The sequence below is a fragment of the Podarcis pityusensis genome (assembly GCF_964106645.2).
Source record: "Podarcis pityusensis genome assembly, chromosome: 6".
NCBI lineage: Eukaryota > Metazoa > Chordata > Lepidosauria > Squamata > Lacertidae > Podarcis > Podarcis pityusensis.
The window spans coordinates 96,338,345-96,460,240 of NC_138030.1; the positions used below are offsets into that span (position 1 = coordinate 96,338,345).

At 44.1% G+C, this 121,896-nt stretch overlaps 3 protein-coding genes across 13 annotated transcripts; 1 reads left to right on the forward strand and 2 right to left on the reverse strand.

Annotated features, from left to right (window-relative positions):
- Window positions 1-32,373: 32,373 nt before the first annotated feature.
- GLUL (glutamate-ammonia ligase) lies at window positions 32,374-47,703 on the reverse strand. Of its 2 annotated transcripts, none has more exons than XM_081012249.1 (7): window positions 47,549-47,703; window positions 41,687-41,877; window positions 38,963-39,124; window positions 36,478-36,624; window positions 35,385-35,512; window positions 35,021-35,220; window positions 32,374-34,259 (listed from the first exon to the last, which is right to left on the reverse strand). In XM_081012249.1, the coding sequence occupies exons 1-7, from the start codon at window positions 47,683-47,685 to the stop codon at window positions 33,941-33,943; spliced, it is 1,284 nt and encodes a 427-aa protein (XP_080868375.1). In that variant the 5' UTR covers window positions 47,686-47,703; the 3' UTR covers window positions 32,374-33,940. The 2 variants fall into 2 exon arrangements, with proteins under 2 accessions (XP_080868375.1, XP_080868376.1); XM_081012250.1 differs by lacking the exon at window positions 47,549-47,703 and adding an exon at window positions 46,942-47,068.
- An 18-nt stretch (window positions 47,704-47,721) lies between these two features.
- Window positions 47,722-110,832, forward strand: RGSL1 (regulator of G protein signaling like 1). 8 transcript variants are annotated; one of them, XM_081012082.1, is made up of 24 exons: window positions 47,722-47,845; window positions 48,027-48,168; window positions 57,561-57,643; window positions 58,072-58,146; window positions 60,338-60,467; window positions 61,222-61,326; window positions 62,839-63,000; window positions 64,163-65,154; window positions 66,882-66,944; window positions 68,276-68,498; window positions 69,787-69,894; window positions 70,834-70,942; window positions 71,691-71,884; window positions 72,923-73,040; window positions 74,786-74,879; window positions 75,992-76,121; window positions 76,674-76,842; window positions 78,754-78,892; window positions 87,635-87,759; window positions 88,277-88,392; window positions 90,053-90,145; window positions 99,794-99,857; window positions 101,271-101,392; window positions 110,255-110,832. In XM_081012082.1, exons 3-23 carry the CDS (start codon window positions 57,593-57,595, stop codon window positions 101,305-101,307), a joined length of 3,297 nt encoding a protein of 1,098 aa, XP_080868208.1. In that variant the 5' UTR covers window positions 47,722-47,845; window positions 48,027-48,168; window positions 57,561-57,592; the 3' UTR covers window positions 101,308-101,392; window positions 110,255-110,832. The 8 variants fall into 8 exon arrangements, with proteins under 8 accessions (XP_080868208.1, XP_080868211.1, XP_080868205.1 ...); XM_081012085.1 differs by lacking the exon at window positions 47,722-47,845 and adding an exon at window positions 52,723-52,877 and having other exon boundaries at window positions 48,078-48,168; XM_081012079.1 differs by lacking the exons at window positions 47,722-47,845; window positions 48,027-48,168 and adding an exon at window positions 56,680-56,761 and having other exon boundaries at window positions 110,255-110,302; window positions 110,466-110,832.
- On the reverse strand, window positions 110,218-121,197 carry RNASEL (ribonuclease L). 3 transcript variants are annotated; one of them, XM_081012171.1, is made up of 7 exons: window positions 120,403-121,197; window positions 117,404-118,886; window positions 115,238-115,323; window positions 113,793-113,995; window positions 112,231-112,366; window positions 111,342-111,490; window positions 110,218-110,863 (listed from the first exon to the last, which is right to left on the reverse strand). In XM_081012171.1, exons 2-7 carry the CDS (start codon window positions 118,815-118,817, stop codon window positions 110,725-110,727), a joined length of 2,127 nt encoding a protein of 708 aa, XP_080868297.1. In that variant the 5' UTR covers window positions 118,818-118,886; window positions 120,403-121,197; the 3' UTR covers window positions 110,218-110,724. The 3 variants fall into 3 exon arrangements, with proteins under 3 accessions (XP_080868297.1, XP_080868296.1, XP_080868295.1); XM_081012170.1 differs by having other exon boundaries at window positions 117,404-118,889; XM_081012169.1 differs by having other exon boundaries at window positions 117,404-119,132.
- Between the last annotated feature and the right edge of the window lie 699 nt (window positions 121,198-121,896).

Sequence of the window (121,896 nt, forward strand, 5' to 3'; positions counted from 1 at the left end):
CAAGATGGAGACAGATTGAAATTGCAGAGTTTTGAAAAACTAAAAAACAAAGTGCAAGACTGGCTTCATTATTATCAGAAAATGGAGGCATACAATTTGGATAAGAAAATTGGCTTCCAGGTGGAAAAAACAAAATTAGAAACAGAACTGTTAGAACCCAAAACTAAGAATTTGTCAAGAATGTATAACTTGCTGCTGAAATGGAATACTCAGGATGAAACGGTGAAATCTGCTATGATTAAATGGGCACAAGATGTTGGACATAACATCATGTTTGCTGACTGGGAACAGTTATGGACCACAGGTATGAAGTTTACGGCATGTAATGCTCTAAGAGAGAATATTATGAAAATGATATACAGGTGGTACATAACCCCAGTCAAGCTTGCAAAAATCTACCATTTGCCTGATAATAAATGTTGGAAATGTAAAGAAACTGAAGGTACATTTTTTCACCTTTGGTGGACGTGCCCAAAGATTAAGGCTTTCTGGGAGATGATATATAATGAATTAAAAAAGGTATTTAAATATACCTTCCTGAAGAAACCAGAGGCCTTTCTCCTGGGCATAGTCGGCCAATCGGTGTTAAAAAAGGATAGAACTTTCTTTATGTATGCTACAACAGCAGCAAGAATACTCATCGCAAAGTATTGGAAGACACAAGAGCTACCCACACTGGAGGAATGGCAGATGAAAATGATGGACTACATGGAATTGGCGGAAATGACTGGCAGAATCCGTGACTAGGGAGAAGAGTCGGTGGAAGAAGATTGGAAGAAATTTAAAGATTATTTACAGAAACATTGCAAAATTAATGAATGTTAGAGTGATATTGGATTGAAGTTAAGTGGCTTCTAGCTGTACAGGTTTTAAAGTTATAAATATATTAAGATTAAGGATTAGGATTAAAAAGGCTAAAAGAATGGAAAAATTGGTTTTAAATAGGTAAAAATCTAATGTCATAATATATTAAGATTAAGGATTGGGATTAAAAAGGAGAGAAGGAAATTGCTGGTCGAACAAACTGAATTGGAATACAAAAGAGGGAGGTATGAGGAAGTCCGGGAAACAAGTAAATGTAAAAGAAGTTATGAAAAGACGGAATTGTTTTTAACTGTTTTTTTTTCTCTTTTTCTCTTTTTGTATTTTGTATTCTGTATTTTGTATTGTGTATTTTTCTTTTTTCTTTTTAAATTTTTCTTGTTCATTAATGTGATTTTATTTTTCTTCTGAAACTTTAATAAATATTAATTAAAAAAAAAAGAGAAAAAGAAACTATCAGAGCGCAGGGAAATTGAGATTGGGGCATGATCTGATAAGGTAATCGTGCCTATAGTTGCATTACATACATTAGATATAATATCTTTGGTTACCATTATTAGGTCAATCTTGGACCAGCTTTTAAATCTCTGTGGGTAAAATGAAAATTCTTGTGCAGTACGGTACTTTAGTGCTATTTCGCTAGATGAACTGCAGTCAATGGAGTCATCAGGACAGCAGTTGAAGTCTGACCTAATCGTTGCCAAGACAACAACCTCTCCCCACAAAGTTTTTGGATAGAAGAAGAAGAAGAAGAGTTTGGATTTGATATCCCGCTTTATCACTACCCGAAGGAGTCTCAAAGCGGCTAACATTCTCCTTTCCCTTCCTGCCCCACAACAAACACTCTGTGAGGTGAGTGGGGCTGAGAGACTTCAGAGAAGTGTGACTGGCCCAAGGTCACCCAGCAGCTGCAGGTGGAGGAGCGGAGACACGAACCCGGTTCCCCAGATTACGAGTCCACCGCTCTTAACCACTGCACCACACTGACTCTCAAGGCCCAAGAAGCTGGAAGTGACATGCAGAAATGTGCACATATGACCACAATTCTGCTGCTGTGGGCTCCTTGTCACATGCATGGAAAAATGCTTGCATTTTTTAAAAAACAACAACCCATAATCTTATTAATCTAGATTTTCAAGATAGCCTACAAAAGAGAACCATAAAAATATATAAAGCAGATTTAAAACATCAGAAGCAAAAGCAATTATTGTAGCAACAGTAAAAATACAAAAAAAAAGTAGATATAAAATCAGTTAAAATCCTGGGCAAAAATGTCTAAAATGTGGCTCTTTGGGCAACCCAGTCAGTCAGGTGGTGGCTTATAAATAATAGTAATTTTTATTTTAAAAGCCTACAGAGTGGCAGGGATATTTAGAGAAGAACCTGTTAAGTGCCACACTTAACAAACAGGAAGGTTCCTTTTTTAAAAAAGAAAAGAAAGCTAACATTTTCAATGACTATATCCCCACCACAGACACCTCTGTGATGATGATGGCGTTAAAATATCCTGTTCTTCTTCATTAAAAGAGAAAAAGGGAGACCAGATTGTAACAAAGGTATCTTTTTAGGAGATGCCCTCAGGTGAGGCATTCTGATAGAGCAATACTCCCTCTGTTTCCTTTCATCGTTGGGCAATAACTAGTCTAGCTGCTGTGAACAGGTAGGAAGTTAATTCTTTAGATTTAAGGGTGGAATTTGGGGGTCAAATCTAGTGACAATAAAGCAAGTGCCAAATTAGGAGGGATATATTGTTTGTAATTTTGAAGGTCAGATGAAAAGCGTTTTGCAAAAGGTGTGGACCACAGTACACTCCCACCAAACATGAAAGGAGGAACCTCCTTCTCCACAACCTTTCCAACATAATGGTGAGCTTGAAGGATTCATCTTTGCAAGGTGTGTGGGAGTCCAACGCCACCAAAATATAATTTTAAGGGAGATTTCCTGGAGGCGAGCTGAAATTGTTTTTAGAGATGGATTAGGCCATATAGATTCCCATGCTTTTTCACTTATTGAGGTTCCTATGTCAGTTTCCCATCTCATTTGAGTATCTTCTGTGTTGCCCACAAAGCTGTCTAATATCATTGAAACTGCCCCTTTTGTGTCATGGCTCGGTCTGTTACATAGCGATTCACAAGGTGTCCGGGATCTCAAGCCTTCAGCCCTGCATTTCAGAGACTTTGCAAAAGTGCATAGTTGATCCAGTTGTAACCAGGACCATTTTATGCCTTTCGTCTTTGCCATCAGGTCCGCTTTTGAGATTGCCTTACCTCTTACAAATATTAGATATTTTTACTGAGGGGCAAAAAAATCATTCTTTGAGAGAACCAAAAGTGTAGAGTTAAACTAACCCAAAGAAAATCCTGGCTGCTGCTGAAATAATATTCACAGACTACTGGAAGCCTAAAGAGGCAAGCTGCTGTCATCTTTCGCCACTGGAGTAGCTTGTTATATAAATTAGCATCTGAACCTCTAAAATTTCTATTTTAGAGCAGTAAAAAATTACAATGTGGCAGGCTGAGCACATCTGAGCCCATGAAAGGTGCCTCCCTACTTGAAGTTGCTGTAAGACCAAGGGCTCCTTGGCATATGGGGGGTTTGTGTTGGTTTCTGTTGAAAATGCATCAGAGGAAACAAGGAAGTCAGACTCCGAATACACAACTTCCCCTGCCCTTTGGCTTACAAACTTCTGTGCTGGCAAAAGCAGCAATATTTTTTCTTTAAGCATTTGTTGAAGAAATTTATGGCCCATCGTTCCCTGGTCCTTCCTCCTTTTCACAGGGCCGCCCAAGCTGTTTTTCCACCTGAGACAAAACAGCAGATGCACTCCATTCCAAGAGAGAGAAAGCCAGTGGTCAGTTCAGCCATGGGTGCTGCCCGTGACAGGGGCTTCCTCTTGCGGCCAGTTCAGACTGAAGCCAACCGAGAAAGGGCAGCCTGGTAACCACAGCGCAGCTGGCAGGCTGTTTTCTTTGTTCCACAGGGAGTGGGTGGCAGGTGGTGGGCATGAAACATGGAACCGGCTGGCAGCAATAAGGGAAGTTAGAGGCCAGCAAGCAGGCAGGCAGGTCTGCTGCCTGGATGGCTGCAGTGTGAGGGTAAAACACACAGACCAGCAGAACAAGCCTGTGGCAGACAGACCTCTGGTCTGAGGTTGGCATCTTTGGCTGCCATGACATTATTTTATTAGAGGGACTACCAGATCGACTTCTGTGCCCATATCCTGCTATGAAGTTTGGGCACCACCCCCAATCACTCCAGGCACTTGCCCAGGGTTGTGTTTTTCCCTTGGGAAATCTAGGCACAGTGGAGACTGGTGCATACCCTCCAACATTCCTCAGATGAAAATAGGAACATTCCTCACTCCTCTCCCAAACTGACTCTCCTCAACCCCTCCCCTATTTTGTGTCCCCCTCCCCTCCCTATCAGGAGGAGGGCAAGGGCCACCACTTCTACACCAATGGGACACAGCACACACAACTTCCACCGTCCTGAGAAAATTCCTCAGTTCCGATTTTATTTTATTCTTTGATTCTCCCCACCCAGGGTTCCTCTGCCCTTTGCCTGCCCCTCAGAGCCGGTGCATCATGTGGGGCTGGGCTTTGGTGGCCCCATATCAGGGCAGCGCTGGAGTCCAAGGCATCCTGCATGCCAGCTGCCAAGATGGTTCTGCCCCACCTGGAGTTCTGGCTCCACCCTTCTCCTTCCCAAAGACTCTTGCCAGAAAAACTCAAGTCTCTCCCTTAAACGATACTCCCCCCCCCCCCCAGCCTCCCACCTCCCCTGTTTTCCAAGTCATGGAAGCTGAAATCCTAAAGCCTTCTCTGCCCACGGTAACCATGGCAACTCCCACCTCTGCCCTGATGATGGTTTTCATTGATATGGTAATGACTTGCTTCCAGCACTTCTCCCTATTTTATTTTATTTTTTTATTTTTATTTTATTGAGTGCCCTTGCACCCCCAAACTCTGCACCCCTGATCTGTAACAATACACATGTATGTGTGAACTCAGAAGTAATGATTTGGAGATCTTTGTTGTAGACATTGGTGCATCGTCAGAGTGTGTTTTGCTGGGGGTGGGGGAGGCTTAGCAATGATTATAGTATTTATTTACACAAAATGGCCAATGGAAAAAATAAAATGGTTACCGTATTTTTTGCACCATAACACTCACTTTTTTCCTCCTAAAAAGTAAGGGGAAATGTCTGTGCGTGTTATGGAGGGAATGCCTACGGGTGGCATGCCTACGGATTTTCCTCCTCTAAAAACTATGTTATGGTCGGGTGCGTGTTATAGAGCGAAAAATACGGTAGTTGTTAGTTCTGCAGCCCACCCCTTCTGTATTGCACAGGCCATCTACTTGAGCAATTCTAACAGAAATCCAGATACACTTAGATACGTGCATTTTATGGAGCTTTGAGGTGGGTAGTTAAATCCAGCAGAATTGAAAGGGAATAAATAAATATTTATCGGAGATCTGAATGGGGTAACATCAACTGAAATGGACAGGACCACCAGAGATATTATTTCAAATGAAGGTAAATTACCATTCACCTTTTTTCAAATGGTGGAAAATTTTAATTTGCATGATCAAACACCCAAATGAAAAGGATATTACTCATTTCTCTGAAGCGAAAAAATCAGGAGGTAGAATTGATGGAATATTAACACTAATATTAATACTAATATTAATTAATAAATAAATACTAAAATTAAAAAAGCAGAAATTCTAAGCAGATTAATATCAGATCACGATCCAGTGACAATACATATTACAGTTAAAAAACAAACAAGGGGGAGGTTGAGACTGAATGATGAGATATGGAATGATGAACATATAGTCAAAAAAAGCCAAAGAGATGCTAATAGAATTCTTTAATATAAATTCAAAACAAGGAACCGACATAAATACAATATGGGATGCAAGCAAAGCTTACATGAGGGGCTTTAGGATTCAACAGATTGCAAGAAAAAACAAAAGAAGGGAAAATAACATTCAACAAATAACAAACCAGATAAGAGAGAATGAAAAAGAATTGATTAAAAAAAAACCCAAAATGAAAAAGCCAGACAGAACATTTAGATTTTACAAACACATATTTCAACTCTATTAAATAAAGAAGTAGAAAATAATATCCAATGGATGAGACAAAGAAGTTTCGAATCAGCCAATAAGCCTGGCAGGATGTTAGCTTGGTTAATAAAGAAAAGACAAATGGACACAATTATAGGTAAAACAATAAACCATGGGGAAGAAACAGTAGATCCAGAAAAAATTAAACTGAGTTTTGTAAACTATTATAAAAAAATGTACAAAGCAGAATACAAAGATGAGAACAAAATAAATGATTATATACAACAAAATAGATTACCAGAAATATCAGAAGAAGAATACGAATATTTAAATTCAAATATTGAAAAAGAAGAAATAGTACAAGTAATTAAAAAAATGAAAGCAGGGAAATCACCGGGCCCAGATGGAATATCAACTAGTTACTACAAAACATTAGAAGATTATGAACAACATACTAGAGAATGGGAAAACTCCAGAGTCATAGAAAGAAGCTTTAATAACTTTATTAAAAAACAGGGAGCAGATGTGACAAATACTAAAAATTATAGACCAATTTCATTATTAAATTCGGATTACAAAATCTTTACAGGCATATTAGCAAATAGATTAACAAAATATTGAATAGAATAATTAATGATGACTAGGCTGCCTTCCTGGCGGGAAGACAACTATACAGTGGTACCTCGGGTTACATACACTTCAGGTTACATACGCTTCATGTTACAGACTCCACTAACCCGGAAATAGTGCTTCAGGTTAAGAACTTTGCTTCAGGATGAGAACAGAAATCGTGCTCCGTCAGCGCAGCAGCAGCAGGAGGCCCCATTAGCTAAAGTGGTGCTTCAGGTTAAGAACAGTTTCAGGTTAAGAACGGACCTCCGGAACAAATTAAGTTCTTAACCCGAGGTACCACTGTATAATAATACAAGAACAGTAATTGACTTATTAGAATATTTGGAGATGAAACGAAATAAAAGACCTGGCCAAATTTATCTGGCAAAGTAAAAAACCGAGAATAAAATTTGAACTATTAAGGGAGATTAGAGACAGAGAAGGATTTGCAGTCCCAGATCTCAAATTATACTACAAAGCAACAAGCTTTGTATGGCTCAAAGAATGGATAACTATAAAAAACACCAAAATACTGGACATAGAGGGGTGGGATAACCTCTTTGGATGGCATGGTTAACTTGGGACATAACAAAGTGAAGAACCACAGAGAGTTCCTTAACCATATAGTAAGGAAAGCCTTATAAACAGTATGGGAATGATATAAAACACTATTGGATCCCAAAACTCCATGGTGGCTTTCACCAGTCGAGGCATTTGCCGCCCACAAGGAAAACATGGGGAACAATTGTTTGACATTGCCTCTCTCCACCTGGCCCAGGGAGGGGGCCTGACAGGCTTCATAAGGGCTGTTGCTGCCCAGCGGAAAGTACTGCTGTTATGTACTGAAGTTCTCACCCTGGGCCAGCAGGGGGATACTGTAGATAGTTTTCACTCAGGTCCACATATACAAATAAGGGATTGAAAGTGATGTTCAGTGATTGGATAGTTACAGAAAATGGTTACTGTTGCTTTGTAGTTGAGCTCTATATAAGCAGGCTGGCTGAACCCTTCAGCCCTGTTCTGTTCTGGCCTGTGAATAAACAAAAGCTGTTTGAAGAATCGCTGTGTGGTCTGATATGTTCACCCACAACTTAACAACCACTTCTTCTGTTAAATTGCTTAATTAATAAAATATATATAAATTAATTTTTTTAAGTGTTCTACGTCCTTTGCCCTTTTAAAATGTGTTGGGGAAGTTATTTATGTATGCTATTACAGCAGCTTGGATTTTGTTAGCCCAAAAGTGGAAGGTGAGAGAGGTTCCCAAGAAAGAGGAATGGCAGCTTAAAATGATAGAATATACAGAGTTAGCAGGCCTAACCAGCAGGATAAGAGTCAAGAAGACCAAGTATATAAAAAGGAGTGAATTTTTGTGTGGAATATATAGAAAACAACTGCAAGCAAGTAGAAACACTAGTAGAATTAAGATAAATTCAACAATACAGTATAATGCACAGTAGAGAGATACAATGGGGGGAGGGAGACAGGAGAAATGTTGGAGGGGAGGAAATCTACAAGTAGAGCAATTTGGAAGCCCCAGACTCTTACAAGAGGCACTGGAAAAATACAGATTTGGCGCCAATTATTCCCAAGGAGAGCAATTGTTTGGACCCCCACAGTGTCACCTCTTCCCCCAAAAAGCTTCACATCCAGTCAAACCCACAGCCATTTCAAATTCAAGCTACAGACTTTTCCCCTCTACTTCTCCCCACCCCTGTATGCAAATTGCTCATTCAGGAGAAATATCTCCAACCTTTAACTTCCGCTAAGGAAAGCAGATCTCTGAGCAAGCAATCCCTTTCACAAAAATTGTCACGCAGCAGTCCTAACACCACCATCGTTTGGATTAAACAAATCAAGGGATTGCCATAGTAGCCACGTCCTTTCCAGATTTTGTACAGGATGTTCACTGTGAGCTAAAGCAAGAAATCATTAACTTGCCCCTCTTGCACACCAGATTCTCCTGCTTGCTTCACCACATGGTATCTGGTCTCTTTTCGTTTTCCCTTTTCTTGCAACACCAGCACAGCTTGAGCTAATATTTAATTGGTTGCCAGGTCAGCGGTGGGTTACTGCAAGCTCTCGTTGCCAAGTAAAAGACTCAAAGGACCTCGCCCAGGAGTCAGCCTTGGCAAATAAGGCTGATGTGTGGCATTCTTTAGAGAGTACAGGAGTGCCAACTTGGCCCCGTGACTATAGGTTCCTGAGGCCGTGGGTGCCATGCAGTGTACATGGCCCTGGCCCCAAAATTTGTGGGTGTCTGGCGCCTTCATGGGGAATTCTGTGGGTGCTCGGGCACCCAGGGCCACAGGGAGTTGGCACCTATGAGAGAGTACAAGGATAAGGAGAGTAGAATTTAGATACTGTTAGGCTCCCAATCGTTACACCATAGACCTCTGGAATCACAACTGATTCCTAAGCCAACTTTTTTAAAGTGTTCAAATGAATTTAAGGTAAAATTCATTCATCACAGAAATCACAGAAATCAAGCTCGAATTAGCTTGTGAACCAGGAAGAACCTTTTTTTTTTAGCACCCGAGGGCCACATCCCTTCCGGAGAATTCTGAGGGCCGGACAGAGAGAGGCCTGGAGGTCATAATTCAGCCTCTTGGCCTGAGGTTTCCTACGCCTGCTGTAAAGATTAAATACTATATTCAAATTTTAATTTCTCTTCCCCAATACTTCATTAGGGTTGCTATCATTAGGAATTGGGGTCATCTTCTCAAACAGTAAGATAAATATCTTTTTTTTTTTATAAAGGAGGTGGAATTATTATGGCTTTGAGAGCCTACAGGTCTTACTAAAATTATTTCTTAGGGGTGCAGAGCGCAGGTCTTAAGTCCGGCCATTTTCCACATATGTATAATTCACCTGTTTTGTAATGTGCCATATCTTTTGCATTAACAACAATAAATACTGTAAGAAGAAGGTGTGAGGGACATCACAGGGTCTTTGCTGCCAGTGGAAAGGAGGGCAAAGAAACTGTGAAAGTCTTCTCCTGTTTATGGGTAAAATAAGAGCTTACTTTGCTGGGAAGACTTTGTTGGAGAGAAGCGCCACTATTTGGAGAGATCAGCCAGCTGGGACCTGGCAGTTATGGGAGGTGCCTGGAAGGGCTTCACGCTGCACAAGGCCCAGTTCACAGTTCTTTTAAAGGGAGCCAAACTAAACACATCAGTTGCTGAAAACGGCAGGAAAGGAGGAGAGGCTGCTCTTGGGCTTGGTTCTGCTTGCAGGTTTCCACAGGCATCTGGCTGGCCTCTGTGAGAAGAGGACGAGAGGAGCCGTTGGCCTGATCCAGGCGGCTCACTCTTCTCTTCTTTTCCTTCCAAGCCTAATCTCTGTGGAGACCTGAGGCAGAAAAGAAGAACTCCCCCCACCCAAAAAAACCCCAATGCAAGCTACTGGTTTAAAATAAGGGTGGTTTGATTGATGAATGAGGATGAGCAAGCAAAAATAATCTGAGTGGTGTTGGTAGGATTTGGGTTTGTCTCAGCTCCTGTATTTTAAAGGGCTGGGAAGCAGCAGATGAAGGGAGCCCTCCATGGTTATGGAAGTGTACAAATTTGAACTTGAGAGCACACAAAAGCTTATTTTTATCCAATCCATTGAGGCAGTGACTGTTTTGAGCCAGAGTTTGGGCATGGTATCAGGCTAGATGACAACCAATACCTGAGGATTCAGCCCAGACAAGACTGTGAAGTGGTGTTCAATCTGTTTGAGTTGAGGCTGCCTTTCCCCCTCAAGTTCAGGTGGTGAATCTTTCTGGTCTCACAGGCCAGATGTTTATCTCACCATGCCTGCTGGTCAACTTTGGCAGGTGAGTGGCACAACCCGCTGGTCAGCCATGTGTTTGATGTTGGGTGGCTGACACCTGTCCACAGCGATTGTTGAATGTATTGCACTGTACTTTTTGATGTTTGTAAACCACCTGGGAGCTTTGGGTGATGGGTGCCTGTACAAATGGTACAAATAAGCAAGATCCAATGTTCTATTTTCATTTCATATATTTTTCATAATACTTATGGCTTATATTATTTGTTTTGAGGCAACATGAGGCATTCGTTAACCAAATTCCGAAAGTGGTATTTGCGTTAGCCTCTTGCACTAAAAACAACAGTCTTGTGGCCCCCTCAAGATTGTTAAATGCATGATGGAATGAACTTTTGTGGACTACAGTCTACTTTATCAAGACTGTTGTTTTCATTAAATAAAATGAAAGATTGTCTTCAGGGACGGACTGTTCTATGTTCTTTTTAAAATGAAGAAGTGGATGAGAAAGAGTTCATCGGTGCCTTTTCAGAGAGTGCCATTTGGGTATCTTCTCCTTGCAGAGATTTAGCTATGGTATTCCACTTTATGGTGGCAATGAGAGTGTTTCCATAGCAACTCACTCATTCAGCTGCAGCTCTCCATAACCTCTGAAGCTCCTGAGGTAGGAAGAGTTAATTCTGGTTCTCAGCCGCTTCCATGGAGGACTGTCAGCAGAAAAAAGGATCGCTAAAGATCTCTGGTCTTAATTAATATTAATATTAAGGCCCCAAGGCCATAGTGATGAGCTCACTTAACTAATACTGTAACTCCAAACTGCTCTCTGCCAATGACAGCAGGATATATAACTCTCTCTCTCTCTCTCTCTCTCTCTCTCTCACACACACACACACACACACACACACACCCCTAATATAAACATGCACAGGGAAGAGCCCTGGTGTGTTTTGACACAATGAGGTTTATACTTTTAGTAGAAGAGAATAGCATATTATTGGCAAGGAATTAGAGACTCCTTCTTTGAGTGGTTCAGTCTTTCTTTCCCCTCCCCTCTCACTACTCTAAAATTGTTCTGTTTCCTCATTTCCCACTCAGTTTATGGGAATGAAAAAGCATGTGGAGAATATCTGCTTCGTTTTGTGTAGGTAGGTGCAGGAAGTTGAGCTGGGCAGAGAGAGAGAGAGAGCGCTAAAAAATAATCCACCCATCTATTGCCAATCAGCTGCTCAGACAAAGCCTTCGGGGAAGGAGGGCAGGTAGCTTCAAAGAGTATTTTCCAGAAGAAAATTCCTCTGTCTGTCCCTGACATGTTTCTGGCTAAGTGGCGGCTGCTTCCTGGCTTCCTCTGGGGCTGCTGGGTTCTTTATTAGAGACAGCCGCCCTCTTGCTCAGCAAATTACTGATGTCACGCTCCCCGTGGCTTCACATCTGGAAGGGAAGTGTTTGGGAACAAGCATACTGGACATTTCCCCTGAAGTTGTTTCTTTATTGGAAAGGGAGTTTTATATGGTATCCATGCTCTCCCCCCACCTCCCTCCTTCATACGCACACCCTGAAGCTGCCTCTGAATCTTTGGAAGACACGCACAAAACGACAACAGCAAACAAACAAAAAACCATTATCCCTGGCAAAGAGAGGACTGGCTGGAGCCAGAGGACTTTTTAAAATGTGAACATATCTTTCGTCTTATCAGATCTGCATTGATGTTTATGACTGTACCCCTAGATTTACACAGGAGTTTGCACCAATGTTCCATTTTAAGGCATGACATAAAGCTTTTTCAATTAGTCACACACTGCAGGGTCTACCAATGTTACAGAGCAGGGATAGCAGACACAACAGCCTCCAGATAATGTTTTGGCTTACAGTTCCCACCAGGCCCACCTAGCAAGGCCAATAACCAGGGGATGATGGGAGCTGTAGTCCAAAATATCTGACAGGCACCAGCTTGGCTATCCCTGGTAGAGAGAATAGGGTTCAGTCCAGAGACACACAGCCATGCCGAGCTGTGGCAAGATCCCTGGGGGTTCCAGGCGCTCTGTGTTCCTTTGAGAATCAAGATGTGGCGAAGGCTGCTGTAGCTTTAAGAAATATGATTTATTCACATATTTGCACCTGAATTTAGATGGAGTGAGTCCAGATCTTCCAGCATGGTCATCTCAAGAGGGGCTTGTACCCACAGGAGCCCAAGGCATCTCTCCCAGCCAGCCTGCCCAAGATGGAGCTCTCTGCCTTTGTTCTCCCTTCTTCTTCCCAGCACACCTTGCTAAAGACACTCTTTTCCTGCCACCTCACATGCACATCCTGTCACCTTGGCAACCTTTGTCTGCCCAGGTGCACAATTTCTCTTAAACAACAACAACAACAACAACAACAACAACAACAGCAACAATAAGGTCATCAACATCTTTTGTCATGTTGATGGCTTGGCTGATCTCTGGCACTTGTTCTTTCCTAGTTAGTTGCACGTGTTGGGTTCAGTTGGAGAGATAACAGTGCATGTCCCACTGGCTTCCCTAGGATCAAGTGCTGATCTGTACTGTTTATTCTAGGGATCTCCTTACTTTCAAGCCTCCCCTCCCCACAGCAGCTTTTGATCTTAAAAGAAATGTGTTGCCTTATTTTAACACGTTCCACTGAATGCATGGACATTTACAGGGCTTTAAACATGTTTAAAAGGTGGGCAAGCACACTTGAAGCCAGGGAGTTGGTGCAAGACAGACAATAAAATCAGTGGTCAATAAGTCTGTCCAATGCTTTGCAAACTGCAGAGAGCAAGCCAAGCTGGCTTTGCTTGAAGGAGGGGAAACAGCCCTGGGGTTTGTGTCGTGCCTTATTTCCTCTATAATACACTCCCTCTTGCTTTCATATAATTTAGATTGTTCCAGAAAAGCAGATAAACCCATTATGCCATATTAAAATAATCTTGTTGAAAAGGAATTTGGATTCCAGGCTCTTAATGGAGGATTTTCAAAGGGACTACAGTGTTCTTAGCTGTTTTTAAACCTCACCCACACCACTGTATTTGCACTTTGTATCAAGCCTCACATGATCTGCGTAATTAGATAGCCATGTATCCCGGGTTTACTTCTGACTGGCCAGGTTTGTCAGAGTCAATATTTATGCAGCATACATCCCTAATGCATCCTACTCACACAGGAAGGAATAACAATGATCTAGCATACGGCATGTGTTATCATATGGTCCCTTTAAAGGAGACTCCACTATGTATATGTCAACATTTGTAAACTCAAGAGAGCAGGATTTAACTGGAGAAAGAGCTCAACCCTGGAATCTGTTTTCACTGCTGGGGGGCTCAGGCTGCATACACCTCCTACATTTAAAGCACATTATTTCCCCCAAAGAGTCCTGGGAACTGTAGTGTGCTGTGGGTGCTGGGAATTGTAGCCCTGTAAAGGGTAAACTACAGTTCTTGGGGTTCCCTGGGGGATATCACATGCTTTGAATCTCTGAACGCAGAAGCAGGAAGGGCGCATATTTGGGTTGATATATTTTGTCAAGGATATCCTAAATGTGTCTGCTTCCATTCAGCTGCAGTATTTAGCCTGCAGCAGGAATAGTCAATGCACTGTCCGCCCACCAAGCCCCAGTCAGCAAGGCCAATGGTCAAAAATGATGAAGAGGGAGTTCAACGGTATCTGGAGGGTTCTCTACCTGTGATGCCCAGAGAGGTTCCCAACTCCAGGAAATGTACAAGCCTTCCAGTTACAGGCCTGTGTGGCCATTCAGCAAAGGATTTTGGTTGGTGCGGGCAGGTCTCCCGCACAGGGCGCTAAGCCAAAGGGTCACAAAATAAGATACATTTAAAAAGCAACTGCACCTGATATAAGAAAAAACTGCTCCTTTTCCCTTATGGGGTACTCAAGAGCCCATATAGAGTCCTTTTGTAGGTTCTCTATCGGTAGGAGAAAATAACAGAGACCAACCAGAGAATATTGAGAAGCAAAGCAGCTAGTAAGCCTGATCTTTATTAACTGTTGCAACAGGGTGCTCACAGCCACACGCAGGAGAGAGAAGGAGGACCCCGAGCCATGCGTGCAAGCCCTTATATAGACATTTTAAATTGCCCACCCTGGAGTCCAAGACCACCCCCAGAAACATCATACAGGCATCACAGAAAAGGCAGTCTACAACAGAAATCTGAGTGCGTTGTTTATGTCATGTGTGGCAAGTTACCTGATTGCATTATCTGGGTTCTGGCCACTCTTTTGCTATTATAACTACTTAATTCCTGAATCTAGGACACAGGTCACAGGCTTACACCCTGTTCATATCTTAAATGTGCCCTTAAGACAGGATTTGTGAGGAAAGAGACAATGGGGAGGTTTCCCACTTTGACCTTGCAGAGAAATATTTGAGGTCAATTTGTTCAGGACCTTTTCTATGGGGTTTCAGACATGTGGTTTATATTTACATTTATGAACATTTATTTTATATATATATGACTTTAAAATTCTTATAACACGCCAAAAATAATGATTGTGAATATAAGAAATTTGGGGGTGGGGTGCCAAATATGTTGTTCAGGGCAACATATGACCAAAGGCTAGTCCTTCCACATTCACAGGTAAACAGCCTGGAAGGAAGGTTTCTGAAGGACCATCTTCTCCCTCATGATCCGGCTTGTCTTTTGAGGTCCTTCTCCAGTTGGCAGCCGAGGAGAAAGGTCTTCTCTTTGATGGTGGGGTCAGCATCCGAGAGACAAACAAAGGGAGAGGAGCCAGCAGCACATCCCTCACATGACCCCATGGGAGAATTGACTGTCTGAATAGGACTACAAGAAGAACAAGTTTCAAGTTTGATTAAAGCCTGATCCAAATCTCTTTCCAAAACCAGCATCACATACCCTGCAACATTTATCCGATGAAAATAGTGATGTCCTATTCCATAACAGTAGTAATTTTATTATTTATACCACTCTGGGTGGTTTCCAACATATTTAAAAAACATAATAAAACATTAAACATTAAGAAACTTATATAGATACTTATCTCCTTGAGTCGGGGGCTGCATAGCTCCATATCCTCCAACATTTCTCTGATGAAAATAGGGACGTCCTAAGAAAAAGCGGGACATTCTGGGATCAAATCAGAAACCGAGACGGCTTCTGTAAATCCGGGACTGGAGGGTCTGGCTTGAGGCTATTGAATCTGAATCTCTCGGGGTCGATTCCTGCATTCCAAAGACCAACCTCAGGTTCTACACAGAATGTAGATTTGTCAGGGAATTGTAGTCAGTCCTGGTTCTCTGACTAATGGGCCAGTACGATGTGTGTCTACTGCAGTCATAAGCCACTAAAAATGTTTGGGTGTGCACTTAAAAATGCAATGTGTGAAGCATCCTCTTACCATTTAAGAGATGGGTTGGTTTGTTCTTTGGCCGAGAGAACTTCACGTCTCCAAGGATGTATGGCGAGTTCACTCTCTGCTCCCAAGCTCCCATATAGAATATTTCACCAGGAGGTAAGATTTGAAACCCCCCTTCTTCTATAAACTGTTTATAAACTTTTCTCTTCATCACTCTGGGAATATGATCGTGTTGAATATGTAGGACAGAAATGCCTTGAAGAAATAGTATCATTTACTATCATTGTTGTTGTTGTTGTTGTTACAGTGCACAACCCGCTACTACGCTTTTTAACCAAACTCTACATCAATAACATTCCACATACATAACACAAATACAGTTAATAATTACACTAAGCAGCAGAAAATCACAATTGATAAATACAGTGTGACAGAAGTAGCCCCAAGGCCCAGCGTTTAATCTCAGGAAACTGAAACTCTGCACCCCAATTATTCAAGCATTGCTTCAACATACATTTTGCCCCATGCTTTAGGCAGATGTTAATTTTAGTTGTTGTTAACGTTCACAAGAATAGGGCAGGTCCTTAAAACACATGTCTCGTAAAGAGCATCCCTCAAAGTTGTGTAGTGAAGATGCCAGGCACAACTCTGTGTATGCTTAACTGCTCCACGTGGACATTCACGTATGTATGCATCCATCCATTGCTTTGTTCTTCTTGTTGTTGTTTTAATTAAGCTTTTATTTTTAAGTGCAAAGCTGTTTCGGGACTGGGCTGGGTGGTGGTCTTAATGACATCACAGGAGGGCAGCCAGTCACCAGTGTCGCTCCGGACTTGCAGTACAGTATATCCCCCCAGCCACTCCCCAAGAACTCAACCCTGGAGATGACAGGTACATTTGTCTGGACTTGACACAGCAAGACTCCTTCCAGGAAGACCCTTCTATAAGTCACACTGGGTCAGTGCACTTGGCTGTGAACCAGAAGGTTGGTGGTTCAAGCCCACCCAGGAACAGCTGTGCGCAGGATTCCTGCATTGTGTGTGGGGGGGGGGGGTAGACTAGATAGTCCCTTCCAACTATATGATTCTAAGGCTTTTAAAAAGTTGCTCCTGTCCTTCTTTTCTGTTATTAATATTTTGAATGTTTCCCCTCCCTCCTTTTCATTGGAGGAAAATGTTTGCCCAAGAGTATTTTATGAAGATGATTCAGGCTAACAAGCAATGATTTGATGTAAGAAAACAAAAAGGACCAGGCAAAGTGCAAGAAGTGCAAGAAATCCCACTATTACTAAACATGAAGTGAGTCAGGGAAGGATATATAAGTTTGAGCTGACCAGCCAAGTGTCTGTGGATGCCTCACAGTCAGGAATCAGGGAGCTTTTTGCGCTGAAAGAGGATTCATTCCACCAAGCCCCACCACAAACATTAATCATTCACTGCTTCCTAAGAAGATGGGGAAACACATTCTGCCCTTTAGTTGCCAAGTTACTAAGCGCTTCCTTTTTCTTCTTCGCCTTCCCTTGAGGTCACTTCAGGCCATCTTCATGTGAGTGTGGGGTGTGGAGAAGGAGTCCCACTTTCAGGAGGCAGAGGCAGCTGCTTCAAAATAAGCCTTGTGGTGATGCGCAAAAGGAATGATGCACGGAGATGAACATCAATGGGCCCACAGGGAAGCTCCTGTTTTAATTAAGACAATGGTGGCCAAGCTCTTTGGCAAGCATGCCGTAAGCTAGTGGTTCTCAGTGGGTGTAGAGCACCAAAACTGGTGTGCCTGGAGAGGATGGCAAGTGTGATGGGAAGATTCAGGAAGTATCAAAGAAACATTTCAACATTTCAGTGTAGTATATTACAGGCCTAGGGTTGCCACCTGTCCTGTATAATACAGGCTTGACCTGTATTTCAGTGTAAAATGTTTCATCCTATATTGATACAGTTTTGTCCTGTATTTCAGGTCTCCCCCCCCCACCTCTCTCTCTCTGCCAAGTTAGGGATCCTCTCCAAATGCATGTGTTTCATAGCTGTCAACTTTTCCCTTTTCTTGCGAGGAATCCTATTCGGAATAAGGGAATTTCCCTTAAAAAAGGGAAACGTTGACAGCTATTATGTGTTTGAAAGGGTGTGTGAAAGGACATGTGTTTAAGCTCTGGGTGGCCATGCACAGGTACATTTACGAATTCATGCGTATGTTTGTGTGAGAGTGCATGAGTGCACACATGTGAGAAATTCCGGAGGGGACATCCTGTTAGGCTGCAACAGATTGTAACGGGTTGCTTTGAAGTCACTTCAACACCAGATGGGGAAAAAATTGCCCCCAACTGCCCTGTCCTGTATTTTGCCAGAACAAAGATGGCAACCCTTCAGGCAACAGCCATTTTGCGCATGTCCGATTGACATGCAACCACCAAGGCACACACTGTTTTCAGCCCTGGAAGGGGAGGGGGAATGGGGCAGGGCAGGCTTACGCACAACCACTGATGAGCGCAATGACCTGGAATGCAGGCCCCGTGCAAACAGGGAGTTGCCAGTATAGTGTACTATAGTTGTATTACTATTATATGCAGAATATGGATAGAAAGGCTTCTCTGTGTTGATAAAGAGGTGAGAGGGATTTTTTGGTCTCCAGTTAGAACGAACATAAATGAGATTACCCCGCAATAGCAAACACATATCTCTCATTGAGTTTGTATACATACTTAAGGTACATATTGTAAGAGGCTCGTTTATAATTATATTTTGGGAATGATTTGTGTTCTGTATTATTTTATACTTCCTAGATGGCCCATGATCACATTATAAAGTAGTTGTGTTATAAATCAAGAACGCCAAGGAATTGTTTCTTTTTGTTTTCCAATGTATTTCTTATCAATAAAAAATTCGGTGTGGCATAAGAAAATTTTTATTCTGAAAATGTGGCCCAGAGAAAAAGTTTTGAGAACCCCTGGAATAAGCCAAGAACCAAAGGTAGGACTGTGCCACTTTGCTGTGCACTGCAGTACAAATACCCGAGGGTCTTTAGTGGTTTTGCAATTTCTGTACCGTAACTCATGGGCCCTTGTTAAATAGTGGGTAGACATAGCAGACGACACAGCGATTTCTCCAAAGCAGCTCTTTATTTGTAATCTGGAACAGAACTGAACAGCAAACAGCTCAGCCGGCCTGCTTTTATAGGCAGCCGGCTGTCAACATTGTAGCAACAACACCCCAGGGTTTCCTGCCTAAAATAACTGACGTGGACCTGAGTGAAAACTATACACATGATACTCCTGGCGGGCAGGGTGAGAACTTCAATACCTAACAGCCCTCTTGCACCTGTTCAAACATGCCAGAAATCCCTGCTGGCTGTGCCACTTTCCAATACACCATCAGTGTGTCTCATAAAAGCATCTGGTGGTAACAGCACAGGTGCCCTTTATAGCATGGTAGCTGCTTGGGAGCTCCTGTGTGGCTGGGGTAAAATCCAAGTGATTCAGCCATGTGGATGCATGCCAGCCATGAAACAAGCACCCTTTCAGGAGGAAGGAGTACGGATTCCACAGGAAAGACCTATTCAGTTTGCATCTATTCATGTTGCTGGGTCATTCAACCATTATCCTAGCCAAGAACTTTATTGACAAAAGGACTCCCATGCAGTGGACCCCCCTCAAGCATGAAGAAGGGAGCCACCACCAATGTGACGCTGGAAATGGTGGAGGGCGTGGTATGCAAGAGAAGCTCCCTCCACATGCGCCATCACTATAGTCTACTGATGGATTTCTTGTGATCATAAAGCCCTGAAAGAACCAACCATAAGCACAATGGAGAGGCCTTGGGGAACACGAATACTTGCACAAGTGTGGAATACTACCCTGGTGGTCCATGCACATTTTGAACTGCAGGGCTAACTAGCACTGAAGCCAACTCTGTGCAAACTGGTTCCTCCGGTTTTCTGCCCGCCTTCATGTCACATTTGCAGACATCTTTGTAACGCAGAGTTGGTCTGCCAACAGGCCTGGTACCTGAACCCAACTCTCCTCCTTAGAGCCCACCCTTGGGGATTCTGCCATATTTCTTTTCTTTTTTAAATAATTTTTATTGGTTTTTCACAATTTTATACATTTTAACTTTAACAATTTCAAACATTAAAATAAAAGGTTCTTTTGAACCTTCAGACCTCCCTCCCTCCATGGGTTCTATATTTAAAATTAAATTTTCTGCATCTTTTACCATTATCCATCTATTGTATACCCATAGTTACCATAATGATCCTGCCATATTTCATTCTGCAGGCGGCACGTGACCAAGCCAGTGTAGACATCACTGAGACAGGAGGGCAAACATGCTGGAAATGTGGGCTACAACATTTTCTTGCAGAACCTACTCGTGATTTCTTTTTAAGTAGAGCCTGTATAATTCTGGATCTAATCCAGATACTTTAGCAGCTTCCCAGTTGTATAAATCTGGTGTGCTGAAACCTTTCCCAAGCTTGGAAACAGGAAAACCTACTGATATTTGCGCTTTCTGACTCATGCTTATGAAGATTTGTTCAAATAGCCTGTATCTTATCATTATTTGCAAAGCTTCATATCTGAAACAGGGTTGAGAGATCCTGGTCACCTTTTGTTTGTTCTGCAGCCTCCTCATTGCTGAACAACCATTTTGGTGTCTAGCAGCAAGAGAGGAAAATGCAGTTGAACTTAACTGGTTTATTGTGGCTTGAAATATCATCAGTAAAGGTCTGTTTCATTAAGTACTGTATTTTTTGCTCTATAAGACTCACTTTTTCCCTCCTAAAAAGTAAGGGGAAATGTGTGTGCGTCTTATGGAGTGAATGCAGGCTGCGCAGCTATCCCAGAAGCCAGAACAGCAAGAGGGATTGCTGCTTTCACTGCGCAGCGATCCCTCTTGCTGTTCTGGCTTCTGGGATTCAGAATATTTTTTTCCCTTGTTTTCCTTCTCCAAAAACTAAGTGCGTCTTATGGTCTGGTGCATCTTATAGAGCAAAAAATATGGTACATAAACTGTGCTAATGCTTAGTTCACACAAACAGCATGGATCAGGTGGCAAAACTGTTTCTGGACTATACCAAGACTGCAGGCAGAGGTGCTTCTCTGGATAACAAAACAAAGACACAAAAATTTCAAATGTGGATAGACCTTGGCTCAGGCATTGGGAGTTCTCCCTCCCCAGTCCCCAGCCGGGGACCTAGGGAACACCAGGGTTATCCAGTGGGGGGGGGATGGGCCGGCTCTGGAGAACATATGTTCAAGCAGAGATAGCCGCCCCCGTTACGCCGCCGCCGCTGCAGGGGAGAGCAATGACGACCTTTTGGCGTACAGTCAAAGCCTCCCTTCAGAAACCCCTTTAACGGGGAACCCTGGTATCGCCGCTGCAAAGAGGAAGATGGACTAAAGGATTCCGCCCAAGGCCTGATACCGCCAAAGTTGTGATGTTTTGCTACGGGAAAGGCGAAACCTGCCAATGCAGGGAAATTCCTTTCCGGCCCTTTAACAGCGACCTTAATGTAGCAGCGCCCGCATACCTGTGAAGAAAAGTTAACCTGCAAAATAAGACATTAACGGAGGGTGGGTAGGGTGGGAGAAGCTCTGGAGCCAAGTGAGGATTCCCAGGTAAGATCCTCCCTCTATTGTGTGGGCAGGTAATCCCTCCCCTACCTGGCCTGATCTCCTTGGCAACGCTTCCCCCAGGTGGGATTGGGAAACTGACTGGGGTAGGCGGAGACCTGCAGGTATCCCACCTGAGGGAAGGCAAAGCCAAGCCTATGCTGATGGAGCCGCTCCAGATCCAGGGGCTGCGCACGTCCACACAAAGGGCACCCCCCGTTTTATGCGGGGAGCGGTCATTGCTGGAGTGTTGATGTAGAAAGCGAACAAAGGTTGCTTGCATTCCCGAGTTCACTAACAGTTTTAAAAAGGCACAGCCCCACCCGAAATCCCTGTAGACACCAACAGGAGCATGGTGACTTCCCAGTGACAGAAATCAGAGACTCCCCCTGGTTAGGGGCAGTTAAAGAGCATATGAGATCGGTGGTCATTTGGCAACCTGAGCAGAGTGGCCAAATGAAAAAGAGCCGGGAGACCTGCTGAGATTCCCTCTTTCCTACAACTGCTAAAGGAAACCTTGTCTTCTTTCCCTGCCCTAAGCCATGGTCTAATGAAGAGGTTGCCATTGTTCTTGTTTGCTTGCTGTCCAAATGCAGAGGTGAAAAAGAACTAATATGCTTAGATAATCAGTATTACCTTTTCACCTGACTGTGAAGCCTGCTGCTAGGCAAGCCTTATAGGAAGACAAACAAAGTGCCTTGAACTATTTACTTATGAGAGAAAGAAAAGGGGGGGACCCCACAGCAATAGCCAGTTCTTTGTTTAGTTCAGCTTGCAGGTATCAAAGTGGATAGATCAGTTTAGTTTGCTGTTTGAGGGAGCTTGGCATCGTCAGTTCAGATGCAATATTTAATTGCTTTCACAGGCTACCAGCATGTCAGAGAGTTAAAGTCTTCCCTGATTCAAAGCACTGAGAGGCTGCCATCTCCCTAAGGCTTGTTTCCAACAACCAGGTTTTTGTAGGAGCCATCCGTTGCTGGAACTCCTGCTTGTGTGCAGAAAAGCAATTTCTCCTCCCTCTCCATCTTGGCACAGGAGAAAGGCAAGCAATAATCACAGTGGTGGGGTGGGGGCATGACTGGGCAGTTTTCTTTTTTAGGTTTCTGTGAGCATAGATCTGGTGCAAAATATAGAATCCTGTGCATTTTTAAAAACATAAAAATAAGATTATAGTCATGTAGAAGGTGTCATCACTCAGGAAGCAATATTTTGAAGACTACTTTCTCCCCGGGTAACCTCAGCTTGTGTCATCGTCTGTCCCAAAATACACTAGGTGAAACCTTCCACAAAGTCCCTCAAATAATGCACAATGCAATTTGCATTCAACACAAGCAAGTTAAAGCCAAAGAAGCAAATATGCACACATCTTACCAGTCTATTTAAATCACTGTTTTGAGCTTTGATTATTTTGCTAAATACAGTGGTACCTTGGGTTAAGAACTTAATTCATTCTGGAGGTCTGTTCTTAAGCTCTGGAGCCAAGTGAGGATTCCCAGGTAAGATCCTCCCTCTATTGTGTGGGCAGGTAATCCCTCCCCTACCTGGCCTGGTCTCCTTGGCAACGCTTCCCCCAGGTGGGATTGGACAACTGACTGAGGTAGGCGGAGACCTCCAGGTATCCCACCTGAGGGAAGGCAAACCAAGCCTATGCTGTTGGAGCCGCTCCAGATCTAGGGGCTGCGCGAGTCCATGCAAAGGGCACCCCCCGTTTTATGCGGGGAGCGGTCATTCTGGAGGTCTGTTCTTAACCTGAAACTGTTCTTAACCTGAAGCACCACTTTAGCTAATGGGGCCTCCCGCTGCTGCCGCGCCGCCGGAGCACAATTTCTGTTCTCATCCTGAAGCAAAGTTCTTAACCCAAGGTAATATTTCTGGGTTAGTGGAGTCTGTAACCTGAAGTGTCTGTAACCTGAGGAACCACTGTATGATGAACAGGTGCAGAGTACAACTGGCCATTAGATTAAACCAAGAAATGCTTCCAGGCAAGTGTTTTAATGTGCAGTGCTTCCTTCATGCAATTTTTTGTGGAGGTCCTGATGTAATTGCAGATCAATAGTAATCCTCTCCCAATTTCTCATTGCTCCGTCCATCTTTTTCTTACTGCAGAAAGTCCATTAAGGAGAAAAAGAAAGAGTAGCTGCAGAATTGTGTTGCAGGCATGAGTAGAAAAATAAATGATTCAGGCACAGTGAAAGGAACTGTCCCTCTGGAGAAGGCGGTGGCCATATTTACGTATTGCTTGCCACACCCTTCTGGGTTCAGAGACATTTTGTGTCTTGCATCACAAGCCCTTTCTCCTTATCTATCAGCTCTCAGCCTTCATTAATGGATTTGCTGCAATGAGATTTCCTTAAGCTACAGATTTCAATTAGCTATATTATTAGTAGATTACACTGAAATCAGCAGTTATTATTTCCAGATACATACGTTTAAATTCTGGGTATAACCCTGTCAGGTTGCACTCCTCTACCCCTGGGCTCCTTACTTCTGAAAACATTCCTGTACAGTAGTTCAGAGCTGTAATCCCTGCAAGTCTTCTAAACCCTGTGCTTCAGCCAACCACTATTTTTCTTCTTCTTCAAATGCAGTGTTCTACAGTAGTGTAGTGCAATCAACAAGTAGCAAAACCAAACAGGCAGTTTTCCAGCTGGATTGTGCAATTGACTAGATTGGGTAGCTTGATTGGATTACCAGTTGTGAAACTGACTGGCATAGATATCTAGCAATCCCTGATTTAAGCCACTTGACTTGTAACCATCTTTACTGAGAAGTTAGCTTGGGCTGGAGGTTATCAGGAGAGCCTTATTTCTTTCACAGAGCTACAATTCTCAAGTGGTTTCACAGTGAATTTATTTATTTCCAGGGAAATCTGAAAACTGCACCCTGCATACATCACTTCCCAGAATTCTTTGGGAGAAGTGGTGACTGTTCAAAGTTGTATGATGCTACAGAAGGAGCCTTAGCTGCAAGGCTCTTGCCCTGTGCTGCTGGCTTTCTTGTTAAAAAATTAATTGCACTGCTTCAAAAATGAGAAAAACACACAGGCACCCCCTCACATACTCCAAACAGGGTGCTAGAATGGCACCAAAAAGCACCCACTTCAGAAAATCAGGAGAAGAATGTGTGCATTGGAGACTAAATGAGGGTTGGGGGAAGAGCCATGTGGGTAAATGTTGTCATCTCCCATGTCACGCTCATCCTGCAGGTGGTACTTAGCAAAAAGAAAAGTGTTAGACCCTCAGGAGTGTGAGTGGTCAATTGCAATTCCACTTCCTGGTTACAGCCAGAGAGCAGTGATGGGTAGCACTAGGAATTTTCAATCTGAAATTATCAGAAGTCCAGTTTAAAGATAACAAAAGATTATAAAGGGGAGCTGGGAACTTGACACATACTGGATCTGTGACAGAACTCCCTTTGTAAAGTAGGACACATGGCCACCCTACTATGGACCTGGCAACAAGAAGATTGAAGCCTCTTCATGTGCTTGCTGTGAATTGCTGGGGAACCACTTGTCTCCTAGCATGGTCAAGGACTGCATGTGAACAACGCACCACAGCTGCAGGCACACACTGGACCTTTAAAGCACATTTCCCCCCTCCAGGAATTCTGGGCACTGTAGTTTGTTCAGGATTGCTGAGAATTGTAACTCTGGGAGGGGCAAACTAGAGTGCCCAAAGTTCTTTGAGGGAAAGAGTTTGAATGTGCTTTTTAAATTATATTGTGCACGCAGCTTGTGGAGGGCCTTTCCAGCCAATTGGTGACCTTCACAACAGGGTGTGGGTTTATTTTTTACTTTTTGGTAAGGCCTGCACAATTGGCTCCACCTATCAGGTTGTGTCATTCACACCTGTTCCTTACCACATTGTGGGCTGGGTGCAGGTGTCCCCCACCACCTGGACGTTGCTCCTGGCTGCATGAGAAGCTGAGAGAGAACAGGCTATACCTGTGACAAAACACGAGAGAAAAAGATCTTGGCGTACAGACACCTAATTGTTCCAGTTGCTTGCATGAGCAGATTTTGACAAGAGGCAAAGATTAAGCCCAACCAAGAAAAGAATGTTGTTCATTTTCCTGCTCTCCACCCCCCCCCCCGCCCATTCTGAACTGCAAGTTGGCACCATCCGTGCTCAAGATGGAGGTTATATAATGGGGCTTATGAAAGCAGAATTACCCGCCTGTGCCAGGCTGGTTAGGCCAATGCTGGTTGAGAGAACATGCTAATACTTCATCTTTTTGAACTCTATCCTAATTGGAGTTGATTGTTCAGAAGCACTGAGATTTTTGGAGGGTGGGTGGGTCACAGAACAACGGAGCAGCACGTGGCCTTTGCATGGTGCGCACGGGGGGATCCCATTGTTCCCAGAACCCGGGACTCATATTAGTAGCGCAGAGAGCAGAGTGCCGCAAGCGATGAAGGAAAGGGGGCAGTTGGCGAAGGGTAATATTCAGGAATTGGATTTGTAGCATCCCCTGATCTGAGGATTCTCTCCATAGCAATGGGAAGCTGCTCTTTTCATGTTACAGGGGGAGACACCTTAATTCAGCAAGTCCTGGCAAAGGAGCTGCTGACCATCGTGCTGAGAACAGACCTCAACTTGGGTTGAGTGGTCACGCTCACCTGCATCCTGACGACTGGAAAATTGCTTGTGGCATCAGCTTTTGTAGGATGAAGCAGGCTGACTTCATGCATCTGACAAATTGGGTCCAGTATCCCATAGAACAGAGTTTCCCAAACTTGGGTCGCCAGCTGGTTTTTTTGGACTACAATTCCCACCATCCCTGGCCACTGGTTCTGTTAGCTAGGGATCATGGGAGATGTAGTCCAAAAACCGCTGGAGACCCAAGTTTGAGAAACATTGCCTTAGAAGTTTATAGCACAACATATTCAAAAGGGTGTCCTTTCAGGTGCCCCAGGGCTAATTTTAAACTATTAATTCAAAGAGGGAAACTCTTTTTCCCCTGTCAGGGGTCATCTGTAAGGGCTGCATGCTGGCAGTGGGTGGAGCTACAACCAGCAGTGGGTGGGGCTAGAACCAAAGCTGGGTGGCTCCACTCTCCTGCCCTCGCCCAGTGGACTGCCGGCAAAGAGACTATTAGAACCAATTGCATGGAGAGAGCTTTCACCCTCCTGCTTCCATTTTGGCTTTCCCCTCCCTCTTTCCTCTCTCTCACCTTCTTTCTGTCCCTCTGGATTCCTCCCCCTTCTTTAAATGAATAACACTATGCCAACTACTGCAAGTCTCCCCTCCCATTATTATTGCAACAGCATTCTAGATGGGTTTTGTACCAAAGATAAGGGATATCATACACCGCACTTTATGCAAAGGGCCATTTAAAGTTTCGTAACACAATGAACCACGTTGACCAAATGTTTAAACTTCCCCTAAAGGCCAGGACATTCTTTTCTTGCAAAAGCAGATGTCAGTGCAATCAAACTGGCAGCATTTTCCAGCCTACTTGGCACAAACATAGAAGATTAGAAAATGCAGAGAGAAAGACCATAACCTGAAATCCTGGAAGGTGTGTGTGAAAGAGAGAGAGAGAGGAGAGAGAGAGAGGAGAGAGAACGCGGCATTGTCTGTTGCAAGCAGGAACGTGGACGTCAACACAATCTTTGGGCAAAAGGGAGAATAAAAGCTCGTATTTCTAGGTTCTAGAAAGTAGCTGTATTACCATGGCCTCTGTTTTAACTTCAGAGAAGAAATATGGATGCCTGTAATTGGATCGTGGAATATATGGCAGAGAGCGAGAGAGCATGCAATTGGTAACCTCTCTCACAAAATTGCCAGTTCATAGCACTGTGAAGCCACCTGTGGAGTAGACCAAGCAGAGCCAAGTTTGTTCAGGGTTCCTGTAAATCTGAAGAGGTAAACTACAGTGTCCAAAATCATTTGAGGGAAAGAATTCCTTGAATATGCTTTAAAGTCGTGGTTCCCAACTGGTGGTCCCTGGATTCCAGGGAGTCTGTGTCACCCATCTGGGATGTCCATGGCACCATTCACAGAACAATACCAACATTTTCAAAAGTAGGGGGTCCATGGCTTGGCTTGTGAAAAACAGAGGGCCTGCTAATTGGGAATGTCTGATTTAAAGGTCCAGTGTGCACACAGCCTCAGATTAGTTCAACAATACCCTCACTCAGTCCCTTTCTTCTGGAAAAAAAGGGGTTGGTGAGCACCCCAGAGAAAACAACAACACTTCCCTCACTCTGTGTGTGTGTGGGGGGGGGTATAAACAAGAATAATATCATACAAACAAGTATACCAAGTTTTCTCATGTCATTTGTATATCACAAAAATAGCATAATGTGGAAAAATATCTGCAGCATATGTTTCATTATTAGTGGTCAATGTATAAGTTCTTGGTTTATAAATTAGTTTAAACAATTAAGAAGAAGATGAAGGAGAAGAAAATAAAAAGAAAAAAGGGGGGAGATGAGGAGGAGGGGGTTCCCTCACTGTATATGATGTTTTACTGTAAAATATAAAAAGACAGGTCTCTGCCCCAAGCAAGCTATTTATGATCTAAATTTCCCTACTGAGGGAGGGGATGAAGAGGTGAGGATAACAAGGGACAAAAGTAAGAAAAATAAGTTAACACAGACTTCAGATTTATTTCAATTGGGGATGAAAACTTAGGAATTAAAGAATGGGCGTCATGTAAAAAGTTGCTTTGTGGAAGCAATATTTATTTATTTAGTGCATGGGTAGGCAAACTAAGGCCCGGGGGCCGGATCTGGCCCAATCGCTTTCTAAATCCGGCCCCTGGACGGTCTGGGAATCAGCATGTTTTTACATGAGTAGAATGTGTCCTTTTATTTAAAATGCATCTCTGGGTTATTTGTGGGGCATAGGAATTTATTCATAAGTTTTTCAAAATATAGTCTGCCCCCCACCCCAGGTCTGAGGGACAGTGGACCAGCCCCTGCTGAAAAAGTTTGCTGACCCCTGATTTAATGTATACCTTTGCCTCATTGAAAACCTTTTCAGGATGCTGTGTAATGGCATAAAAATAGGAACCAAAGTGCTTCGTTTATAGCTGCAAAGAATGTAGGTATTTGTAAGAGACACAGAGCAGTGGCCATTTATTGTTAGGTAAGAGCTACACAGTGTGTTAAGTGCTTTGCTTCTTGATTTCAATCTCTTGTGTGGGCATAATTTACATAATTTGCTGCACCTAAGTGGGTTACATAAAGAGCAGCAAAACTGCATTGTTTGGCGGGAACCTAATCCTTCAGTGGTTGTATATGTATTACTTGTGTGGTGCTTATAGTGCAAAATCCTTGTGTTACCCAAACTGTTTGAAAAATGTCAGTTTTGGTAGGATTAAGAAGATCAAGATCACATCAAGGACTAATGTAGGCCTTTGTTTTGTCACAACAAAGGACAAGTGTTTAATGCTCAAATGTTGAGAATATTTAAATGTCTTGCCTCTGGTTATATAGAAGTGCCTAGGTAAAAAAGGTAAAGGACCCCTGGATGGTTAAGTCCAGTCAAAGGCGACTATGTGGTGCGGTGCTCATCTCACTTCAGGCCAAGGGAGCCAGCATTTGCCCGCAGACAGCTTTCCGGGCCATGTGACTAAATCGCTACTGGCACACAGAGGACCGTGACAAGTGCCAGAGCGCATGGAAACTCTGTTTACCTTCCCGCTGCTGCAGTACCTATTTATCTACTTGCACTGGTAGGCTTTTTAACTGCTAGGTTGGCAGAAGCTGGGACAAAGCAACGGGAATTCACCCCATCACGCAGATTCGAACTGCCGACCTTCCAATCGGCAAGTCCCTTAAGAGACTCAGTGGTTTAGATCACAGCACCACCTGTGCACTGGGATGTGTAAGTGCCGAGCCATAATCTTCATGGCTGGTTCACACACATGTTCATCACTTGAGAATTACAGTGCCAGACGATTATTTGCAGATGTGAATGTGCCATCACAGGTCAACCACCACATACAGAGTTTTCCTATTGCCTAAAACACAAAGATGATTGATCTTCAGATGATAATGCTTCTCAGCTTAACAAAACACACATGCAGCCCCTTCATTTGCCCTTTCATGAGTTGAGTAAACAAACCTGAAAACCTCTAATCAACCAATGTTTCCTTCTTCATCAGAACCAAAAAAACTGTGGTTAGCTGCTTTGGAAAAAGCCAGGGTATTAAGCCATCTTTTGATGCTGGCTAGATATCCTGGCTTGTTCCAAAACTGGTGACCATAGTTTCCCAGTTCAGATTAAACAGGAAACTATGGATTATTAGAGCAGGAATGGGGAATGTTTGGCCCTCCAGATGTTGCTAAACTTCCATTCCCACAAGCCCCATCAAGAAAAAAAGAAGGAAAAATATGGAAAAAGCAACACCTTAGATGCAAGAGAAGAAAATTCGGAAGATTATACTAAGGTGAAGATGATCAGGAGCTGTTAAGTAGAATCTGCAACAAAATGTTGTAGTGTAGAATGCTCTTGTTTGCTGTTCCAATCTTGCAGAATGTTTCTGGTTTTGTGGCTTTAATCTTGCAGTATCCAAATTTGTTTTTAAATAACCTAGCTTCTGGAAATACATTTTTTTTAAAAAAAGTTGCAATTTTGGACCAATAGATTAATCCATTAACGTTTCAGCTGGTTAGTTTATTGACTGATGGCGCTGTTGTGTGATGTTTTGGTCCTACTGTTTTGCTGAAAGATAGCCTTTTGCTTATTAGTTGCCTTTCAGTTCTTTCAGTATCTCAGAAAGGCATCCATAGAGATTTAGGTGATAGATTAAATTAGAAGCCACATACTATCCGTTAACCAGTTGGTCTAAAGACAACTTATCAGCTAAGAACTGGTTCACAACGCTCCTGAGATAAGAATGTCTGCAAGTGAAATATCTGGTTATATTGTGCATGGTGCAAACCCCCAAACGCACTTGTGGAACTCTGCGAGAAACATTGTGTCAGAGTCCATCCAACTTATGAATTGTCCATCTCCAACTGTAAGAGCTTCCAAAACACTTCTAAGCATACAATTTCATTTTCAGTCAGATAGATATATTTTACTTCCACTGCTCACTCCCTATCCTTTCTGACTTTATGTAAGTTATTTTATTGTTGTTACTGGAATGGAATGTAGCAGTGGTTTTCAAACTGTTTTCAAGGTAACTCTGGGGTTCCTTGGAAGTTACTCACTGTAGTGGTTCTCAAACTATGTGTGAGGAAGGCTAGTTCCAGGAGAGCAGATGGTTCATATGGTGCCACCCCAAAAAGTTGCAGTCAGGGAATATGTGGGAGTTTTTGACTGCAGCAATTCCTGCCCTCTACTGCTCCCTCCCCCGCCTGGCTGGTTTTAGGAGGGAAGATAAAGTGCCCTATTCTAGCCTTGCAATGCCCCCACTTTAACCTTTGGGGATGCCTTTTTATGAATTTCATCCCAGGGTACTTAAGTGCTTTTTAGATTTTTATTCTGGAGTTGCTGCCTGTAATCTTTGGGAATTCTTGGAGAAAGTGCAAAGTGCTTCCACACTAGACAGTCTTGCTCTCTTGAAACCAGAAACCAACCTGCCTGATGTCAACACTGGGTAAAATTCTAGAACAGATGATTAAACTGTAAGTCTGTGAACATTGATCACTAGGAAACATCATTGGTTTATCTAGCATAAAGTATGCCAGACCAACCTTCGTCTCCCTTAAAAAAAAAAAGTTACCAGTCATGGAAATGCTGTGGCCGTCTTGATTTCAACAAAACGTTTGACAGTCTCCCAAGGGATAATTGTTGAAAAGATGGTAAAATGTAGGTTGTATGAGACTATTGATAAGTGGATTCACACAACCATGCCCAGCAAGTGCTCATTAATGGCTCTGTGTCAACATGGGGGAGATGCATTGAGTCAGGCATCCCCAACCTTTGGCCCTCCAGATGTTTTGGACTACAATTCCCATCATCCCTGAACACTGGTCCTGTTAGCTAGGGATCATGGGAGTTGTAGGCCAAACATCTGGAGGGCCGCAGGCTGGGGACGCCTGCATTGAGTGGAGTGCTACAGGTTGCTATCCCAGGCTCTGTGATTTTCAACATTTTTATAAACGACAAGAGGGCAATGCTAATTCAAAGAGGCAGGTGACACAAGGGCATAGCTAACACCATGGAAGAGAGAACCAAAATTAAAAATGATTTTGGCAAGTGGGAACACTAGGCTGAAACCAAGATGATGAAATTCAACAGCGATAAATGTAAAGACCTGAAGTTAGGTACCATTGGTTTAAAAAAAAAAAATCAAGGGGAGAAGTATAGGATGGTGGAGACCTGGTTTAGCAGCAGCACATATGAAGAGGATCTTGGCATCTTAGTTGATCACAAACTGTGCATCAATGAACCAGCAATGAAATGTGCATGCTTTTAACAGCTATCACTGCCTTGGGCTGTATTAACAGAAGCATAGAGCCCAGATCACAAGAAGTAATAGATCCACTCCATTATGTACTTGTCAGGCCACAAGTGAAGTACTGTGTCCAGTTCTGAGCACCACATTTTAAGGAGAACATTAGCCTGATCTGGGCATTCTTAGGCCATCAAATCATATGAGAAAGTGAGGACAAGCACACTTTGGCCTATATTAATCTGTATTATTAAACTATTATTATCACCATTATATTATTATTATTATTGTTATTGTTGTTGTTGTTATTATTTATTATTATTATTATTATTATCACCCACCCTTCACTCTAAGGTCCCAGGTTGGATCAATAATCTAGAATGCAACATTAAAAACAGTTTAAAATAAATTTAAATCATAAAAGCCTAAAGAGGTGCATCTTCGGCACTGGTAAACATTGCATGGGGCCAGACACATCTCTGTGGGGAGTCTCTTTGCTCTTCAAAGTCATGCTGACTAATCATAACCTGATGGATGAGTTTATGTTACTCAGTAGGGAGGAATTTTTTTCTGCATATTGCTCAGTGGATTCTCCTCGATGACAAAAATGTTGATTTTGTTTGGTTAAAGGAAAACTGTAGGCACACACAAAAAAAGGATAATCCTTGGATGCCTAGATCCAGGTTTGGGGCAAGTACTCTGTCTGGTGAGAACTGCAACTGCCCCTGGCAGCTGAGGTTTCCCACCCCCAGTATGAATTAAGCCAAGTACACACAGGCAGACATGGAAAAGAGGGAGGCAGAAAATTGCAACTAGGTTTGATTTTTAAATTTTTATTACAAAAAACCCCACCCTATTTTCAAGTCCAAATGCAGCGGAAGATGACTGGCACCATCCAAGATACCAACGTACAAAATCCCGGAACGTTTGAACCCACTAGCATTATTACCTCTGAGCGCAACTATTGTTTTATTAGTGGAGTCCTGGCAGAAGCATTTCTGGATGTACCAGGATGTACCTAACAGGAGCAGCGGTGGCCTCTGCCAAACTGTACAACTTTAGAAACCCCTAAAAACATGTTATTTAAAAATCTCTAAAAACCTTGCTTCCCACCTGTTCTTCCTTCATTGGTGCAGTCATCAAAAGCCAACATGCAAATCCTACTGGAGATTTTAACACACTCCTTGACCCTGCTCCCGCACCCCCACCCCCCCCGCCAAATACTTGTCAAATAACATGGTTCAAGTTGACCAGCCAACTCCTTTTGTCTGAAGCACGGTTGTATCTTGTTGCCACAACTAGCTGCACGCGGCCTTGCTGAGACAACCCCGGTGGCTCCAGTTTAAATTAAAAAATTAATACCTATTTTCACTTATAAACTTGTAAACGGATACCCCTTGCTTATAACAAGCCATCAAAGCTGCTCTTGAAGGTGAAACATGCAGCTCTTTTTTCTTTTTCTCTCTCTCCCCTCCCCATCTTTTCTCCTTACCCCCTTCCTCGATCCTGTACGCAAGTCTTAACCAACAGACACCTGTAGCAAACTCAGCCTTTTTGCAAATGGCTGATTGAGTGGACCTTTTTGAAAGAAAAGAAACACAAACTTTTTTTTCCTTTTCAGGCATTAAAATATAAAAATACTACTTCACTCTGTGTTAGAAACAGAAAAGTCAAGACAGCTTCCAAAACAGATCAAACATGTTGCAACAGCTTTTGAATAAGACTTGGTCTTGTGGGGACGACAACTGACCACAGGTTGCAAGAATGCCCAACACTGCCCCACGGTTGGCATGCCATAATGCCCCTCTATCTCATAATAAGGGGCTATTAAAACACCCTTCTGCCCATGAGAGAGATTGGGTGTGGACCCAGGCTATGTATGGGTTAAGCCACCTTCCTATTTTCCATGGTGAGCTGCGGAACGCCTCAATTTTCAAGCGCCACTGAAGTGAACAAATGATGCGCCAAAGGCTCCCCTCACTCTGCCTCTCTGTTCCTTTCAGCAGGGCTCACCAAGGGCACATTTGGGTGAGGAGCACAACAAATGGGCCTCGCACATATTTTTCTTAAGCATCCCCCCCTCACTGTGCTGTCTGTCCCTGGAAGTGCCCGAAATCCTGTCAAGACATACAGATGGATTAGACAAAAATAGTGGTTAACTGGGGACTGTTTCCTCTAATGCCTACTCTTCCTTTTCCTGGCCTCTCAAACGACAGAATAAACACTGAAAGAGACTAAGACTTCCCTCTTCCACCCAGAAGAAACAAGAGGGTAAATTTGGGGGAGGCACAGACATGGTATTATCTCATGCCCTCAGAATTAACATCTAGAAAATGCAGAAGGGGGAAGGGAATGGGGGGGTTCCTGTGTGGGACAGAATTCCCTTAGTTCTTGTACTCAAAGGGCTCGTCCCCAGTTTCGTTGAGGAGACAAGTGCGGACGAGAGCTTCGGTCACGGCGTATGGGTCGCAGTTGGCGGAGGGTCGGCGGTCTTCAAAATAGCCCATCTTATCTTGGCCCACTTTCCTCGGGATGCGGATACTGGCCCCACGGTTGGCTACCCCAGCAGAGAACTCATTGATGTTGGATGTCTCATGGAAGCCGGTCAGGCGCCTGGCGTTATCCAGCCCCCCTTTGGGGTCGTAGGCACGGATGTGGTACTGGTGGCGCTTGCCCAGCTTCTCAATGGCTTCTTCAATGTGCCTGTGGAAAGGAGAAGAGGCAGGATGCTGAGATCGCCAGAGGGGCCTCCAAATCTCTTTAGTTGCAGGACAGCATTAGCACATCATCGGGAGAGTCAACTTTTGCTCAAGGCCACAGGTCACTATTATTGGAGTTAGGATCTGTGTGTCTCTGTGTGTGCGCGTGTGCGTGCTGCAATTCCTTAGAAGCACAGAAAGCAAATCTAGTATTTGGTGGCTGAAGTCCACCTATTCTAAAAAATCATAAAAAATATATTAAAATAGCATGTGTGCATTTAAAAGGGAAACTGGATGTTGTGCTCACTGCTGCATTTGGCACCTCTCCAGACCCATAGAACTGCAACATGCACACAGCCCCATTCTTGATACGTGCTCAGACACCAGTTAATTCTTTAGTAGATTTTTTTTGAGCCTCCGAACCACAAAGATATTTCTCAACAACAGCAGCTCAAGAAAGCCGATAATATCAAAGCAGTAGGCTATTGCAAAACGATGCATTTCCCTCTATTGCCTAGTCATACTCTGTACCAGAAGAAGAAAAATACAGGCACATTAAAATGTACCGATCTCCTTTCTGTTTTGTATATTGTCGTGATATACCTGCATGCTTGGGTATTTTAAATTCCTGCAGAATTTGGAAGGCTTTTTTTTGGAACAAGTGGCTGCACTATGTTGTTTAAGGTGTACTGCCCTAAGCTGTCACGATCTGTCTTCCTAATCCTCTCCTAAGAAAAAACTCCCCAGGTCTGAAGACACACTCACTTGAGGCCTCCCTCCTCTCGCATGAGCTTCGTGCTGAAGTTGGTGTGGCATCCAGCTCCGTTCCAGTTCCCAGGGATGGGCTTGGGGTCAAAAGACACAATGACTCCAAAGTCTTCACATATTCTATGAAGGATGAATCGAGCAACCCAGAGGTGGTCTCCCATGTCAATTGCTTCACAGGGGCCCACCTGGAACTCCCACTACAGAAGAGAGAAGACGGTTTCAAATCAGGATTGGCACAGAGAAAGGGAGGCGCAGACTGGTCTGCACGATGCTGTTCACAGCCTGTACACTACTACGCCTGCAAAGAACCCCAAGGCAGAGAGACCAACATTCGTTTCGGGATTTTGGCTCCAATATCTACCTGTGCTGGCATCACTTCTGCATTTGTGCCTCCAATATTCACACCAGCATATAGGCAGGCTCGATAATGGGCTTCCACAATGTCTCGGCCATAGGCCTTGTCTGCTCCAACACCACAGTAGTATGGCCCTGCAGAATGCCAGAAGAAAGAGGAGTCCACGGGTGAGTCAGCATCTCTAACCACCATGTTCAGTACATGACTATACATCTTTGCAAAGGGTCTCCTGTAATATCATTACAGGAATCATGACAGGCATTCATCCGGCTCATATATTTGGTGGAGCCAAAGTTGGTCACTGTTCTTTTCTTTTGCAAATGTTTCTAAATGCCATCTTTGAATCCTACATCAAATGCAGCCTCAGACTCTTATTTGCATATTACCTGGAGGGATGTGGTGGATGCAACCTTAAGAATTGTGTCTCTACCACTCACATCCAGCCATGCAGTAAGGCAAACTGTGCAGTTACTATTTTATGCAAACTGATGGCCTTGCCTTGAAAGGTGGCACATAAACCATGGAATTAATACAGTGGTACCTTGGTTTAAGAACAGTTTAGTTTATGAACAACTTCGATTAAGAACGCTGCAAACCCGGAAGTAGGTGTTTTGGTTTGTGAACTTTGACTTGGAATAAGAACATGTTCTGCTTCCTGTTGAGTGTAAATCGAGTCCCCTGCTGCTATGGGAAAGCACGCCTTGGTTTAAGAATGGACTTCTGGAAGGGATTAAGTTCATAAACCAAGGTACCACTGTAATTCTGCACTGCACTGAAAGTGCTCAGCCTAGAGGTGATGTGTCCCTAGCAATGCTGTACACATGCAAGTCTAAGAGGAAAATGCAACGTGGAGCAACTTCAAAGTCCCACCATTAGCATGTGAACAAAGGCCTTACAATTTTATCATCCACACTTTACAACAGTGAATATCCTTCTGCCAAGATAGGCCAATGTTCCACCCAGCTCAGCACCAACTGCCACTTAAAACCCCCATCATTTGTGCAGACAAAGCACAAGTTCTGTTGCTAAGCTGCGGCAGGTTGCAATTTGCTCTTAGGAACTCAAGACCATCCGTGGTCTTCCTTTGCAGCGTCTTTACCTTGTGGTCCGGGAAAGCCATTGGAAGGCCAGCCAAAGGGATGTCCATCTGTTCCCAGAAGAGTATATTCTTGCTCCATCCCAAACCAGGGGTTCTGGTTAGACACCATGTCCATAATCCTTTTACAAGTGGACCTTAAATTTGTTTCTGGGAGAAAAACGTGTGTAAGGCAAATTAGTATTACTTGTACCACACCACAAGCTCTGCCTGAAGGAACTTGCAGGTAGTTTTCTCATGCCTCTCCGCTGCATGGGGGAAATGCTAGCGGGTGACGGTTAATCAAGAGTCTTTACAAAAGAGTTTAAGAATATATACCACCATGTCATAGGTAAAAGGTAGGTAAAGGACCTGTGGACGGTTAAGTCCAGTCAAAGGCGACTATAGGGTTGTGGCTCTCATCTCGCTTTCAGGCAGAGGGAGCCAGCGTTGTCCACAGCTTTCCAGGTCATGTGGCCAGAATGACTAAACCGCTTCTGGTGCAATGGGACACCGTAATGGAAACCAGAGTGCACGGAAATGCTGTTCACCTTCCCACCACAGTGGTACCTATTTACCTCCTCGCACTGGCGTGCTTTTAAACTGCTAGGTTGGCAGAAGCTGGGACCAAGAAATGGGAGCTCACCCCATCATGGGGATTTGAACCACCGACCTACTGATTGGCAAACCCAAGAGGCTCAGTGGGTTAGACCACAGCGCTACCCGCATCCCTCACCATATTGTAAGACATCAGGGCAACATAGATCAGCAAAACATAATAACACCATTCAGAACTGTAGAAAGTGTTGCAATCTATCAGTAAAGGCCAGAGCGTCTTGTGGTTCTTTCCAATTAAACCACAGAGTCATCCTGGAAAGTGGATCACTAGGCTCATTTCCCATATCAAGAATGGAAGCTGGGAGAGATTGCCCAATTCCATTCCAAAAGCTTCTAGCTAAACTGGGATCTAGACTTTGCAGCTAAACTATCTTGAACACTGGGATCAAACCCAAACAGTTATGTTTAACGGAGTGCTTGAAATGTCACCTTGGCAACGGTGTTATCACCATGGTAACTACAGTGTCATGGCTCCAAGCTGCAAATGGATTCTGCAGGAAGGCGAGGCAGTGGTTAAAAGAGAAGAATGACTGTGTTCAATATGTTGCGAGAAAGAAGCATGGGGGGAGCTATGCATGCATCCAACAGATCAGCCGACGCAGCTGGAAGAATGAATGTCTTGTGGATTGAAAGTGGCATCTGATGTTTACTGGCTTTTCTGCCAACATTACGCCAGCACTGTGAGCTTCCGGAGGCAAATGGCTGTGGTTACTGGACACAGAAGGTTGGTCTAGATCAGCCTTCCCCAACTTGGTGCCCTCTGGATGATGTTTTGGACTGCAACTCTCATCAGACCCACCCAGCACCATCCATAGTCCAAATCCTCATCTGGAGGGACCAGCTTGGTGACTAGACAGACCCTGAAGGAAATGTTAAATTTCTCTCTTTAAAAAAGGTGTAAGACTACCTGTTGCATTTATATAGGGATGCTAGGGTTAAATATTATCATTATTATTTTATTTATACCCCACCCATCTGACTGGGTTGCCCCAGCCACTCTGGGGCAACCAGAGTGCTTACAGCATAAAACACTTGCAATCAAATCAAATCAAGTTCTCCTCTGACAGTGTATGTACTCTTGTACATAGAAAAGCAGGAAAATAAAAGAGGATCAAAATGCTTGCTTCAAGAAGAGGGGGACACTTACACACCACAACCAAATTGCTTATTTTGGACTTTCCGTGAGAAAAGGAAATGAATGACTATGGGACACTTGTAACTTAGAGTAAATATTGTTTATCAGAAAGTGGAGTAGACAGTTGCTTGAATTGACTGATTGTTTTAAATAATTCTATTTTCTTCTAGTATGCGACCAGCAGATGGAAAATCAAAGTCCCTCTTTTGTAATTTTTGCTAATGTTTCTCTGTTTCTGCTTTCTTTATTTTTTTCTTTCTCTCTTCTATTTCTCTATTTTCCCTTTCTCTTTTCCATTTGCTTCTTTTTCTCATTTTATCTCTCAGGTATCTTATTGTATTATGGGCAAATCTTAATAAAAATCTTATTGAAAACAAACAAATTGCTTATCCTTAATTTGTACGGTAAATCTTTTGTCACAACCTGAAAGTGCTGCTTAATGTCTCATGGGAAGTAAGTTCCTATGTTCCAGGAATCCTGTCCTCTGTTCTGCTGCCCTCTAAGCACAGAGGTTTCCCTTATTCATCTTAGCTAGCAGCTGTTGACACCAGATACCAACCACTGTGAATTTGTTTTGTCCTTTAAAAAAAGAACAAGCGCCGTATCTCCTCGCTCCCATTCTCAGGTTGACGGGGCCTGAACTTCCTAAGTATTACTACGACTCGTTCCTCATTTCTCCCAAGCGCGGCCTTTGCTGCACTCTCTTTTTCCTATCAAGAGCAGAGCGGAAGGGGAAAGGAGCAGAGCTGGACATACCTGCCGGCTTGCGGTTGTACTTCAGGACCTCGCAGAGCACCAGCTTGTTGGGGTCTTTGCGGAAGGGGTCCCGGAACATGGCAGAAGGCACCAGGTACATGTCGCTGTTGGAGCCCTCAGACTGGTAGGTACTAGAGCCATCAAAATTCCACTCTGGCAGATCTGGAAGCAGAAGCACAGGCTGCCTTAGCGATAAACTCCGGCTACTTCCCAGAAAAAGAATCTATGCTAACTGGCTGTGCCGCTGCCGCTATAGCTGAAATGAGGCCTGCTTGTGAGGAATAGGAAAGTTGCATCCAGAATAAATGTGCATTTGGGATTTATCATGTTCTGGAGCAGCTGTTTAGGAAGATGCCTGCAATGTGTACAAAACTTGGCACACAAGGGGATTTTCTGTATCAATGCGGGAAACAGTTTCAGTTGGTTTTCCACCTAACGGGGGAAATACTGAAGATCTGTTACAGGCCCAAGGTGGCGGCAGCTTGACCCCCCCCCCCCGCAAAACAGAGAAACTAGACGTCCACCATGCCATACCTTGCCACTGGTGTCTGTGACCATGTTCCTATGCTACCATTTCATGCCAACAGCTTGTTACAACAATTATCAGAGAATCCAAGCAGAGCACCTGCCATTCAGCACAGAGCTAGGATGCTCCAGAACCCATTATATTAAAAGCGGAAGCCCCACATCCTCAGGTTTAGAGAGAAACTTGATTCAAAACATTGGGCAGCTGTGCTTGCAAATAATCCAGGGCTTCAGATCCTGCCCCAGGCGCCTCTGCTCCCCCCACTCTCCCAGATCTTGACCCCACAGCGTTCCTCATGCCAGGAGTCTGGTTTTGCTCTGTTTCAAAGCGTTCCCTCCAGGGCAGGATGTGTGCGTGAGAGTGGGCCCAGGTACAAGCACTCAGAGTTGGCGGGAGAGAGAATGAGCAAACAGTATAATCATATTTGAATTGGCATTAAAGTGGTTAATCCAGCCGGCCAGCCAGCTTGATCCCTTTCATATGCTTGAGGTGGCGAAATGATTTAAACCAAGCAGTGCCAGCCGCTCGCTCCTCAGAATGAAAACAAAGCACTCGACTAAATACTTCTAATTGGCCATACATGCTCTGCGGGTTTCATAACCATCTCTGGCCAGCTCCATGGCAACATGTGAAGAAATCCTAATGCTGTTTATTGTGTTGGGGAGGCCGCTTTGTTCGGAGGGGCAAACAAAAGGCCAACTCATTGTGCGCAGTGGAAATTTTTATGGCTCCCCCCCCCCCCTGCTTCCTGCCACCTTCACAAGATCAGGGATGAATACTGGCACACCAAGGCACTGAGCGAACAAGCAAGCGGCATGATCAGGAAGCCCCCACAACCCCGGAATGGTAGTTTACAGAGTTACATTTCCCAGCAACCGAAACAAACTACCCTCCCAGGATCCTCTAAAGGTGTAACGCGTTGGGGCTTATTTCAGAATCACAGCACAGCCTGCAAGAGAGCAGACCTCATTGAGGATGGGAATCCCCCTGCAGATGCTGTGGAGAGTCACATCAGCGCCAACCAACTCGGTCCAGTCAGGATTGGGAGGCGCTGCCATCCAACAACATCTGGAGGGTCACAGGCTCCCTGTCCTGGGGGCAGAAGGGGGACAGACAGCTCAGCTGTTTTGAGTCTGGGGGAAAAGCTTAGCACAAAAGTTGTAAGTCTGAGGGGAATCATGTCCTATGATGTCCTATTAGATTCAGTGGTGTGTTCTTCTGAGCAGAAATACATAGGATTACACTGCACACTGGTGACTAACCCACCCAAGCTTTGAGTAAACAGTGAATCACTGGATAATGCTTCTGATCAATGGGGCGTAAGGCCTAGGCTGAAGTTCAAGTTTATCAATTTTTTGAAGTCACTTTGGCTCTACTTGTCTTAGAGGGAATTAAAAGGAAAAAGATATGACTTTGCCTTCTTTGTGAAATGTAGACAAACCTCTTCCCCACCTTTTCTCCTCCACCAACGTTCGGTTCATCTGGCACAAAAAGGAACTGAACTTTGGCAGACAATCCATTTATCCCACTAGACAACTTTGACGTTTTCCTGGTGTGCACGTTTACTCAAATGCAAGTCCCACTGTGTTCAGGCCTTACTCCCAGGTAAATGTGCAAAGAACTGTAGTAAACATTGTTGGCTGGGGAGCTGGAATGCACTATAAACTCATAAAAACTCATAAAAACACCACCACCACGCTCATTTTCAGTCTTTTACCCAATGGAAAAATGTTTCAGACCAGGGAAAGAGCCAGGTTCTTCTTCAATGCAGAAAATAAAATAAAATAAATAATTTATACCCTGCCCATCTGGCTGGGTTTCCCCAGTCATTCTGGGTGGCTCAAGAGAATTATTTAAAACACGATAAAACATCACACATTAAAAACTTCCCTGAACAGGGCTGCCTAGTCACCAGGCAGTCACTAGCTAGGCTGGCAGCTCTTGCCCAGAAACAGGGTGGCATCGCAGAGCCAGAGCAAGAAGCTGGCATCACAAATAGACCGGGGGGGGGGGGGAGAGTTGTTGTTTTTATTTTGATTATATATATATATATTGTGGTTTTTATGTTGACCTTCTCTGTGAACTGCCTTAAGACCTCCGGGTATAGGGCGGTATATAAATTCAATAAACAACAACAACATGGCTTGCAGTCCTTTTTCACAGGTAGGATAGAAGCACATGCCAACCGGCCTGCTTACCTTCAACGTTCTTGGGCTCTTGCTCCAGGGTCCGGGTTTTACAGCGCAGGAACTCGCCAGTCCCATCAATCCAGATGTACATTGCTTGCACCTTGTCACCCTGTGGCAGCTTCATGTACATCTGCTTTATGGCTTTGCTCAGGTGGGAACTCGCAGAGGTAGCCATGGCTACAGAAGCTGTTTCTGAAGGCCTGTAAAGCAAAGTGGGGTGGGGAGGAGTCCATGAAAGGGAGTCCTGCCAACAAGCAAGGAGGGACACTTTCCTAGTTGCAATCAGTGCTCTCTGGTAACCCAGGCAGAGTATGCCAGTCAAGTTAAGAGTCCAGCTGTGGAGCGCTGCCAGCTATTTACACTGGCTGAAAATCAGGCCATGGATGGGCAAATGGAATCTAAAGACAGCCATGCTTTGAAGTGGCAACTTGCATCACCTTCATGTGACATGAAAGCCACACTTTTGCTGGTATATACACATATGACCACACTGCACAGTCAACACAGTTGGGTCAATCAAAATAAGTTACTGTATGTCAGGATGTGATACGCAGTTGAGGGTTGAGCAACGATGCTGTTAAAAAACGAGGAGCTGGCAGTATTGCCTGAATTCCAAAATCTAACTTGGGACACTGTTATACAAAAGAAGCACTCAGTCCCAAATAATTCAGCCCTGATTAGCACTTCCAGTATTGCAATGCTAGGTGTTTAGGACTTTCATCATATAAAAAACTGGGAGAGAGTGATGCCCACTTTGGAATTCAGAGAGCACAGGGTGTCATATCCAGTGATGCTTTTCAATTTAATACTGGAATCTGTGTGTCACTGCCATCTTTAATTTGTCTGCTTCTTGCACTTTCCATTTTTAAAATAAGGAATCTAAATTGTTCTAGAGTCATATCAGTATCTTGCTGTTCTATCAGTTGTTTGCTAACAATTGAAAACAGCTGTTACTACAAACTCATGCCAAGAAGTTGCACAAGCTACAACCCTCCCCCAAAAAACCCTTTAGACCAGGTGAGAAAAGGTATGTTTTAAGAAATGTGTCACTGTCCTTCCAAATTAACTGCCCAAGGTAATGCACAATAAAGATCCTCCATAAAAACCAGACCATGAAAACATTGTACAAGGCAAAATCTTCAGCAGCAAAATATTAAATCTCACATCCGCAAAGCATGCCTGAACAGGAAGGTTTTCATCTGTCTCCTAAAGAGAGAAACTAATTTAGCTTCCTAAGCTATGATGAGTTAGAGGGTAGGAGTTATGAAGGCCTTGGAGGGTGTTCTCATGAACATAACAGCATCTGATGGTACTTTGAGCCCAGGCTCTGGCTAACGGAAGCCTATTCTCTCTCAGCATTCCACCCCATGACCAAGAAGCAAAAGCCCGGCTGGGGCCAGCTTCATTCTGAGTAGATCAGGGGCAGATCAGCCTGGATAGGTCTGTGAAGATTTAACATGCACCTGTCCCAATGAGGTATCATTTCTCCCATATAAGCAAAATGCTACTAATTAATTGGAGGGATAGTTAAGTGCTGTACTTGGGTACAATACAACAATAAGGGTAAAATGTGCTCTCCAGTACTGACAGGGGATGGCCTTGATAGGGATTCTGCAAAGTATTCCATGCACACACATCCATTTAAAGGCCCTTGCAAGCTACAGGCCCTTCCTTTGCATACACCTCCCCAGCCATAATTATAAGCGTTTTACGAGTATGCAATAACCAGCACTTTGAATCATGCCTGGAAAACTACAACAAACCAGTGTAAGTAATATATTTTACTGATGAAACTATATTAAAAGGCAGTCTCAACGATCTACTTAAGACTTTCCAAATCCATTAGAACCTGTACACAATCTCTCCTACCTTGAGTGAATGGAAACATGCTTGTAAGACATACGTATTGTGCATGATAGGAAAGCCAGTGGTGAACATGGCATTGCCCATGTGCCAAACACTTTTGTAATGGCATAATTCCGCATGTGGAGGTCCTTCCACGGGGGCAGCTTCAACAACAAAACTCCCAGATTCCAGGTGAGCTCATGATTCCCAGATATACATTTCGAACAACTCAATTCCGCAGAAAGCTAAAAAAAATGAACTCAACTGCACCATCCTGCTGTAAACTGGGTACTGCTATTTATACTATTTTTAGCATCTGAGAGACCCATCCAGCAATGTGTTGTTCCCATACTTGTAACATGATATACATGAAACCGATGCCTATTGTATAAAGGAGATTTCAGGAAGGCCTGGACCAACTCTGAAACTTTCTCAAGTTGGGAAGTGTGATTTAAATATGCATGGCATATTTTCCACTGTACTGAATTTACACTGGACAGCACAGATGGCTTCCTAGCACTCTGCAGCACTTGACCACTCTGGCGCAAGATCAGAAGTTCTTCCCAATGGGAGCTTGTATGCTGCTCTTTAATCAAACAGATCATGAACTTGCAATACTTATCCAGTAACTTGCTGTTTTCTTAAGAGAAACTAGGGCTGCAATCTTCTTGTACAATGTACAGTACACACACTTCCCCTGTGAGTCTCACTGAAATAAATGAGGCTTACTTCTGAGTAGACACAGAGAAGAAGAAGAAGAAGAAGAAGAAGAAGAAGAAGGAGGAGGAGGAGGAGGAGGAGGAGTTTGGATTTGATATCCTGCCTTTCACTCCCCTTCAGGAGTCTCAAAGCAGCTAACATTCTCCTTTCCCTTCCTCCCCCACAACAAACACTCTGTGAGGTGAGTGGGGCTGAGAGACTTCAAAGAAGTGTGACTAGCCCAAGGTCACCCAGCAGCTGCATGTGGAGGAGCGGAGACTCGAACCCGGTTCCCCAGATTACAGGACTACCGCTCTTAACCACTACACCACACTGGCTCATACTGTAATGGGAACAGACACTTCCAACTACTTTTGCAGTGGATAAAGGTCCCCTTTTGTGAAGGCTGTAGGGTCCTAGCTGATGTTAAACAGGAACTCCACTAATAATCTCTCTAGTTTGGGATGCACAAAAAGTACTTTTCTGGTAGCTACAAAAAATTGACATTGAAACACTGGAAACCTAATGTTCCTCCAAACACAGGAATTTGTATTGTCAATTGATGTGCATTAGCAGCCTAGTAAGGCTACTAGTATGTGATAAAAAGCATGGCAAAATAACACAATTAAACAACATTCCAATGCTTCATTAGACAATTTCATTGAATTGTTATGCATTTCCCCTTTTATCTTCTGCATTCATCCAACTTTCCCTTAATGAGGGAGCAAAGAGTCCTGTAGCGCCTTGAAGATTAATACATCATGGTATAATCTTTTGGGGACTAGAGTTATTTTATGTTGAAAAGTGTTAGCTATATCTATAATGAATTTCCATTGAAAAATAACTCCCCACTTTATTTTTAGTGTTAAAGCTTTTATGCTTACTCCTTAAAAATGTAGAAGATGAAATATAACAAGAATATATTGCACAGATATAGTCATCAAGAGGCTGGCTGACTGTATAGCTCCACTACCCAGGATGCTATGCAAGCTTTTCAGGTTAACACAGAACTCTTTGTTGTGTGGGAAATTCTATGTAGTGGTAGACATGTCTGTATGCTCTTCTACTGGTTTCCCCCCAAAAAACTTATTATGAAGTAGCTCCACATGAAAAAACTGCTACAAAGGAATGCTTCCATTGAGGTCTGGATCATCTACCCGCCCTGAGCCATATGCAGTACAAATATATGTCGTGCGATATTGTACATACAAATGGCAAACTTGTCCAGAGACACCCAAAGTGCTTGTTGGGCTACGATTCCCATCAGCCCCAGCCAGGGATGATGGGAGTTACAGTTCAGCAACATCTGCATGGCACCACATTGGTTCCCACCTTTGCAAAGCCTCCCCATTTCCACTCTCGACTGTTTCCAAGCTGTTTATCTTGAGGTGTCTAACTTCTCCCAGGAGGATTTATTTCCTGTGCTCTCCAACCGAAGGGCCATTTCCCATGTGCCAGGGAGGCAAAGCCAAGTTTGCCACACTCCAAATACTGATAAGGAGGTGGGAGTCCAAGCCCAGCTCCCCACTGAGTGTACAGTACTGGTGGTTGTCACAGCCACACTTCAAAAACCTCTTGATAGGGAATGAACAAGCTTTTGTAGTTATGTGGCATTTTAGTTAGACCTTACAGACATGCAAGGTCCTATGACCTATGATGGCACCTACGTTTACTTTAGGATTTATTTTCCAAATGGATCTGTAAGGTGAAGTGGTGTGGGCACATGCCTTTGACCCCCACCCTCGGTCCTTCCACTGTGTCCTCCTCTGCTCCAGGCATCCTCTTCAAAGACAAGCCTTCCAGAGACCCTCCAGAGAGTTACAACCCTTGGAGAGTTTCCAGGGCAGAGGCTTCTTTCCCTGCTAGCTGTGTCTCCCTCTGACCCAGAGGGAAGGGGGGGCTCGCTTCTTCTGTATGCCTGTAAGTGATGAAATGCGATGCCTGCGCTCGCCCCTCCTGGAGACCCCACCCCAAACACACTGGGCTGAGGAGCATTTCCACAGGCTCCCAGGAGCAACTTACACTCTTGTTTTTACAGATCCTGGAAATTCAAAAAGCAACCAGATTGGAGATTACCATGCCTTTGAAATGTGGAATGTAAAAAGGGATTGCGGAAGAAATGCAGAATAAAATAAGCTTCTTTCGAGCTCGCCCTTCTTTAGCAATCCCTCTCCCTGCCCCCACGTTACTCAAACACAGGCACGAAAACTTCCTTTTGCTTCCCGATTACAAGGAAGCCCCACAGATCAGGGTTGGAGAAACCTGCTTTTCGTGTCTCAGAGGAAAAGAAGAAGAAAGAGAGCCTCCTGCCTCGCCTCCTGCCGGGCACACAGCGCCCATTGTCTCTCCCGAAACAGAGGCACAGGCAGAAGCGGATGTCATCGGCTGAGGAGAAATGCAAACGAAACAAGACCTGCTTAGCTGGAGAAAAGGGAAGGGGCGGAAGGAAGGGGCTGGAGAGGCAGATGCGAAAAGCCAAGGGGGCAAATGCTTCCAGACATCCTCCCCCCCCCCGAGTCCCCCCCTTCTCCATGCGCGGGCAGGCGAAGGACACGCTTAACCCCCCCCTCCGCCAGCTCCGCCCTCGCCCCGTGTGAACAGCATCGTGGCAGACCCGAAAGAAGCGCGGCTCCCCGATCCCTCCCAAGCCGGCTCCCTCTTCCCCCGCCCGGCAGCCGGAGAGGAGGAGAGCCTCGGCGTCCCTCGCAGCCGGGCTTTACCTGGGCGACTGCGGCGGAGGATGCGCGGCGGGCGGGCGGAGGCGGAGGCGGAGGCGGCGGGCTGGTCAGTGGGGCCGGGGCGCTGCCATGCTCCGCTCTAGAGGCGCTGCGCCGCCGGCCGCCCCTTTAAGCGCTGCCCGGCGCCAGCCCCGCCTCCCGGATTGGCCCGGCGCGGGATCAGCTGACGCGGGAGGGGGGAGGGGAGGAGGCCCCAAGCAGCAGCCCCCCCCCGCCTGCCCAAAAGCAAGCCCGCCGAAGGAAGCCATTGCCCGACTGGGACGGGGGGGGTCTCCACTCCCCCCTCCCCGCACGCGGCTGCCTTTACTTTGGGGCAGCCCTGCGGGCAGGCCGACTCGCGAGGAAGCGGGGGGGGGGCGCTCATTTTGGAGCCGAAATGCCCGGGGTCGCCAAGGCGGGGGCGGGGGGGCGAGGCTGGGCTCCCCGCTGAGGAGCCCCCGCTGGAGTCGTCCGAGGCAAAGCAAGGAGCGTGCAAAAAAGGGGGGAGGGGGCGGTCTGCAAAAGAAAATTGGACGACAAGAGTGAAAGCGGGAGCCGCTTCTTGGCCCCAGTTGCTCCGGCTTCCCCCCTGCCCCTTTCCGGGTCTCACCACTTAGCCGCGCCTGCTTGGAAGTCAAGCCCAGTGAGTTCCGGGGGGCTTAATTTTTTGTAGCAAAGGTTTGAGAATTGCAGCCCAGTCTCCCCGTAGCACTTCATGCATCTGTGTAGTCTCGCTGCAAGGGCCATGCAAACGAAAAATGCCAGGATTTCCTTCCAAGAAGCAGGTCCTGGACAGCGAGGACGGGCAGCTGGCGGAGGAGCTTTCTCCGAAATGTTGACACCTCGGGAACTGCCTTTGCGCAACTTTCTCCGCGCTCGCTGAAACAACATACGAACTTGCACGCCGGTACATGTAATCTTAGCGTCGCAAACAGCTCCAAGAGGCAGGGGAAGGGAGTCGGGTTGCTTTGGGGTTTTTTTCGTGTTTGCATTTTGCTGGGGTGACTGGGGGCTGCGTTGTTTTGTTTGGGTGGGTTGGTCTTTAATGAATTTAAAACAAGGCGTTTGTTTCAACCCACTTTTTGCAGCTTTTAAGAAAATGCAACTCATCAGGTAATAAAACTTGTGATCAGAAAGAAAGAAAAAACCCCTTACAGATTCACAGTGGCAACAATCACAACTCCTAAAGCAAAAGCCAAATAAGGTGTCGGACAAAAAGCTGAGTGCTGGGTAGGTGCAGTTTCTTCTTTCTTTCTAAAAAACCCCTTCTTTAAAAGTGCCAATGAGGGGGCCTAATACGCCTTCCTGGGGAGGGAATTCCAAAGATTTGGGGCCACCACTGAGACAGTCCTGTCCTCCACCCCAGCTACTTTTTGCATTATTACTGCCGAGTCCTAGCCAAGAGATTGTCATGCCTTTAATCCCAACATTTTATATATTATTTAATTGCATTTATTAATCGCATTCCATAAAACATCTCAAAGCGATTTCACGTCTTACATCCCCCCTTTGAAAGGCCTAATATTTTAAGTGTACACTCACTTTATACTTTGTGGAGATGGAGGGGCAGAGAGAGAGAGAGAGAGAGCACTTCTCTCATGAACCTCATATGATGGCTCTGGGCAAGTGGGAATGAGGAATTAAAGACTTTGCTTGACAGCAGAAGGAGCTGTGTAGGAACTAAGAGGCAAGTAGCCCAGAAAACAGTGTGAATGCGCAGAATTGAAGCTGAGCAGGTTCGATTCAGCAGTAAAACAGCATGAAAGGAAGTCTGCATGAGCTCTCAGTTAAGTGCCTTAATTCCACTAGCATGCTTTGAGTAAAACTTGATTGTATACCACCCTGTGCTGCTTTTGCACATGATAATGCTAGTGTGTGTGGGATCAACTGGTAGTGGGTTTGGGTCAGACAAAAGACAAGCACTTCTCTGTTCAGTCTCTCATTAGCTTACACAATTCACTACAAAATGTAGTGTTGGCCCCTGCCTTAGACGGCTTTGTAGAAAGATTTGCACCAATTCATGGAGACTGTTAGCCATCAAGGCTAGCTCAGGGCGCCCTCCATGTGCCCTGGGACTCCCAACTGCCACCAACCCCATCCAGCACAGCCAGTGGTCAGGGATGATGAGAATTGGAGCCTCACAGCATCTGGGAGGCCCTGGGCTGGCCCTCAAATTGCAGCTGTGGCTTGCTGCTACCATTACTGTCTGTTCTTTGAGGAGCTGGATCGAGTTGATGGAGGAAGGCAAGTCCTAATGCAGACCCATCTTCCATTCACCTTGAGTCACCTGGGCTCCCCCTGCCTCTTCTTCAACTCTCCAAGCCCTTCCATCAGACAGTGCTTTGTCTGATGCCATGGTTTGGGATCCCATCAAGTGGTCGGTTATTTCGCAGTGGAGACAAACCTCCAATTATTCAGACAAGTTCGTATCTGGTCACTTGAACCTAATTGCTCAGCTAGGGGAGAAACTGGGCTAGGGACAGAGAGAGGGGGGCACACAGATTAATTATTACGATTATCATCTTTAAAATGGCATTGCAAATTAATGAGTCTGTGGTAGAGCATGTACTTTGCCCACAAAAGTTCTCAGATTCATCTCTGAAAAAGAGGGTGCAGATCCTGCACCTTTAGTAAAGGGGATTTCTGCAAGCATAGCTAGCCAACTGAAATTCCCTCTTCTAGACAACTGGCAAGGAGGAGCCCTGCTCACCCCACCCCTGTTTTTATTAGGTCTCCTTTCCCCAGGTACGTATGGGAAGGTTTCTTGCCTAAAGCCCAGGAGAGCTGCCTCCACTCTGGTTGACCCGTGCTCTGGTAGAAAGCAGCTCCCTGCGTTCGTCAACTGCCTGTTGCAGAACACACTCCAGATAACTCGGTGTGGAGACGGTAGACCAGTTTGATGGTGTCCCTAGTCCAGCATCTGTTTCTTTGATATTCAGAGTTTCTTAGGTATGTCAGGTGTCTCCAGACAGGTGCTCCTCAGACTTGACTCAGTTGCAATATTAAGGCCCCGTTTAGGAGCACCCATGGAAGAGAGAATTTGGGCTGCCACGGTTTTCCTGACTCCTAGATGACAAGCTGCGCCTGCTAAAAATCCATTTTCTCCATTGCTAATCCGGGATATCAAGTGTTCTCCCAGTATTAGCCAGTTTTCCTTGGTACCAATCTTTCTTTCTCTGTGTTGCAAAGAAAGGAAATTGCAGAAGGGGTCAACTTTTGTCCCTTCCTCGCTCTCTTGCCTCACCCCCTGCTCATTGCATGTCAGAACAAAGGTTCTTCGAAGGTGCTTAGGTGTCTTGGAGGCTGCCCTTGTTCAGAATTCATACCCCCCCCCCCCCGCAAGCTATTTTCAAAGGCTGTTTACCAACTAAAGCTACAGCAGGAGGCTGGGTGACTTGAAGCCAGGGTGAGATGAGCCCCCTCTAGCGAGGGATCTTGGAGAACTCCACTTCCCTTAGCTCCAAACATGTTTACTTGCTAGCAGAGGTTTCAAGACTGTCTCAAGGCAAATCTAAAAAAATGTAGTATAAACACGGACAACTGGGAAACACTGGCCTGCGAGCACTCCAGTTGGAGAACAGCCCTTACCAAAGGTGTCATGGGCTTTGAAGATACTCAAACTCAGTACGCAAGGGAGAAACATGCTAGGAGGAAGGCACGCCTGGCAAATCCACACCGTGATCAACTCCCGCCCGGAAACCAAGGTCCCCACTGTGGAAGGACGTGTGGATCCAGAATTGGCCTCCACAGTCACTTACGGACTCATTGTTAAAACTGTGTTTATGGAAGACAATCTTACTCACTTACGAGTGATCGCCAAAGAGAAGAGAGACTTACTAGCATACTGTACTCTGTTCTTTGGCTTTGGCCACAGGTTGGCCAATCACACCTGAAGGGACCAGAGGCGTCTCCTACCCTGGAGAGAGCATTCCACAAACAGGGAGCCACTGCAGAAAAGCCCCGTTCTTGTGTTGCCACCCTCCAGACCTCTTGTGGGGGAGGCACATCAAGAAGGGTGACATCTTTGCCCTCCCTCTGATGTTTCCAGTAAGGTGACTTGAAACACACCTTGCTGCCTTTTAAGTTGCTGGTGTTTGCACAGCCTCAGGGTTACAGAAGCCGCAAAGCTACCCCCTTTCCCTGCCGATGTTCAGAGCAAGAGTTGGAGACTGTGAGGTCTTCTGGATGGCCATCATCCCTCTCCCTTGCCATGCTGCAAGTGGGTTGGTGGAACGGTGTGGCTAACAGTGTCTGGAGGTCCACAGGTTCTCCCACCGCTGCTCCAGAGATTGACAATGCATGGGATGCTCAGGCTGGGGGGGGGGGGGGGCTACTTACAAAAGCAAAAAAAGAGAGGAAAGGCACCCCTAAAAAAAAGGCAAAAGAGGACCCAGATCTGCATATAATTTGCACGTGCTGATTTGTATGTAGAGATGCAAACTTAGAAACTGCAAGTATGATTTAAACGGGAGTACAGCAGACCTCAAAAAGGGATGTGAGTGGCTCTGTGGTCTAAACCACTGAGCCTAGGGCTTGCTGATCAGAAGGTCAGTGTTTCAAATCCCCGCGACAGGGTGAGCTCCCATTGCTCGGTCCCTGCTCCTGCCAACCTAGCAGTTCGAAAGCACGTCAAAGTGCAAGTAGATAAATAGGTACCGCTCTGGTGGGAAGGTAAACGGCATTTCCGTGCGCTGCTCTGGTTTCGCCACATGAAGTCAGTTTATGTAGTCTGTGGGGTGGAAAGCTTTTTCTGGCTACATGACCCGGACAAACTGCGGACAAACATTGGCTCCCTCAGGCAGTAAAGCGAGATGAGCGCCACAATCCCAGAGTCGTTCGCGACTGGACCTAACTGTCAGGAGTCCCTTTATGTTTACAGCAGACCTCACCCTATGGGGAAGTTGGTGACCAGGTGACCTCTGGAGTATGCCTGCTTAGTGGGCTCTCTGGGTGCCAAGCCCCCGCTGCTCGTCCTTTATCTTTGGTTCCTTCAAAGAGAGAAGCATCATCTGTGAAGAAGGGCACATGACTGCCTGCAACCTTCGCCTGCAGCAGCAGCCACGGAGTGGATCAGAGCCAGAAACTCTGAGCATGAGGCTGTCAGGTTCTACGTCACTGCCAGGAGGACCTTGGTCAAGTATCCTGGGGTAGGCAGCAGCTGTGGGTGGGTGCCATCCCCCTGCCAATCTAATTCAGCCCTGGAAGTCAGTTTATGCAGTCTGCGGGGTGGAAAGCTTTTTCTGAGCCCTGCTAAAAAGCATCTCTCTGGATACAGCAAAAAAGCATGTTTGAGAAAAGCGATGCCTTTCCCACAGCACGCTGCTCTTCCACATGGAGGGATATTTCACTCGGACGGATCATTCATTTGTGCAGCTGCTGCTTGCAGAATATGACCCAGGAAGAGCTTTTGCATTGGATTCTGCAGATAATATCCTGGTCTTCCCCTCCCTGTGTCTCAGGCTCATGTTCGTGATTTGAACTGGTGGAGAATGCATCAGCTGTGCTCATCTACTGGCAGATTTACAGCCTCTGGCTTCCAGGTAGCAGGACTGATGAAATTCTCACGCATAGAAGCCTACGTGCTCAATTTGCTTTTATAACGAATCAATATTGAAAGATTCACAAAAGGTCCCTGCTGCCTTTGATGAAGCTGCCAGGTCAGGGGTAGATGGTCGCTGGTTTCAAAATGTGTGTGTGTGTGTGTGTAGCGAAGGTCAGGGGGTTATCTAGGTAGCACTGGAAAGCTTTCTTCTTTTTTCTTCTGTTTCCCCCCCCCCCCCCCAGAAAAGGAGCTCCATCTGGCACTGATAGGCTTGACTGTGACGTGTGTCTGCAATGCATCTGGGGCAATGCAGAGGCCGTGGCCTCAGAAGGCAGATGGGGAGGAAAGAGGACTGAGGCAGCAAGCGTCAGTCCTGCGCTCACTTACCAAGGAGCAGGTAATTTTCACACTTACCTGAGTAGGATGTTCTCCAGGGTTTCCCAGCCCCCCCTCGGGACTGAACCTGGGACCTTCTGCATGCAAAGCAAGATCCTGGGCCACCAAGCTACAGCTCTCACATTTATTGAAACTGATTTATTGACATTTCATTGAAACTTACTTCCATGCAAGCATGCATACCTTTTGCAAGCTTCTGTTTGGGGTGCAATTTCTCAGTGTGTGGGGACACACACACACACACACACAGAGAGAGAGAGGGGGGGGGAAACGAACTCTCAGCTCCAGCTCTACATGATTTGCTATCAAGGCCATGCCTTCTTCCAATCAACACCCCCCTCCCTGGGTGTGTGAGGGATTGTGCCCTGTGACGTATCTGGATCAGGTATGACTATTCCATCACTCCAATGCAGAGGGAATGCAGAATGACTTAACCTTCAGAGGAGGTGGCCTGTTATATCTCTGTGTGCACCATTGCATAGGACTTGCCTACTTCTAATCAGAGGCCATGTTCTGATCAAGGACTCCTGCAGAATCAGGAGCCGTAGGGCAGTTAAGTCTCACTTTTATATGCTCTAATAAACAGGTGTTCTGGCTGTGAGAATGATGAACGCCCCATTTTAATTCAGTAGACAGACGAGTGTGTGCCTCAGCTATCCTGAAGCTGGGGAGAACGTCAGTCTAAAGTGATCCAGGATGAAACACATTGATGTCTCATTGAAGGACAAAAAACCCCCAGGATGCCATAGAGTTTTGGAGTTTTCTCCACCCCTTCGAGTCCAGGTGCATTTGAGTCCAGGTGTGGTGTGACTACCATACTGGTGGAAACAGCCTGCATAGTATGATAGTGGGATATTGGCCAAGCATTACAAGGTTAATCTGCCTGCTGTGCTTCCCCACCCTCTGATTGGCCCAGAGGCCTGTGGGCAGAGGACAAGACCAGGCAAATCATAGGCAAGCAGAAGGCAGGGTCCTTACCGTGTTCTTTCTAGTATCAGGGCAGATTTAATTTTCTCCCCCATGTTCTCCCTAGGCCAGGGCTGCCTAATCTTTAGCCCTCCAGATGCTGTTTTACTCTGAGTCCCATCAGCCCCAGCCAGCATGGCCAATTGTGGGGGGGGGGGGGGACGCCAGGAGGGGTGTGTGTGTGTGTGTGTTACTGCTACTCCAGGGTTTGTAAGCCGATTTGTGACTCATGGGAGTGAAAAGTGGCATAGAAATATAAGGAAGGGAAGGGAAGGGATCCTAGTCCTGCATCCCACAGGCTGGGGTTGCATGGTACACGCTTGCAAGGAGCAAGTGGTTATACTCTGTGAAAAATAATAGACTTGAAACGGATTCTTCAACTCACAGGCCATTGCAATTGCCAGCAGACTTGCGCTACACTGAACAGCAAGCTGAGATTTGGTACATGTGTTGCCCAAGACATCCTGGGTCACATGAAAGTCTAGAAAGGGGGACATTTTCTCTTGGTCACTTGAACTTCATGACATGAGGCTTCACCTGGCGCCATTCGCACAGTAGCTGAAATGACTGCATATAGCAGAGAACACAATTCCGGAGCCCGCCTGGTCTTAAGCGTGTTGAATTAGGACTTGGGAGACCAGCGCTCAAATCCCCTCTCAGCCGTGAAGCTCTCTGGGCGATCTTGTGCCAGCCACTGGCCCTCGTCAGGGTGGTTGTGGAGACTGAGGAAGCAAGTCATTGTTTGGCAGCAGCAGCAGCAGCCAAGTGGCATCTTAGGGGGACCCTGCATAAAACGGCTCTTCCTTGCTTACAATATCAGGCCTTGACCGGGCCTGCAGATGACCTGGTCATCTAATGCTTAAAAGTCTCTGTGCAAAGCTGTGCAGGGCGGGGAGACTTGTGTCTCTGGAATCAGGATTGTCGGTTCTTGGAGTGCTAGCCCTGCACTTAATCCACATACGTCAGTAACTGTGTGGCAGTAATTGGGAGTTATTGCAACATCTAAGTCAGAGATGATAAGCAGCAGTAATCCAGATTTGGGAAGAAAATCCATTGTATTAACAATTCTTAGCATGCCACTGGGATTTCCTGCTGCACTTTCCACAAACCCTGGGATTAGAATGCATGGTTTTTGATCTCATTCTGCCACCTGCTGTTAGAATGCATGCGCTACATAGGAACATGGAAACCTGGCATACGCCGTTGCTCTCCATCTGCTTCCGTATCATTGACAATGAGGGCTCTCCACTGGTTTTAGTCAGACTTTATTATTATTTTTTTTAAATAATTTTTTGTTAAAGTTTTGAACAACAACAACAAAAAGAAAAACAACACACACAAAAAACAATACAAAACTTAACAATATAAACACAAAACAGTTAAAAACAAACTCTCTTTTCCATTTCCAATTTTAAGTTACTTATTTTCTGGACTTCCTCATACCTCCCTCTTTTGTATTCCAATCCACATTATTTGTCCAGCAGTTTCTTTTCCACTTTTTTAATCCCAATCTTTAATTTAATAAAATGTTAAAATATATAACTTCAACTTTTTTAAACCTATGCTTTTAGTCAGACTTTAAGGTGCCACAAGATTCTGTTACACTAGCAATGTGAATGATGCATTTATCATCTCAAGCTGCAAAGTCAGTTTTACTCTATTGGCTGCCATTATGTTTGTGTACATAACTAATAATTTTATCCTATCAAGTGCATAACTAACAATTTTATCCTTTCATGGACTGGGAATTAGTGGTTGTTCCTGATTATTTTCCCCAGGCCATTAAGGAAGAGAATAATAGAAAATTAGAATCTTAGAGTTGGAAGGGACCCAAGGGTCATCTAGTCCAACCCCTCACTGTGCAATGCAGGAATCTCAGTTAAAGCATCAATGATAGAAGGCCACCCAACCTCTGCTTAAAAACCTCCAAGGTAGGAGAGTCCGCCACCTTTACTGGGATTCTGTTCCACTGTCAAGCAACTCTTACTGTCAAAAAGTTCTTCCTCATGTTTAGTTGTATTGGACTGAGTCCTACCCTCTGGAGTAGGAGAAGACAAGCTTGCTCCATCTTCCACGCGACAGCTCTTTAGATATTTGAAGATGACTATCACTTCTCCTCTCAGTCTCCTCTTTTCAAGGCTAGACATACCCAGATCCCTCAACCGTTCCTCATAAGGCTTGGTTCCCAAACCCCTGATCATCTTGGTTGCTCCCCTATGCAGGGGAAGTGTAGTGCTATATACCCCTAGAGGTATGTGGTGGGCTTGCGGTGGGGCTGGTGTGAAACAATTTCCAATTAATGCCCAAATATCATAACTCCACGATCACATGTACAACATGCATGCTAGGGAAATGTGTGTTTTGGGATATGCAAAGGCCTGTTAATAATGAACTAAATGGCAGAACATTTCCTGGACTGTTCCACTTTAGGGTACAAGTGGGAATGAATGTTTGTATGTTTGAATTTCCCTACACACAGTCACGCATACACCCACCCACAAAGAACAGGAGTTCTTCCTAGCCGACTTGCTGCTTTTTTTCTATGTGCAGAGAGGTTATTTTGGGAAGGGAGGACAGAGCAAGTTCAAACATGCAGCAGCCCTACCAGGAACCTGAGGTGCTGCCATTCAGGGGGAAACTTCACCCCTGGACTCTGCTGAGTCTATGAACAGCGCCAGGACATTCTAAGGAGATCTTTGATAGTTAGGAGGAAATCTGTAAAGCAATATAATTTTTCATGTTATGTGCAACAATGGAGAAAAATAATGATCAGCTAAGAGCTGCCTTGGTGGAATGTGGAACCTGCTGGAGCAGCAACTGTTCTAACGCATCATAACAGAACAGAGCTCAGCAAAAACTGCCCTGAAACGCTGCGACAGTGAAAGCATCCTCAACCCAGACTCAACATGAATAGAATGAGTAAGAGTTGGTGTGTGTGTGCACACGTATCATTTGTTCACTGTATTTTTTATCAAACCTTTCCATCAAGAAGCTCAGGGTGGTGGCATAACTGACGTTAGCCCAGCCATCCTCACAACCACCCTGGGATAGGCTGGGCAGATAGATCGCCATGGTGCGCCCAAAGGCTCTCAGAGAAGCCCTCGTGGATGTGAAATGGGGATTTTCACAGCCAAGCCCAAGACTCAAAACACTATGCTGTCAGTACTGGCTCTTCTACACCAATATCTCTTCATAATTTTTTCAGTGGATGAGACTCGCTTCCTACCAATTCCAACAGAATAATCAAGGACCATCTCTCTCCATATGAACCAATCCATACCCTGAGACTGTCATCTGAGGCCCTTCTTCAGTTGCCTCCTCCACAAGAGCTCTGGAAGGTGGCAACAGGAAAACAGGCCTTTTCTGTGGTGACTCCCTGCTTATGGAATGCTCTCCCCAGGGAGGCTCGTCTGGCACCTTCACTAAATAGAGTATCTTTAGGTGCCGGCAATAATGTTCCTCTATAACCAGGCCTTTGGCCTTTAAAATGTATTTGTGGGAGGGAGTTGTTGTTGTTGTTATGATATACCATATATGATATTCAGTCACATACCGCAAAATTCATGTGTTGCAACTGGGAGGTGTTACCCAACAAACCTGCTTCCTCAAAAGACAACTTTTTTGCAGTAAGGATGAGTGCAAATAATTCGGTGGATAACTTTACTGTTTCAAACCCAAACTTCCGTTTTCACCACAATCACGCTCTTCTTCTTTGCAGAACTGATTGCCAAGAAGCACTTGACACTTCTGATGCAAAATGAAATCTTTGCTGACTTCTTCAACACATTCCTGAATCTTCCTGTAAGTTCCCTCTAATACTCAGTATATTTGGCTATGTACGTATTACATATTAGTGACTTCAAATTCAGTGAGGTTGTCACCTGCCCCGCTACATTTCAAGATGTGTTTACACGTTGCTGCACAAACCAGAGAGCGGGCAGGAATGCCTTCACTTGTTGTGCATTACCTGCTTTGTTTTCCAGTGCTTGCAACACCCCTCCCCAAGCTCCTATTCAAGGAAGAAACAAATCCTGGGTCAGCGCCTGGAACCCCTGGAGTCTCGCCTTGTTCAGAGATTGGGGTGGTGTGTAAACAGTGCTATCATTTTAAAAAGCAATGACTATATCTCAGTAGAAACTAGAGCTGGAGATGAAAGTAAAGACTTCATTAACCATCTTTTTCTGTATCTTTCTCTCCATCTCCCTCTCTTTCTCTCTCTCTCTCCACAGGTGTTTGGTCAGACCCCTATTTTCATGCACAGCACTCGTCAATGGTATCTTTGGCCAGAATTACCATGCAACCTGGTAAATGTCGATATTTTCCAAAGCTGGCAGCCTTTTGCACATGGGGATGAGTGGCATTGATGGTATTGCTGATATTAGCTTGAAGTCCCAGGAATCTGACACAGAATCAAATAGACTTCTTCAATGTGTGGTGTCCAAAATGCAACTATTGGTGTTTGGTCTGTGGTAGGGGTGATGATTGGAGTTTCTCATGTTATTCCATTTTCCATCATCCTGCAATTTGCTGTTTGTGTGTCTGGACAACCTAATTTCCACCAAGGCATAATATGAGCGGAATTCAGACTCTCATGCATGCGAAAGCAGACGCACAACTGCCTTGCTGTGTCCATGCGGAATGACAAAGACGACTTGCTGAAGTGCTTGCCTCTCTCTGAAGAGCGTGAGCGCAACCAATTCATGAATAAGAGAGCTCTGTCTGGTACTGAGACATCAAAGAGGACCAGAAGGGACAAGACTGACAAGGGACTGGGAGGGGTGGCTAACACCCCAGAGGACAGGATCACACTTCAAAACGACCTTGACAGATTAGAGAACTGGGCCAAAACAAACAAGATGAATTTTAACAGGGAGAAATGTAAAGTATTGCACTTGGGCAAAAAAAATGAGAGGCACAAATACAAGATGGGTGACACCTGGCTTGAGAGCAGTACATGTGAAAAGGATCTAGGAGTCTTGGCTGACCACAAACTTGACATGAGCCAACAGTGTGACGCGGCAGCTAAAAAAGCCAATGCAATTCTGGGATGCATCAATAGGAGTATAGCATCTAGATCAAGCATCTAGATGCCACTGTATTCTGCTCTGGTCAGACCTCACCTGGAGTACTGTGTCCAGTTCTGGGCACCACAGTTCAAGAAGGACACTGACAAACTGGAACGTGTCCAGAGGAGGGCAATCAAAATGGTCAAAGGCCTGGAAACGATGCCTTATGAGGAACGGCTAAGGGAGCTGGGCATGTTTAGCCTGGAGAAGAGGAGGTTAAGGGGTGATATGATAGCCATGTTCAAATATATAAAAGGATGTCACCTAGAGGAGGGAGAAAGGTTGTTTTCTGCTGCTCCAGAGAAGTGGACACAGAGCAATGGATCCAAACTACAAGAAAGAAGATTCCACCTAAACATTAGGAAGAACTTCCTGGCAGTAAGAGCTGTTTGACAGTGGAATTTGCTGCCAAGGAGTGTGGTGGAGTCTCCTTCTTTGGAGGTCTTTAAGCAGAGGCTTGACAACCATATGTCAGGAGTGCTCTGATGGTGTTTCCTGCTTGGCAGGGGGTTGGACTCGATGGCCCTTGTGGTCTCTTCCAACTCTATGATTCTATGACTTCTAGTGGATGGGCTATAAAGCTGATCACAATCCTGTCCTTTTCACATAGCTATTATTCTCTGTCCCTCATCTCCCTTTTTAATCTATCTCACCCTCTAAACCAAGGATAGTCAACGAGGCGCCCACCAGATGTTAGTGGACCACAACTCCCATCATTCTTGACCATTGGCCAAACTGGTTGGGGCAGATGGGACTTGTAGTACAACCTTGTCTTGAGGGCAACTGTGTTGGTTACTTCTGCTTGAAACCGTTCATCTGTCTTTGCTGTTGAGTTTCCTTGACACTGAATTTGTGGTGCCTGTGGGGTGTTGTGATACAGCCAGTAATCCTTTCTGCAAGGTAGTGCCATTCAAGTAAGCTGTCTTTTACCTCCTTGTAAAGAAAATGATAAACCACAAATTTCTTGGATGCCAGGATTTTGCAGATGTGACCCCCTCCACACACTCTTTTATTGCTCATTAATACAATTTTTTCTTTAGGGATGGGTGAATCTGTCATTTTCTGTCTCTCCCTCTTTTTCTTTTTCCAATCTTCAGTTCTCCACATTTCCACATCCATTCCCTTAAAAAAACCACAAAACCCTCATAAAATGCCTAAACGTAATATAATGCATTTTTGTATGTTACTTTCACTAATATATGCATTTTTATATACATTTAGCCCAGTATATGCATTCTTGTGCATGTTACTAGGCCAGAAAGCTGCACCGCAAAATTTGGAGCCCTGAGAATTCTGAAGGGTGGTTGTGTTTTGGTTCCTGCATTGTTTCAGAAAGTGCAAGTTAGGGAGGTTCACCTTTAAATGTGAACTGGTGACTTTCTCCCACACATCTGGTCTCAATTAAGCACATCGTTTTGGGCCAATACAGGTATCAAAGCACAAAGGCTTGATGAACTGGATGGAAAAACACCGACTGCCTTACTTCTGCAAAACCAACTTGTGCCTGCACTACCTTCTCTGTGAAGAGCTCCTGAGTTTCATCCGGTCTCCAGAGGCAGGTAAGAGTTGACATGAAATGCTAAAAGAAACATCCCAGACACTATCTGCCAGAAAAAACAACAACCAGGGAAACTGATTGATTGTCCAAACTAATGTAGAACCCACAAAAAATCCCAAGTATCCAACAATGAGCAGATTCCTCGTCCACCTGGGAAGGGAGCCCATCTAGGAGAAGGAAAACTCTGAGACTAAGCCTCTGCTGCCTTGCAGGATATCTTTGGGAGAATAAAAGGCTGCACAAATTGGATGGTGTCTTGTGCGCCGCCTCCTGGCAACTCTTGCAGCCAAGCTGGTGCCACCAATACACTTTTTGGTGCCCTGCCAATACACCTTTTCAATGTTACAGATAGGTAGCCGTGTTGGTCTGCCATAGTCAAAATAAAAAAATCCTTCCAGTAGCACCTTTAAGACCAACTAAGTTAGTTCTTGGTATGAGCTTTCGTGTGCAAGCACACTTCTTCAGATACACTGAAACAGAAGTTGCCAGATCCTTCTATATAGTGAGAAGGTGGGGAGGGGTATTATCTCAGCTATCTGCCAATCTCCCATTCCCACCACCCTTCTGAGTAATACCCCTCCCCACCTTCTCACTATATAGAAGGATCTGGCAACTTCTGTTTCAGTGTATCTGAAGAAGTGTGCTTGCACACGAAAGCTCATACCAAGAACTAACTTAGTTGGTCTTAAAGGTGCTACTGGAAGGATTTTTTTATTTTGACCTTTTCAATGTGTCGCTTTGCTTTTGCTCTACAGCGGAGATGCTGCGGTGGATCAAGGCTGACCAGTGGCTTCTTGAGAAGTGCATTGGGGGCAGCCGGGGGATGTGGCGCTTCCGTGCCTTCATGCAAGGAATGGCAGGTAAGAAAAGGGGAAGCGCAGCACACAGAAATTACACAGCGGGAAACAAATGGCAACCCAAGACTCTCCACCTCCTCTCTTTGATCCGTGGGGCTGAACATCTGTCCAGCTCCTTCTATCTGATAAAAACCTGCCTCTGCACACTCTGTCATTCTCTAAGGGTAAATATATCACAATTTAAAAAGGCTTGACAGCAAACTCTTTAGCTGTGGTGGGAGCCTCGATTCCATTCACTTCTGCAACTTGCATGATACAAATATATGTTTGCAATAGCAAATCAGCTTCTGGCTCAGTTGTTTGTCTTGCTGTCTTCCCTCATGCTGCAGGTGGGTAGCCTGCCCTATTAATTGATAGCCTCCATCCTGATATTTTAAGGAGAATTCAAGTTGAATGGTTAATGTGCATAACAAGCAGCCATTGTGCACATTCATCAGACCTCCTGGAGAATGTGCACATTTCCTGGTCAAGATGCACAATCTCCAAGAGACCTTGGGTAATTTGCATGAATCAAATGAATTTTGTACATTATCTGGCCATTATGTATAATACCCAACAGGCTTTGGGAAATGTGCAGATTTCAGGTGAATCTTGTACATTCTCCAGCCAACATGTGCATATTCTCCAGTCAGTATGTATAGTCTCAGAAAATATGCCCCCTTTTCTATCTTCCTCAGAAGTGTGCAGTCTGTACCCCCTGGGCTGCTTGTCGCCTTAACTCATGTGGTTAAGGTGGCACTGTGGTCTAAACCACTGAGCCTCTTGAGCTTGTCTATCGGAAGGTCTGTGGTTCGAATCCCCATGACGGAGTGAGCTCCCATTGCTCTGTCCCAGCTCCTGCCATCCTAGCAGTTCGAAAGCATGCCAGTGCAAGTAGATAAATAGGTACCACTGTGGTGTGGCAGGAAGGTAAATGGCGTTTCCGTGCGCTCTGGCTTCCGTCACAGTGTCCTGTTGTACCAGAAGCGGTTTAGTCATTCTGGCCACATGACCTGGAAAGCTGTCTGTGGACAAATGCCGGCTCCCTCGGCCTGAAAGTGAGATGAGTGCTGCACCCCATAGTCAAATTTGACTGGACTTAACTGTCCAGGGGGTCCTTACCTTATTAATCTTATGTGGCCCACAACACACCTTCCCACTGATCAGCTGAACAACAGAAAGGACTAGGCCTCCAGATAAAGAATAATTCCCCTACCCCTGAAGTCCAGCCTCCTTTTCACTGCTCTCAGCTGTTCCCCAGTCCGGAGAGCAGCACAAGGGGCATTGCAGGGAGAGGAATGTTTTTAACCTTCCATGCCCCTCCTAAGCAAACCATCCCTGTATACTTTTAACCTCCCTGTGAGCTTTTGCCCTTTCAGTGGAGGAGAGCCTTTAAAGCCGAAAGCAACCATTTTGCAATCCAAGTTTCACAACCAAATCCCCCACAAGAATTAGCTGAAAATCCTATTCCTTCCCAGCAGGACATTACAGATATTGCCTGGAATGCGTAGTCCTAACTTTAGGTCTAATCTACAGGGGAAGAGCTGACCAAGTTCTGGCTCGCTACGGAAAGGATACTTGGGATTGACGAAACTGATGAATCCCAGCAAGATCTCTACGAGTCCCTGATCCAGGTGTTGATGGCTACTCACCTGCAGGAGGGCTCCACCGTTGTCATCCTCTGCAACACAACCATTGGTAAGAGACACACTCTCATAGGTGTTAGCTTTGGAAGAGAATGGCAGTGTTGTGATGCTGCAAGAGAACTAATTATATAAATAAAGGTTCCTGGGAACCCCAAGTGCCCCTTTCTAAATCAGCGACTCCCCGCTGCATCTTTCCATGATTTCCCACAGAGTCACCTGGCTGTGGAGGAAACTGAAGTCACCTGTTGTGTCTCTGCATGTGATACTGCTTGGCTAGTTTCCTTCAAAAAAGTCCATTGAGTCTAGCACACTGCTTCCTAAAAAGGCCTGTCATGTGCTCCCAGGAAGCCCGCAAAGAGAGCTTGCAGGCAACATCTCTTCTTTTTCCTGCTTCTGAACCCAGAAGTTCCATTTAGCCACAATGGCTGATAGCTGTTGATAGGGCTATCCTTCATGACTATCAGAAGGCATAGAATCATAGAATCATAGAATCATAGAGTTGGAAGAGACCACAAGGGCCATCGAGTCCAACCCCTTGCCAAGCAGGAAACACCATCAGAGCACTCCTGACATATGGTTGTCAAGCCTCTGCTTAAAGACCTCCAAAGAAGGAGACTCCACCACACTGTTGTGGCATGGCCACAACAGTGACTCCACTCACCCTGGAACACACAGTATAGACTTCTCAGAGGACGGATAACTTTTACCCAAACATGCTTTTTTAAAAAATCTATTCATGCATATGATTGACGTGTAAGTCAGAGAAAAACATTGCCTCAGCCATTGGAAGTGTGACAACTTGTGAGACCATTGATGGCATGCACAGATGCTTTAGCTGAGGTTCCTGCATTGCAAGGGGTTGGACTAGATGACCCTTGGGGTCCCTTCCAACACTACAGTTCTATGATTCCACCACTGGCTAGTCAGACTCCCTCTTTGATACAAGACACCAAATGAAAACATTAATATTTTTGGGTGGACTGGTGCCTTTTCCCCTTAATGCATCCCATTATGTGGGGGTGGGGAGTGTCTGAGCACCCTCCAGGCAGTGGATAGCTAATATGGTGCCCTCCATCACACTTGCCATCTGACTGCAGCCTAAAACAGCAGTCATCCCAGAAGCCCAGCCAGTCAGCAGAAAGACCATTTTCTTCTTTCACAACTCTATGAACCATTAACTCCTCTTTCCCCCCAATGCTTTGTAACATTTGCAGAATCCCTTCTGAAAATGACTCCCTACCACCCCCAACACGTCCGCTCTCGGAGGGAAATCCTGTCCGAGATGCAAAAAGTGGCCCTGTTCAAGATCGAAAGCTACTGGCTCCCAAACTTCTACATCCACTGCAAGTTGAAGATGGAGAAGGAGCCAGCGTGCCGCCATCTCCTTGAGCAGTATGAGGAAAGGCTGCACAGGGCAGGTTTGCCGAAGCAGGCGGTGTCTCCTCGGCCGCCCATGAGCATTAGGCAAAGCAGCAGCGAAACGCAGTCCTATTGCAGCTTGGAAAGCAAGAGGAAGGTCTGGGACCATGTAACAGGCCAAGGCTACTCTGAAGGAGGGAAGCACAAAGAAAGCCGCAAGAAGAAGTCACGCAGAAGCAGTCCGGCACACAAGAAGCACCGTCATTCTGCAAGACATTCTGCAAGACATTCTGCCAGTTCCAGTCCTTCTCCAGCAGATCAGATCCGGGATTCAGCAATGGGCATTTCTGATGAATCGCCAAGCTTCAAAAGCAGTCCAAGCGAATTCATGTCCTCTCCTCTGGCAAATGAGCTTGCTAACGCAATCACCTATAATAAGCTGCGCTCTTCCACTCCTGTGGTCCAGTTCCCTTCGCTGCTTGCCTTAAAAACCCTGGTCAAGTCTCCCATGTGCTTAGATTTCCTTCCTTGGGCACTCACTGCCGACAAATGTGCAGGGCGCCCCTTCCGGGAGTTTTTGCTGCGCAGGGATTATGGCCTGGAGGTGCATCTCCTAGACCTGTGGCATGACCTGGAGGACTTTTTGCGCATGATGCTCTGCTCCCTCGGCGAAGGGAACATCCTTCTGCGCCATGTCATGGGGGAAAGGATTTGTGAGCTGTACCTGACCCAGAACAGCAACTGGCACCTCCCTTTGAAACTGACAACTCTCAGGAACTTACAAAATCTCCTTCCTTCTGGACATGTCATACCCTGGGTACTGAAGGCACAGAAAGAAATCTGTAAGGTGGGAAAGCTTGTTTTCTCTCCATCAAAATGAATAGCGGGAAGCATACTTGAGAGTTCACCCAGTAAAGTAGGCGTATTGTAATCAGAGTCTAGCATAGACAACATGCCCTGCACCCCCCTCCCCAAAACAAGGAGGAATTCCAAATATCCATTCTTTGTGGCCCTGGCTTCCCCACTTCTTTGTGGGAAACATATATGCCCCTCGTAAGCCCATAACCCCTCCTTTCCTGTATCCAGAGATGTGTGGCAGAGTTGCCGCTGGTTTTTCTAGCCTGCTGTAGGCAGCCAGGCACACCATGTCAGGAATGCATGCAGCACATAGTTAACTCTTTATTGTCAAAAGTGGACACTTACAGTCGTTTCTATAGCTCTGAATGGCCACGCACACCAACCTAGCATCTAGGCAGCTATTGCCAGGCCCAGACTCTAGGGAGCAGTTGCAGCAACAGGGGACCACTCCCCCTTTACCAGTTTATGTACCTTCCCCTGATGGGCTGTGCCTGCATGGAAGCTTCCTCTGCCCACCCCTCTTCAGTCCCCTCATGGTTCTGGGAGACCGAGGTGTGGGAGAGGGGGCCCTTCACTTGCCTGACTTGCCTCCGCCTCCTCTTCTTCTTCCAAACCATCCTGCGCTCCACCTTCCAGCTCTGGAGCTCCCCCTGCCTCTGATTCTTGCTTCCTGGCTGGTACAGGTTCCCACAAATCACAGCCCCCCTCTCCTAAGTCAAACTCCAGCCCCCCTTCCCCTGGCGCACCCTGCAGGTCCCTAACACACCACGTGCCTTAGTTGTATCTGAGAATCCTGAACTGGCGCAAACTGTTGAGGGTGTAAAAGCCTTGTGAGCTGTTGCCAGTGAACTCTGAGAGAAGAAATAGGACAGTGGAAGAAGGAGAGAGGGAGGGGGGAGGGAGAAAGAAAGAAAGAAAGAAAGAAAGAAAGAAAGAAAGGGGATTGAGAGGAGGAAGTGCAGAGAGCCCTTAGGATAGGGAAACAGGAGATAACATGGAATGGAAGCACAGAAAGAAGACGCTGAGGACAACTGAGAGATGGGACTTTGTGGATGTTGGAATAGAAAAGCAGTCGGGGTACCAAAGACAGGTGCAATCCTGTGATGGTGCAGAGGAAGAGACAGAACTCACACTCTGCAGTGCCAAGAGAAGAGGCTAATTTAATAAGACGCTGTGTAAGCACTATACCTTTAAAACGCATTCCAAAGCACATTCATTCTCTCAAAGGATTCTGGGCACTGTAGTTTAACTCTCACGGAGCTACAGTTCCCAGCAGCAAACTTCAGCACCCAGGATTCTTTGAGGGAAAGAATGCGCTTTAGAGGCGAAGTGCACACACAGCCGGGGGGGGGGAGCTGTGGCCCTCCAGATGTTGTTGGACTATAGCTCCCATCATCCCTGCCCACCGGCCAGGCTTGCTGGGGAAGCTGGGAGTTGGAGTCCAGCAACACCTGGTTCCTCAGACCTGCTGCAGTAGAGTGAAGTCAGCCATGCTGCCCAGCCTTTTCAGTAGCAAAGCAGCACCGCTTTTTACCTAGATGTCTTTCCAAGGCTTGTGTGGCATAGGATTTGTCGAAGAAGATAAAGTTCTCTCTCTCACTGCAGAGTGGATTAATTGATTTAAAGAGCTTGCTTGCAGGAAGCTCGAAAGCTGTTGCCTTTTGCCTGAAATGGAAAGAGTACCTACATAAGACTCCGTTCTCGCTTTCCGTTTAGATACTCAGCTTCCTTTATGAGGATTTCCTTCAGAACGACGATAAAATGTTCCTGTATTATGTGGTAAGCTGGAACCACCAGGGCAGTGAGGGGCTCATGAGGTGTCAGGGTGTGATCAAAGGGTCATGTTTCCCCCACAGTTTGGAATATGCTGGGTGCTCACCTATAAGAGAGATGTGGAACCTGTGGCCCTCCAATTGTTGGTGGATTCCTAGCACCCGTTAGCCCCCCAGCGTGGCCTGTGGTCAAGGATGACGTGAGCTGCTGTCCAACAACTTCTGGAGGGCCACAAGTTTGTGAGGGAATAAAATATGAATCTCTGTGGACCCACGTGTGTCGGTGAACAACAAAAGAAAATGCCTGGATTCAAAACAGCGGGTTTTGCACACTCTCCTGCAGGTAGAGAGCCCCTGTAGCAGAGGTTAAACTCACAAAAGTTAACCAGCACTATAGTGTTAGGAATATAGGTTGTTAAACCTTTTTATCCCATTCTGAGGTACTCACAGCACTTCTCTCCCTACCCCCTTCTGCTGTGAGCAGATCACACACACTGTTAAGTAAGTTTAAAATGCTTTACTTACAGTTTCAAGGCCTCAGTCATGCATTATTCCATGCAGAAGCATGGATAATACAGGCAAAAAAGTCTTGGGTAGAAAATAGAGGAAAGAGAGTTTTGTACATGTGCTCTAAGCTCAGAGCTAACTTAAGCACGTCTGTCTTTACATGATGCAGAGAATGAGAGAGGAACAGTAAGAGGAGGAAAGTCTAGGAACTACACGCTGTGGCACTAACTAGCCCTATGCTTGCTAGCTGTATTTGACTGCAATCTCCAATTGTTTCCAATTTCCAATTTCTAATCTATAACATGGCAGCTGGTCGAATGACCTTGGATTCTGTGCTGCATCTCCTGACGGACACTGCCCAGTCTTGCACCCTAATGCAGTGGCTTGACTTCACCCCCATAGCTACACTCCATTGTCTCTCGAGACAGATGGATGTCAACAACACCCCTTTAACCGTCATGGCTTCCCCTAAAGAATCCTGGGAACTGTTGTTTATTAAGAGGTGCTGAGGAGCCCCCTCACTGAGCTACAGTTCCCAGCACTCTTAACAAATTGCAGTTCCCAGAGGTCTTTGGGGTGAGGTGGAGAGCCATGGCTGTTAAAGTGGTTATAAGAGTGTTTCAAATGTATGATGTGGATGTGACCTTTGCCTGCAGTTCAGCAACTTTCCCAAAGCACAAACAAAGTTAAAGGAGGAAATGTGGAGGTCGGAAAGGCATAGTCCCACCACTATGGATCTGTATTCGAACGCTCGTTGGCCTTTAATCCTGCTCTCCATACTTTCACTCTTCACCTGCGTGATGCACCTTGTCCATCTGTCTGTCACTGCAGAGCGGCAAGGAAAAGAAACTCAGTGCTGAAGAGCCTTACGAGAAGGATGAGAATCGCCGCTTGGCCAGGAGAATCACGGAGGCCTTGCACCTGTGCCAGACCTTGGCTGGCATGAGAGACTTTGAGCTGCTGATGGGGGAACACTGGCAGATGATGGGCACTCAGGACCTGGGCCTGGGGGGCTCCATCTTCATGGAGGCAGAGCCTGTAGTGCACAAGATGGGTGAGATGAAGACCGGCCCTGCAGGACTCACTCAAGAGCAATGCTTTTTATTTCCTCTGGCTGAAGACAAGGTTTAAGTTGCCACAGGGGCCGGCCCCTTGGAGCAGATCTGCGCTGCATTCTCACGGGGATTTAGGGCTGAGCAGAAATGGTCTCCCTGCCCAAATCCCCCCTGCTCTTTTACAGGGCAGTGCAAATCAGGAAGGCATTTTGCTAAATATTTGGGGGGGGGGTGGAGGTGAAATTCCCACAGCCAGTTTTCTTCAAGTAATTCTGTCCTGAAATGTTTTTACTTCACAGAGGATAAAATTCTGTTGGCAGCTCATTCTGGCAGATGAAGGAAGCAATTGACTCAAAAGAAGTCATAGTGTTGCCTCCTCCCCCACTCTCTGAGCAAGTGCGAGATTCCGGGCGCTTACCCAGAGTTTGTGTTTCCTTTTAGAAATGAAGCGCAGAGGAGACTATGGGGTCATTATGATATTTGGTTTATTCACACATGCATACAACCTGAGCGTACGATGGAGAGGTCCACAGCATTACCCCACCCCAAAGGAACCCATAGCTGCAGCCTTGCATTCCAGCAGACATCAACCATTGCTCTCTCATTCTCTCTCCAGCTCGCTGCTTTACTTCTGGGTCACATCACTGCAGCTCTCTGCCTTCGATTCCATTTAATCCCCCATCACCTCACCAGGAAGCTAGCTTGGCTATTCCCGGACTTAGAGGACTTGATTAGCTTTTAACAACTGCTGGATCCAGGGATTAGAGGGGGTTGACATTCATCTTTGTGTGCAAGATGCAGAGATGAGCCCTTGGCCATGTGCAAGGCCAGAGTGCAGAGGGGCTTGCGGGGGGGGGGGTGGGCTCAGTTCCTATGGAAAACGATAAGGCTGCTATGACTAACTTTTCACTTAGGCTGCAGTGCTGACGCCATTGACCTGGGTGCATGCCCCATGAATTCAGTGGAACTTATTTCTGAGTAGCAGTGGTTAGGATTGCACTGTTAGTCTCCTAGTCCAGACGGCAGGAAGTCCAAGGAAACCAAAGTGCTTCTATTTCATAGGTGGCATGTAGGGAGCGTTTGCATTTAACTGAAATGGCATAAAACCTTGGACCTGTCTCAGCTGTTTTTAACAAAACCTTTAGCAATGTGCCGCCACATAGAATTGCACATCATGTGCTCCATGGTGGCGCTGCCAGTACATAGACCCTCTCCTTGCATGATCCCTTGTCCTGGCTGTAGAGGACCAAAGAGTGATTCTGATCTTCTTCTCCTCCCTGGAGACAGATTACAGCAGCATGACATTTGAGGAGCTGGCCCGGCTGAACCCCAAGATGGCTGTGGAACTTCTAAGCAATAACTTCAAGGCGTTCTGCAAAAGTTCCCCATCAAGTGGTGAGTCCCTGGGGTATTGGTACCAGGGTAGGATTTGTCCAGCTTGAGTAGCAGAGACCAGTGGGGGCTGGTGCCTGTTGGGACTGGCGGGGGTGGCAGGAAGTGGAGCCGGAGCCAATGACAGGCAGAGAGCCAGTTGAAGGAAGCAAAGAGGCAAACCAAGCGCCAGGAGGAACAGTTGAGGGAGTTGGGTATGTTTAGAGGAGATGTGAGAGCCATCTTCAGATATCTCAAGGGCTGTCTCATGGAAGATGGAGCAGGATTGTTTTCTCCTACTCTGGACCTGAACCAATGACTTCAAGTTACAAGGAAGGAGATTCCAACTAAACATCAGGAAAAACTTTCTGACAGTAGGAGCTGTTTGACAGTGGAACAGACTCCCCAAAAGGTGGTGGACTCTCCTTTCTTGGAGGTTTTTAAGCAGTGGCCACCTGTCATGGATGCTTTTGCTGAGATTCCTGCATTGCAGGGGGTTGGACTAGAGGACCCTTGGGGTCCCTTCCAACTCTACAATTCTCTGATTCTACTTAGTGCTGCAAATCTGGACTGGTTGTTTAAGTAAGAAGGCTGGCAGGTGGGGCCTGGCTGAGGGCAGGCTGAGGTTCATGGGGCAGTGCCCTACTCGCCTCCATCGGAAGAGAACAGAGCAAAGCTAAGGGGGAGCTTGGAGTGAAGGAGATTATGGAGCAGTGGCAGTTCTGAGTCTGGCTGTCATGTCTGGTTGTGCTCTGAGAAGGAATAAGGGTGAAGAAAGAATGTTTTCATGCAGGAGAATTTCATTGTGCTGAGATCTTGCAAGGTGCTGTTGTGGTGGTCTTCATGAGGTCACTGTGGTGGTGGTCTTGAGTGGAGCACCGCTGGCTCGCAGAAGACCGCCTCTCGTGGCTAATTGTAAGGAGGCTTGCATTCACCTGGGGCAGCGCTTCTTTTCCCCTGCAGGCGTGTTCAGTCGTCCGTTATCTATGAGAAGGAATCTCCACTGGACCCGATCAAGCTTGTCCTTCATGAGGAAGGGGCCTGCCTCAAGAAAGCCCCCTCTGAGGCCCAGGTATGACATCATCGTGCCTTAGAGATACGACCTGCCACTTAGCTCCAACACTCAGGGCCAAGTGAGACAGGAGGTTCATTATGGGGACGCTGTTATTGCTGCAAATTCATGCTGTCAATCTCATGTCTGGTTTGGCCCCCACTAACTGCCCATTCTGGGCTACCAAGACCATCTTCCAGTTTGTTCATAGACTGAGAACAGACAAGAGATTTTTCAGAGAGTTGAGGCAGAGTGCAGTATAGGCCAATGGTCTGCACATTTTCCATAACATCCTCTCTTGTCAAATAGATTTGAGAGGTTTAAGGCTGTGGTTCTTTAGACACTTATCCAGGATGGAATAATGTCATCTTGAGCACAACAGCACTTATTTCTGTGAAAACATGCAAAGGGCTACACTGCAAGGATTGTAACACTTCAGAAACCTGCAAGACTGTTTAAACCAGGAGAGAGTAGTATACAAGAAATGATAAGAGAACTATATCACACTGTCTTTTGTGAGACTGAGGAGCATTATTTTAAACTGAAGTGGAGATTTTCTTAAACAGAATTTTGCAGGTCCCTTTGGGGTTGGGGTTCTTCATGCAATGCTGACAGTTCTTAGGATTCAGTGTCTCGGAGGACAGGGAAGGGTCTCTCTGTCCCTATTTCCCATCATCATTCACAACCTGGGACCTGTGTACAAAAATATGTGATTTAGGTGAAAGAGCTGATGGCCTCAGCAGCGCCTCATGTCTCCTTCCCATTATAGGGCGCTCTCAGAAGTGCTGCAGAACCCCATCCACTTGGATTACTTCAGGCAGTTTCTCAAGATGCACAACGCTGAAGCCCCACTCCTTTTCTGGATGGCCGTGGAAGAACTCAAAAACGAGGGGAATCCCAGGATCCAGCGCCTTCAGGTCAATGACTGCGTCAGGACTTTCTTCTTCCACAGTATCCCACCCGGTATGCAAGCCAGGCTCCAATTGCACCTCATTCTCGCCCACAAGACCCAACACATCAACTCGCAGGCTATAGATACTCCCTTGAATTGCAAGGTGTGTGAGCTTCCCTTGACCTGTCAATGACAGGAGCTTCCAACAGCCTTGTGCACCAGCCCTACCCACCTTGGAGACTCCTGGTCTGTGCACCAGGACCCTTGAGGCTGCAGGTGGAGGAAGCAAGGGCACCATTCCTGTCCCAGGTCCCCGCATGGCTCTGCCAACCACCCCTATCCCAGGTAGTTCCTTGGTGCCTCTGGATCTCATCTGCTTAATACTTTCAGGTCAGGCCAGGCCAGGGTCTACCTAAGGAGCAGCTAGGCTCTGCCCTTGTTTGTGGAACTCCCTAGCCTTGATCAAAGAGATGTCCAGGTTGATGCTCCCTGATTGCTGCACTATATGTGGCAGCAAAGGAAAGTGGATTTGAAGCAGGAGCATCAGCTCAGATGCGCCCTTGAATGCGCATCGGAATGAGCGTTGGCATGCTTGATCCATTGTGCATTCCGATGTCACTTGTCAAGATAAACCTCCCTGTGACATCATCGTGCTTCTGAAGCTGTCCCTGCTTGGCTGGGATCACATAATGAAAAAGCAAGGAACACTAATAAATTGGGGCCGGGCTGCTAACAGCTCCAAAAATGACCAACGAATCAGAAGGACCCTCCCTCCCCAACTCGGATTATTTTTGTCTCCTCAAATTAAGCCACTCTGAAGGTCTTCATGAGTGAAAATTCAGTTTGGGCATTAGATTCCCTGCTTAGAAAGCAAACAAGCATTCAAAAAAAGCATTTTGTCATACATGTGTGGTGAAGCTCTCCTGGTAATTTTGGCTGGAAAACACAGACAGGTGGCCATCCTCTTTGTATCAATTACCACTTCTTAATGATCTTAATGTATTGGACCAAGTTTACTCAGTATTGCTCAAAGGCAAAAATAAATAGAAGACTCTTTTGGAAAGTATGTCTTCCTGTCCCCCCCCCCTTTTTTTTTTTTACCCACCCAGAAAAGCTGTTGGATTGTGATGCAGATATTATCAGAGAGATTCCAAGGGCAGCTAATGTGACTGTTCCCATGTTGGTCACAGCACAATTTTTTGTCATGAAGGCCTTGGAAGAGAAATGGTGAGTAAACAGGAGGCGCAAATATGACCAGCACAGTGGAATGGGCAATGATACAACTGACAAGGCGGCAGCTGGCAATGAAAGGTTCTGTTCTAATATTATCAAAACAGAACGATTCCATCACATTTATGACCTGGAGTGTGGTAGTGATTACTGTGGAATAACCAGCCTCATATAACCAATATGTTTAAGTTCAGCTGACACATTAAGGGGTTAGTACCATAGAGTAAACTGTCCTGCCAGGCTTAGCTATGTCCACTTCCCCTCACCTTGGGAAGAACTAGGTAATCAAGCCTTTGTTCTCCCCCAGTCTACTTGAGAAGTTTAGCGTGTGAAGAGGTTTGAGCTGGTTGCTCCAGCTCAGCTGCAAGGCTCTCACATGGCTCTCTTGAGTTCCTATACAAATAATTTAGAATCTTTCATCAACTTGGAAACTAAGCTAACTTTTTCTGCATTTGTAACTATTCTGAAGCACATGAATCTGACCTTTGGAGAACTGTAAGTATATCATTTTTTAAGTTACCAAATGTATGGTCTATGCTGTGGGAAAAGGGAAACTTTGGAAAGAGACTTTTTAAGGGGACATTTTGGAACTCATTTTAAAGGGCATATTTTAAATGTCTAGCAGCCTATATTTCCACACTTTACTTGGCTGCATATTTTGTGACTTTAGATACCTGCTGGAGTTCTCCCACCAAAGAGTACTTGTCCCAAACTTGGATCTTGGGACCCAGGAATTCTCCTGCTTATATAGATATTTTGCACCAACAATTACAACAGGGCTAAAGCTGAAGCTTCTTTGGCCAGGGACCATCCCTTCGCCATATCCAACTCTGTGAATCACCATGTACATTGGTTTATCAAATTCATTATTTATTTCTTGTTTACATCTATATTGCCTTTCCAAACAATGGTGTCCAGTTTATATAATCTATTGTTGTTTAGTCGTTTAGTCGTGACCCCTTGGACCAGAGCACACCAGGCACTCCTGTCTTCCACTGCCTCCCGCAGTTTAGTCAAATAAATCTATATAATATAGATGATATTTGATATATAATATAATCTATATAAATTACCACATTAAAAAAAATAAAGATGGATTTAAGTTAGATTTTCAGCAGAGTGCCATTCCTTCCCATAAGGGAAGATCAGATAGGCTAGTTTTAGTCTTTTAGTTTAAGTAATCCATGATGCTTCAAGGCAAACTGGATTTTCCTCGCATTTCCCCCCTTTCTTTCTTTTCTCCCCCTTAAAATAACAACAACACAGTCTTGTAGAAGGTAAAAATAAGATTTACTCGCTCTGAATACTTGTTGAAGAGTAACAGATACAGCAGCTTTGTTCAGGCAGGCTTAAAATGGTAATCCAGTTACAAAGACATGTTGTAGTCTAGTTTAAAATGGAGTCTGAGCAATGGAGCTCAGACAGGCAGATGTTCTCACATTACTGGCAGAGCAGAAAGAGATGGAAAGAGTGTGTCCAGGCAGGTAGGAGAAAATAATAGCTCTGCCCTCCCCCTCTCAGGGCACAGTGGGGCTGTCTCTCACAGAGTTTACAGGAAAACTCTATGAAATTCGGCTTCTGTCATGTGCCTATCTAGCAAAACATGAATTGTTGGCTTGACTGCACTTTAAATATCCCATGGAAATAAACAGATGAGTGGAATACGGAGGACTATGCTTATAAGGGGAGCAAAGCAACTGCCTCACCTATCTCTCTCTCTCCTTTTTGTTGCATCCTGGCAGGTTCCAAATGTATCAAGGCTTATATCCTGAAAGTGACCTTTCCATTACCGCAGGTGGGAGGGGAAGGAGGGGCTCCCTGATGAAAGAAAAGATGGTGAGTGATGAATGTGGAGCAGGATTTGGATGTGTCTCCTCCTGCCATAGATTCAGACCATGTTTGATGTGAAACACTTGTGAGCTGGCAGTCTAAAGGCTTGTGTCCTTTTGCCCAGCTCACAATACGCTGGGAATTCTGTTAACTAATCAAAGTTGATTGTTTGTGATAGTGACTACATGTTGGAGAAGACACAATTTGCTAAAAGGAATTTCCTGATCTCATCCATCCCCATGTTCACCCCACTCATTGCTGGGCCTGTAATTACTGGCTACGAAACTGAGACATATTTGGAGGTGAACCATTGAATCTGGAGGTTGCTTTTGATTCGATCTGTCAACAGAATCAAATGCATGTGTCTAAAACTGGATGTGCTCCAATCATGGAGAAAATGGGGCTGGGGGGAGCTCCAGATCTTAGGTGCGATGGGACTTGTGGTTGCATGTGGTACGGAGGGTGTTCACTCCTTCCCCAAACAGCAGTCCCTGGAAAGCACACAAGCACCTTTTGCCCTGTGCAAATCTAACATTTGACTAGTCCACAGAAGACCAAAATGTGGATTTGCACCTGCCTTCTGGGCCCCCCCCATTAATGTAGGGACATGATGCACCCCCCAGTGTTTTATTGGACACTTCCCCCCTTTAACTGCAGAGTGTGTGCATGTTGATCCTTGGAAACTCCAAAATGGCCAGGATTTTTTTTGGGGGGGGTGTGCATTTAAAGTGGGGAAAGGTCTGTGAAAACACTGGGATGGGGAAGACGTCATGTGAACAACCCCACGCTAATGGGGAGACTTGCAGCTGCACATCCACATGGACTGCTGCACTGTGGACATGCCCATTGCCAGTTTGAGAACTCTGCACTCCACAGCTCCTTTCCCTCCCTCCCCTCGCCCACATGTGTCCCCTTCAGTCCCTTTTCAGAGCTTTCCATGGCACTGCATTCTATCTGTCCTGATACTAACATTACCCTTGGCTAATGCTTTGTGCACCTGATGAAACAGACTGCAATCGATCTGTTGGTCTTTAAGGTTCTTTTTCTTCTTGTTGTTGTTGTTACGAGAGACTACTGTGACTACCATGGGCTGTACGTAACGTTATTCTCTTCTACAGAGAAGGTACTGGAATATTCTTGGTACTTTCATCAGGACTGTCTGCAAGTTCCGAAAGGCAATGAGTTACGTAGGGCAGCGCAAACGCTTTGAAGATTTCCTCCACCGGGAACTGAAAAATGAGAAGGAAAGTGCGTGCTTTTAAAGTCTCTTGTTCCCACATGACTGGCCTTTGGGCAGGTGACAGGAGTCACCTCCTTGGTTTTATTTCCTGTGCTTGCTCAGTGTCATGAGAGTAGGAGGAAAAACATTTCCCGATGCAGTTTCCCCACACCTTTCAGAATTGTAGACACCCCTCTCATGTCTCCTCTTGCTCATCTTTCCTCTAAACTAAAAAGGCCCAAGTCTGGTCACTTTGCTCACAGAGTCCTGTGCAAAGATGTGCCGTGTTTGCATGGCTCCACCCAGCCCAGCCCTGTTCTCATGCCTTGCTTCTAACTCTAGTATCAGGAATGTGCTGCTCCAAAAACCAGGAACTCCACTTCCCAGAGAACTAAGATCAGGTATATAAAGTGAAGGCTGAGTGATATTTTTCTGCAAGCCCAGTGAAACTCTGCCCTACTCCCAAATATCAAAGCAGATTAACTTATGTGGAACATACGAGTTGCGTTTTTTAATATGCCTGGTGGCCTGCAGGTGGTTGTGGGAGGTGCTGTGACTGGGGCCTCCCTTTTCTTTCATAGCTATTCAATCCTCGCCTCAGACCCGTGGGAGCTTCAGTGGAGTGAGTGGGCGTTACGGCTCCACCTCAGAAGACTCTGAAGTGCCGCAAGTGAGGCGCAAGATCTTTGGCCGCCTCATCTCAGTCAACTTCCTGGTCAATGATCTCTATTTTTACCTGGAGATGGAGAAGTGAGTGAGCAAGCCTCTGTTATTTCTCCTGCCATGCCTTGCACACCTCTTGGACTCCATGGGTGAACAGAGCAGACATTTAACGGGGCAAATCTCTGAACAGAAGCATTTGTCATAATCACATCTAAATTGGCCCTCACATAGCAAGGTGGTGCCTTGTGCTGTAAGTATCACCATATAGGGTCATCTGGTAAAAATGCCAGTTTGGATTATATTAAGAATATAAAAACGAGTCCTGCTGGATCAGGTAAAGGGCCATCTGGTTCGGCAGCCTATACTTGCCATGGCCAGCTAGTTACCTATGGAAAGCCCACCAGCTGGGACCTGAGCTCAAGAGACCTCTCTCCACCAGTGACTCACAGCATTCACAGGCCCAGGGCCTCTGGCAGGGGAGGGAGAACATAGCCAATCATTGCTAGTAGCCATGATAGCCTATCCTCCACTTTTAATCTTTTAAAAAAATTAAATCATTCAATTTGGTGGCCATCGCTATATTTTGCAAATTAACCTATGTGGTATGTGAAGAAGTCCTTTCTTTTGTCTGTCCTGAATATTCCAAGGCTCCACTTCGTTGGATGAATTCTGGTATTATGAGAGGGAGAAAAACTTTCCTATATCCCCAATTCTTCATACCACAAATAATCTTATGCAGATATATCATGCCTCCCCTTACTTGCCTTTTCTCTTAACTAAAAAGTCCCAAATGTTTTGGTTGCTCTTTTCTAACTCTATACAGTGGTACCCTAGGTTACATACACTTCAGGTTACAGACGCTTCAGGTTACAGACTCCTCTAACCCAGAAATAGTACCTCGGGTTAAGAACTTTGCTTCAGGATGAGAACAGAAATTGTGCTCCGGCGGCGCAGCAGCAGCAGGAGACCCCATTAGCTAAAGTGGTGCTTCAGGTTAAGAACAGTTTCAGGTTAAGAACGGACCTCCGGAATGAATTAAGTACTTAACCCGAAGTACCACTGTAATAGCTTTTTGAGGGAAGGCAACTGAAATGGTATTCTACAGTACTCCAGGTGTGGTCACACCATAGATTTGTATTACGATATCAGCAGTTTAATTTTCAATCCCTTTCCTAACAATACCTAGTGTGGTATTTGCTTTTTTAACAGCTGCCACACACAAGGTCAACATTTTCCCTATGACCACAAGGTTTCCTTCCAAGTCAGTCATTGCCAGTCCAGATCTCATGAGCACACATGTGAAATTAGGAATTTTCTTTTGTCCCAATGTGCATCGCTTTACACTTGCTTGCATTAAATTGCATTTGCCATTTTACTGCCTATTCATGCAGTTTGAAGAGATCCGCTTGGAGCCCATCACAATCCTTTTTAGATATAAGCACACTCAGCAATTTCATATCATCAGCAAACTTGGCAGCCTCGCCAAGTTAAAAGGACAGGTCCCAACACCAGTCCTTGTGGGACTCCACTTTCTGCATCCTTCCATTGGGATAACCGTCCATTTATTCTTACTCTCTCTGCTTCCTGCAATTCAGCCAGCTCCTGATCAAGAAATATTGCTTAGGTTGTTGGGTTTGTTTGTTTGTTTACTGAATGCTTCCTACCAGCCATGTACCATCATCAGGTGCTTAATGGTGACAATGGAAGAGCTCCGATTGCACTGGTTTCTCATTGGTGTACATGACGAGCAGGGACCATCTTGGAATTAGTCCTGAGTTTATATGCCTGCTTTCCTCTTATCAGCATGAGAATGACCCTGATAAAGATCCTTCTCAGTGACCCCAGATATTGCCTGTACTGCCCAGTGTCCAGATTCCAGCCACCAGTTGTGATGATGAGATCCTGCCTCAGGTTTTGTGTTGTGTCCAACATACCCCCATTCCCACTGCCCACCCATCTCTCCACCTTCTGCTCTGTGTCTGTCTTTTATTGCCGCAGGTTTTTTTACCTCTCTGACTCTGTGGTCGTCCTGTCCTCCCTTGGGTTATACACCGAGAAAGATATTGCCTTTCTGAAGAGCAAAGTGTCCACCATCAACAAGCTCTTTTTGAATTCAGATATCCCACCTAAACTGAGGGTAAGAGGCTGGAGCCAAGTTTTCTAAGACAGTTGGGCACAAAATGAAGCCATTGGGACTTCTGCTAAACGCCATAGTGAAAGGTAGCATTTGGAGTAAAATGCTGGCAGAAGCTGAATGGAGACAGACTCCCCTGGATACAATCATGCTGAGACTCCGGATTTTTGAGGGGAAAGAAAGGTAGCATTTGTTATTGGAAATACATGTTGATAGGAAAGATCCCTAGTTCTCTCTGGCTAAGATGGAGATGCAGTAAGCCATTCTTGCTCTTGTATCTCAGGAGTAGACATCAAATCATGCCTATTGTCATGAGGAACACACATAAGAAGAAGAAAGGGAATGGACACAGGAAGTGAAGTCAGCAGTGCTAAGAGTACAGTGTATACCGATAGTCTAACCCTGAAGGAAGATCAGAAGGACAGACCGGAAAGTCTGGAGGCTCCTCTCCCCATCTCCCCTTTCTCATGGAGATACATCAGCCTTCAGTGCAAGCTGAGCTGCATCCCAGCACTTCCAACAGTATATGCACTCAGCTAGATATATGTTTGTTTTAGCTATTTCTATGCATACTGCTTAATCACCAAGTTTGATAGCAACAGAGGTGATCTCTGATAGTGTTGGCAATGTTCTGTGGCAGTGGCACCATTTTGAGTGGGCAGGGGTAGCTTCCTCAAGTGAGGCATCTTCCTGGGAGATGGTCTCAAGAGGGTGGCCAGTGTCCACTGAGTTTCCTAGAATCTCATGAGAGCTAGGCTTGAAAATGGGACCCTCTTCTAAGGAGGCTTCATTGGACTCCAGGCTGGTCTTGACAGAGGCATGACACAGAGCAAGACTGAGGGATGAGCCACTGCTTAAATTGCTGGTATGCTTTTTTTTTAAAAAAATTAATATTTATTAAAGTTTCAGAAAAAATAAAATCACATTAATAAACACAAAAATTTTAACAAAAACAGAGAAAAATACACCATACAAAATACAAAGTACAGAATAGAAAAAGGTAAAAAAACAAAAAAGAAAAAAAAGAAAAAAAGAAAAAGCAGTTAGAAATAATTCCGTCCTTTCATAACCTCTTTTAAATTTACTTATTTCCCGGACTTCCTCATACCTCCCTCTTTTGTATTCCATTTCAGTTTGTAAACCCAGCAATTTCTTACCCTCCTTTTTAATTCCAATCCTAAATCTTAATATATTATGACATTAGATTTTTACCTATTTGAACCAATTTTTCCATTTCTCTTAGTCGTTTTGGTCCTAATCCTTAATCTTGATACATTTATAGCCTTAAAACCTGTTCAGCTAGAAGCCACTTAACTTCAATCCAACATCACTCTAACATTCATTAATTTTGCAGTGTTTCTGTAAATAATCTTTAAATTTCTTCCAATCTTCTTCCACCGACTCTTCTCCCTGGTCACGGATTCTGCCAGTCATTTCCGCCAATTCCATATAGTCCATCATTTTCATCTGCCATTCCTCCAGTGTGGGTAGCTCTTGTGTCTTCCAATACTTTGCGATAAGTATTCTTGCTGCTGTTGTGGCGTACATAAAGAAAGACTATGCCCAGGAGAAAGGCCTCTGGTTTCTTCAAGCAGGTATATTTAAATACCTTTTTTAATTCATTATAAATAATCTCCCAGAAAACCTTAATCCTTGGGCACGTCCACCAAAGGTGAAAGAATGTACCTTCAGTTTCCTTAAATTTCCAACATTTATTATCGGGCAAATGGTAAATTTTTGCAAGCTTGACTGGGGTTATGTACCACCTGTATATCATTTTCATAATATTCTCTCTTAGGGCATTACATGCCGTAAACTTCATACCTGTGGTCCATAACTGTTCCCAGTCAGCAAACATAATATTATGTCCAACATCTTGTGCCCATTTAATCATAGCAGATTTCACCGTTTCATCCTGAGTCTTCCATTTCAGCAGCAAGTTATACATTCTTGACAAATTCTTAGTTTTGGGTTCTAAGAGTTCTGTTTCTAATTTTGATTTTTCCACCTGGAAGCCAATTTTCTTGTCCAAATTGTATGCCCAACCCTCCATTATCTGATAATAATGAAGCCAATCTCGCACTTTGTTTTTTAGTTTCTCAAAACTCTGCAATTTCAGTCTATCTCCCTCTTGTTCCAAAATTTCCCAATATTTCGGCCATTTGGCCTCCATATTGAGCTTTTTCTGTGCTTTTGCTTCCATCGGTGACAGCCACCTTCATAGAATCATAGAATCATAGAATCATAGAGTTGGAAGAGACCACAAGGGCCATCGAGTCCAACCCCCTGCCAAGCAGGAAACACCATCAGAGCACTCCTGACATATGGTTGTCAAGCCTCTGCTTAAAGACCTCCAAAGAAGAAGACTCCACCACACTCCTTGGCAGCAAATTCCACTGTCGAACAGCTCTTACTGTCAGGAAGTTCTTCCTAATGTTTAGGTGGAATCTTCTTTCTTGTAGTTTGGATCCATTGCTCCGTGTCCGCTTCTCTGGAGCAGCAGAAAACAACCTTTCTCCCTCCTCTATGTGACATCCTTTTATATATTTGAACATGGCTATCATATCACCCCTTAACCTCCTCTTCTCCAGGCTAAACATGCCCAGCTCCCTTAGCCGTTCCTCATAAGGCATCGTTTCCAGGCCTTTGACCATTTTGGTTGCCCTCCTCTGGACACGTTCCAGTTTGTCAGTGTCCTTCTTGAACTGTGGTGCCCAGAACTGGACACAGTACTCCAGGTGAGGTCTGACCAGAGCAGAATACAGTGGCACTATTACTTCCCTTGATCTAGATGCTATACTCCTATTGATGCAGCCCAGAATTGCATTGGCTTTTTTAGCTGCCACGTCACACTGTTGGCTCATGTCAAGTTTGTGGTCAACCAAGACTCCTAGATCCTTTTCACATGTACTGCTCTCAAGCCAGGTGTCACCCATCTTGTATTTGTGCCTCTCATTTTTTTTGCCCAAGTGCAATACTTTACATTTCTCCCTGTTAAAATTCATCTTGTTTGTTTTGGCCCAGTTCTCTAATCTGTCAAGGTCGTTTTGAAGTGTGATCCTGTCCTCTGGGGTGTTAGCCACCCCTCCCAATTTGGTGTCATCTGCAAATTTGATCAGGATGCCCTTGAGTCCATCATCCAAGTCGTTGATAAAGATGTTGAATAAGACCGGGCCCAAGACAGAACCCTGTGGCACCCCACTAGTCACTCTTCTCCAGGATGAAGAGGAACCATTGATGAGCACCCTTTGGGTTCGGTCAGTCAGCCAGTTACAAATCCACTGAGTGGTAGCATAGTCAAGACCACATTTTACCAGCTTCTTTACAAGAATATCATGAGGCACCTTGTCAAATGCCTTGCTGAAATCAAGGTAGGCTACATCCACTGCGTTCCCTTCATCTACCAGGCTTGTAATTCTGTCAAAAAACGAGATCAGGTTAGTCTGACATGACTTATTTTTCAGAAATCCATGCTGACTATTTGTGATCACAGCATTCCTTTCTAGGTGCTCACAGACTGTTTGCTTAATGATCTGCTCCAGAATCTTCCCTGGTATTGATGTCAGACTGACTGGGCGGTAATTACCTTGGGGTTTTATTTTCCAATAAATCCTTATATCTTATCCAGACATTAAACAATGCTTTCCTGACAATGTGGTTTCTAAATGCTTTATGTGCTTTGACCTTATCATACCACAGATATGCATGCCATCCAAATACATTGTTAAAACCTTCTAAATCCAAAATGTCAGTGTTTTCAAGAAGTAGCCATTCTTTCAACCAGCAAAAAGCTGCTGATTCATAATAAAGTTTAAAGTCTGGCAGGGCAAATCCACCTCTTTCCTTTGCATCTGTTAGTATTTTAAATTTTATTCTAGGCTTCTTGCCCTGCCAGACAAATCTAGAAATATCTCTCTGCCACCTTTGAAACAGTCCATTTTGTCCACAATTTGCAGTGTTTGAAACAAAAACAACATTCTAGGCAATACATTCATTTTTACCGAAGCAATACGGCCCAACAGTGAAAGCTTCAAATTTGACCAAATTTCTAAATCTTTTTTCACTTCAGCCCAACATTTTTCATAGTTATCTTTAAATAAATTCCCATTTTTTGCTGTCATGTTAATCCCCAGGTATTTAACTTTCTTAACCACTGTTAAACCTGTCACATTCTGAAACCTCTCTCTCTCCATTGGTGTTAGATTTTTCTCTAAAACCTTAGTTTTTAACTTGTTCAATTTAAATCCTGCAACCTGACCAAATTCTTGAATCAGTTCTAAAACCCTTTTGGTACTAGATTCTGGCTCCTGTAACGTCAGTACTAAATCATCTGCAAATGCTCTCAATTTGTACTGTTTAGCTCCGACCTGTATACCTTTAACCAGCTGGTCCCTTCTAATCATGTTCAGCAAAACCTCCAGGACCGAAATAAAAAGTAGTGGGGAAATTGGGCAACCTTGTCGTGTCCCTTTTTCTATTTTAAGTTCTTCCGTCACCACATTATTTACAATTAATTTAGCCTTTTGTTCTGAATAAATTGCACTTATACCATTTTCAAAGCCTTGGCCTACCCCCATACCCTGTAGGTTCTTCTTCATAAAGCTCCAAGAAATGTTGTCAAAAGCTTTCTCCGCGTCCACAAATATCAAAACTGCTTTAGTATTTATGTTCACTTCTAGTTTTTCCAAAATATCAATTATATTCCTCAAATTGTCAGACAAGTGTCTTCCTGGGAGAAAGCCCGCTTGATCTTTATGAATCTCTTCCATCAACACTTTTTTAAATCTCTTAGCCAAAATGTCTGCAAAAATTTTATAATCCACATTGAGTAATGATATGGGGCGGTAGTTCTTAAGCTGTGTCTTTTCAGTCTCTGTTTTCGGTACAAGTGTAATATAAGCTTCTTTCCACGACTCTGGTGCCCTTTTCCCCTCCATTATTTCATTACAGACCTCTTTCAAAGGTTGTACTAGCCATTCTTTCAAGGATCTGTAATATCTAGAAGTCAGTCCATCCAGCCCTGGAGACTTACCCAATTGCATGTTTTGAATGGCACCTTCTATCTCCTGTTCAGTTATTTTATAGTTCAACATTAATTTATTTTCTTGAGAGATTTTTTGTAATCCATTTGTTTTCAAAAATTGATCTAGATCAGTTTCTTTCAGTGGCCCTTGTGTGTATAATTGTTTAAAGTACCTCTGGAAACAATTTCTAATCTCAGCTGGGTTCTGTATATTCCTTCCTTCCACTTCTAAATTCGTAACTGTATTTAATTTTTGTCTTTTTTTCATTTGCCAAGCCAACAGTTTCCCACATTTGTTAGCCGACTCGAATGTCTTTTGTCTCATTTGTTTAATTTTCCATTCTATTTCCTGATTCGTCATTTTCATGTATTGTACTTGGTGTAGCTTTAATTCGCTCAGAATCTCTTGAGATTTTGGATTTGTTCTCAATCTTTTTTCACTTTCCTTTATTTTCTCCAATATCTTATCCTTCTTCTCATTTTGAATTCTCTTCTTTACTGCATTCTGTTGTATCAGAAACCCTCTCATAACCGCTTTACTTGCGTCCCAGATTACTCTTTTTTCCACGTTGGTATTCATATTTATCTCAAAATAGTCTCTCAAGGTTTTTTGGGCCTTCTTTAACACTTCTTCATCTCTAAATAAGGTGTCATTCATCCTGCATCTGAAGGAGCCAGTTGGTGTTAGTTTCATTTCCATCTTGACAGCATTATGGTCGGAGCAAGTTTTCGGGCAGATTTCCACCTTTCTTGTCTTTGGTGCCATTCCTCTAGTTACCCATATTTGGTCAATTCTTGTCCATGTCATTTTGGCTTCAGAAAAGAAGGTTCCCTCTTTAGCCATGGGGTTTCTTGTTCTCCAAATATCAACTAAGTCCAAGTTGTCTGTCATCTCAAAGAAGGTTTTCGGTAGTCTACCGTCCTTGGTGACTACCTGTCTTTGTGCCTTGTCCATATGTGTGGATACCACACCATTCATATCTCCCATCAAAATCTTGTTATAGTCTAGATAATCCATCAAGGTCTCATGCAACTTCTTGAAAAAGTCAGATTTCCCCTCATTTGGTGCATAAATCCCTACTATCAAGAATTTTTCTCCTTGTGTTTGAATTTCAGTTGCCACAAATCTTCCTTGGTCATCTTTAAAAATAAATTTCGGTGATAGTCTGTCCTTTGCGTAAATCACAACTCCTCTTTTTTTTACTTTGTCCGATGAAATAAACTCCTGACCAAGTCTTTTATTTATCAATAATTTCCTGTGTAACCTTGTTATATGTGTTTCTTGTAGACAAATCAAGTCCAATTGTTCCTTTTTTAATAAATGAAACACAGATTTCCTTCTCTGGGGGGAGTTCAAACCATTACAATTCCAATTTAATAGTTGCAGGGCCATGATGTAATTATTTTAGTTCTCCTCCAACGGCACCCAGTGCCTGTTCCTGTTCCGTCGGTGATATCACGTTTTTCAGGCGGTCTTTTAGTTCCAGAGATAGTCCTGGTGTGTCTAAAGTTTCTCTTACAATTGCTCTTAACTCTCCTGTAACTTTCTTCTGTAGGTCTTCTCCGTGGTTTCTCCAAAATTTGTCTTTGTCGTCTTCCGATCTTATTTTTATCTTCTTTCCTTTGTAACTAAAGGAAAGGCCTTGAGGAAATTCCCACCTAAAGTTAATTCCGTTACTTCTCAACAGGGTAACCAGGTCTTTGTAATTAAACCTGAGATCCAGAAGATGTTTCGGAATATCCTTGAATATCTCCACTTTTGACTGTTGTATTTCCAGTGTCTTCTGGAAATGCAAACTCAAAATCTTGTCTCTCTCTTCTTTTGTTCGGAGGGTGATCAAACAGTCTCTCACCTTCTTTCTCCCTCCTTTTCCAAGTCTAAAAGCATTCACTATTTTAAAACTGTCTTTCCCCAAATCTGGATTCCAAAAATCTAGGAATTCCTGCGTAAGAAATTCAACTAAGTTGTCTTTCTCCACTTCAGGTACAGCTCTGACCCTTAAGTTCACTTGTTTCTCCTTCAACTCGATCATAGACAGGATTGACTTATGGTCTTCAAGTTGTTTATGTAGCGGTGGTATCTTCTCTTGAACTACTGTAACAGTAGCTGTAGCAATTTCTTTAGCCTCTTCGGCAATCTTACGTGTCGAAGCAGATTCCTGTAATAATTTCTGAATAGTTTCTGTATTAGTATTTACTTTCTGTCCCAAATTATTGATACTTGCCGTATTTTGGTTAATACTTGTCGTATTTTGATCAATCTTATCCGATGCCTTGGCTACTTGTTTACTTATTCTATCCAAAGATTCATTAATTTTAGCCAGTGCCTGAGCCAGGGCATCGTCACTTGCCATACCTTTAGTTTTAGGTTGTGCCGATGAGGTCGCTGTTGGAACTCCGGGGGGGCCAGATGTCGAAGCTCTCCTTTGCAATCCACTGTCTGTACGATATACTCTGCCAGACCTTGTTGCTTGTAACAAGTCTATCTTCTCTTTCCCATCTGCCATACCCCTCTAGATAAAACTCAAGGTCAGTCACACAGTCAGAGTCAAAGTTGTTTTGGAATGGAAAGTTACAGGAAAATAGTGTGAGAAATTTCTTCAGGCCAGCTGCAGTTGTAACTAGTTCCAAATTCCACTAGGGGGATACTGTAACAGTCATAAAGTTCTTAAAGTAATTAACTTCTCCCTTTAGTCCCCCAATTCACCAGAAAGTTAACAATCTATCTTAAGCAGTTACTTTAAGACCAGGAGATGCCTATCAGCAATATTGTATCCAAATTGTATTTCAGATGCAGAGCTAGCTGTCAAAATACGTTCAAAGGCAGTACATTCTCTTAGGCTTTTTACTGACACTGGGAACCCGTTCCAGGGGTTTTGAGCGGTGGTTTTTATCTCCTCTTTCTCACTTCTTCTTAGGGAAATAACGTTCAAAGCTTCCCCCCCCTCCTCCCCCAAATTGAGGGGGAAAAAACCCCGGTTAGATGATCGGATTGTAATCCTTTTGCGCGTCTTTTGAAGCTTCCGCTTTCAAGTTCAATGCTTTGTTCTATCTACAAGAGCGGGAGGTAGACTTCCTTTTTATACCTCTCCGCTTCGGCCAATTACTTCCAATTTTTGTACAGTTCCTTTAATTAGGCCGTAATCCTACTCATGGATCGTTATTTTCAAAGCCAAATTGTCAAGGAAGAAAGGCAGCGCTCTCCAGCAACAGCTACGCGGCTTCACTCCACAGAAGAAGCAGACGACTCACAGCACAGCGCCACTTCCCCGCTCTGTTCCGGAGCCTGTTGCAGGGTTCCTTCGCGGATTGGGGGGGCGCAGACAGTGCCCGCCGAGTCCCAGGGTCACAGGCTTCACCCGCCTGTGATTTAAGGGGTCCCCGCTGCGCCGAAGCGGTATCCGACCCTATTTCTGTGGAGCGGGTTCCCTCCGAATCAGAGGGCGCCACCTCCGGAAGTAAATTGCTGGTATGTAGATGTGGGAGGGAAGCTGTGAAACCAGATTCACACTGACAATAAAATGTCAACTATGACCTCCCTAGTATTGTGCGTCTGTTTCCCCCAAAGAAAGCCTCACATGCAGGTTCTTGCATTCAGCCCTCAGTTGAAAGGTAGGATCCCAAAGGATCCAGTGACATCAGCTGTGCTATGAAATGTTTTTAATTGAAGGTTGATGTAGTTGTCATCTGCTTCCTGATATGGCCTCTTCTTCTGTGTCCAGGTCAACCTCACAGATGCACAGGTCGTTCAGATCCGAAATTTTATTGCTGAAGGTGTGCTGAACAGGACTCTTTATCATTCTGCTTTTATGAGTATCTTTCCAGTTTTATTATTCTACTGGAAGAAGTAAGTAGATTAGAAAGGCAAAGTGTGTGCATTATTGTTATAATGGTAATGGATGAAGCCACTGCGTGTAGATTATAAACAGGTTCATTGAATCTGACCCAAAGTTGCTTTTGCAACTTAACAACAAAATTTAAAAAATCAGATTCAAGAGGAGCCAAATTAGGGAGCAGATATCGGAGGATGAGGATTTAATTGGGTTAAAACAATAGGTGTGGTTATAATTTGCTAAGCTTATCATGGCCATTTTGCAAGTGCATGTTTTATGTGATAAATTAATCTGTGATGGCGTGGCCATGCAAACACAGACAGCTATTATTCAGCCATTGCAAGCTGCAGCGACACCAGGGCTGGAAGAATGGCTCTGGGGCCAAATCAGCAGGGGCTCAATAAAGCTATAGCTGGTTTGGCAACTATTTTTGTCGTGCAGTCCCATCTTTTGTGACTGTCCCAGCCAGTAACAATGCCTTTGGTTGTCTCAGTTAAATACAGTATGCCAATGTCAACACTATCCTTGCAGATATTGCACTTGGAAGGCAATGAGGGGCTTCAAAAAACCCAAGTCAGAGAAAACAGAACCTTCTCCTCCAGTGGTTACAACAAAACTATCTAGGAAGCCCAGCTGTTACACTGGTGGTAAGCAAGAGTGTGCAGATTCTATGTACTCTGTTGCATCTGTTACACCTTATGACATATGTATCTGACCAGAAAGTGTGTGTGAGTGTTTTTGCATGTTTGTCTTCATGTGCCCATATATTCCAGTAATGCAGAATAAATACCATCTCTTGACATTTTAGATCATGTCATATTTAATTATATTGTTGCATGCCTCCCCACTCTGAGCAGTGTGAGACTCGTCTCACAAGACAATGGAAGAGTGAACCTTTGGAGGTGAAGCTGGAGAGTTACAGTGTCTGCTGTGGCTGTAGAGACCGATATGGGAGAGACATGTTTTGTTGCAGCTGGGGCAGATGAAGGCATCCAGCTGTGCTGCTGCAGATGCACCATGGTGTTTATTCTTTCTGCGCTCGTCCCAAAAACTACTGGTCGATTAAGGGAGGAGGGCCCACCCATTTGCTCTCTGGCACAGAACCACTTCCTTCACAACCCATACTTAGGGGGCCATTACCAACCCTTGGAGGATACAGGAATCCGAAGGGACCCAGGCACACAACCAAAACTCACAACACTATTATGAAGTATTTCAAAGTATCTGAAATACTCTCTTGTTGAATTTGCTTAGCTCCATAGTTTCAATATACAGTCTCTTCCAATACACAGTTGCCCAGTTATGACTAAGTCAGAATCCATGGTTAAAAATTCTAAGTTCTTTGAAAATTGGATGACAACCTTGTGGGAGAGTAGCTGAGGCAGCAGACAAGGCAGTGGAAGGACCCACAACCCCTGTCAGCAGAGCGGGAGGTCTGCTGGCAAAGGTTTCTTCCTCCCCCCATGGGAGTGGAAAGCTCCATCACTGTTGGTGACCCACGGCTGATGTTCCTTGGATGGTGTGGGCTGAACTGGGACATGTCAGGGTCGTGCTTCTCCTTGATCCCTAAGCCCCCCCTGCCCTGACAGGCCCCTAAACAGGTCCTGGAGCTGATGTGGTCAGCGTGAGGGGCAGAGTCAGTAGGGAGAGTAAAGGGAAGGAAAGGAAGGGAAAGGAAAAAAGAAGGAAAGCCACCTTCTGAGCCTCCCATCCTGGCCACAGCAAGCTAATGGGTGCTATGGTATTCCACAGAATCTTATCTCACCTTTCCAGCCCCCTTTGCCCATTGCTCTGTAAGTTGCTTTGGGTTGCCTTGAGCAAGATAAAGTCACAAACAAATGTAACTTGCATTATTATTATTATTATTATTATTATTATTATTATTATTTTATTGAAATCAAAATCATTTTTTTCTCCAGGAGTCTTCAAGCTGGCAATTTTGTGCAATTAGTTTGTTGAGCAGTTTCAGGCACGCTGAGAAGTTACATATGGCTCAAGTCTTGAGGCTTAAGTTGCATGATGATGCCACATAAGCATTAATTGACATAAAAACTATTCAGAAGTTAGCCAGCCAAAAATGCCTTGAGCACATGTCAAGTAATTATTAAGTGTCTATTCCATCAAGGGAATGGAATTCTGGCTTCTGAACAGTTTTCTTTAAAGTATTCTCTGTGCTTTTAAGAACCACAGAGATTTGCATCTATCCTATCTGGGGTAACCGGACCTTCAGAAAGGTGATTGGTGAGATTGGGAATCCTCTGGTGTAATATTATGTTTTGTCTTTTTTATTATTACAATTTCAAAAAGATTATCCAGTCATCAGGTATACTATACTCAGAGGCATTGAGCTACTCCTGCCGCAGCCGAAGGAAGAAGCAGAAGAATTGCCTGCCGAGAAGTGTAAGTTACTGCAGGAGTGCGGTGTGGGAGCTGGTCTGATCTCCCACAGGGGCCCAAGAACCAGGGTGGTGTGTCCTGTTTTGCTGCTTGAGGCAAAATGGGAAGTGCCACCTTGCCCTGCCCTGCTGCCACTGGCACCACTTCTCTGCCTGCCTGACCACTTCCGCCACTGGTAGAGAAGCACTCTGCAAAAACTCGTGATTTCAGGTGTGATTTGGGCTGATACTAGTGCCACTTCTGTGGCAATGGTGGCGGGGCAGGGGAGTTCTTGCAGAGCTGCCACCGTGGGGACTCACCTGCTAAGGACCCTCATGGCCAGATCAATTGCCCAAGATACATGCATTGCAATCTTTGTGTATAATTTATCCTTATGAGCAACCCTGCAGCCATGCTGCAAATGTTGGGGGATAAAACAAAAGTTGTTGAATTATCTCAGCACTTCAGGATATACATTATCTACCACTTCCAGTTTGACCCAGAATTGGCTGGGTTACATTTAGAGATAGTTCGGTGCCAGGGACATGCTGGCATGACTCAGCCTCATTGACAGAATTAGCCTCAGGAACTGAACCCAAGACAAGTCTACCCAGACACTGGAATTCCAAACAGAAACCCAGCCATCTTTGTAACCTGCATTTCCAAGAACTTTGGATACTCAAGCTAAGATTGGTACTCAAAGTCTAACTCTTCTCCAAGGTGAAGTAAGGCTGGTGGACAGTGGCAGGGATGGGGTCCCTTACTAAGTTCTCTCAGCTTCCAGACTGCAGCTGGTCAGGAAACAGTATATGAGCTGAGACACTAGGGCCCCTCCGAACATTATTATTATTTTATTGTGCAACAATGATGATTTGTGCTCATGACAGCATTGGCTTGCCCTCTCACACCCCACAAAATCAGATGCTCATTTTTGCTCCCAAGCTCTTGCAGGAGCCAGATGACTTGTGCAAGAGTGTGAGAGCAAAGAACGAGCATCTTTTGGTCCAGCTCACTGGTGCAAGCCAGCTGGTTTGTGCAACAGCACCGGACCAAAAAATGGGACATTCCAAGATGCATTCAGAAGCCAGGATAGCTTCTGTAATTCTGGGATGTCCCACGCAAATCGGGGTATGTATTGGGAAGATCACATGTGAATCCACTTTCTTTTTTTTTTTAATAAATTTTTTATTGGTTTTTCACATTTTATAAAGACATAACACACGTAAAAGACAAAGACAAAGAACATGTATAATTTCAAAAATCTTACTTTCTTAACTTTGGTCCTTGACTTCCCCCCACCCCCCCTTCATACATCCCAATTCCCATAATTATGTCAGCAAGTTATTATTTTCCCTCCTTACCATGTTAATATTACATCTTTTGTAGAAGATTAAATTCTATCCTAAGTTGGACTCAGATTCCCTTCCATCGATTTCCCTTTTTTTATTAAACATCAATCATATTGACTAGACCCAAAAATCGTAAGTGTTTTTAAAATTCTATTTTCCCCCCCTCCCATCCCCGGTTCGTCCCTTCCCAAGTACATGTCCACAATAACAGTTCTTAGCCTGGATTCCTCACATCCGAGGCCTTCAAGTCTCTTTCAGTCCCTCTCCGCCGGTTTTGTTGGTAGTCCTTTATGTTGGTCTTCGGATCTCGAAGGAGTTCTGTCCCAATCAAGCCAGGTTTTCTTCCCACAAGAAAACTTAGAGACAACTGCTGCAAAAGTTCCACCAGTCCTTCATATTCAGAATGGAGGCCCCCATCATATTTCTTCTTTCTTTTAAGTTCTTGAATTCCAAATACTCCAGGGGCCTCCTCCTTCATCTTTCGCATCTTTTGCAGATTTGTAATCCATGTAATCCAAGGGTCTTCTTGTTTATAATCCACATATGTAGGCTTCTGGTTGGTACTTTCCATCTGTGCTTTCTCCTTTCCTTGTTTAGTCTCCTTCAGTTCTTGAGATATCTGTTCCGGTTCAGCTGCAGATTTTTTCTCATTCAAATCCTCAATACATTCAGCAGAGCTGCTTATTCCAGAAGTCAAGGTCGTGGACTTCCGGGGGCGGCGCGAACGGCAATGGCGGTCCTCTTCTGAACGGGAGAGGAGGCTCCGCAGACAACGGGTCGTCCGCTACGGCGAAGCGGAGACCCACTTCGGAAAACCCCAGGCAGCAAGAGCCTGGGGTCTTGAGGCTCGGTGGGCGCCTTGAGCGACCCTCCAAACGCGAAAGGAACCCCGTAAGGGGCTCCGGAGCGTGGAGGGGGGTTGCAGCGCTGAGAGCTGCTTCACAGTCTGTGGAGCGAAGCCGCGCTGCTGCTGCCGGTGAGCGCTGATCCCTTTTCCTGTCAAATTACGGATTCGGATGAAAAGCAACTTATTCGTGAGTAAAAGACTGAATCACTTGAAATTAGAGATTTTAAACGAAAAATCTTAATTGGCTTGAACTTGGCTGAAAGCGGAGAGACGTGGAAACAGGAAGTCCGTCTTCCGCAGCCATTGAACTTGAAAAAAGCAACTAGCTGGTGGAGTGGAGGCTGAAAGAAAGAGATTTTAAACTTTACAGATCTAAGCATCTACTGAACTTGCAACTCAAAGTAAAGACTTTAAGTTAAAGATTTGGAATTATTACTTGCACTTGACCTTCCTCCTTTTATTGGATTACAAATTAGAAGGTGAAACCCAGAGTCAGGAGCTGCCTGAGCATTGAGAGATTGAGCTGTCAGTACTGCAGATTTGGATACTGTATATTGGAACTTGCAACAATCTGAGGGTATTGAGACCTTTTAAATTTGAAACATTCTCTTTGGAGACAAATAAGCACTGTCTGTAACAAAGTGACCATTTATAAACTCTGCTAAACATTTGTATCTGAAGGTTCTTGGATATTAAATTAGACTCTGAAAGACATTTTAAGCTCCCTCTAGAGGACTGGATTAAAACAGTGACTTTACATGTACATTTACTTTCGATTCCCTTGTTGTTTGCTTGCTCTGGGCCTTTCCATTCTCATGGGAATAACTCAGTGTGACCTTGACTGATAGATAACGTTGGAATGAGTGGCACAAGAAAAAGAGGGAGAGTTAGACAAACAACTTTAACAACTCTAACCTCAGCCTCGCAGACACGTAGATCATCTGTACCTACTTTGCCCTCAGAAGTAGAAGTTGAAGAAGTTGCCTTGTCACAGGCAAAAGAGGGAGAGGGTGAAGCAGAGCAGTTACAATTGGAAGATATGGCCTCAGGAGTATCTGTTTCTGTTCTAGACAAAATTTTTGAAAAATTGGAAGCATTGGACAAGAAAGTAGATGTGCAATCAGCAAAGATTGACAAAAATACAGAATGTCTAAATAAATTAACCATACAAGTGGTACAGAATACACAAGCAATTGGACAGTTAACGGAGGCCTCAGCAGAAAATCGGAAATTGGCTGAGGACACCAGACAAAAATTGGAAAATTTAGAGCAAGAGGTAAGACCACTCACTAAACAAGTTGGGGAACATCAGATTTATCTTTCTATGATAGAACTGCGAAATCGTGAGAATAATTTGAGGATTAGATCATTACAAGAGGCAGAAGAAGGAAATCTAACTGAGTTTTTGACCAAAGAATTCTCCAAGTTCTGGAATTTGGAAGAAAAGGACTTTAAAATTGTGTCAGCTTTCAGACTTGGAAGATTCATAAAGAAGGAGAGGCCCAGAGACTGTTTGATAACATTGAGATCAAAGGAGGAAAGGGATAAGATTTTGGGCCTACATTACGGAAAGTCACTGGAGGTTTTGGATAGAAGAATTGAAATTTATAAAGATATTCCAAGACAACTGCTGGATCTTAGAGCCGCCTATTCTGAACTTGCTAAACTACTAAGGAGCAACGCAATTCCATTCAGGTGGGAATTTCCCCAAGGAATATCTTTTACCTTTAGAGGGAGAAAGGTCAAAGTTAGAACATTGGAAGAGAGAGACAAATTTTTGGCTACATACGGAGAGGACCTTCAAAAAGGAATTGAATTACCATCTGGGCCTGGGGCAACGCCAGCATTAACACCAGCACCTGGGGAACCTGAAGATTCAGAGAAGATACCACCCCTGGAGAAATAACCAGATTGATCCAGGATGTCTCTGCAATTGCTGAGTTGGAATATTAATGGTTGTAACATTCCGGAAAAAAGGAAGAAAATATTTCACATATTAAAAAAAGAACAATTGGACATTATCTGTTTACAAGAAACACATGTGACGAGGCTCCACAGAAAAGTGTTAATAAATAAAAGATTGGGCCAGGAATTTGTATCGTCGGACAAAGTTAAGAAGAGGGGCGTGGTGATATATGCAAAAGAGAGCCTGTCACCTAAATTCTTATTTAAAGATGAACATGGAAGAATTTTGGCTATTGAGATACAATATCAAGGAGAGAAACTGTTGATATTAGGAATCTATGCACCTAATGAAGGGAAATCGGAATTTTACAAGAAGCTGCAGGAGACAATGCTGGACTATCTGGATTACAACAACATCATAATGATGGGAGATATGAATGGGGTCGTATCAACTAACATGGACAAGTCACAAAGTCAAAATGTTACAAAAGACGGCAGACTACCTAAAACCTTTTTTGAAATGACTGACAATATGGATTTGATTGACATTTGGAGGACAAAGAACCCACTAGGAAGAGAGGGAACATTCTTTTCTGAAGCCCAACTGACCTGGACAAGAATCGACCAAATATGGATTTCTAGAGGCCTGGCACCTAAGGTCAGAAAAGTGGAAATCTGCCCAAAGACCTGTTCCGACCATAATGCAGTAAAGATGGATATGACACTACTACCAACTGGATCCTTTAGATGGAAGATGAATGACAATTTGTTCAGAGATCAGGAAATTACCAAGAAGGCCCAAAAAGTTTTGAAGGATTACTTTGAGATAAATATGAATACTACGGTGGAAAAAAGAATCGTCTGGGACGCAAGTAAAGCTGTAATGAGGGGATTCTTGATACAACAGAATGCAGTAAAGAAAAGAACACAAAATGAGAAAAAAGATAAGATCTTGGATAAAATAAAAGAATTAGAGAAGAAATTAAGAGTGAATCCGAAGTCACAGCCAACTCTGAGAGAAATTAAACTTTATCAAACACAATATTCTAAATTGATAAATCAGGAAATTGAATGGAAGGTTAAATTAATGAAACAAAAAACGTTTGAGTCGGCGAATAAATGTGGAAAACTGCTAGCTTGGCAGTTGAAGAGAAGACAAAGATTAAATACGGTTACAAACTTAGAGGTTGATGGAAAAAACATTCAGAATCCAGTGGACATTAGAAAGTGTTTCCAGAGATATTTCAAAAAATTATACACCCAAGGGCCGCAAAACGATGTTGAGATTAAACAATTTTTGGCAAAAAATGGACTATCTAAATTGTCACAAGAAAATAGGACAATCCTGAATTCTAAAATAACACGACAGGAGATTGAACAAGCCATCCAGAACATGCAACTCGGCAAATCTCCAGGGCCAGATGGGCTGACCTCCAAGTACTATAAGACATTAAAAGACTATTTGATACAACCTTTGATGGAGGTCAGCAATGAAATTATGGAGGGGAAGAGGGCACCGGAGTCGTGGAAGGAAGCGTTCATCACATTAATACCAAAGTCGGAAGCTGAAAAGACACAACTTAAGAACTACCGTCCCATCTCCCTTTTAAATGTGGATTACAAAATATTTGCAGACATTTTGGCAAGTAGATTTAAAAAAGTTTTAAATGAAGTAATTCATAAGGACCAGGCCGGCTTTCTCCCAGGTAGACATCTGTTTGCTAATACAAGGAACATTATTGACATTTTGGAACTTTTGCAAACAGATATAAATACAAAAGCAGTTTTAATTTTTATAGACGCGGAGAAGGCCTTTGACAATATCTCCTGGAAATTTATGATGGGAAATTTAAAAGAGATGGGAGTGGGACGGGGTTTTGAGAATGGGATTGAGGCGATATATTCAGAACAGAAAGCTAAATTGATAGTTAATAATGTGGTTACAGAAGAGTTCAAAATTGAAAAAGGGACACGACAAGGTTGCCCTATCTCCCCTTTGTTATTTATTTCGGTTCTGGAAGTGCTATTGAACATGATTAGAGGGGATCGGTTGGTGGAAGGAATTCAGGTCGGTCAGAAACAATATAAATTAAAAGCTTTCGCAGATGACCTGGTTTTGACCCTGCAGAAGCCAGAGCCCAGTACGAAAAGAGTATTACAACTGATTAATGACTTTGGTCGGGTGGCTGGATTTAAATTAAATAATCAGAAAACTAAGGTTTTGGGGAAAAATTTGACTGATACAGAGTCAGAACGGTTTCAGAATGAGACGGAACTTAATGTGGTTAAAAAAGTAAAGTACCTAGGGGTAAACATAACAGCAAAAAATCTAAGTCTATTTAAGGACAACTATGAAAAATGCTGGACAGAAATTAAGAGAGACTTAGATAGTTGGTCAAAATTGAAACTTTCTTTGTTAGGCCGAATTGCTGCTATTAAGATGAATGTATTGCCAAGGATGTTGTTTTTATTTCAAACACTTCAGGTTCTGGACAAAACGGAGTGCTTTCAGAAGTGGCAGAGAGACATTTCTAAGTTTGTCTGGCAGGGCAAAAAGCCCAGAATTAAGTTTAAGATATTAACTGATGCAAAACAAAGAGGGGGCTTTGCCCTGCCAGACTTAAAGTTGTATTATGAAGCCGCAGCGTTCTGCTGGCTAAAAGACTGGCTACTTCTTGAAGACACTGATGTGTTAGATCTGGAAGGGTTTAACAATGCTTTTGGATGGCATGCATATTTATGGTATGACAAGGTTAAAGCAAATAAGGCCTTTAAGAACCATATTGTCAGAAAATCACTGTTTAATGTCTGGACAAAATATAAAGACTTGCTGGAAAATAAAACACCAAGGTGGCTTTCACCTCTGGAAGCTAAGGCCCGAAAAAGACCCAATATGGAGGCTAAATGGCCAAAATATTGGGAAATACTAGAAAAGGACGGAGACAATTGGAAATTGCAGAGTTTGGAGAAAATGAAAGACAAAGTGCGAGATTGGTTACATTACGCTCAGATTAAAGAAGTTTTTAAAAATGATAAGAAACTAGGGTTCCAGGTGGAGAAATCGAAACTAGAAACAGAATTGTTAGAACCAAAGATTAAGGTACTTTCAAGGATGTATAACTTGCTGTTGAAATGGAATACACAAGATGAAACGGTTAAATCGGCTATGATAAGGTGGGCACAGGACATTGGGTATAATATCATGTTTGAGGACTGGGAGAGGTTGTGGAGTAATGGATTGAAATTCACTGCATGTAACGCTCTGAAAGAAAATGTAATGAAAATGATTTATAGATGGTATATGACCCCAGTCAAACTTGCAAAAATTTACCACCTGTCTGATAATAAGTGTTGGAAATGTAAAGAATGTGAGGGAACGTTCTTCCACCTCTGGTGGACTTGCCCTAAAGTGAAGGCGTTCTGGGAAATGATTTATAATGAATTGAAAAAGGTATTTAAATATACCTTCACTAAGAAACCAGAGGCTTTCCTTTTGGGTATTGTCGGCCAAGGGGTGGCAAAGAAGGACCAGACATTTTTTATGTATGCAACAACAGCAGCAAGGATACTTCTCGCAAAACACTGGAAAACTCAAGATCTACCCACACTGGAAGAATGGCAGATGCAACTGATAGACTACATGGAACTGGCTGAAATGACCGGCAGAATTCGTGACCTGGGAGAAGAGAGGATTGAGGAGGATTGGAAGAAATTTAAGAACTATTTACAAAAGCATTGTAATTTGAGTGAATGCTAAATAAGATGCTAGACTAAAATAACTGAGCACCACTAAATTTAGAAGTTTTTAAGAAAATAAGTAAGACTGTGAAAATTTAACTCCTTTCGAGAATTATAAGATTATGAAATATAGAAGGGATATAAGAATTTAAATAAGATGATAAATTGCTGACAAAATGTTATAACGATGAAAGTGGGAGCGGGAGATGTGAGGAAGTCCAAAGAAAATGTGAAACTATGTTAAGACAAATGTTATATTGTTTATTATGTTTACTTCTATTTGTAAAACCCAATAAATTGCTTTAAAAAAAAAAACAGAAGTCAAGGTCGTGAGTTGTTTATTCATAGCCAGACTCTGCTCTTGTAAAATTCCCACAAAGTAAAACATTCTTTCTATTTCAGCTAGTAAATTTCCATCCGCAGCCATTGTAATGTCTCAGAATTCCCCCTAGAGGGAATCTGGTTACTTAGTAATCTTTTCCCAACAGTCCTTTGCCTCGTTCTTTGTTTCTTTGTTTCCAACCACTTTAATTCAATTGTATCACATTTAGTCCAGGGAGATCTTAAGTAACACGCTTTTTTACTTTAAATTGCCCGTTTGACAGCTTTGACAGCTGTCAAACTCCTTTCCTCTTCAACAGGCTCAAAGGCAGGACGCTCCCGGGCCCGGAAGGGGGGGTTACACACAACAAGAGAAAAACTTCTAAAATTGCACTCTTACACTCCAGCTCAAAACTTCTTTTATCAAATCGTGAAAGTTAATGTCTTTTTAACTCACCCCAAAGGGGTAGGCTCTCCAACTTAGTTCTCCTGCTATTGCTTTAAATCGTCTGCAGAAGGGGGGGTGCGGACTTCCCTTTAACACATCCCCCGGTCGTATCAAATTCACAGATAGATATTTTAAAGTCCGAATTCCAATCTACTCACGGGTTGCTTCTTTTCGGGTTCCGAATTTAAGGAAAAAAGTCAGCGCTCTTCAGCCATGGCACACGGCTCCGCTCCGCTGGGGTAGCAGTCTACTCCCAGCACCACGCCGCTCTCCGTACCCTCTCCGTAGCCTTTAAAAAGGCTCTTCGTGGGTCGGGGGGGCGCTTAAGGTGCCCACCGAGTCACCAGGTCCGCAGGCATCCGCGCCTGCGGTTTTTGAGGGTCTCCGCGTCGCCGTCGCGGCAAGACCCGTCCCCAGCGGAGCCGATTCCCTCCGGAGCTCGGAGGGAATCCGCCATTAGCTGTTCGCACCAACCCGGAAGTCATGTGAATCCACTTTCAAGGCTATCTGGGACTGCAGATGTTTGAGGGCCGTCATTTGGCTTCAGATTCAATCAGCACATATTCCATGCTTGCTTTCTTTTTTGCCTGGAACTTTTTATACCACAAATGCTCCAGTTTATTTCTGTCCTCCTTTTGTTGTGCTATAGCCTCTCAGAATAGCAATAATGTGGTAGCATTATGCAAGCGGAACAAACCAAAGCAGAAGAAATCTGCCAATAGTGCACTGTTACTCTGTCAAGCAGATGTTGCAAAATTTGTTGTTGTTTTTTAGTCGTTTAGTCGTAATAAACCACCAGTCTGGAGGGGCAAAGATCCAGCCAAAGGGCCTGACCCTGACCCTATCCAGTCACAGCTTAATTCCACCCATTGAGTCACCACTACCACCCAATAAAATAGCTCAACAAAGAATTGCAGAGTTATAAACAGACAAAATGACTGATGGTTGTCTAGATAGCTCCTTCCTTGGTTGGGGTGGAAGGATGAAAAAACAGTCTTAGAACAGTTCAGCTGCCTCGTACGACTGCGTCAGATACAATATGCTGTCTCTTTTTCTACCCTCAGCGTCAGTGGGAAGTTTAGAAGCATTAAGAAAGTCTTCAACAACCATAAGTGTGCCCCAGAGACGGTAGGTACCCAGGGAAACTAAAATCTTAGGGCACTAGCAAATCAAAATTAGACATGTTTAAGTCACATTTGGAATACCAAGTTTAATCCTCCTGCTGAAATGAACGGGACCCCAGTGCTTAACTTGTGCAGAATTATACCCATTCAAGAGCAAAACAAAAAAATGAGAAGCGTGAACTAATTTTATGTTGATTGCAATATTAAATTGTTTGTGTCAAGAACAGTCACATATGCTTGACATAACCGCCATGATTAGAGAGGATTGTGGCACACAAGCTAAAGTAAATTATTGGCAACAAACTGGCTATTTCAGGTTACATCCACTATATACCGTATTTTTCGCACCATAGGACGCACCGGACAATAGGACGCACCTTGTTTTAGAGGGGGGAGAACAAGGAAAAGAATATCTCCCCCTCTCTGCCCAGCACCCCTTCAGCGAAGCGGCAGAAGGCGCTGCGCAGAGAGGGGGAGAATTTTCCCCCTCTTGTTTTCCCCCTCTAAAACAAGGTGCCGTTTAAGGTGCGTTCAGGCGGCTACCTTGGAAGCCTGGGAAGCCCACCACCAGCCCCAAAGAGCAGGTCAGGGAGCAGCAGAAAGGCGCAGCGGAGAGGCTGCTGCCATAGTCGCGCGTCACCTCTCCAGCCGGGAGAGGGTTGCCGGGCTTCTTTAGCCCCACGTGCGCTCTCCTGGCTGGAGAGGTGGCGCGTGGCTATAGAGGCTCCTGCCATAGCCGCGCGTCACCTCTCCAGCCGGGAGAGGGTCGCGGGGCTATGGCGTCTTCGCTCCATAGGACGCACACACATTTCCCCTTCATTTTTGAAGGGGGAAAAGTGCGTCCTATAGAGCGAAAAATACGGTACCTTTAAAGCACTCTTATGCCACTTTAACAGTTATTGCTTCCTCCAAAGATTCCTGGGAATTGCAGTTTGGGTGCTGAGAGTTGTTAGGAGACCCCTCACAGAGCTGATATTAAACTACACTTCCCAGGACTCTTTGTGGGAAATCATGACAGTTAAAGCGATATACGAGAGTGCTCTTAAACTGTATTTGCAACATACCTTTAAAGGAAACTCTTTCAAAGAATTCTGGGTGCTTGAAACTGATAATGTGTTTCAAATGTGCTTTATAGTGTTGAATATTGTTTGGTTTGTTACTGTCTTATATGTTTTTATACTTTAAACTGCCCTATGATCCTTAGATGAAGAGTGGTATATAAATTAAATAAATATCTAAATAAAACTGAGTGTATGACCTCAGTTACACATTTAATACTGCTGTACAGCCAGGAGGTCATGTTTGCATGTAATTGCAATTAATTGATTGACGGCATATATGCCAAAAAGACTTCTAAGCTGTTGTTTCAGATTGCAGTTTATGAAGACTCTTCTTATTTATATATTCTTCTGCACAGGACCTCATCTGTAGGTGCTGGAAATAAACTGATATAACTTGATCTCACACTGTTCCTTGTCTGGGCATCATGGAAAAGATTATTCCAGGCATTTCTTGCTGGATGACAAGACTTCACTGCAGGTCAGGACTGAAGACCTTTAACAAAACTGCATTCACTAGGTCACGGGGTTCTGTTGGGTGATGTAATAATTATAGGGGTTGCTCGTGCGTAAGTTTCCGCCACTCCTGGCTAGGTTGCCTTGTTAAACCTTTTCTGTCTGGACAGCCCTTCACTTCGTGGCTGTTTCAGTCGCTAGCAGAATCCGTCAGTGGGCGTTTCTTAAACCTTTTCCAGCATAAAAGCTGTTTGACGCCAAGTCTCCTCCTACTCTCCCTGCGCGGATGTCTTCTGCGCAGGGAGGGTGTGGGTAGCGGAGGACCCGTGCTCTCCCCGCTGGTCTCCGTCGAGGAGTCCTGGAGCCCCCTTGCCGATTCCCCCATCTGCCCCCCTTTATCCCTGGTGTTACGCTGATTTCCTTCCCCAGCTGATGAGCTGCCTCTCTCCCTGCTGGGCCCTTCTCCAGCATCGCTTGGGAGCCTTACCTCCGCCTTACCTCCGCCTCTGGCTCCGATGTCAGTTCCCTGACAGGTGAGATGGGAGAGGTTCTCCATATTTGTCGATGAAGGGGTCAGCAATGTTCTTATGTCCCTAAAGCAGAGATGAGGACCTCTGGCCTGATGGACTTCCAAATCCATTTCCCTATTGCTGCGATAATTTCCTATCAGCAAGCAGTGTGTGGGGTTGGTGTGGGTTGGTATCAACTAGTAGAGGTTTACACAAGCACTTTTAAATTTCTTTGCCTGTTCTAGTGAAATATGCAATTTGTAATGGTGAAGTTTTTCTCCTTCCATTTAAGTAAAAGAAACCTTAGATTTTAGATCTCCTCAGATCAAGTGGAGAGGTTTCAGAGTTTACATGTATGAATTAGAACAAGCATCGAAGGCCCAATCTTCATGGATTTAAGCTTGAATTGCAAAGAAAAGAGAAGTGTTATTTTAAGGGCATTTTTGAATATCTGTAATAGCAATGTTGTCAATACAGATATTTTTTTAATCCCTTAAGTTGTTTATAACAAGTAATTCAGTGTGTAGATCCCAGTAAATTGGTTCAAAACAGGTGCTCCCAGGGAATAAACCATCCACACTGTCCAATAGTACCCCCCCTTTGTGCACCAGGGGAGTCCTAATTTTGCCACACTCACTTAATGGGAGTTTTGCCTTCTCAGCCTGGGTGCCTTCCCTCTCAGAATTTCTTCCTTCACCCTGTCACAAGGTCACCACCCCACTGCCAATGCCCGTCATTCCATCGCTCACCTTACTCTTTTTTTTTTTTTATAAAATATTTATTGAAATTTTCAAAATATTACAAAAGAAAAATAGAAAAAAGAAAAATACAAAATAAAAATAGTTAAAAACAACTCAATCTTTCCATTACTTATTTTTCATTAGCTTATTTCCCGGACCTCCTCACGCCTCCCTTTTTTGTATTCCAGTTCGGTTTGTTGGTTCAGCAAATCCTCCCCCTCTTTGTTTATCCAAATCTTAAATCTTAAAATATTGTAATGTTAAATTTTTACCTGTTAGTAATCCATTTTTCATATTCCCTTATAGTATTACAGCTAGAAACCACTTACTTTCTATCCAACATCATTCTAACATTCATTAATTTTACAATATTTCTGTGGATAATCTTTGAACTTCTTCCAATCTTCTTCCACCGACTCTTCTCCCTGGTCTCGGATTCTGCCAGTCATTTCTGCCAGTTCCATATAGTCCATCACCTTCATCTGCCATTCTTCCAAAGTGGGTAGATCTTGTGTCTTCCAATACTTTGCAATGAGTATTCTTGCTGCTGTTGTAGCATACATAAAAAAAGTTCTGCCCTTCTTTGGCACCAATTGGCCGACAATGCCCAGGAGAAAGGCCTCTGGTTTCTTCAGGAAGGTATATTTAAATACCTTTTTCATTTCATTATAGATCATCTCCCAGAAAGCCTTAATCTTTGGGCACGTCCACCAAAGGTGAAAGAATGTACCTTCAGTTTCTTTGCATTTCCAACATTTATTATCGGGCAAATGATAAATTTTTGCAAGCTTGACTGGGGTCATGTACCACCTGTAGATCATTTTCATAATATTCTCTCTTAAGGCATTGCATGCCATAAACTTCATACCTGTGGTCCATAACTGTTCCCAGTCAGCCATCATTATGTTATGTCCAACATCTTGTGCCCATTTGATCATAGCAGATTTCACCGTTTCATCCTGAGTATTCCATTTCAACAGCAAGTTATACATCTTTGACAAAATCTTCGTTTTGAGTTCCAACAGTTCTGTTTCTAATTTTGATTTTTCCACCTGGAAGCCAATTTTCTTGTCCAAATTATATGCCTCCATTATCTGATAATAATGAAGCCAATCTCGCACTTTGTTTTTTAGTTTCTCAAAACTCTGCAATTTCAGTCTATCTCCCTCTTGTTCCAAAATTTCCCAATATTTCGGCCATTTGGCCTCCATATTGAGCTTTTTCTGTGCTTTTGCTTCCATTGGTGACAGCCACCTTGGGGTTTTATTTTCCAATAAATCCTTATATCTTATCCAGACATTAAACAATGCTTTCCTGACAATATGATTCTTAAATGCTTTATGTGCTTTGACCTTATCATACCACAAATATGCATGCCATCCAAATACATTATTAAAGCCTTCTAAATCCAAAATGTCTGTGTTTTCAAGAAGCAGCCATTCTTTCAGCCAGCAAAAAGCTGCTGATTCATAGTAAAGTTTAAGGTCTGGCAGGGCAAATCCACCTCTTTCCTTTGCATCCGTTAATATTTTAAATTTTATTCTGGGCTTCTTGCCCTGCCAGACAAATCTAGAGATATCTCTCTGCCACTTCTTGAAGCAATCCATTTTGTCCACGATTTGCAATGTTTGAAACAGAAACAACATTCTAGGCAATACATTCATTTTTATCGCAGTAATACGGCCTAGCAATGAAAGCTTCAAATTTGACCAAATTTCTAATTCTTTTTTCACTTCCGTCCAACATTTTTCATAATTGTCTTTAAATAAGTTCCCATTTTTAGCTGTCATATTAATCCCAAGGTATTTCACTTTCTTAACCACTGTTAAACCTGTCTCATTCTGAAACCTTTGTCTTTCAATCACTGTTAAATTTTTCTCTAAAACCTTTGTTTTTAACTTATTCAGTTTAAATCCTGCCACTTGACCAAATTCTTGAATCAATTCCAAAACTCTTTTAGTACTAGATTCTGGCTCCTGTAATGTCAATACTAAGTCATCTGCAAAAGCTCTCAATTTATACTGTCTAGCTCCGACTTGTATACCTTTAATCAACTGGTCCCTTCTAATCATATTCAACAAAACCTCCAGGACTGATATAAAAAGCAATGGGGAAATTGGGCAGCCTTGTCGTGTCCCTTTTTCTATCTTGAATTCCTCCGTCACCTCATTATTAACAATTAATTTGGCCTTTTGTTCAGAATAAATTGCACCTATACCATTTTCAAATCCTTCACCCACCCCCACCCCCTGTAAGTTCTTCTTCATAAAGCTCCAAGAAATATTATCAAAAGCTTTCTCCGCGTCCACAAATATCAAAACTGCCTTAGTGTTGATATTCACTTCTAGTTTTTCCAAAATATTAATTATATTCCTCAAATTGTTAGACAAGTGTCTACCCGGGAGAAAGCCCGCTTGGTCTTTATGAATCTCTTCCATCAACACTTTTTTCAATCTCTTGGCCAAAATATCTGCGAAAATTTTGTAATCCACATTAAGTAATGATATGGGGCGCTGGTTCTTAAGCTGAGTCTCTTCAGTCTCTGTTTTCAGTATAAGTGTAATATACGCTTCTTTCCACGACTCTGGTGCCCTTTTCCCTTCCAATATTTCATTGCAGACTTCTTTTAGAGGTTGTACTAACTACTCTTTCAAGGATCTATAGTATCTAGAAGTCAGCCCATCTGGTCCTGGAGATTTGCCTAGTTGCATGTTTTGAATGGCACCTTCTACTTCCTGTTCAGATATTTTATAGTTCAACATTAATTTACTTTCTTGAGAGATTTTTTGTAGTCCATTCGTCTTCAAAAATCGATCTATGTCAATTTCTTTCTGTGGCCCTTGTGTATATAATTGTTTAAAGTACCTCTGGAAACAGTTTCTAATCTCGGCTGGGTTCTGTATGTTCTTTCCTTCCACTTCTAAATTTATAATAGTATTTAATTTTTGTCTTTTTTTCATTTGCCAAGCCAGCAATTTCCCACATTTATTAGCTGATTCAAATGTTTTTTGTCTCATTTGTTTAATTTTCCATTCTATTTCCTGATTCATCAATTTCATATATTGTACTTGATATAACTTTATTTCTCTCAAAATCTCCTGCGACTTTGGTTTTGCTCTCAATTTCTTCTCACTTTCTTTTATTTTCTCCAAAATTTTGTCTTTCTTCTCATTTTGGCTTCTCTTCTTTATTTCATTCTGTTGTATCAGGAACCCTCTCATAACCGCTTTGCTTGCGTCCCAGATTACTCTTTTTTCAACATTAGTGTTCATATTTATCTCAAAATAGTCTCTCAAAGTTTTTTGGGCCTTCTTAATCACATCTTCATCTCTAAATAAGGCGTCATTCATCCTCCATCTGAAGGAGCCAGTTGATATTAATTTCATCTCCATCCTTACAGCATTATGGTCGGAGCAGGTTTTTGGACAAATTTCTGCTTTCTTTATCTTTGGTGCCATTCCTCTAGTTACCCATATTTGGTCGATTCTAGTCCATGTCATCTTGGCTTCAGAAAAGAAAGTTCCCTCTCTTCCCAAGGGATTCTTTGTTCTCTAAATGTCGACTAAGTCCAAGTTGTCTGTCATCTCAAAAAATGTTTTCGGTAGTCTACCATCCTTGGTGACTACCTGTCTTTGTGCCTTATCCATGTTTGTAGATACCACTCCATTCATATCCCCCATCAAAATCAGATTGTAATCCAAATAGTCCATTAAAGTCTCATGCAACTTTTTAAAGAATTCAGATTTCCCCTCATTCGGTGCATAAACTCCTACTATCAAAAATTTCTCTCCTTGTATTTGAATTTCAATTGCCACAAATCTTCCTTGATCGTCTTTAAAGATAAATTTCGGTGATAATCTCTCCTTTGCATAAATCACTACTCCTCTTTTTTTAACTTTGTCAGATGAAATAAACTCCTGTCCCAATCTCTTGTTAATCAATACTTTCCTATGTAGCCTTATCACGTGTGTTTCCTGTAGGCAAATCAAGTCCAATTGTTCCTTTTTTAGTAAATGAAAAACACTTTTCCTTTTCCGAGGAGAGTTGAGGCCATTACAATTCCAACTTAATAGTTGCAGAGCCATGATGAGGTTACTTCGCTTTACCTCCAACTGCACCAAGTGTTTGTTCTTGTTCTGTCGGTGGTGTCACTTTCTCTGAACCATACAATCCAAAAGATAAGTTTGCTATATCTAGTATTCCTCTTGCCAGTGCTTTTGGCTCTTCTCCAGATTCCACTTCTTTCTCCGTGGCCTTTCAAGAATCTATCTTTATCATTGACTGATCTTATTTTTATCTTTCTTCCTTTATATTTAAAAGACAGGCCTTGGGGAAATTCCCACCTAAAGATGATTCTATTGCTTCTCAGCAGGGCAACCAGATCTCCGTAATTAAGCCTTAAGTCCAAAAGATGTTTTGGAATGTCCTTAAATATCTCCACACTTGACTCATGTATTTCCAAAGTCTTTTGGTAATGCAGATTCAAGATTTTGTCTCTCTCCTCTTTTGTTCGAAGGGTAATCAAACAGTCTCTCACCTTGTTCCTCCTTCCTCCTCTTCTAAGCCTGAATGCGCTCACTATCTTGAATTCTTCCTTCCCCAAATCCTGTTGCCAGAAATCTGCAAATTCCTGCGTAAGAAAGTCAATCAAATTATCTTTCTCAAGTTCAGGTACAGCCCTGATTCTCAAATTCGTTTGTTTTTCCTTCAATTCAATCATAGACAGCGTCAACCTATGATCCTTGAGTTGCCTCTGTATCGGTGGTATCTTCTCTTCAGTAGCAATTGCTATGTCCTTTGCCTCTTCAGCTGTCTTTCGGGTCAAAGTAGATTCCTGTAACAATTTCTCAATGGTCTCTGTATTGGTGTTCACCTTTTGTCCCAAATTATTAATACTTGTAGTATTTTGGTCAATTTTAACTGATGCTTCAGCTACTTGTTTACTTAGGTTTTCCAAAGATTCATTAATTTTCCCTAGTGCCAGAGCTAAAATGTCTTCAGACGACATTCCTTTTGGTTTAACTTGTAGAGGTGCAGCCCCTGATAATCCAGATAGTCCAGAAGGACCAGATGTTGAAGCTCTTCGCTGCGCCCCAGTATCTGGACGAAAGGATCTGCCAGACCTGGTAGTTTTTTCCTGAATCAACTCTAACTTTCCTCTTCCATCTGCCATAACACTCTAATTAAAATCCAAGGTCAGTCCCACGGCTAGGATTTATTTTGAAGTGGAAAATTCCCCTGGCCCAGTTGTTATTGTAACAATGTCAAACCTCCTCTAGGGGGACACAGTGACAGTCAAAACTTGTAACTTTGAAAAGAAAATATCCTTTATAAATCCCCCAATTCACAACAAGGCAACAGTTTCAATTGCACTTAATTCCAGTTACTTTGAAACCAGGAGAAGTCCAGAAACACTGTATCCCTCTTGCAGAGTTAGCTGTCACCAGTACTCTATTTGCCAATAGTGCTTTCACAAAACGGCATTCCTTGTCTCTAGGCAGTCCGTTCCCAGGTTCTAAGCGGTGGATTTTAGCTTCCTTTCCTCTCTTTTTTTTGCAGGTAAATACAGTTCAAACCTTTCTCCCCTCCTCTCCTTCAATCCGGAGGGGAGATCGCTTTTCTGATGTTAGGATTTAAGTCTTTTTTCAAACGTCTTTCATAGTTTCCGCTTACAGTCTCTTTGCTTTGATCTGTTTACAAGAAACGGAAGGCGGACTTCCCGTTTATGCCTCCCCGCTTCGGTGCCGAATTAATTATTTTCTCCCTTTAAATCCAATTTTATCCTACTCACGGGTAGTTGCTTTTGAAGTCAAATTGTCCCAGGAAAAAGTCAGCGCTCTCCGATAACGGCTGTGCGGCTTCACTCCGCGGAAGAAGCAGTCGACTCTCAGCACCGCGCCGCTCACCCCGTTTCGCTCCGGTGCCCGTAAATGGGTTCCTTCGCAATTTGGGGGGGCACAAAAGGTGCCCGCCGAGTCCCACATTCACAGGCTTCACCCACCTGTGATTTTTGAAGGGTCCCCGCTTTCGCCGCAGCGGTCAGATCCGATCCCGCGGAGCTGGTCCCTCAGAAAGTCAGAGGGAATCCGCCATTACCGATGGCGCCAACCCGGAAGCCGCTCACCTTACTCTTTTGAAGTACCTCATAACTAATCTTGAGTGACATAAACTGATTGTCCTTGCCCAGTGTTCCAAAGCTGTCAGATAGGCAACAATTCAAAGTGTTGGCCCTGACCTTTAAAACCTTAAATGGCCTCAGCCCAGTATACCTGGACACTGAGGTCCAGCTCCAAGGGCCTTCTGATGGTTCCCTCATTGTGAGAAGTGAGGTTACAGGGAACCAGGCAGAGGGCCTTGTCGCTAGTGGCTCCCGCTCTGTGGAACACCCTCCCATCAGATGTCAAGGAAATAAACAACTATCTGACTTTTAGAAGACATCTGAAAGCAGCCCTGTTTAGGGAATTTTTTAATGTTTGCTGTTTTATTGTGTTTTTAATATTCTGTTGGGAGCCACCCAGAGTGCCTGGGGAATCCCAGCCAGATTGGTGGGTTATAAATAAATAAAAAATTATTATTCTTAGGGGGACCAACACACAGTAGAGAGCAGATGGGACAGGCAGATGCCATCAGAGCAGATGCCAGGACCCAGCATTCTTGGGCAACTGTTAGGGTCCCAGAACCCTAACAGATGCCTCCTAACTTACAATGTGTGGTATGAACCTCCCTTTAAATTTCTAGCTGCCATTTTGATTCCCAACCCCACAGCTGTGCTACATTGTGGGAAATTAAAAGGGCCACCCAGGCACACATCTGTCTGGTCCTTCTCCAAGCACAGATGCAGCCCACTGTTGCCACCAGGAAAGCCCATTAGAGCCCTCAGAGGGAGGAGGGAGGGTGCCCACCCATCATCTCAGGGGCCCTTGTAATTACACAGAGATCAGACACTTATCAAGCTAACCTAGTGTTATTCTGAAGGGCAGCAAATTGGAGTCCTCTGAAGATGCCAAGACATCTAACTTATATCCCAACCCCGCCACCCCTCATTTCCTGGAACAGGCTTTAGGCCAGCCACCAGAAGTGGATTTAGGGGAGCATGACTGGTTCGCCTGCACTGGGCACCGAGCCAAGAGGGGTGCAGGGGTGTTGCAGCAATGATAAACAATGGAAGATGAGAGGCAGGGAGGGGCAAATTTTGGTGTTGCCCAGGGTGCCATTGAAATTTTAAACTCCAAAGTCCACCATGACATCCATGGTCCTTTCTGTAGTTTAACATGAATGTAGAATGTAGTTTTCTTTGGCAGGGATCTGTGTCAGACCCAAGGGGGGCCTTTTGCATCCACCTTGTTTTTGTGCAATGGCAATGGAAGCCCCATTAGTTGCAGCTATATTGCCAAGAATCTAAGCCCACCATAAGTTGCATTTGACATGGTTGATACCAAACTTGAAGTTGTAGACTGCCTTATTGCAGCTCTGCAGTATGGAAATGCATGGAGATCTGAAGTAGCAACATTTCTGGGCAAGCACGCTAAAGAGAACTGCTGTAGTTTGACTGCAGTTTCATTTGCATTTGTTAAGCAATCCAAGATCAAACAACTGCAGAATGTAATAGAAAGTATTTATTTTCTCTTTCCACTGCAGAGCATAACATTCAGGAAATTATACAACATCTGGATTGATGTTTTGCTGGTAGGTGAGAGAAAGCCTCAATTTCAAGCAAACAAGCTTCGCAAATGCATAGACAACTAAAGCTCCCTTCTGCCAGCCACAACCTTCCTTTCTGTCTCTTTATATTACACGTGCTGCAGCTTTCTTATTTGACTTTCTTATTTGACTTTATCTGGTATCTTAGCTGAATGGGGCAAACTGAAGAAAGGCAGAAGAGTCACGTGCAAGAATCAACTGCTGCCGATTCTCATTGCAACTGAGAAGGGTTCTGAGCACTTGGAGAATATATATCATCCTGTGTTGCACAAATTCTGGCAAGATGAAAATGATTAATTCTGGAAAGAGGCTCAGAAAAAGAGGGACATGTTGCTTGCCTCTTAATTATTCTTACACCTTGAAACAGAAGAGAACTCTCATGAAGAATCTCGGTCTATTGGTCCCCATTATAGCTGAGAAGAATTCTGTGCATTCGGAAAATGTTTATCATATTGTATATTATGCAAAGTCCGGTAGACATAAGTTGTTAAATTTGGAAAAAGGTTCAGAAAATAGTCTTCTGGCTCCTTGATTATTTCCTTCACCCTGAAATAGAGGAAAATGTGAACCCTTTTAATACCAGTATGTAAGCAAGCAGTAGTTTAGATTTGTATTTTTTTAAAATAGAATGTGAATGTTGGTCTCTGAATTGGAGCAAATGCCAATCCACGGAAAACCCTTTTGCTGTTTGCTCTGATCCAACATCAAAGCATGGGTTTTCCTGGGCATACTGCTGGGATAAAACAAATGCACTCAAACACGGCGCTTTAAAGCCGTGTTTTTGTGCCTAAAAATGCAGCGCAAAAGGAAGCAGTTTAGCCCTTTGACTTGAAGCTGGTAGCTGACGTGCAAAACTCCACTTGACCACTGGGAGGCCTTTTCAAAGATGTGATTATCTAAGTCCGGATTCACATAGTACTGGTTTACAGAAGAGGAAGTACACTGCATAGAAATGGCCACTCAGTGTCTCCTCTGCAGAAGGCTAGGGACAGCTGCAAATCTAGAAAAAACAACTCTCACTTACTTCTCATCCTTCTCACTGAAGTGCTCCCCCATATTCCTGATCAGCTTCAGTAAATCTGTCACACAGTTTTCATAATCTTTATTGTTTTTCTTATTCTTTTTCTTGTCATTAAAGGGACCAACCATACAGTCCAATACATCCTTATCAATCTGAAAAAAACACATGTCCCCTGTCATTAATTTGGGTCCATGAAGCCCACTCCTCACAATACAGTTTCCATGTAGACCTGCAAGCTGGCAGATTCCAAGTCACAAAAATATACAGTATACAAAAATATACATTTGACAGAATGGCATGAAGTATGACATATATTGGTTATTATAATACTATACTGGTTAATTTATTGAAACAGTTTCCATTTATATTGCTTGGCAGATTTTGCAATACAGTCATACCTTGGCTCCCGAACGCCTTGGGAGTTGAACATTCCAGCTCCCAAATGATTGAAAACCAAAAGTGAGTGTTCCAGTTTTCGAACCTTCTTTTGGAAGCCAAATGTCCAACAGGGCTTCTGCAGCTTCCGATTGGCTTCAGGAGCTTCCTGCAGCTAATCAGAAGCCGCACTTCCGAAGTTGAATGGACTTCCAGAACAGATTGTGTTTGACTTCCGAGGTACAACTGTGTTTAAAATCTGATCTAATGGCAAATCATTTCACAGACATAAGAATGGTTTTGCAGGGGCAAACAGATTCTTGCCCAGGACCAGGTATACATATTGTAAAGACGTGAATCAGACTTAAGCTGTTTGTTTTGCACTTAAGTTGCCCTCATGCATTTGAGAAGTGATGAAGCACTGGCACTGACAATGCAGAAGGAAAAGAGGTCAAATGTGGCGGTTCAAATCAACACAGCTGAAGCTTTCATACGGAGGCTGCAAGAGATCACTTACCTTTTCAGTCCAGTCCTTGAAAGGATCTTCCTCACTATTCAGAGCCTTCAGAATTTCACTAGTGCTGTTATGGTGCCGAGTGTTGCGTGTCTTTATATCGCTCTCATTCCCAACGTCTCTTAAGACCCTGTATCTCCTGGCAAACAAAAGGCAATTACTAAGAACCCAAAGAGCCAAGGTGACCATATGGTAAGGCTGGTCTCAGAGACTGGGAAAGGACAGAGCACATGCTTGGTCCCAGCTTCAACACCTGCCATCGCCAGTTAAAAGGACCCAGTAGCAGGCAATGAGACCCTGGAGCCAGGCAGACAACACCAAGACATAGACAAATAGTCTGACCTAGAATGAAGCAGCTTCCTCTGTTCTCCTGGGGCAGGTATACTGCAACCATTAACTCCTGTCATATGCAAGGAAGGGGCATCCTTGCTCTGCAAGCTGCCTTTTATAACAAAACTCTGATTTTGCCTTTCCTCTCCCTGACACATTACCATCTAATGCAGTGTGGCTAATCTGTGGCTCTCCAGATGTGGCATTATTATTGTGGCTGTGCAAAACCAATTTGAAATGTGTGTTTCTGCCTGTTAAAGTCTCTTGAGAATTTTTGTTAGGCATGAGGCTGGATTTTCAGAGCCCTAAATAGTAGTGTAGAATCCGACATTGATCCCTTAAATCTTAGTGCATGGATTTCAGTGCCAATTGCACATCACATAGTTCATATTCAACATTTGGTATTTGATGGCTAGCAATGACAAATAATATCAATACTGCATCAATGTGCTGTCGTATCTGCAGCAAACTCACTATCCAAAGTTCACTGCAGTTATTTACTGAAATATATATACAGTCAAACCTCGGTTCTCGAATGGCTCCATATTCAAATGTTTCGGCTCCCTAATGCCAAAAACCCAGAAGTAAATGCTCCTGTTTTCGAATGTTCCTTGGAACTTGAACGTCAAACGCGGCTTCTGCTTGAGTGCAAAAAGCTCTTGCAACCAAACGGAAGCTGCAACTTGGCTGTCAAACATTTCGGAAGTCGAATAGTCTTCCAGAACGGATGCACACGAAAGCTCATACCAATAACAAACTTAGTTGGTCTCTAAGGTGCTACTGGAAGGTATTTTTTTATTTTGTTTCGACTATGGCAGACCAACACGGCTACCGACCTGTAACCAGAATGGATTACATTTGACAACCGAGGTTTGACTGCATTATTTTTATCTTACATTAATGATTAGCCATGTGGTTTTCACATGAGGGACAACAACCCAGGCCTGAACATTCATTATATTTTAAACAACATGACAAAGCACATGACAGTCTATAAGCAACAACGACATATAAAGCAGCGTAATCTAATTCTGAGCTTCAATTCTGAAGGCAAAACTTAAGATTTCAAAAAATAGAAATGAATGGATTAAAACATTTTCCCAAAATGTCATTCTAATCCTACTTGCAAAGTTTCTTCTTCCATGCTGTTGTAGTAACAGGGCAAATCAAACTGAGGAAGGTAGAATGATAAGAATGGATAGTTGCTAAGTTTCCTGTATTTATTTAGTACTTACACCTTCTTGCTCCAGAAATAAGGATGGTAGATCAACTGTCCCAGTTGCTCAGTGACTGGGATGTTTTCATCAGGAGATTCCAGACTGGCTCTGAGGTCTTCTATTTCAAAGTGATCATCTACATCCTTTGGACACTGCGCAGGCAAGGCTTCAAAGCAGATTGTCCCCCTCATAGCAACATATAGGGCTAGACTTCTGAGAGCCTACATGTGAGAACAAATGGCAATACGATTTCACAACACAGAATGTCATTCTTGGGCAAGTAGACTGAAATCACACTTTTATCCTTTGTGCCTGGGCTTAGTTCTTGCTGAGATGCTAAAAATCTGTGTCTGGGCTGTGTCAGTTTAAATTGCAAGTGATGCAATCACATGACATATTGTTTCTACACACAAACACACCCCTTGCATGTAGAAACCTACCTAAAATGTTAGAGAATAGGATTATACTACAGCTTGTTCAGTATCTCTCTGTTTTGCCCTATAGACTAAATAGCAGATGGAGGTAATTTCAACCTGGAAAAAAAATGTTGGAGGAATGTTTAGATACCATTCCCCGGCACACACTGGTTCTTCACCACTATGGTCCTGATCAGATTCCCACCACGACGACTGGGATCAAATTTGGCCCTTAGAAACACAGGGCTGCAATGACAGGTTATTAAATTCTCTAATCTACAGTCGTACTTTGGATCTTGAATGCCTTGGTACTTGGACATTTTGGCTCCCAAATGCTGCAAACCTGGAAGTGAGTGTTCCGGTTTGCGAACATTCTTTGGAACCCAAACATCCGATGGGGCTTCCGCAGCTTCTGATTGGCTGTAGGAGCTTCCTGCAGCTAATCAGAAGCTGTGCTTTGGTTTCCGAACATTTTGGAAGTCGGATGGACTTCCGGAATGGATTCCATTCAACTTCCAGGTTACAACTATACTGGGGTTATACAGGAGATTAAAATTTTCACAAAAACAATGACATTGTTACCAGAAAGAACTCCTGGGACCAGAACTAGCAATTAACATTCTTACTGATGTCAATTTATTCTTGAATAAATTTGAACCATACACCTGATATACTCATTTTCAGGATCTACCATATTCACGTGACTTTAATTTGTTTTAAAATGTTTCCAATAATACAGTATTGTATTTAAACCTGTTGTACTCCACCCTGGCACCTTTTGGTGAAGGGCTGGTAAGAAATCAAATAAATAAATACAAATTGAACCGGGCAAAGTTTGGGTAAACTCATTGGAATTATTGATCTTAGGTTAGCCAGATTTCAATGGGGCTACTCTGAGTAGGACGAACATTCAACCCAACTCTATGTTATGGTTAAGCATAAAAGTATATTGTGCACAAACACACAATACATTGCCTTAATGGTTGAGGATAATCATTCTGCAAATATAGAAGGCTGGGGAGGCAACTGCAGAGGAGGCTCACTTACCTGCAGATCTTCTGTGATGGTAAGATCTTCATCATCTATTTTTCTGGACTTATCAAAATCTGCTAGAAAAACCTTGCCTGTGACATCTAGCAAATAAATAAATACATAAGTGGAAGCAATCAAGCGGAATGGTTTTCACATCTTTGTGTATTGAATGCTTTGTGGGGAAAGAGCACATATTGGAAACTTTCAAGATTCAACAAGAGCAGCCAATTCACCTGCTCACATGCAAACCTACGTGAAACTTCATGTCAGCGCCTGAGGCTCTTCTCTGCATATCCCTGCCTAATGAGAGCCAGCTGGTGGTTGCTAGGGAGAAGGCCTTCTCAGCTGTTATACCCAGTTATAGAATGGCCTCCCCAGAGAGTCCACCTGATGCCTACTTTGTATTGCTGTTATGGTCAAATGAAGACATTTTCATTTCCCAAGGCTTTTTAGGGGCTTTTGATATCTGTGGATTTTTGAGATTTTGACACTTTATTATTTTAAAACATCAAAGATGTGTCTGTGCCATGAACATTTTTATGGTATTGTTGACTAGTTTCACTTTATCTCTGCTGCTTTTAGCTTTTATGTTTTATTTGAAATGTATTGTTTTTATATTTCTGATGTTGAGGCAGCACAGAAGTATGATTGATAAATATTCACCTCAAGCACTAATATCACTTCAGGGACTCCCCACCCACCCCCACCCACATGCTCAGTTACTGGAAGTCACAACATGGCAATGTGACCTTTGATCCTAAAAAGATTTGCCACCCTAATGTAGATGCCAACAGAACTTAATTTTTTATCTGACTATGTAGGTCAGACACCCTCAAACTCGGCCCTCCAGATGTTTGGGGACTACAACTCCCATCATCCCTAGCTAACATGACCAGTGGTCAGGGATGGTGGGAGTTTTGGTCCCAAAATATTTGGAGGGCCGAGTTTGGGGATGCCTGGTGTAGGTTGTTCTCCAGGTAGAACCAGAACGACTTCTGTCTGAAACCATCCATCCATCCATCTGCTTAGTCCTACATTCCAGATTTGTTGAGGGGATATAATGCAGAGGAGAAACCATAATATTCAAAGTGTTAGTGCATAATAAATAAGTAAACAATGGAGATCTATTGGAGGGGCGGGTCACATTTCTGAAGCAGTAAAAAGGTGTAGTGAAATTATTCTCAAGATTTAGGATGGTGGCATCAGCTTCCAGATGGCTTGATCTGGGAGCTGGGTGAGTAGAGTGCAGACTAGGATCACAGGAAGCTACCTTATATCTAGTCAGACCATTGGTCCCTCTGCACTCAACATTGTTTATGCTCAGATTGGCAGTGGCTCTCCGCAGTGCCACACAGGAGTCTCTCCCAACCCTGCCTGGAGATGCTGGGGGTTGAACATAATTAACTTTTTGCCTGAAAAGCAGATATTCTATTCCTGAGCTGGAATCTCTCCTTCCTTAATAATAATAATTTTATTTATATCCCGCCCTCCCCAGCCGAAGCCGGGCTCAGAGTGGCTAACAACAATAAAAGTAACACAGTTTACATAAAATCACAATCAATTAATTGAAATACATTCTAAAATCAATTCATTCTAAAATCAATTCAGGATCAAATTAATGGCAACCATTGGGCTAGTGTTCTATGAGGATTACCAAAGGAGGGGGTCAGACTGTGCCTTGCACCAGTGAGGCTGCTGGTTAGAAGAGGAAAATGCAGGGCACTACGATCACTACAGCTTAGAATATCCAAGGGTTTGGTATGTCACCAGAGAGTCAATCCCATATCACTCCCTGTAATAAATCTCCAATATCTGCTGCTGTTTTCTTTCAGCTTGTGTGTGAAACTATTCTTCTATGCTGCTCACATGCTTGCTGTTGGATCTGAATTTCTGACCCCTTGCAGATGATTGGCTAGCCAATTCCCACCCCCCACCCCAGGTGTAGGGAACCTGTGGTGCTCCAGTTAGTGCTGGACTCCAAATCCCATCAGCTCCATGTTCCGAGATTATGGGACTTGCTAGCCAACGGTATCTTAAAGGACACAGATTCCCCATCCTTGGTTTACACCATAAAATTGAAAACCTGCTACTCCATATTTCTTTCATAAAATTCTTTCAACTACACTTGGGTAATGGCTTGGGTTCCACTCGACAGACAGCCATATAAGAAAGAACACAAACCTATCAAAACGTTACTTGGGTGCAGATCTTGATGCCCAAATCCAAATGAGTGCAGTTCCTTCACTGCCTGAAATATTGTTTCAATAATAACATTACTTCTCATAGTTCCATTCTCAGTCCCTGCTGTCCTGAAGTACTCCTCAAGGTTTTTCTCACACAGGGAAAGGCACAAGTAGAGACAGCAGTTCTGCTCTTCCCATCCACAGAACTTCACCAGATGTTTGCTGGTACGGCACTTCTCAAGGCAGGTTTTTTCTCGTTCAGCATTTTCTGCAGTGGTGGGGAATATCTTCACAGCCACCTCTTCTCCATTGTAGAATCCTAGGTAGACACCTCCGTGGGAACTTGTCTGAATTCGGAAATCTGGACACATGAAGATCTTGAGTTTTCCAATCATAGGACGATACTTTCCATAAAGATCTCGGAGCTTGGATTGCCAGTGTCTGCTAGCAGAGGTCCATTGTATTTCTGGCTGCCTTGGACAAGACAATGCTCCATACTGGCGAAGAAGCCTTATCATTTTGCTGTTGTAATTCAGGCTGGCCATATCTATCAAGTTCCCAATGTCTGTTCTTGCTCCCTTTTCACACAATGTCTTCACTATTTCATAATTTTCCATTTCCACTGCTGCCATAAGGGCTGTTTTGTTGTTTCTGTCAGCATCGTTCACGTCCACTTCTTCTTTTTCCAATATAGCCTTCACCAGGTCTAGGCTTTGCCTTTCAGCTGCCAGGATCAAAGTAGTTTTCCCATCTTCATCTCTCTTATTCACATCAGCCCCATGTTTTAAGAGGAAAAGGGCAGCTGCCTCTTTGCCTTGGGGCTGATCCTTTTTAGTCATTGTGAGAGCATGGACCAATGCATTTCTCTCCCAGTTGTCGCAGATGTTCACATCAGCACCCAATTCTTCAACTAGGACTTTGACAACAGAGCAGTGACCATACCTGGCAGCATCCATCAGGGCTGTTTCCCCACCTTTATTCAGGGCCCTTTTATCCTCATCAGCCACATTTCTGGGCAAGTTAACATCTGCCCCACACTCATACAAAAACCTCAGGGCCTCTTCTCGCCCATACCCAGCAGCCTCTATGAATGCCGTGAAACCATTCAAATCACACTCATTGATGGCCGACCCCTTCTGAAGGAAGAGCTTTAAAAGTTCAACATTGCCTGTTATCCCTGCTAGAATAAAGGGGGTAGCTCCGTTGTCCTTCCTAGCAAGTGGATCGGCTCCTCTGTCCAGCAGAAGGCGGGCAATTGCCTCTTCGTTCATTTGTACAGCACTGTGAAGGGCTGTCCATCCATCATTCACCTTTGAATTGATATCATTACCTTCTTCTATCAACTGCCAGACAGTCTCGATCAATCCTCTTCTTACTGCATCATTTAGCTGAAGGGCTTTATCAGCTGCCATTTCTTTTCTGTAGGGTTCTGACGCCTCTCCCAGTAGTCGTGATTACATTAGCTTTCTGCGAATATATTTCTACTGCAACGCAAAAGCAACAGCTATGACATTATCAACTTGATAACAGAAGAGCTATTCACACAAAGAGTTATGGTGCCACAGGGCTGGATGCAAGACATAGCGTCTCTTGATTCAGTGGTTTTGGATAGTGAAGGCTCAAATAACAGAGGTGCTACATAGCGAAAAGTTAGTCACACTGCCTTTGTCACATGGATGTATGCATTTTAAAGGACTTATAGTTTTCCTTCTTCATATACACTCCACCTGTTTATCAAATAGAAAATGCCATGTTCAGTTAATATGTAAGGATAACTCATCTATCAATAGCTAGATGTTCAGAAGCAATAAATAGGGCATAATCAGGAGCTTGTCTTCTATGTTGCGGCTGACCCAAAGCACTAGCTCCTGGGTGGTGGTGGCTGGTGCCCTTCATGTTGATTCCCCCCACAGTATCTTCTGTGCCTCAGTGTAGGGTTACTCCACAGCAATGTTACACTGGGGCCGAGAGGTATTGTGGAAAGATTAAAAGGGCAGGAACCAGCAACGGCATTTCTTAGCTATACCAGCTTGTGTTTTTCCTTTTTGCTGCTGCTGTGCCCACCTGTCACCACCAAGATAAGGTGAGGATGCTGGTAACCACATGATTTTAATATTTTATTTAACTTCCTACTGAAGATTTTGACAGATTTTTCTGTTAGCCAGGTGCTGTTGTGGGACAGTGGCACCTCCGCCTCTGGACTATACAGTAGTACAATTTTAATTGCATTTTCTTCCATGGGCATAGCCAGGATTTTTGTTAGGGCAGCAAAACTGACATGATTAGTTAGTTAGTCAAGTATTTTTATTGTTTTACTTGATCTGGGTGAACAGCTGCGCCACCCCACCCCACCCCTGCCCCCTTGGCTATACCCATGTTTCCTTCATGGTATTTAGTGGAACGTGGGTTCAGCGAGGTCACAAATCTCTTAACTAAAAAAGGAAACAAACTGCAAATAGTTAATCAGGTGATTTAACGATGCTGCTGCTGCTGCTGCCAAAAATAGAGCCAAACATTAATAAATCAATAGTAGCGCACCAGGTTCCTCCTTCTCATTAGGATTATTTGTAATTTTTATTTTAACGTAATCCTTTGTTATCTTAATTTTCTGTGTGCAATGCGGATGTTACTGTGGTTGATTCTAATGAGTCATTTTATAATTTCAAGCTTCAAGGTGTCCTATTTACAACATCTTTCTTTACGATGTTGTAGGACGTAGGTAGAAAAAGAGAGACACAAAAGATTGAATATTTGTCACTGCATCTTTCTGTCTGTTCGCTTAAAGAAGACGGGTCTCCAGGGGCGCGCGGAGTAATCCCCCCCCCAGAAATGGGGGCAGGTGGGCCGCCTCCTCCCCCCCCCCTAAATCCCGGCCAGGCCCAGGCGGCCTTCCTCTCCCGGCCGCTTTTTCCTCCCTCGCCTGCGGGGCCAGAAAGGCCTCGGCGCCGCCCGCGACCCTCAGGCGAGCCACCTCCCGGCCCGCCCGCCCGCCCTTACCGCCCGGCGGAGGATCTCTCGCCGCCTTCGCCGCTTCGGAGAAGTTTTTGTGAGGGAAGGAGGAACTTCTGGCCACAGCAACGCATTTCCCCCTCTTGAATCCGGCGGGGCGAAGGCCGCCCGAGGAGGCGGAGACGGGAACGAGTTTCAGGGCAGGGAGAAGCCGAGACGGGCGAGGCTCTTTTCGCCTCAGAAGGGGAGGCTTTGCGTTGCGGGGTTATTTTGTTTTTAACGCCGAATAAAGTTTGCTAAGGAAAAGAAAACGAGATGTTTGTTCTTCGCGGCGGGAAAGGAAATATTTGCGTGCCTTTTTTGCCTCACAATCAACGCGCGGCTGGCGCGGAGGCTGAGGAGACGCCGCTCTCTCTCTCTCTCTCGGCCCAAAGCCTTTGGGATTCCCGCCACTCCATTCCCCTTTCCTTGAACAAGGACGAGGGCGACTCGGGCTCAGGGCGCCACTTTTTTAGACACGTGACCTCGGTCCGGCCATGATGTCCGTCGTCCAGTCTCCCTCGCCGGGTTGTTGCGAGGATGGAACGAGGTGGGAAGAAGGAGAAGAAATGGCGCGCAGCGCCCTCAGGAAGCTCTTCGGAAGGCCGGGGGGACGGGAATCGGCGAAGGAGACACCCGCGGGGAAGGTCTTGGTTCATCTGGCCTGGAAAGGCTTCTCCTCATATCCTTGCAGGGGTCCCACTCGGGGCTGAAAATGTGCTTTGTCCAAATGTGGGCGCTTGTGTAGAAGAGGCTGGTGAAGAGCCTGCAGGATCGGGCCCCTGGCCCAGCACAGCAGACCTCGGGCTTGGTTTATTACATTTCTGTGCCACTTCTCATTCACATGAATCACAAACAATAAATTACAGCATAATAGGACGTCACAGGAACATTGGTAAAGAATATAAATCTCCAGTAAAACAATTGTAATCTAAAACCTCCTGCCAACCTAACAGTTCGAAAGCACACCAAAAAGTGCAAGTAGATAAATAGGTACCACTCCAGCGGGAAGGTAAACGGCGTTTCCATGCGCTGCTCTGGTTCGCCAGAAGCGGCTTAGTCCTGCTGGCCACATGACCAGCTGTGCGCCAGCTCCCTTGGCCAATAAAGCGAGATGAGCGCCGCAACCCCACAACTGGACCTAATGGTCAGGGGTCCCTTTACCTTTTAATCTATAAAACACTATTAACAACACAGCTAAAAAAATAAGCTAAACAGCTTATTATGAGATAGTCATATTATAAGACAAAGTCATATTATAGGATTCATTAAGTACTACAGCATTCATAATCTACAAAACAGTATTAACATTAACAAAGCAGCAACCAAAAAATAAACCTAGCGCTGTTGAATTCATACACACACGCTCCCCACCCCATGACTCATGACACTGCATCGCCTTCTGCGGTGCAGCAAGTGAAGCAGGCTCAAAATACTTCACTGGGCCTGGGGAGGAAGTCAGCAAGCACAACAAGGAGTAAAGGAAGTTTAAAATTTCCTGTG

Coding starts and splice junctions, on each gene's coding strand:
- GLUL (XM_081012249.1), bottom strand. CDS start 47,685: ATGGCCCTTGCAGCGAGACTACACAGATGCATGAAGTGCTACGGGGAG. Junction 39,125..41,686: donor AGAGCCCAAGAACGTTGAAG/GTAAGCAGGCCG, acceptor TTCTGCTTCCAG/ATCTGCCAGAGTGGAATTTT. Junction 35,221..35,384: donor CAGAAGTGATGCCAGCACAG/GTAGATATTGGA, acceptor TCTCTTCTGTAG/TGGGAGTTCCAGGTGGGCCC.
- RGSL1 (XM_081012078.1), top strand. Junction 61,327..62,838: donor CTTCATGCAAGGAATGGCAG/GTAAGAAAAGGG, acceptor TCTAATCTACAG/GGGAAGAGCTGACCAAGTTC. Junction 99,858..101,270: donor ATAAGTGTGCCCCAGAGACG/GTAGGTACCCAG, acceptor TCTTCTGCACAG/GACCTCATCTGTAGGTGCTG.
- RNASEL (XM_081012171.1), bottom strand. CDS start 118,817: ATGGCAGCTGATAAAGCCCTTCAGCTAAATGATGCAGTAAGAAGAGGA. Junction 115,324..117,403: donor CCCAAGTAACGTTTTGATAG/GTTTGTGTTCTT, acceptor TTTATTTGCTAG/ATGTCACAGGCAAGGTTTTT. Junction 111,491..112,230: donor TCAAGGACTGGACTGAAAAG/GTAAGTGATCTC, acceptor TGTTTTTTTCAG/ATTGATAAGGATGTATTGGA.